The 144,179-nt window shown below is 32.7% G+C and overlaps 2 protein-coding genes and 2 long non-coding RNA genes across 7 annotated transcripts; 1 reads left to right on the top strand and 3 right to left on the bottom strand.

The window, feature by feature from the left end:
- Positions 1-18,874: 18,874 nt before the first annotated feature.
- Positions 18,875-22,709, bottom strand: LOC134255602 (uncharacterized). Of its 2 annotated transcripts, none has more exons than XR_009989590.1 (3): positions 22,484-22,709; positions 22,305-22,371; positions 18,875-19,781 (listed from the first exon to the last, which is right to left on the bottom strand). It is a non-coding gene; the product is annotated as an uncharacterized LOC134255602 (long non-coding RNA). The 2 variants fall into 2 exon arrangements; XR_009989591.1 differs by having other exon boundaries at positions 22,546-22,709.
- Positions 22,710-41,291: 18,582 nt separating this feature from the next.
- On the bottom strand, positions 41,292-132,308 carry LOC134255625 (uncharacterized). Of its 3 annotated transcripts, none has more exons than XM_062738160.1 (2): positions 132,199-132,308; positions 41,292-42,667 (listed from the first exon to the last, which is right to left on the bottom strand). In XM_062738160.1, exon 2 carries the CDS (start codon positions 42,652-42,654, stop codon positions 41,731-41,733), a length of 924 nt encoding a protein of 307 aa, XP_062594144.1. In that variant the 5' UTR covers positions 42,655-42,667; positions 132,199-132,308; the 3' UTR covers positions 41,292-41,730. The 3 variants fall into 3 exon arrangements, with proteins under 3 accessions (XP_062594144.1, XP_062594137.1, XP_062594133.1); XM_062738153.1 differs by lacking the exon at positions 41,292-42,667 and adding an exon at positions 127,203-129,395 and having other exon boundaries at positions 132,195-132,305; XM_062738149.1 differs by lacking the exon at positions 41,292-42,667 and adding an exon at positions 127,204-129,395.
- Positions 80,216-86,813, top strand: LOC134255596 (uncharacterized). The gene is made up of 3 exons (XR_009989587.1): positions 80,216-80,269; positions 85,417-85,476; positions 86,699-86,813. It is a non-coding gene; the product is annotated as an uncharacterized LOC134255596 (long non-coding RNA).
- A 2,384-nt stretch (positions 132,309-134,692) lies between the features above and the next one.
- On the bottom strand, positions 134,693-137,508 carry LOC134255612 (dynein axonemal heavy chain 6-like; the record flags this gene model as incomplete). The annotated part of the gene is made up of 5 exons (XM_062738140.1): positions 134,693-135,149; positions 135,334-135,556; positions 135,844-136,007; positions 136,471-136,717; positions 137,129-137,508. Coding segments are annotated over 5 exons (1,118 nt in total), but the record flags the coding sequence as incomplete, so codon positions are not given.
- Between the last annotated feature and the right edge of the window lie 6,671 nt (positions 137,509-144,179).

Genomic DNA, 144,179 nt, shown 5'->3' with positions numbered 1-144,179 from the left:
ATTTTTATGTGTGTATAACAAACATCGGGCCAACGTTGGGCAAACATACTACTACCAACTTTAAAAGACACTTTCTTTAAGGGTGTATTAAACATTGGGCCAACGTTGGGCCAATAATATACTACTACCAACTTTAAAAGACACTTTCTTTAACGGTGTATTACAAACATTGGGCCAACGTTGGGCCAACATACTACTACCAACTTTAAAAGACACTTTCTTTAAGGGTGTATTACAAACATTGGGTCAACGTTTGACTTTAAAAGACACTTTCTTTAAGAGTGTATTACAAACATCGGGCCAACGTTGGGCCAACATACTACTACCAACTTTAAAAGACACTTTCTTTAAGGGTGCATTACTAACACCGGCCAAAATACTACTACCAACTTCAAAAGACACTTTCTTTAAGGGTGTATTACAAACATCTGGCCAACGTTGGGCCAACATACCACTACCAACTTTAAAAGACACTTTCTTTAAGAGTGTATTACGAACAGTGGGCCAACGCTGGGCCAACATCAACATCCCTCCTTCTTTGGGAAGTAAAGTGAATGGAAGTTGCTAACGTTGGACTTGGGCCAACATAGGAATTTTGTCATGGTCGAGGAGGTTGGCATTTGACATTGGTCCAACGTTGGCCCAACGTTGTTCCCCCCAACGCCAACCATACAACCTTTTGCCAATGTTGGCCCAACATAGTCTTGCTATCTGGGTACTGGTATGTTAAAAAAAATATATATCCAGATTACTGTCTTAATTATTATTAAGGTTATTTTCACCCTTTTGAACTTGTGAACAATTTTGCCCCGTTTAGAATTTGCCCAATCATATTACTGGTTAAGAAATTATGAGGTGTAATTTAAATTCGCCCCGTTTTAAATTCGCACAATGAAAGAGAGGGGCAAAAATGTAAGTGGGGGGGGGGTGGTTCCTCCCTCACAATTTTAATGGTTCAAAGTACAAAAACTGCATTTATTTTCATTTAATATACTATTAAATTTTCCAACTACATGATATGCAAAAAAATTCACTTGTATACAAAAGTATTTCTTAAAAAATCACACATGCGAAACAGTATTGCAATTAATAATCAATGTTATAAATTTTAATTGAAACTAGAAGCTCTGGTTGCTACAGCAACAAAAACGGTCTTCTGTTCTCCTCCTTGTTATCTGTATGAATGAGCTTTTATCTATGTCAAAAAGGCACATAATATTTACAACGATCACAGGAAAACAAACTGCCGGAGGTATAACTTACCAAGATTCTCGACGTTACTTTTGACAATCAAAGTCTTAAAAACACTTATAAAAATGATTTTTAATTACTTCCTGTGAAGACCGGAAGTGACGTTAAACGCATTTTACCCTGCGTCTGTTGCAAAATCATCATGGTAAGTAAAGCGTCTTGATCTGTAACTTGTAGATTTTAAAGATCTCGTAATGTTAACATCTCATTTTGAGAACAAGAAATCAAATTAAATAAAAAGAGATATATGAGATTACTTTAGACATTTGCAGTCTGAATAACATGTCCTATTATCATTTCAAATACTCTTTTTATAAAATATATTTATGGGATAGTATGATACTCAAATAATGCAGTTTTTCTCTCATAACCGGAAGTTGTCGTTTTTGTTTCAAGTAGGACTGACATATTTCGAAACTACAAATAACATGCTATAAGGTAATACTAAGAAAGATTCCATAAAGAAAACTTGAAAATTTTGATTCATTTGATCACTTCCTGTCACAACCGGGAGTGACGGCAGACAATATCAAACTCAATGGATTTGTCTACTGGTCAAGGTCTACCATCTCTATTAGTTTGGTTTCATTATCTCTTACCGTTTACGAGATCTAGCTATGATAACTTCTAACTTTGAGAACAAGAAATCACTCTAACGGAAGTGAATTTTACAAAGATATTTGACGTAACTCCAGACATTTGAAATTTGAATAATATATCCAAAAATCACGCCAAATACTTTATCTATAAAAACAGTAAGGGGAAAGAAGGGGGTGGGACTGACATATTTCAACACTACGAGTAAAATGCTATCATGTGATGTAAAAAACGTTTCAAAAAGGAAAAGTTGGAAATTTTCATAGTTATAAACACTTCCAATTACAACTGGAAGTGATGACGGACGATCTTAACCCAAATGAATTTGTCTACGTTTCAAGATCTATCATTCCTTTAAGTTTGGTGCCTTAATTTGTTATCGTTTCTGAGATTTCATTCGGATTAAATATTTTTGAAAAACAAGCGGAAATCAGACATATCTGACGACTGGAAGTGAATTGTGAAAAATTTTTTTTTTTAAAAAGTATTTTCATTCTCTATCATCCCTGAAAATTTCCACCCAGTCATCTTTGAGAAATCATGCCGAATTTTTTTTTGGGGGGGGGGGGATAAGAAGAAGAATAGGAAAAAACAGTAGAATCACTATAAGGTCTGAAAGGAAAGATCTTAATCAAGATATTTAAAATTAATACAATTTTTTAGAAAAGAAATCATATAAATACTCTATACATTCTCCCTAGGAACTACAATTTATCAAGAATGACGATATTCAAAACTTAAACAAAATGTTAACAATACTAGACTGGGTTCTCTTAGAGTAAAGTAAATATTCTGCTACATGAGTGTAAAAGGAAAAGTATCCATAATGAACTTTTAAAGAAAAATATGGATATAACAAATGCAGAATTCAATAAGAAAGTCCATAAATCAATACAAAACAGGATCAGAGCAAACATTGACCTCTGAAACATTAGATGTGGAATCAGGTGCCATGGAGGATTGAGCATCCCCTGTTGACTGTTCAGACCCGCCATGTGCTTCCTGTCTTGATCGGACAATAACGGAGAAATCTGTCGTCAATTTAGCGTATAAATAATAAACATACAATTAGTATTGTAATATTCTATGTGGTCATTATCCGGAATTATGTTCATGATTGGTTCTAATGTATATAAGGAGAACAGAAGTAGTAATACATATGGCAGAACCTGGCATGGTATGTTGTCATGTGTTTTGATAATTATCCCTAAACATCATCCATTGGAAACATAACAAGTATAAAAAACGTAAGTAAACTTTTGTCTCAATGTTTTTGCTGACTAGGTCATTGTATTGACATAGAATTTAAGATATGATGAATTGTAACTAAACTGTTGATATTCTTATTTCATCAATTTACTTGACAAGAATTTACCTCATGTAAACTTATAACACGTAAAATGTAGTCAAAACAAATCTTAATGGTGTAGAATCATCATTTTGTAAGTTCTTTGGTCGATACAATGACCTTGTCAGCAAAAACAATTTATCATTGAATCAAATGCTGATTGACATTTTTTTCATATCAATTGTTGGTTCATTATTTATACACTGAATTGACGACGAATTTTTCCGTTATTTCCAGATTATGACAAGGAGCACACGGGGGTGTAACCGGTCGACAGTGGATGCTCACTCCTCCATGGCACCTGATCCCACCTCTTATGTTTCTGGGGTCTGTGTTTGCTCTGCTCTTGTTTTGTATTGTTTTGTGGACTTTGATATTGAATTCTCATTGTTATTTCTATATCCTTCTACCTATAAGACTTATTTACCTAGTACAGCCACTAGCTGATTATTTTTCTGAAAAGGCATAAAATCTGACTCCCAAAAACGTTCAATTATTCTCTCACTTATGTGTAATGCAGAAAAATACACTTCCACTGATTGATTTTTGCGTTCACAAAAGGGAAAAGTTTATAATTACAAAAAGTCTTAATCTTTGTTATTTGATTTAATATATTAACAATAACATTTTGAAATTTGGAAATCAGTATTTAAAGTACGCCTGATTCGTTACATTGTAACACAAGGGCATGACAGCACTTGCATAATCAGAATCTCATTAGGGTGTCATTCGTGAATCAGAATACTTACATGTATGTTTTCTCTTTTTTTAGCTGTTTAGATAAAATACACACCCTTAACATGATTTAATACCAAAGAGCATTATATACGATATATTTCCTTTAAAATAATTCATTAAAAAACTAGGAAATTTATTCACAAATAAGAGATGATATGGACATCAACAAACCTGCTTAAATCCATATTTTATAAATTCTGTGATTGATACTATGAAACTATTAGAAACTCATAAAACCACCTATGGAAATTACAGAGACACAAACATGACTTATATTTTATCACACCCCTTCTGTCATTTAGCATTTTCATATTTTAACACTGCCCTTTCCAAATACAAAAGAGATTGTGTTGAATCAACAGCTTCAATGTATCTCTTTTTTTTCCTTTTATATATAAACTACTCATCTTCCAACGTTCGTTTAAAATAAATTTCTTTTCAATGATGCAAAATATTTACTCATAACTTTGAGTATAAATGAATGCAACAGTTTGCAATTTCTAAGTCTTCGTGGAACTTTAAGGTTGCTATGACATTTTTTAGATTATTATTTATTTAGAACTAATTAAGTAATCCAATTTTCTTAGATAATAACTCTGAGTAAGTTTGAAATAATCATGAGAATTATGAATTTATTTCGATGTCAATTGAATCTGATTAAATGTGAAATTATTTTTATCTAATATGACTTTAGGTAATAACTTCCCGCTGTGGTGACACCGTGTCTAAAAGTAGGAAAATAAGAGCGTTGATGTTTCAGTTTTAGAGTGCTGTTGAAAATAAAAATAAAATTCAGAGAAAACATGACACAGACACAGACTTGTTCGGAAATTAAAATGAACATGCTCATCGATGGATTATATATTATGGCTTTGAAAACGAAGGAAAAAAAAAGAAATTACGACTGATCTCATTCTAAAAAAAAGCACTAGCTATACGAGTATAAGCTTATCATTTATATATTATTTTCCGTACTTCAAAGTTGTAAGGAATTATTTTAACTCCCAAAATTTTTGTTTTAAGAAATAATTCATTGTATGTTTTGTAAATATTATTTATCAGAGTGTTTCAAATTTGCTTGTTTCAAGTAAAGCATGACAAAAAAAATATGCATAATTATTATTCCTCATGCAGCTTGGAAAAGCTGCCCGTAAAATATCCAAATGTTCCTTCTGTTTGTAAACTATAATTCAATGAGCAAAAATCTCTGTTTCTTATTTTAATCACTTGGCAAATACATGTATTATTACATGTACTGGGGTATTGTACAAGAAACGATGAAAACCGTTTTCTTATACATATCTTCGAAAGGAATATTGATTGAGAGAAAAAAACGAAGTATATAGATAATAAAAAAAATAACCAAATCAATAGCAAATTAAAGATTGAGGATAAAACACACAAAATCCCTTTGACAACTTAATACTTAATAATTCTATAATGATTGATTAAATGGAAAATAAAACAATTTGACGGCATATTTTATTTTATTTACACAACTTGTATTCAAATTTATTCAACCTTGAGTTTAAATTTATTCATATTTATATATCGAATAAAAGAAAACAAAAGGAAGAAAATATTTTTGATTATTATATGATTGAATAATTTCGATCTCTCTGATTGGCTGAGATCCAACTATGTTAGAAAAATATTACGTTGTATTGACCTGCACGTGACGTTCCAGGTCAATACAAGAATTCATTTCCTCTACATTGATCTAAATATATATTGTGAAATTCCAAATTGATACAATTGTTTTAGAATAAGAATTAAAAAAAAATGAAGAAATTTCAGATTGTACTTGTCAGTTCACTTAAAAAATACCTGCATCAATACAGTCATACAGAAACGATTCATCTTTGTTTTCTCTAGCATCTTCATATTTTAACCCGGCGTTTTTCATAATACAACCAAAATTGTGTTGTAATTAACAACTGCAATGTTTCTATGCCATTAATTTGAGAACTACCGATCTTCCACCGTTTGTTTAAAATATATTTCTTCTAAAATGATGCAAAACATTTATTCATAACTTGAAATATAAATCAGTGTAATAGTCCTCAATTTCGACGTCAAGAATATTTTTTTTTGTTTTTTGTGTAACGTTAGGGAAGATGACACGACATACATTATTAAAAGTATTGTTTATTAAAAGCAATTTCAGTCATCCATTATTCGCATATCATACCTATAAGTTTGTAATAAATCATAAAAAATTAAACATATATGACACTCCATTCTGAAAGAATGTGAAATCATGTCTACCAAATTTCGATCTTATGCTAGTTTAGGTGAAACTTTAAAATTTTAAAAATACGCCCACGAATTTTCTGTGCAATCTTTGAAATTTTTATGTTTAAAAATTTTAAATAAAACCCCTAACATGTTGGAATAAATATTAAAAGAGTTATAACTTCCTGCATTGGTGACACGGTGTCTAATAGGTATGAAATAAAAGCATTGAAGTTACAGTTAAAGAATGATATTGAAAATAAAAATATGTTTCTAGGAGGAAACATGAAACAGACACAGGTTTTTTCGGGAATAAAAAAAAACGTGCTCATCGATGGATTGTAGGTTATTGTTTTATAAACAAAAAAATGAAGAAAAAAGGAAATTACGACTGATCACATTCTAGAAAAAAACAAGGTATTTTTGTATTTTTTCATTAATTTAAGCAGATTTTTTTTAAAGTGAATTATTTTTTAAACTTCAAAGGCAAAGGACATTTTTTACACCATTTTTTTTTCAAATTATTTTTTTTGCTTTAAGAAACACCTCATTGTCATGATATGTTATTTAAATATTATATATCAGTATGTTCCAAAGTTGCTCGTTTCAAGTAAAACAAGTAAAACATGAAAAAAGTATGCCTATTTTTTTTTCCTCATGCACATTTCTTTCTCTCTTGCATTAATTTTCCTGTATTTTAGCAATGCAAATAACTTAATTACTGGTGCTTCATTGATACTATAATAGTTTTGATTATCTCATGATATATTTAAAAAGAAGGTTTGTAATCAGCAAACATATACTCAAGTCAATATTACAGTGTAATATTGAAGATTTAAATAGTCTGGAGATAAATAAGAGCATTCAAGCTGATCCTAGTTCATATATTTCTGTTGAAAGTATAATTATATTATAAACCATGCTTTGCACACTTCCTAACAAAAATGTATTAATACTTCGTATTGAATTTATTCCATTGCGATGTTTCAGAAAAAATACAAAATCTTGTCACTTAGACAAATTTCATGTGGCGCGTTCGCGCGTCATGAAAACATATACCCACCTTCAATTCTGCGTGATATGTACATCACCAATTCACATTAAACTTGAAAAGAAAATATACATTCAAAATTATATATTAAATGGAAAATACTAAAACATGTAGTCCATTATTAACATTTAACGTGAGCTGTGGAAATATATGCACTGATATATAAATCTGTACACCGAAATTTTTTTTATCGGTCGTTGGTCCGTACTCTTTAAGAATGATATTCATAGATTTTATCAAGAAGACCAAAGGCGGTAAAAACGTTTTTTAAAGCCATATATGGCGCATGTACAATGAGAATTATAAGACTAAAATTAAAAGAACTTATTATTTGTATTATTACTTTATATAAATTAGAACCTTTCCGTAAATTACAAAATCTAAGTCAATTGCGTTATAAAGATATCACAATTTAACTTATTTCTCTGAATTTTGTCCAACTCGGAAGAAAATACAAAAGATTTAAATAACACAATACAGAGAAAATAAAATCGTATAATAAGATTAAACGAGGTGTTCTCCGTGTTCAGAATTGTATGAGAAGTTTTAATTTAAATGTATTAATTTTATTTCTTTACTTAATTTTGCATTCTTCTAAAATATTTATTTTGATCAGTTACGCCATATATGGCTTTAAAAAAATAATTTAGAAGTGATTTTTTTCCATTTCTGAAACAAAATCAAGTCTTAATATAATTTTTTCTACTGTATTCTTTGTTCAATTTAATATAAATTTAAATTTAAATCCTATATCTAATAGGCATGCAACGTCCACTATAAAGAGATTTTGTTGAAACAGATTGAAATGGAAGGAATTCATGCTTCTTTCGAGATGGAAGACTTTCAAAGTAATCTCTACTAAATATGATTCGAAATCTTAGATTCACGATTAGCAGGTTCAGATTGTTTGTTATTCCTCTAGTGATGTATTATGCATTAGAAGTTTCATTCAAAAGAAAAAAATGTAAAAACAAACCTAGACAGTTTTACAGTTAATATGAGCTTTTAAATCATGCACTGATATATATGTGTACTGTTAGTCATTTTAGATCGAAAGTGTACTTATTCTGATCAGCGTCGCTTCCCGAATCGTATGATATGGATATTGTTTTAACGAATGTCTTTAGGATTCTAGAGCTTCCGATAAATCCCCACCAATTGCTGACAAATCCACAGTATTGGCCACGAAATATCTATGAGGTAAACAGGCACACAAGCCCCGACTTCACAGAGTAGAAGAGTCTTTAGATCATGTATAGTTTGTTGTGACCTCAGTGTGTCGCCAAGTATGTGCTGATTTAACATTATCAGCATGTGTTACATCACTAGAGGTGGAATGAACAATACATTTTCACCATTCTCGTTACTGGTCTTCTGTTCTAGAATGAGTTCATAAATGTATATTTACTGATAGTGTAGCGTAATATCATTCTGTACAGCAGTCCTAATTTTTCGACCCAAAGACATATCCACCGTGCAACGTCTGTACATATCAACATTTACATGATTATAGTACATACGGTATGGTAAGGTCATTTTGTCAAGTGCGTTTTGTAAACATCTGAGTGAATATTCATATCTACATGTTTTGTAAAGATGCAAAGCAAAATAAAATGTCTGAAGCATTGCCTAATGTACAAGACCGCTTTAGCAATAAAAATACTTTATTGATTCTGTAAAAACCCTTATTGGGATCTTATTCGGATTTAAACCACTCTGTATTAACATGGCAGTGTTTCGTGATATGTCTGATGTGATGCACTGCATTGTGACTTCCTGTAAAGGCGTCAATGTTTTACTTATCTCTTTCTTAATTTTCTTCATAAGAGCTGCAAATTCTGCAAGAAGAGAAATAGGTTGTTTTCATGCTCTGAGCTCTTTGAATAACTCAGTATCAATTTCAATGCTGGTTATGATATTGCTTTCGTTGGTACACAATAACTCAATATCTATTTTAACGCTGGTTATGATACTGCTTTCGTTGGTACACAAAAACTCAATATCTATTTCAATGCTAGTTAAGATACTGCTTTTGTTGGTACACAATAATTCAATATCTTCTTCAATGCTTGTTATGATACTGCTTTTGTTGGTACACAATTGCTCAATATCTATTTCAATGCCGGTTATGATACTGCTTTCGTTGGTACACAATGAATCAATATGTATTTCAATGCCGGTTATGATACTGCTTTTGTTGGTACACAATAGCTCAACATCTATTTCAATGTTGGTTATGATACTCCTTTCGTTGGTACACAATGACTCAATATCTATTTCAATGCTGGTTATGATACTGCTTTCGTTGTTACACAGTCTCAGTGTTCTGTTTAAGACGGCTTCATCGAGGAAAGGTCTTAAAGTTTAACTCAGTAGTAGATATGGTATACCCATGCAATACAATTTATGCAACTTACTGAACAATAATGCTTGTGTAGATCCCGTCACTTTAAATCGGAACATATGGTGTTTTGGAATGAAAAAGTTTGGTCATTCTCCAATGAATACCAAGAATATCAGTAATTTGAAACATTTCAAAAAACAAGGCAAAATATTTTTAGGTGTACATGGCAAGGACGTACGTTCCATTACTTATGCTATTTATAAAACATTTGTATGACTTTATGTGTGTCAAATTTCATTCTGATCTGAATTGTGGTTTTCAAGAGATAGTTCGCGAACTTTTTGATCACCACTCGTTTTAGTCTAATTTACCCAAAAACAACAGTTTTTATAACATATGAACGAAATACAGATGAATCATCATGCAAATTAAAAACTTCCTTAGGAAATATTTTAAGAGACAACAACAGAAAAACTGACAGTGATTCATTGAATAGATAATTTTTTGTTCTGCACATGAAAATGAATTTCTCCACTCTTGTCTGTTTTCATGCGTACTGCCAATAGGAACAACATGAAATTCAGCGCTAAATATATCTGACATCACATCGTCGGATGGCAAACCTTGTTGATGACATCTATGTATCCACGGTAAAGCTTTTATCGGGAGTAATGGGATCGGAAACAAAATGCATAGTCTGTTTCTATATTTCCCAAGCAAAATGTAGAAGATGGGCCATTGGGATTAGAAAAGAAAGGTAAATTCCAGGTTTTTAGGAATCGTAAGTGGTTATTACGGGATTCCATACTAGATATATACACGAGGTTATCTATCACTACACACGATGATCTGACTTTTTCATCAGATTTTAGTTTTAGTTGTAGAGGAGTGAACTTTGATTTTCTGACGACTTTCTAGGAATTTATTGCGTACTGCATTTTAAAAGTTTGATTTACAGATAAGACGAGTAAAGCTGATGTTACAGTTCATTTAGGTTTTGTATATAATAATAATAATAATGATTGGATTTATATAGCGCTTTTCTAGCATAACTGCTACTCAAAGCGCTTTACAATCATTATTACCCCAGCAGACCTTAACAATCCAGAATCTTTCTCAGTGCATGCTGCCGTTATCAGCGCTAGAACACTAACATTCTGACAATATCTTTCACTGTCTATAGCCGGGTACCCCTTTTTACACTTGGGTGGAGTGAGGAAATTCGTGTAAAGTGCCTTTCCCAAGGACACAACGTCGACTTGCCGCGGCCAGGATTCGAACTCACAACCTTTCGGTTTGGAGTCCGGCACCTTAACCACTAGACTACCGACGCCACAGTATATTCATTGACCGGGTTTTAAAGAGTGATTTGCTAACTTGAAATATGTATCAATTGATTTGTTGCTGCTGTTGTTGTTGTATACAATGACATTTCCTTGAATTGCATGATAATATCATTTGCCTGAAAATCACATTTCCCGTGGGTCTGTCGAGGTCTATAAATTGAATGTAAAACTCTAAGTAAGCATAATTTTCTAATAAAGAATTCCATTTCATAGGAAATGAACCACTGAAGTATGGTATCTTGAATACTGATATTTAAAACACTTGATATGCTGAAGTCATTCTCATGTTTCAAAGACATATTCTTATTATATCACGTTTTTCGAAACTTCATCTGTCCAGTCCTGGTCCCAGGATCATAAAACAGACCTGTACATAAGTCAACATTTCGATAATTTCGATAATTTGTTGTTAAATGAAATTAAATGAAAGGTAGTACAAAACATATGGACAGACAGCTATTGTAATAGCAAAAGACGCTGTCACTGTGGACCGTTGATATGAGATTCTCTGTTAGCTGAATGCTGGTAAGAATACTGACCGAAACTTACCAATAAATATTCAGAAGATTGCATGTGTGTGTCACATTGGTTCCTAACTGATATAGACACTTACGTATGTAAATCAATGGAATTTCTACATGTAAATTTAAGTGCGACTTATCCAACTTTATTTTTAGCAAAGATGAAACGTGGCACTGTTTTAGACTCTTTGACCTTATTATCCGTGCCCCGTAGGGCGATACAGTACATAACATAAAATATTACAATTTGTTTATTTATACATAAATCTATTCATTTTATTCTATCTAGAAATTTATTGTGTATATCCATAATATATGTACAGTGGACCTTCAGATATCCGGACGCTTCACCTTCCGGACGATTTTTCTCGGGAACGGATTTTTTAAACGTAATTTTGACTCATTTATCCGGAATTCCGTGTTCCGTATCCGGACGGCTCTTTTTTACTACAAAATGTATTTTTACGTTATAATTTGGTTCATTTATCCGGACGGTAAATTTTAATTTGTACTTCCACTCTTGTCAACATTCACGCCTGAACTGAGTGATAATTGTTTTCAAAACACTGTCCGAATTGATTGTTTTTACAAGACGATCACCTGTGACCTGTTATGAATGACTTACGATGATTAGTCCACAGATTAAGCATGCTAAGTGGATATGGTCATGATATACGAGAGATCGATACACAAATGAAAATAAACAATTAACTTTGTTGCTAACAGAAAACAATTTTCAATTCAGTTATTTGTTATCTGCGAGATATTTATAATTTTAATACAGAGCTGGTTTGAAATATTTTTCTATTTATAGACGGGACGACATATTAAAAATTCACAAAGTAATCTTCTCAAGCGAAATCGGCATTTCCGCCAGCTTAAAGAAAAACAACTGCCAACTCGAAGTAGATCTTCAACGTTCTTCTTTGCAAGATTTTAGGCAGTTTTTATTGACGAGGAGAAAATCACCATTTTAAAATAATAAAATATTATTTCTATATGATAATATTTATCTTTCTTTATATATAAGAGTTACAATACAAATACAGTATACCTGGAAGAGAAATCAATAGAATTCAGATATCCGGACGCTTCACTTATTCGGACAATTTGCCTGGGAACCAAAGCGTCCGGATAAATGAGGCTCCACTGTAAGAAAGAATTTCAGAACGCAATGATGATTATTTTTCAAACTTGTCCACGATTTTACCGGGCAACCCTCCTATAAACATAGAAGTGTTTCATAATATGCATGGCGTAATAAATTGGTAATCTTTGGTATGCCGTCAACATTTTACTTATCTCGATTCTAATCGTAAGAGCTGAATATTTAAAAACATTGTAGTAATTTTATAATATTCATGGAATTCCATGATTAATCTTATTTTTATGACAATGCTAGTTATGATACTGCTCTCTTGGGTATCGACTTTTAATGTTCTGTTTTAAAATTTCAATAAAGATAGGTTTTGATGTTTCACTTTAAATCGTAACATATGTTTTGTGGATTTAGAAATTTTAAGTATTTTCCACAAAAACCCGCTAAATTATTAATTCAAGGTTCTTCAAAACTAGGCAATAGTTGTCTTCAGATGTCCAATCGAATGAGTTATTATTCTGAATTACCAATATACAGCAGAATTTGTGAAATATGAATATTACAAAAAATAATAATATCAAAGTAATTCTGAATTTCTCTAAAGCACAAAACTTTCTTTAAATAAACAGAAATTTTTCTTTAGTAGGTTCCTTCCTAGGCATTATTACACAAAAACAGTTTGATATTTTATATTTTTCCTTTATTTTATCCACAAGCCGTGCGCTACGTAATCATCTCAAGATTAATGAAAAAGAAAGTTTGCATTCAGCAAACGTATATATAAGTCATATTATAGTCTAATAGTGTACGTTGAAATATTTTGGAGATAATGAAAGGTATTCAAGCTCAAAGTCCACTAAACAATTTAAAATAATACAGTACAGTAATAATACAGTATTATCTGCAAACATTTAGACTGATAATCTTTATTGATATTAAACTTAAAATTACCTGCCAAATACATCAGCAGTTTAAAACAGTATAAAGCAATAGTAAGAACAGCTGATATCAAAGTGCAAAGTAGGGCGAATTTGCAGTTTTAAACATAATTCGTTATATGCATGTTCGTTATTTTAGCACTTTGTATTAAACCCATAGGGAATGAAAGTTTCTTGGATATAAGCATAATTATTCATGATGGTGTCTTCACTAAACAAGCTTTACTCTATTATTTAATCTTCTCTCAGCACAATGATTCGGCCACATGAGGAGAACATTATTGTCCTCGCCTAAAGGTCGATTAATTCATAATTTTAACTGAAAATTAGCAATATTTATTTTATCATATGATGGCAGTATTACGGGATTCAAGGACACGGAAAAGGAAGGCATGGTTTAAAAAATGAATGCGAGTGTGCTGTTCCAGATAACACAATTTTATCTAAAAAAGAACATTTCAGATGAAACCAAGTAGCAATTATTTTTCAAATTAGATATATAAAGAAGAGAAAATGAAGGAGTGAATATACGGACTCTTTGTAATGAATTAAAGTAGGTATACACTCTAACTATGTCATTTACGAATAGTAAACCGGAACCACGCTTCTTTTTTCCGAGATGTGATTTTTTTTAACTATATTGGTATGACTTTTACGTTGCGTTTCAAATATTCAATAACGGTTTTGCTCCAAGTCGATCGCGAAAACAAACGTACAAACATTGATTCTACAGTTTAAGGATAAATTAATTAAAAGGAGAAGGCTGGGAACAACTTTTGTTTAACATAAATGATTAGGAACTAAAACGATATTTCTGTGAATGATGTATGTATTATATGCCCCTCCGATAACACATGGATCGAACTGTTGAAGTCGAGGCGACTATTTTGCAGCCAAGTTGAAGCTAATAGTGATCATTCGCAAGAAAACTAATGACTTCGATTTGACTTAGACAATCTGTGAATTTTACTAATTAAAAATCAAAATTTAATATGAATAATATTTATTGTAAAAGACGCACCCCCATCAACCTGCTTACCCACAAATCACAATGCAAAATAATTTATAGAATATAAGATATGACAAAATTGTATTCATTTGCAGCATACCTAGTTACTTTCTGTAACAAAATCATCTAGTCAGTTAGTCATAAACAGACAATCACACTTATTTTCATTGTCTCCAATTTACATACATACATTACGAGTGTGTTTTAATGATTTTAGAGTAAAATAACATAAATTTTAAGGACAATAGGTATTGGGTATGTATTATTATTGCTTTAAATATGTACAACTTTGTTAAAAGAACTCAAACATTAACAGTATTACAGGAAAATGTGGCAATATATAACTTCTGGAAGAAGGAAATTATGGGGTTTCTTTCGTCTAGAGCTTATACCACGAAAAGTAATGCATCAACATATAATTTGGTAACGTTTTTTTATTCTCTTTCTTAAATATCATTTAGCAAAAATAATGCAAACTTACAAAGTTTGAGTCCATATTTTTTTTTAAAAGACCGAGTTTGAAGCATATTTTCTCAAATTAAATTTTAATACGTTAATCTAACAAAGTGCATCTATATATAATAATTCATGCAAAACAATGATTATATATTGACTAGCATGTTTCTACTCTATTTTGTGTGAATATGTATTTATATACATTAAAATCTAGTTGTAATACTTAATTTTTCAGTTTTTTACATTTCGGGGTATATACTCCGATAGTATAGGCAATAGCGGGAAAGTTAACATGTTGACATATAAATTTTCTTGTGTCTGTCCATTGCTGGGATGTATTTCTATCTTTTAAAAGCAGATTTTTTTTAAAAAAAGATTGAGCCCAATAAGTGCCGAGAGTAGATATACCTTAACTGATTTTCAAGAGATTAAGTACAGCTATTTGTAAAAACCAGGCAGGGGGTGATTCATGACCATTTCAGATTTTTACAAAATTTTAATATGTTGCTTCAAGGACCAAGTGAACATCATTGGACAACATAATTTTTTTGGCCAGCCTTTGTTGCCATGGAAACAATGCACCATGTAAATGCACATGGCAACCAAGCAAAAAATTGAAAAATATGCGAATTTAGCTATTATTGAACACGGGAACAGAGCTTTTTTGATGATAGTGCCATAAATAAATCTTTTTTTCCTGAGAAGTACATACAAAATGATAAATGATTACCATAAGGATGAAGTTATATAGGATTTATTAAAGGTACTGAATTTCAATTTAACATAGGTCATTTAATAAAATTCACTTTTTACAATATTTCTTCAAATCCAACATATTTTAGAAGCATATTAAGAAAAAGGCCCGCAGGTTGAAGAAATCTGATAACATGTGATAGAAAGAGCACATTCTTAATTTTAATAAAATGAAATAAAACCCATGGGTTTTTGATAAATATTCTGTTATCATGGCAACAAAATATCACAAAAATTCATTTTTCACAATAATAACCATTTTAGGAGCAAAGTAAGAATAAATAACATATGTTAAAGAAATCTATAACTTGGGATAGAAAAAGCACATTCTTAATTATAATAAAATTAAATAAAACCCATTGGCTTTTAGATAATATTCTGTTACCATGGCAACAAAATGTCACAAAAATTCATTTTTCACAATTATAACCATTTTTAGGAGCATAGTAAGAAAAAATCCCACAGGTTAAAGAAATCTGAAAATGTGGAATAGAAGGAGCACTTTCTTAATTTCAATAAAATTAAATAAAACCCATTGGTTTTTAGATAATATTCTGTAACCATGGCAATAAAATGTCACTAAAATTCATTTTTACAATAACAACCATTTTTAAGAGCATAGTTAGAAAAAATCCCACATGTTAAAGAAAACTGAAAGCATGGGATAGAAAGAGCACTTTCTTAATTGTAATAAAATAAAACAAAACCCATGGTTTTTTCAAAAATATTCTGTAACCATGGCAACAGAATATCACAAAAATTCATTTTTCAAGAAAATACCAAAATACATCATTTTCAGAGTATGTTGTGGAAAATATACCACAAGCACTAATAATTGATAAGATGACAGAAAATGTTCTCCTAAACCTTGCAAATATTAGATAAAACCAGTGGATTTCTCATAAATTTTTGTAACCATGGTAACAAATTATTCTTGAAATGCTTTTTTTTTTATAAATTGTCTTTACAAAATCTCCATAAAATACAAAATAATTATTGACTAACATACATGTATTATTTTCACAGTTTATTGTAAATGCATGAAAATATATTTTTTTAAATATGCTTCTGTGATTTGTATCTGGTTACCATGGCAACATCTCCAAAAATATTGTATTTGCCTATACAATTTAGCCAATGTGATTAGCTTGTATGAAGAAAACTGTATGAGTGGCCATTAGCTAAGATATTGAAAGACACAATATTTTTTTTTGTACCTAACTTTTTTAAAACAAGTATTTGGTTTCTGTGGTAACTGTGATTAACCATTCATGAGACATGATCTAAATATTTCAATTGTATTTTTAAAGCAATTTTTGAAAAATCATCCGTAAATGTACTTACTGCTGAAATATAGCATCTATGAATTTGAGGGTGAAAATTAATGTGACTGCTCAATGTCGCCGCCCGCCCCACAGTTAAGTTGCCAGACCATCGGCTTAAATGTGACCTAGGCATAATTTGCGAAACTAGTGAATATTTATCGTTTGCGAATTAAAGTTGGTTTACAGTAAAGAAACCTTGAAAAAATGTCAATTTAACTTTATAAAGTGTATCAAATTTCAAAAAATCCATGTTCTTGACTAGATAGGCAAACTAAAATTCAAAATTTTATGTCGAAGGGGTATAATATTCAATATCCTTGGGTGTATCCTGGTCTTGGTTTCAATATATTATATAAAACCCATGGGTTTTTAGATAATATTCTGTTACCATGGCAACAAAATGTCACAAAAATTCATTTTTCACAATTATAACCATTTTTAGGAGCATAGTAAGAAAAAATCCCACAGGTTAAAGAAATCTGAAAATGTGGAATAGAAGGAGCACTTTCTTAATTTCAATAAAATTAAATAAAACCCATTGGTTTTTAGATAATATTCTGTTACCACGGCAACAAAATGTCACTAAAATTCATTTTTACAATAATAACCATTTTTAAGAGCATAGTTAGAAAAAATCCCACATGTTAAAGAAAACTGAAAGCATGGGATAGAAAGAGCACTTTCTTAATTGTAATAAAATAAAACAAAACCCATGGTTTTTTCAAAAATATTCTGTAACAATGGCAACAGAATATCACAAAAATTCATTTTTCAAGAAAATACCAAAATACATCATTTTCAGAGTATGTTGTGGAAAATATACCACAAGCACTAATAATTGATAAGATGACAGAAAATGTTCTCCTAAACCTTGCAAATATTAGATAAAACCAGTGGATTTCTCATAAATTTTTGTAACCATGGTAACAAATTATTCTTGAAATGCTTTTTTTTTTTATAAATTGTCTTTACAAAATCTCCATAAAATACAAAATAATTATTGACTAACATACATGTATTATACTGACACGCAAAAGAAACGCAACAAGCAGTAATTTACAAATGTTTGATTTTTTATCTTATGATTTTCAAAAGGGAATAAAGTAAGGATAAATTCACTTTTCAGAACATCAGAGATTTGAGAAATATATTAAATGTTGTTCTGTTTACTTTACTAAGTAAAATATGACTGTTAAAACACCCCCCTCCCAGTCATTCAAGTAAAACGTGCAAGACTGCCCAAAACAACAATTGCAGCTTAATTTCTACGATGCAGTAGGTTCATTAATATCGAGATCTCAGCGAAGGAATTATTCTTTGACAGTTTTAAATGCCCGTTTTTCAGATAATTAGGTCGAATTTTCTCTAACTTAGAGCACCCTTGGACTTCCGGTACAAGACTGTCCTTAATGCACATGATACGTAAGACCCTGTTGATGCGAAATGTAGTGACATTTCGCATCAGCAACTCTCCATCACCTTTAGATTGAAATTTTCCAGCTAGAGCAATGGAAATGCGTAGATATGCCATTTTCATGTAGCCTTAGCATTGTTTCGGGAAATGAAAGTACAGTTTATTTTTTGAAATATTGCTGCATTACTTATGATGAACAGTAAAAAAACCCTTAAAACTCCATAATATTGCCAAATGTTTTGTTAAACATGCAATTTTTGATTTCTGTTAAGCAGACTAAAACTTGACTTCCGGTTATGGTATGGAAATCGTTCAACCGTTAATTTACTGATGTTCACCAAATTGAAGATATTCATAATTTTTAGATACAGAATTCTTAACTTTACATAATTATTTCCCCCTAAAATAGGGTGTTGCGTTTCTTTTGCGTGTCAGTATATTTTCACAGTTTATTGTAAATGCATGAAAATATATTTTTTTAAATATGCTTTTGTGATTTGTATCTGGTTACCATGGCAACATCTCCAAAAATATTGTATTTGCCTATACAATTTAGCCAATGTGATTAGCTTGTATGAAGAAAACTGTATGAGTGGCCATTAGCTAAGATATTGAAAGACACAACATTTTTTTTTGTAACTAACTTTTTTAAAACAAGTATTTGGTTTCTGTGGTAACTGTGATTAACCATTCATGAGACATGATCTAAATATTTCAATTGTATTTTTAAAGCAATTTTTGAAAAATCATCCGTAAATGTACTTATTGCTGAAATATAACATCTATGAATTTGAGGGTGAAAATTAATGTGTCTGCTCAATGTCGCCGGATAATCGTGTCAGTCGATCATGTTCTTTCAGCCCACAGTTAAGTTGCCAGACCATCGGCTTAAATGTGACCTAGGCATAATTTGCGAAACTAATGAATATTTATCGTTTGCGAATTAAAGTTGGTTTACAGTAAAGAAACCTTGAAAAAATGTCAATTTAACTTTATAAAGTGTATCAAATTTCAAAAAATCCATGTTCTTGACTAGATAGGCAAACTAAAATTCAAAATTTTATGTCGAAGGGGTATAATATTCAAAATTCTTGGGTGTATCCTGGTCTTGGTTTCAATAAAACCCCTTTTACGTTTGGAGGAGCTTAAAAATCAATATCCTTTGTTTCTGGTCTGGATTTCTTTCTAAAAGTTTTTAACTGACAGTGTCTTTATTGGATTTTTTTGGCCATCGTTTAGAAATGTGCCATTGATATTATCTGTATCAACTGTACAGGTACATCTATGTGTCATGGCTGCTAAATAGGTGCTCCAGCTAAATTCCTCTGACATAATGCATGTGGTTGATTCATCGATCTGGAAAAAACATAATTCAAAATTATTTGAACTTTGTTAATGAAAATAAGCATTCCAAAGCAATTTTTTCTTGTTGCTGTTGAAGGAAGAGAGTAGCCAAGGTTCGTTTTCTCTATGATCATGATCATGAATACAAGAAGGCCATGGTCCATAACACTCACTAAAGTAACTCAGGTCTTGCTGTTCTACACTAGATTTTCCTACTTGTAATACCTATCGTAGTCTAGGCCTATTCTTAGGGAGAGGGGGACATGATTTAAACAATTTAGAATCTACACTTAACTCCTGGATGCTTTAACATAAGTTTCAGCTTTTCTGACCCAGTGGCTCCCTATTTTTCTCGTTTCTTGATTATCATCCCTTGTAAGGGGTCTTAGCCCTGCCAAGTTTGGTAAAAATTGGCCCTCACCTGAGCACTGTGGTTATAAAAAAGTAGAAATTGGCTTATTATTGAAAAGTTTTAATCCAAAAATAGTCCCATGACCAATCATGGCTTTGCAGTTCTTGAGAGGAATATTTATAAAGAAATTTCCTATATATTTCTATGTAAAACTTTGGTCGGCCATTTTGGCCCCGCCCTACCCCAAGGGGTCATGATTTGAACAAACTTAAATCTACACTATTTATGTAAAACTTTGGTTGGCCATTGTGGCCCCACCCTACCCCCGGGGTCATGATTTGACCAAACTTGAATCTACACTACCTGAGGATGCTTCCATATAAATATGATCAATTATGGCTTTGTTATTGTTGATGAGAAGATTTTTAAAGAATTTTCCTATATATTTCTATGTAAAACTTTGGTCGGCCATTTTAGCCCCGCCCTACCCCCGGGGGTCATAATTTGAACAAACTTGAATCTAGGATGTTTACCCATAAGTTTCATCTTTCCTTGCTCAGTGGTTCTTGAGAAGGAGATTTTTAAAATGTACCACCAAATTTTCATTAATTCCGAATTATCTTTCCTTGAATGAGGGCGTGGCTCATCATTTAAAAACAAACTTGAATCCCCTTTACCCAAGGATGCTTTGAGACAAGTTTGGTTGAAATTGGCCCCGCGCTTAATTCCTGAGAAAAAGTCGAAAATGTAAAAAGTTTACAGACAGACAGATGGTCACCGGACAAAATGTGACCAGGAAAGCTCACTTGAGTTTTCGGCTCAGGTGAGCTAAAAACCTCAGCTCTACAATTCTTCTCTTTTTCAAGTGATGTAACCCCTTCTTTAACCCTCACCCCATCCTTGCCTCAAGTAGTTAGCTGTTTTTTGATTCTGAATATTAGTATGACTATTACAGCCTTGCTCAGCTGAAAAGGGTTTTTTCAACAACAAAAATTCTGTTTAGATATGCTGCATTTTATAAATTTTAATTTCTAACTTTTTGCTGATTTCAGTTTCCAATATTCAAAGAAACATTTGTATGGATTGAACAAACTAATGAAGATGACACTGTGTTACAATAATACATCTTTTACTCCTATTTGGCTTCCACATACATGTAACTGCAGTAAAACTTGTTTAGTACAAAGACGTGGACATTGTGAATTCACAGATACAGTGAAGTCTTCTTGGATCCCCAACTATGTAAATTTTACGAATTTCAAATATGGATAGAACAAATTATGGATAGAGCGAAGTACTTTTGCAGGCCCCAGTGAGTTTGTTATAACCGAGTTGTACTGTACATATATGTGTAGATAAATGATTTAACAAGAGACCCAGGGCCACATCACTCACCTGGCTTGGATATAAATCAAAAATCAGCTTTGAATTGAAAAGCTTAACAGCATATGTGGTCCTGACCTCTCCCTGTAAGAGAGAGAGAGAGAGAGAGAGAGGGAGCTGGGTTTGATTTGAACATAACTGAATCTACACTAAGGTTGCTTACGGGGTACTTATTTTTGACTGAGTTTTTCCCTACAAGTTTGAACTTTTATTGTGGCCCCAACCTATACCTGGGGGGGGGGTCATGATTTCATCAAATCTACACTACGAGAAAATGCTTCCATATGTATAATATAACTAACTGGCTTTTCTGTTCTTTAGAAGAATATTTTTAAAGGATTTTTCCTTTATTTTCTTATGTAAAACTTTGATTGGCCTTTGTGATCCCACCCTATCCAGGGGTCATGATTTGATCAAACCTGAATCTACACCACCTGAAAATGCTTTCATATAAATATTACCAATCAATGCTTGCTGTATCCGAGAAGAAGATTTTAAAATATTTTTTTTATATATTCCTACGTTTAACTTTGATCATCCGTTGTGGCCCCGTCCTACACCTGGGGTTCATCATTTGAAAATTTTGAATCTACACTACCCGACAATGGTTCCACATAAGTTTCATCTTTCCTGGGCCATTAGTTCTTGGGATGATATAAGTAATGCTATTAATTTTGTAATTCTCTCCCCTTGAAGAATGACAATGACAGACAAAAGACAAACTTTGATCAAAAAAGATCAATAGAGCCTTCGACTCAGGTGAGCTAAAAAATTCAGAGAATCAAGATCAGAAGAAATACCTGTTTCAAAGTCTCTGAATGGCAGTGTTCACTATAATTCAGCCCTTAGTCAGAAGGTCCTTGATTGCTAAATGAAAAGAAATGTTCTTAATGATAATAAAAAAAACTGCAAGTATTCAACACAAAATACCAAATTATCTAATGATACATAAATAATATAAAGTATATGTAACACTTACGTTAGTTAAATTGATAATCTTTTATTGATGACGGTGGTCCCCAGTTTTTAAGTTTACATTACCTCAGCTGTGCAGGTGTTGCCAAAGGGGATTTTGAAATTCAGAACAACGCTCAGATTGCATCTGAAATGATAACAAATCATGAAATTCATCATATGACAAACGAATGCATACATTTATATCACAATTTAGCTTTTGAATTATTGATAATTAAATATTTATTTACCTTCCCCCCTCCCCCGGGTACTAGTGATATCATCATGAATTCATACTATTAGTTATAAATTGAAAAAGAGTTCTAGTTTTGTAGGATCAAATTTTATTTTTTAAGTTTTAAACCTAAATTAGACAAAAACATTGGCAGAAACCCATGCATATTGTATGTGCGTTCTATGCTCTCATATATATATAAAACTCTCTCTCTTTCTATGTGTGTATATATTTGCTTGTAGAAATATTTGGGAAGCCTCCCCCCTATTCGGATAGGGTTTTTTGGCTTTTTTCAGATTTTTGGGGTTGGTTAACACCCTCTACCCCCGTTTCAACTGATAAAACCATAACTACCTGGCCAGTATTTTATTGGTTGTTTTGCTTGTCAATTAAATTTTGAAGGACTCCCCACCCTTATTTATAATTCAAATAAAAGGAAATGCATTTGAAGAATATCATACACATATAAGTTTGGAAATACAGAGTTTGAAAGGGTACAATTTTACATTTTGATTAAATGAATAAGAATAATAGTAATTTTGGTTTTGCCATAACATTTGGGTTTTTTTTTCAGGGCTTAATTAAATATTCCCGATTTTAAGAAGAACCCATTCCCAAAACAGTGTTTGAAATGACAGTGCGCCTGACCGCCCAAGACTCACAAATTTTGCTGTTGGCTTACAATTTGCACATATCGATGCCCAGCTGGACTTGTTTAAAGTTTTCATTTATTAAAATTTATTAATTTGATTAATCGCTTCCGAATCAACTAATGGTATTATGAGCAGTACAGGATTTGTGATTAAAAGGGGGGGATAATTTGTTCAGGCACGGGGTCTTGATAGTGATGTACCAAAGTACAGTCATATGTTAGTCATACCATAGTTTGAATGAAGGGGGTCCAGGGGGCAAAGCCCCGGAAGATCCTGAGATTTCATGCGTTTAAGAGTAAAATTAGGCAAAAAAAATAGTGGTATTGTATGAAAGTATGGCATTATCAATATAATAGTTTCTTACAGCAAAACATGGACACTATTATATTCATACGGGAGGCAGGGGGGGGGGGGGGTATCATTTGCTCATTGCTCACATTACCTCTAGTTTCAAAAATCAATTTTACAAAAGACAATTATTTTCTCACTCTCAGGCTTGTAGATTTTTAGCAGGACTGATAACTTTTAATAGCAGTCAGTCTGTATGTTTGTTAATAATTTTTCTTGACTTTCCCCTTTTCATTTTGAAAAAAAAATAGTCAATAGTGTCTTTGTTTAAACATTAGTCAGATGTTATGTATTAAATACCTGATCTAAATACGACATCCATAGAGGCGCCGAGACAATAGAAAAATTATGCTCCATCCAATCTCTGCTGTTGCTTTCATTACTTCTTGCTATGACTTCATGTATGCTGAGGTTGAGGACTTCTTCCAGTCGACTGTGTATACCACGCAGTACTTTTCGACGGAAAGGAGAGATACCCATCGTACTTTAATCCCCAGCAGCGAGCTAGTGTTCAAATTCTAGTACAAAATCAAATGTTTTTCCCCAAAATTTACTGAATTTAAGTTGTTTTTGGTGTTATTGTTAAACAAGTTAGCCTTTTTCAAAACACTCAAACTCTGTTCTCATTTAGCATGTTTAGCCTTAGGAAATAAAATTTAGTTTTTGTCAGATAAAATTAGGCAAATTGCAGGCAGTTATTTTTTTTATCGTAATCTTATATTTTTCTAATGAAAATTTTAGACTTACATGCCCCTTGGATGTATGAAATCCGACAAAACTTCAAAAATGAAGATGAAATCACAAACATTTCCTAATCCTCACCTTCTAAACTGAAGAGTTAAATACACTCTTTCCAACTCCTTTAACTGAAGAGTGCCAAGGGAGATAACTAAAATTTCATGTTTTTACATAATTTAAAATCACAATATCTATTCGTAATTAAAATAACCCATGGGTTAACCCAATTGTTTTTTACTCTTTGATACTAGATGTTCAATATTTTATAATTCACATTCAAGGAGAGTGCGGGCCTTCTTAAAAAATCACCTGCACATACAGACACCTTTCAATGCATATTGTTGACTGTTTCAGTATATATTGAATCCATCTTTTAATCAACCATGCATGAAATCCATTTATAACTGTGATTAAGTATTTAGTTTGATGTATCTTAATGTAAATATGATAGTTTTTGAAAAATCTATCACTATCATGAATCACTTATTTTTATTTCTGCCTGGTTCTTATAAATAGCTGTACTTAAATTATTGCTGCACATGTAAGGGAAATTTATTTCAAAATTAAAAATAGGACATCTTTTATGATCCTGGCCCATATATTTCATTTTAAAGTATAATTATATTATAAACCACGCTGTATACACTTCTTAACTGAAATGTATTAATACTTCGTATTGAACATATTCCATTCCGATGTTTCACAAAAATGTAAAAAGCTTATCACTTAAACACATTTCATAAGGTGCCCTCGCGCTTCATGAACACATATACCCACGTTTAACTCTGCGTGATTTATACATCACCAATTCACTTTAAATTTAGAGAAAAAAAATAATATACATTCAAAATTATACATTTAATGGAAAATAAAAATACATATAGTTCATGATTAACATTTACCATGAGCTTTGGAAATATATGCACTAATATATACATCTGTACACTGAAAATCCTTTTCACATGGCACAATGTATAATAAGTTTGGCTGTATTCTTTAAGACATATTCGTAGATTTATCAAGAAGACCAAAGGCGTAAAAAAGTTTTTTAAACATTTTATAGAGGTTATTTTTCTTTTGCAATTCTCAATTAAATCAATTCTAAATATAATTTTTTCTACTGTATTCTCTGTTAATGTTCTACCGAAATTTGATATAAATTTAAATTCAAATGCTATATCTAATATGCATGCAACATCCATTATAAAGAGATTTTGTTGAAACAGATTGAAACGGAAGGAATTTTATGCTTCTTTCGAGATGAAAGACTTTCAACGTAATCTATACTAAATGATTCGAAATCTTAGATACAAGAATAGAAAGCTCAAATTGTTTGTTCTTCCTATAGTGATGTATTATGCATTAGAACTTTCATTGAAAATATACAAAAAAATGTAAAAATCAAACCTAGACATTTTAACATTTAATATGAGCTGTCAAATTATGCACTGATATATATGTATTCTGCAAATTTTTTTTACATCGAAAGTGTACTTATTCTTAACAGCGTCGCTTCCCGAATCTTATGATATGGGTATTGTTTTAACGAATGTTTGAAGGATTCTAGAGCTTCCGATAAATCCCCACCAATTTGTTGACAGATTCCCAGTATTTGCCAGGAAATATCTCTGAGATGAACAGGCACACAAGTCCGGTCTTCACACAATAGGAGAGTCTTTAGATCATGTATAGTTTGTTGTGACTTCAGTGTGTCACCAAGTCTGTGCTGATTCAACATTATCAGCATGTGTTACATCGCTAGAGGTCGAATGAACAACATTATCAGCATGTGTAACATCACTAGAGGTGGGATGATTAACATCATCAACATGTGTAACATCACTAGAGGTGGAATGAACAACATTATCAACATGTGTAACATCACTAGAGGTGGAATGAACAACATTATCAACATGTGTAACATCACTAGAGGTGGAATGAACAACATTATCATCATGTGTAACATCACTAGAGGTGGGATGAACAACATTATCAGCATGTGTAACATCACTAGAGGTGGAATGAACAACATTATCAGCATGTGTAACATCAATGGAGGTGGAATGAACAACATTATCAACATGTGTAACATCAATAGAGGTGGGATGAACAATACATTTTCATCATTCTCGTAACTGGTCTTCTGTTCTAGAATGAGTTCATCAATGTATGTGAACTGATAGTGTAAAGTAATATCATTCTGTAGAGCTAATTTGTCGAACCAAAGACATATCCACCGTGCAACGCCTGTACATATCAACATTTACATGATTATTTTGCATACTGTATGGTAATTTCATTTTGTCAAGTGCGTTTTGTAAACATCTGAGTGAATAGTCATATCTACATGTTCTATACAGATGAATAGCAAGATAAAGTATGTCTGACGCAATGCCTAATGTACAAGACAACTTTAGCAATAAAAATACTTTATTGATTCCGCAAAAAGACCTTATTTTGATCTTTATTCTGATTTTAACCACTCAATATCAGTTTCTGGCAGTGTTTCGTAATATGTCTGATGTTATGCACTGAATTGTGACTTCCTGGAAAAGCGTCATTTTTTTTACTTTTCTCTTTCTCAATTTTCTTCATAAGAGCTGCAAATTCTGCAAGACTAGAAATATATTATTTCTCTGAGCTCCTTGAATAACTTAATATCTATTTCAATGCTGGTTATAATACTGCTTTCGTTGGTACACAGTCTCAATGTTCTGTTTAAGACAACTTCACCGAGGAAAAGTCTTAAATTTTCACTCAGTAGTAGACATGGTATACCCATGCAATACAATTTATACAACTTACTGAACAATAATAGATCCCGTTACTTTTATTCGGAACATATTGTTTTGTGGAATGAAAGGGTTTGGGCATTTTCCAATAAATACACAGAATATCAGTAATTTGAAGCATCTCAAAAAACAAGACAAAAGATTTTTAGGTGTACAGGATAAGGACATACAATATAGATGAATCGCCATGCAGATTAATAACTTCCTTAAAAAGTATTTTAAAAAGACCATAACACAAATAATTGACAGTGATTCATTGAATAGATAATTTTTTTGTTCTGCACATTAAAATGAAATTCTCCATTTTTGTCTGCTCTTATGCGTACTACCGATAGGAACAACATGAAATCCAGCGCTTAATATATCTGATATCACATCGTCGGATGACCAACCTTGTTGACGACATCTATGTATCCATGGTAAAGCTTTTACCAGCCAGTGATGGGATCGGAAAAAAATAATGCATAGTCTGTTTTCATACTTCCCATGGAAAATATAAAAGAAGGGCCATGGGCATTAGAAAAGGAAGGCAAATTCCAGGTTTGTAGGAATCAAAAGTGGTTGTTACGGAATTCCATACTAGATATATACACGAGGTTATCCATCACTACACACGACATGCACGATGATCTGACTTTTTTATGATTTGATAGACTCATCAGATTAAGTTTTACAAACCCTGGCGGTAAATCATCACATTCCATCAAAATCAATGTTTGTTTTGGGATACGATAAAGACTGACATGAGAGACATCACTGATCACCTTGTGGTCTGGTTTCCAGAACATACGTTCAACATCAGAAGTTCTCAGTCTGAATCCTTCACGTGTACTCCCACTTTTGATTCTATCCAAGCCCTTCATGATGTAAACAGGTTTATAAACTGCCTCCAAAGTGTCCATTATTTCTCTTCTCATCCTCACTTCTGTAGGACTCCCTACTTCACGACATAGACCCACATACATAGCCTCTGATAGTCTCGGCATGTGATCCATTCCAGCGTATATTCTGAAATTATCAGAAAGAAATCTAAAGAAGAAAAATTAACTTTATTTCGTTACAATATAATTTCCCTCATTTACATAGTTTATGTTCTAACATATGTCCTGCTGACAAAATGTACGTATATTTATAGTAAATGAAGTACTAATCGAGATCTTAATAGCTCAGGTATTACCGTTCAACAGATTAAAATGTCCTTATTAACAATAGAGGATTGTATCCTACTGAAATTTAATAACAGCAGACAAATAGTAAAATATTAGAGAGCCATGGTTATGGTGCATAAATTGATACATTTAAAATTGCTTTATTGTTTAAAATCTCCAGGATCAGATATTTTACATTAATCAAAAGAACAGTTACTATGATTGTGCAATATAATCAGATTTGTCTTGAATGCCACCTGACAGATGACTGAAGTGTGCGGAAAATCCCCAATCCCTACTTCTGGTTTACAAAATAATGTTGAAAATGTTATTACCTTTCCTTTAGATTTAATTACAATGATTAATAATGAAATTAAAAGATGCTTAATCACATTGATTAATAACGAAATTAAAAGATGCTTAAACCTTTTATTTTCTCATAAATTTGATGTGTGTTTTAAAAAAATCGTTTCAAGTAATTGTCAATCATCGTTTCATTAAAACCATAGTTGGAATTCAGAATTCTAACTGCATCCATTTCCCTTACGAAACTGATATGTTTGCTGCAGGCCTGCAGCAAGTCTGCTGCAAGCTTGGAGCAAACAAAATTGTTCGCAGGAAGAAAATTTTCTTCGCAGATGATTGCTGCTGGCTACCATATTGCGGCAAACATTGCAGCAATTGCTGCAAGCTTGCAGCAAGTTCACAGGAACCCAACATTTTGGCAGGAACATTGCAAGAAATATACAAGCCAATTTATTGTTCGCAGCAAGATCGTAGGAAACATTTTATTATTCAAATGTTTGCAGGAAGTTCGCAAGAACAGTAAACAAGTCAAATCAACCAATGAAATGCAGAGTGTACTGGGATCAACACAGAACTGGCCATTTTGAAATGTTTGAGTTGAAGTTGTACACGTTTCAGTATTTTAATAGGAACATTCACCGTTTTGAATGATTAAAAGTGCCGAACTCTGGATTTAGGTGTTCATTGGCATCAATGATATCTAATTAGTAGGAAATTATTTTAATTTATTTTGATATTTGATAGAATATTTCTTAAAAGCACGTTAGAGTAACTGGTGTAAACACTTGGTAAAATCTAAATCTATTCATTTTAAATTTCAGTCCTCTTTTTAGCATTACACAATCATATATGATTGGCACCATGAGAAAAGGTCCTTATGGCAATTTTTACACATTTTGAGTTTTTCATGGATTCTAATAAAGCAAGGTTAGAAGTTACTGAATATGAATTTTCGTGGCCCTACGTCAACTCTAAGTATGTTTTTTCTTCATTTATATTGTTGATACTTTAACAGGTAAATAATGACGTCATGTTACTTTCGCGCTAACGTCAAACGTCAAATTTTCAAAGTGAACACGATTTTGACTTTTCAAAGTAACGTTACTATGATAATGGATGTATATTAATGAGTATTTCCAGAATTTTTTTTTTTTACTTGATTAATTTTTTATTTTAATAATTTTATATTACCAATAATAATTCAATTGTAATAGATATGTATCATCCATCAATGAAAGTAACTGTTTTATTTTACATTTCGCTGTGCTATGAGAAGCAAAGATTTACTTTCATAATACTAAAATATTTATTTCATGCAAAGAATTGTTTGAGAAGCTTACAGAATTCATTCGAAAATCATGACCCTCGAGAGGTCAAGGTGTCAACTTTTTTGTTTGAATACAGCATAACAAGATAAAGCTTTCCAAATATGTGTAAGTTAAACAAAAAATTCAAAAAAGTCCTCGAGAACAACAATGAACAAGATGCTTCTGGGTTGTAAAAATTTGTTTATTCGTGTTTTTTCCCCTCTAAATATAAAGACGGGAAAATGTGAAATGTAATTTATTAATTGGATATCTGTACAACAATTTCAGTCTTTTTTTATTTTGTAAAACTAAATAGTTTTTGAAGAACATATACCAAGTCTATACATGTATATACAAATACTGAGTATTTTATCTTTACTTAAAACAACTTTTGCCCATCTTATTTCATTTCTTAAAACCATTCTTTCCAAATTTCAAATGAAATCAATTTGTAATTTTTTTCTATTATAATATCAAATAGAAAACTAGTATTCCATTTAATTAAGGAATACTGTCTAATTTCTTTTTTTGTTTCATGCTGTGATCAATCGAGTGGCTTGCGTGATAGGTGCAACAAGTCCCGCTTCTGTCACTATTTGTCCAATTCCGTCCGTATTTTTTTTAACCGCGCCTATCAATGAACCAGTAGATTTATGTAGAAATGAATTGTTTTTACTATTTGTAATTTTATCTCGGACAAAGATATTAAAAATGTAAATATTAAATCATGAACTAGAGGTTCTGTGAGCACTGAGTTTATTAATCGATACCCCCGCCTCCTATACCTTTATAATGGCAAAATCCTTTTTTTTTTGTCTTGGAGACTCGAAATAAGCTTAACTGTAAGAGCACAAAATTAAATAGGAGGTGCATAATGACATTATGTATAATAAAGAATTAGTGAAAGTACAACTTTTTTTGGCGGAAGAAATGGGTACCTATCAATATTTTAGAAAGAAATGGCAGTGTCCATGTTTTGTTATGGGGAATCCGAAATATACGTCCCTTGAAAAAGTAAAAAAAGAGGTGCACAATGACACTATGTAAGAAAGAATCTGTGAAGTTTCAATAGGCATAAGAGGAGTTGTGGATATAAGATGGGTACTCCAGAGTGTAACAAAACAGATGGACATCCCGCGATCACTATATACCCTCTAACTTTTCAAGCGGGGGTATAATAATTATAAATTCCTTGTTGTTCTGGATCATATAATTATTTGAAAGAATTTTTGCGGGAGGGGTCTAAAATTAAATAGGAATTCTGATATGCATACATGTACAATCTATGCATGAATCTAGAGGGGTAGGGGGTGGGTGTCTGCGCGTGGATTGTGCAGAATTATTTTTTTTTTGTTAATACTAAACCAAATAAAAATCCCTCATTAGAATAGGCGTACCTCTCCTCGAAAGCACGGATCTATGTGAAATTGGTATTATAGGTCACTGGCCGGTATGAAGTAAAAAAGCCAACAACTAACCCCCCACCCACGTACCCCTCCTCCACACACGCACACATCCTACCTAATACACACTAAATAGGTTTTTTTGTTTGGGAAATGAGTTTTATTTTTTATTTTTATTTATTCCTTTATCTGTTTATTTTTATTTCTGCTTGTGAAGAAATTCTGGGTTGGAAATTTTTTTTATGAGGTGGTACATGTAAAATATTGTTGTGTGATGCTGTGTGTAGAATTCTAACCTTCTCTCTGTTTCTTTACACTTGTCATCGTTATTTTTTTTTCTAATGTGATGTTTATCACCGGAATTTGTTTTACCTATAAATTCCCACTGATACATCTATTTTAGTTTCATAAATAAAACGAGTTATAGATTAATTGGTAATACAACTGTAATTACATATGATGTATATTGCTTATATACTATGAATGACACGGATCAAATGATTTGACATACACGTGAGTGATCCACTTAAATCTGCAGATGAAGCTAAAACTTTTTAAAAAAGTTTTTAACGTTCCTTAAAATAATAAATAGATATATTTAAACCAACAGAGATTTCTATTTATTTTACGATATTCTGTTGCTTTGGAAATTCGATTTTTCATTGAAGTTTCATTTCTATATCCATGAACTGGATTAAATATAAGATCTCTCTCTCTCTCTCTCTCTCTCTCTCTCTCTCTCTCTCTCTCTCTCTCTCTCTCTCTCTCTCTCATCAAAATACTACATGAATGTAAGAATGATCTATCTTTAGTTTAGAACAATTTTATTTCCAAATGTAGTTTTTGCTTGTTAACACTGTAATATTAATCGGAAAAAACAAAAACAAAATTAAGGTTTAAAATTTTCCAACTTTTTTCATCTAATTCATATATGAGCATCATTATAAAAAAATAATAATAATTAAACTAAATTCAAATAATTTCATAAAATAAGAAGATACGCATGAATGAAACATATTTTGTAAATTTAAAAGTTTGATTCAAGGTTGCATCTATTTTTTGTTCTGTAATGTTTTAAAATATCTAGTTTCCGTAGATATAAACACACTTTTATTAATCAATTTTTTTTCAAATACATGGTAAAACGTTTGAACTGCTAGAAACAACATGTTTATAAAACATTCTTATACTGCAGGAGCAAATTTCTATGAAGATTGTTAGTTGAAATATAAAAAAAATTAAATCATTGACCCTCTCTGGTACCCCTTTTGTATTCCGATCGATTGTCAGAGTTACCGCTCCTGAAATTATTTACAAAATTTCGCCTCTGTCATTTATGGAAGGGAATTACCGCCAAAAGTCTATGTATCTTGCTTTTATTCTTATTCTGCCTACTTCTTTATGCTTTGTTATTATTGTAATTATATGTCACTTTATTGTTTTCATATTCGTCTTTATTACATTTCACTTTGACTTTTATCCTTCTTCATTTCGTCCTTACTTCTATGTTTCTTTATTTTTATTAAGTCATTTTATTTTCTTTTAAATTGATACAGTATCTTAAATGATTATCTCTAATACGAACGTTAACTCAATCATGCAAACAATGAAGCATATTCAATGAAGACGAATACGAGTTGTCCTAATTTAGTGCCGCATTATAACGCTAGGTGGCAGGGGTGTTCGCTAAGAGTGTTGGTAAAATAAGGTAAGCAAACCGGGCCGGGGTTATTCGAGTTTTTTCCAGTTTTCTGCCTTAATACTTTATCAATCGAACTTAAATTTTCAAATGAATGATGTTTGTTATAAGTTCAGGTATGTAACCGATACATGCCATTTCCTCGGAAGTTTCGCTAGATGGTAAGATTTCCCCTGGATGACTGACTACATATACATAGTGATGTTTCCTTCGGAAGACTATAAAGGGGAACTTCCCCCGGGGTATAGCTAATCTCGCTATATATAGCAACTCGCCCCTCTCCCCCCCCCCCTTTCATAGCAACCCCTCCCCCGAATAGTTTTTTAATCGTAAAACGATGTTTATATATACGAACGTTTTCAGTTTTTGAAGAAAAGTAATCCGTCCTATACACATGATACATGTATGAATAAATATTTAGATAATATCATTTTAAAAGTGCTTTATAATTAAATCATTTTAACCAATAGTTAAACATAGATAATCTTCACGAGTACATATGGATAATGACCCCCCCCCCCCGGGGTTAAGTCGCCCGCGTGGCACTGTGGTTACCGCCTCTGCTCTAGAGTCACGAAGTAAAGTAGTAAGGAGTCGATCAATACGTCGTGTGTAAGAATCCCAGTGTAGGACGTGGAGTTCAATCCATCGGATGAGATCTAGACCTGTTATCCGAGGTCCCGTGTCGCAGTACATGTAGGAGCTGGCACAAAAAAGATCCCTCACTGCTCAATGGCTATAAGTGCCAAGTATATAGGACGAATTTGCAGCTCTCCACCGGCAAGATGTGGCTTCTCCTTTTGAGTTAAAAATTCTCGCAAGGGACATTCTACAATGTACAATCAAACCACCAAAGTCTCAATATATATACTGACTTTCGGGTGGACGACCTTCTACGGGGTACGTTTCGCCGGTAGAGGGGTGGGTGGCCATGAAACATTTTCCTAAACGTAAATTTTTACTACTGGAAAAGTTCAGGGAAAGGCCTGTTGCCCCCATCCCTTACCCTTTTTGTTGCAGTACTAAGAGTCAATTTATTAAAAAATATATTAAAAGTCATGTATTTATTGGCATGAGTAAAATTTAGTACTGAAAAAAAAAGTTGACGACCCCTCCCCCCTCACCACCACCAAACAGAATTTTCGAGTTCTAAGATTTTTTTTAGCTCTCCTGGCTGATCACAAATACGATGCGTACTATATGTAAAGATATTTCTTTCTTTATTGAAAATTAATTGCTATTTTAATATAAAATATTAACGCTGAAAATAAGACCAGGGAGTTTCTAGTATGTCTGGATGCAAGTTCCTACTTCGCCTACCATGCGCAGATCTAGAGGGGGGTGGGGTGTAAGGACCCCCTGGAATTTACAAGGTTTAAAAATGTATATACTAGAGCAAGGAAAAAAGTTAATCGCTCCCTATGAAATAGGATTTTGACGTTTGGGCGAGTTTAGGTTTTGTTCATGCTCGTCAAGAAATTTCTGGGATTGGAATTTTTTTTTGGACTGGGGTGGACCCCCCCCCCTCCCCCCTGGAAAAAAAATGTTTGGATCCGCGCCTGCCTACCCATATTAATGCACCTCACTCCTTTGCAAAGCTCTATCCCTAGAATCACGCACATGAGCAGTTACTATCTGTCGTGAAATGAAGTTCAGTTCAGTGGAAGGTTCTGAAAAACAGCCCAATTTATGAGGGTTAACTAGTATCAAAATATTGAACATTTTTATATCAATTAAACTGGAATTCAATTATTCAACAAATAACTTTAATAGACTTATATTTTTCAGGCGAGAGAACAGTGACGTAGCATTGTACGTTTTTAAAAGTGGGGAGGGGGCAACAAGAGAATAAATATTAAAGTACAACTGAAAACAACTTGATAAGCGCAAAAAAAAGTATGTAAATGTCCAAACTTGAAAATACATACTAGGCGTCGGAACCGTGGAGGGGGGGGGGCTTACCCTCCACTTTTTTTTCCAGAGATAGACTTAGTACAGACGTTCCTGCATAGGTTTAGACCCCCCCCCCCACTTGCCATGAACACGATGCAGTATAGGTTTAAAATGGGGAAAGTGGTACGTGGTGTATGGAGAAAAAAAAACTTTGGCACTGGAGTTCCAACCTAAACCCCCCTCCCCCCCCCCCCCCCCCCCATGAAATTGAATATTTGAGTTTGGAAAATGGACATTTTTTTTCTTTTGCTTGTCAGGTTTTTTTTTGAAGGTCTTAAAAAATTCTTACACTTAGCCCCCCCCCCCCCCTTTCAATTTGCTTCCGATGCCAATGAAATCCTAATTCGAAGGCAGGGTGAGTTTTGGGTTAGATTCAACTTCTTCTATAGAATCAAATTTAAATTTTCTTCCTACTATACGTACAACATTATAACTTATTCGACCCTTACTCTTACAAAAAGTGGGTCGGCCTTTCAATGAACATACTCAGTATAGTATAAAGTTGTGTCTAAAAAAGGGGCCGCTATTCCTGTGTGCCCAGAGAAAATAAATATGGAGTTTCCATTATTGGATCGGATTATTGGACCCGGCCTTCAGAAGTTCGATTGATAATTAAAGTACTAAGGCGTATTGAAGAATCTCAAATAACCCGACCCGGGTTTGGTTATCTAGTTTTACCAACACTCGTAGCGAACACCACACCACCTAGCGTTATAATGCCGCACTAAATTTTGACGGTTTGACAACTTCCATTCGTCTTCATTGAATATGCTTCATTGTTTGCGTGATTGAATAATTTATTTAAGAAACTGTTTAAGTTTAAAAGAAAGTAGAATGAATTTACAAGAATAAAGCAACATAGAAGTAAGGACAAAATGAAGAATGATAAAAGTTCGAAGTGAAATATAGTAAAGACGAATATGAAAACAATAAAGTGACATATAATTACGATAATAACAAAGCATAAAGAAGTAGGCAGAATAAGAATAAAAGCAAGATACATAGACTTTTGGCGGTAATTCCCTTCCATAGTCATTTGTCTATTATTTTGCTAGATTCGGGAAACTTATAAGGATACCTTTCTTCTCTGTTGGAGGAAATGTGTTTAGGTTTCAAATTCTTTCAGCATTAAAGCATTTTACAACCAAAATATGGAAGATCATGTACCGATGATTCAATGTTTACATGATTGATGTAAATGCTGAGAATGCTGGAGCGGATCTCATACAGGGAAACGATTTCCTTTCCGATATTTTGATAAAATACCCATGCCATACCCATTATTTCAGTTTTGTCTATACCAGTAAATCAAAATTTGTTTTTGTTCACCCATATTCAATTATTTAGAAAATTACTTTGTCTATAAATAATTGCCGATACGTACATGCATAGGAAACATTTATACCTAGGATCAGATACATATACCTTTATAGCGATACCTAGCTAGATGAGCGAAACGGGTCTCAAATTCTAAATAGGTCTACATTTAAATAAATACCAGTGCACTAGAGGATCCTAAATAAAAATTCAGAATTAAGAATTTTAGCAAAAAAAAATTAAATCAGTATTTATATACAGTGGTCAAGTCGAAGCACAAAAAGATGGACGTGTCAAAGCGTAAAACACGTGTGTAAAAAAAATCTGCGACGACGCTCACCGTCTGCAACGTCATATCTTTATGACGTTATTTCTCTGTTCTGGAGAAAATGCCATAAGGACCTTTTGTCGTGGTGGCAATCAATTATACTTTTTAAAGTATTAATGGACCTAAATGAGTCAAATGTTGTCAAATTAATTAGTAACTGTGTAATCACGGTAATATTCAATTACAATTTATATGTAAAGTTCTTTAAGTTTTGTTCATATAAAAAGCTATTATGCACTTTGATTTTAAAAAAAGTATAAAAACTATGTCTAGGAACATAAAGAGAGCCTATCAAAACTTTATAAAATTGCATCATTTCAGAAACATGTGGATTTCCTCTAAACTTAACAGATTTATGTCAGGACAAAAGCTTTCTTCGAACTTGCTGCTTGTACACAGGAGTGTGCCAAAACCATAGGGAAATTGTTTGCTGCTACTTAACAGCAATGTTTGCCGCAAGCTTGCAGCAAGGTTTCCATATTTGGAAAATCAAATGTTTGCTGCAAACTTGCAAAAAAACTTAATTTGCATGGTAAAATGTTTGCAGCTAGCAAGCTTGCTGCAGACTTGCCGCTAACTTGCTGCAAAAACCAAAGCTTTCTATAGACTGTCATGCTTTCTTTGACTACATTGCCGCAAGCTTGCAGCAATGTCTGTTGCAAGCTTGCAGCAATGTTTGCTGCAGACTTGCAGCAAATATTTGCAGGAAGGCAATATTTTCGGTAAGGGTTCTACTGAAGTCATCATAATACAGCATGAAGTATGCATTTGAAATTAAAGTGTTAGATTCTGTTCACGTAATCTCTGTCTTTAACACATGCTGATAAAGCCTACAATTTTAGACTCCAGTTAAAACAAAATGCAATGTTGACTTAAACTAATGAAACATATCATTGTTTTGTTTACATTTTAGTAGATGATATTTAATATTTACCTGTAATTGAAGGATTGAAAAGAAAGTCGAAATTCAATCGGTTTTTAATTTTCACCCTAAAAGACAAGGAAACACAAAATCTTAGATTTATGTTCAATTAAATATTGTTGATAAGTTTTTTTCAAAATATCCAATTCAACATACATATATAAAGGGGAGGATAACATGACGCATTTAAGACTGATTACCAACTAAGTCCTTCCGTTAGGCAAAATAATCTCGAAAAAAGACACATACAATACCAAAAACAGTAAAAACACATTTTCCGATCACTTGATATATTTGATTTCCAGAAATGTGAGGGGAGTATATATTTTTAATTCCAGGTTTCTCTTTATTCGTAGCATCAATACACACCCCCATATCCTTCATTGACAATGAAACTTCAGACTATAACTATAACAGACAATAACACAAATACATTGTGCCATTGCAATTTGACATTTTTCTGTTACCAATGACATTTTCCTTCAATTTAGCTAAAAGCAAAATGTTTTTTATTTGCTCAAACTCCATTTAAGGTCACATTTTTTAAAATTCTAGTTTCTCTATTTTGATAATGTATAACATCAATTCACGTACTCTGACACATAATTGTAAAACGGGAATAAGATTCTTTTTCTACAAATAATATGCAGAGAAGAATATCATTGACAGTTTTTTTTTTTTTTTTTGCAGCATAATGAGCGTACGTCCATGTTGCTTATATTCATGTATGTATATAATTATTTATATTTATGTTAAACTAATTAAACATGTAAATAATGTATTTTAGATATTGGGGAAAATGGTTATTTCACTGACAAATTTCATTTGTTTTCTTTTAATAAATATTACGTAATTCTCAAGACCCCCATTGATTTTGGGATATTTGTTATGCATGTGCAATATTCGAATAGGAGAAAAAATTAAAGGGTCATTTTTTTTTTATAATGCAAAAGATTTAAATATCAAATTAATATAAACATTTCTGTCAGATACTGTGTAGTTAAGAAATAAAAAACAATGTTAAAAAGTTTTCTGAGAAATGAATTGATCTTGTATTCCTATTTCTTTTATACAGTATGACATGTGTTTCCCTCTTAAAAATCCATTCTGTGTGACAATAATTATATTTTGACAAAATCAGTGGAAACGTTCATCTTATGTGTAAACCCAGTATACATGTTTCTCATCAGACAAGATAATAGATCATTTTTTATTGTCGAAACGTTTGAACAAATTCTTGTTGTTAGATAAAAGGTCACGTAATTCATACCAATATCTTTGGATATTTAAAGACAAAGCTTCACAAAAAATGGTCAACTCAATGCTTGAATAAACGTTTCAATGAATGTACGTATCTTTGCTCTAATAGACTTTAGATAGAACATTTCATTATTGTTTTCCTTTAAAGGGAATAAAGCAGCTTGTATTATTAATGTTAGTATAGCTTGATTTCGTTATCTAAGCTTAAAAGGTTTCAGAAATAACACTTCAAAACATATGATGCGTCTTGATAAATACCCATGTACATTCGTCTAATAAGAATTTCTACAAAACGTTTGTTTATGCAAGGATAAACACAATGGAAAAATGAAAAAGGTTCATTATTCTAAGGGGTCATTTCCTTACAATGCAAATGAAAAATTCCAAAATAGGTGTTTTGTCTAGATTAAGATCAATTATGTCATCCGAGTTATTATAAACATTTCAATACAACTGTTTTTCTCCGTTTTAATTATTGTTGTACTGGTTCTGGCAATATGAAAAACAAACGTCTTAGAACTCCAGACTATTTAAATGTTTTTAAATTTGTACATGAAATAAACAACAGATTTCACGATTGAGTCAAAGCAATTCATTGTATATTCCGAGGGCAAAAACAGAATATCATAAAAAAAAATAAGATCTTGCCAGAATTCTTAAAGATTTGTCAATCCTTGCAATGTTTTGAATCTCTTAACTAAAATGTAAAGAGCTCATATTATACTTCTGATTTTTATAAATATGCAACTAAATCAAAAACATTAGAAAAAAACACAGTACTACATGTAGTATATGATCTGCATATTTCTCTTTTATTGGTCAAAATCATTGTAATATACATATATAAATGTATCAAAGAAAACATATTATCTTGAACAACTGTCGTAATGATCATTAGAAAACACTTTTGTTGATTAAGGGTTTACTTTTACATTAATGTATGTATGTAATTCAGTTTGATATTTAATATTGAAGGTATTGCAAATTGTATTTACTTTTGCAGGTAGGAAAAATCATATATGAGTGGAAATACACCATCATGAAGTTTACATTTTGTTACTGTCAATATTTGTTGTCATTTGCTCATGAATATTTTTGAATATTTTCATTATTTGTAATAAGTACCGATGTATTGATGAAATAAGTTATACATTGTGAAAGTTCTGCAGTTTGTTCACCTTTCTTTCAAACATGTTGTAATTTTTCAGTTTTGACTACATTTCGAAAAAAATATGATATTTTGTCATTGTTTGACAAAGTATTACACAGTTTTCAAATTATTTTTAATTATATTAAAGATATCCATGGAAACTGTTGATGTTGTTGTTTCATAAGAAAGAAGCAACAGGGTTTTAATCCTAGATATGGGTACAGAACATATGGTGTAAAACGTGTCATTTTAGCAATGTTGCCATGCACACATTAGCCATATTTGTCAGAAATTTTGTATCCCGCTTACCTTGGTAAGATAGGATATCCAGAAAAAAATTATGCCATACTTAAAAGTTTTATACTGGGAAAATAAATTTAAACAAAACTAATTACATAGGAAATAATATTCAAACAACAGGTAATGAAAAATAAGACAAAAAAGGATACATATTTTACAAACTTAATTAAAAAAAAAAACAAGATGATAAAAATTTCAAACTAAAAATCGAGTTCATTAATTTACTAACATTAAATATCACTTTCAAAAATTGCAATGATCAATATATGTGTGTAGTAACGACTTTTAAACAATTCACTACATCTTATATGTATATATAAAAGAAAGTGTGCCCACTCTAAACAGAGTTGCTTCCTGAATCTTGTGAAATGGTTTTTGCTGTAACGAGTGTTGATAAGATTTTAGAGCTCCCGGGAAGTCCCCACAGATTTGTTGACAGATACCGAGTATTTGCCACGAAATATCTCTATAGACAGTAGGTACATTAACCCCGTCATCATAGAGCAGCAGAGTCTGTAGATCCTGTAGAGATTGTTGTGACCTGACTGTGTCACCCAGTCTGTGGTGATTCAATATAAACAACATGTGTAACATCCCTAGAGGTGGGATGAACAATATATTCTCATTATTCTCCTCACTGGTCTTCTGCTCTAGAATGAGTTCATCAATGTATATGTACTCTCTGTGCAATTCAATATCTGTCACTAAAGCATTCCTCATTTTATGACCTAGAGACATCCCCACTGTGTAACGTCTAAACATACCTACATTTACATGACCATCGTATATAATGTATGGGTTTGTCATTTTAACTAGAGCTTTCTGTAAACAACTGAGTGACCTCTTCATATCTACACGTTTTGTAGAAATACATTGCAAGATAAAGAATATCTGAGGCACAACCTAATGCACATGACTGCTTTAACAATCTGGATACAATATTGGCATTGTAATAAACCTTTTTGCGATTGTTATTTAGACACACATCATACTGTATTAACATGGCAGTCTTTCGTAATAAGTCTGATGTTATATATTGTAATGTAGCCTCCTGGTATGGAGTCAACCTCTTACTAATTACCATTTCAATTTTCATCATGAGAGCTGCATATTCTACAACACTTGAAACGTCCTGTGAAAATTTATAGATTTCTTTGAATAAACTAATATTTAGTTCAGTGTTATTTATAATACTGTCCTCGTCAGTACAGACTCTAAATGAGCTGTTTAAAACGACATGACTGAGGAAAGGTCTTAACGTTTGGCTCCGTAGTAGAATTGATATACCCTTGCAATACAATTCATACAACTTACTGAACAATGATGTTTTCACGGATCCAGTTACTTTGAATCGGAACATATTGTTTTCCGGAATAAAAAAGTTTGGGCATTCTCCAATAAATACCCAATGTATCAATAATTTAAAACATTCCCAGAAACAAGGTAATACATTTTCACTGTCCAGAGCAAGGCATTATTATTCTGTATTACCCAAAATACAGCAGTTTTTATAAAGTATGAACAAAGAAAAGGAGAATCGTCCTTAAAATTAATTACTTCCTTTAGAAATATTTTGAACAGAGCATAACACAAAAACTGACAGTGATTCATTGCATAAACAAGTTTTTGTTCCGCCAAGGAGAATGAAATTCTCCACTCTTCTATGCTGTCAGGTGTGCTGCCGATAGGAACAACATGGAATCCTGATCTTAATATATCTGATATAACTGCTTCAGACAGCCAACCTTGTTGACATCTCTGTATCCATGGTAAAGCTAATGCCGGCCAGTGATGTGATTGCAAACAGAATGCATAATCTGCTTCCATCGTATTATCTTGGCAAAATGTAGCACAGGGTCCGTGAGAATGGGAAGAAGAAGGTAAATTAAAGATCTGTAGGAACCGTAAGTGTTTATCACGGAATAACGTACTAGATACATACACGTAATTATTGATCTCTACACAGGAGGATCGAACAATTTCATCATTTGACGGACTCAGTAGAATTAGTCTGGTAAATCCCGGTGTTAAATCATCATACTCCATCAGAATCATGGTGTGTTGTGGGATACGATAAAGGCTGATCTGAGAGACATCACAGATTACCTTGTGGTTTGAATACCAGAACATGATATCATGATCAGAAGTCCTCAGCCTGAATCCCTTACGTCTATTCCCACTCTCCATTCTATCAAATCCCCTCATTATGTACACAGGTTTATTCACCACCTCCACGGTGTCCTCAATTTCTCTCCTGATCCTCACATCTGTAGGACTCCCTACTTCACGACACAGTCCTACGTACACAGCCTCTGATAGGCGGGGTATATGATCCATTTTGAAGTATATCCTGAAATTATGATGGTGTGTATACATGTAAGTAGAAAAGACGTCTTCATGACCTTTGTTTTGTATTTCTCATTCATGTATTAAAAAAAAACTTTTAAACACAGTTATACATTTATATTTCATTCTGTTGTTTGATATTGAAAGGAACAATGACCAGTTTACACATATAAATCTGTAAAAGGATTGCTCTTTTATATAAAAAGGGTTATAAATATCCTACCATATTCCAGTGCACATGTTTAATAGCATTTTCAAGTGTAGGTATAAATATAAAGTACGAACATTATGTCAATAAAAAAAATTTTACTGTATAGAATATACATACCTTGAATGTCACCTGCAGGGAGAATTTTCAACTGTGAAAAATATCCGTGTCTACTTTCGGTTTGCAAAATAGATATATAGATAACCCCATTACTTGTACTTCATTTTCATTTTTTAAGATGACCTTATTATGAAAAGGGCTAGCTAAGCTTTCAATACAGATCTTGTCCTTTAATTTTCAAAAATATGAAATTGCTGTACGAAAGAAATAAAAATTCGCACTTTCAGTTTTATTGAAATTCCATGCACAAGATGCATTAAAAACATACAAATCGGTTTCCCAATATGACCTCCTATATGCTAACTGTGACATCATGAATTTCTGCATGTTCTCGTATTTTCCTAAAAGGTTACAGAAGACAGTGATTTTTTTTTTCAGAAAATAAACATAACCTATATCTAACCTCCAACATGTCTCCTGTGACTTACTTCTGGCCTTACGCATGTTTTTACACGGATCTGATGCAAAGTAATTTTTAATGCACAGAAATTCCTATTAAACTTATGACATTAAGTTCTCAGTGTATGTGAACGTGAATTCAAATTTAATTTGCAGTAACTTAAACACTCCATGTGAACAGGGCATATTAAGCAAATCCTAAATTTTACATTATACTTTTTTTTATTATTTTTAACATTCATTATTTTCTCTCTCAAGAGTGTTTGCCTGAACTAGCATTCAATGTGTAGGATCTGCTGTTTTTTATTTGAATAAATTGTTAATACTCTTAAAGAGGGGTACCTGTAAAGTGCGAAACGAAATAGAAACGAAACGAACTGAAACGAAACGAAATCTGCCGAAACGAAACGAAATCTACCGAAACGAAACGAAACCTACCCAAACGAAACGAAATCACGACGAAACGAAACGAAACCCGCCGAAACGAAACGAAACAAAACTATCAAAATGTTTTTCAAATCAATGTACATATGTGTAACTGCATGTGGACTTTTTTTTTACTTCAAATAAAATTTATGTACATATAGTTCAAGCACTTTTTAATATAAAATTTTAAATTATTGTTAAATTATGCTCCCTTCTCAGTCTAATGATGTATTTACATGTTTACCAGCTGCAAATATGCACGAGCGTACTATGCATATATAATTTCAATATGTGCAGTATTTTCTAATTTTTATATCTTACTCTTATTTTCAGTCCTTATTTTTCTAAATACAACATATCAATCAAAATTGATGTTGTTACATGTAAAGGCTTGTTTATGTACGGGTAGAAATAAAGTCACTGTACTGTTGTATTGCGAATGTCTTAAAACCTAGGAAAAACCATCGACTTAGAGTATTTAGTAATCTATTCCGAGGTGTCTGATTTTATTGTTCAGTTATACATGTAACTACAACCGGAATCTTGTGTATCCTTTCTACGTACATACAGTCCTATTTTTATCGAGGTAATTTTCGAGGAAGAAATGAGTGGTTTGCAAAAAAGAGGCTCCATAAGAAACGTCGAAAACGATTTAACTGACAAAAAAAGTCTCTCAAAGCGATGTCAATTTTAAGAAGGTAAATTATTCAGTAATATATTAATAAAATATGACATAGGCGTTGGAAGCGGGGGGAGGGGGGTTGTTAGCCCAACTTTTCTTCTTTTTTGCAAAGATATGCATTATATAGGCATTAACCTTTTTGTTGGTTAACCCCCCCCCCCCTTTTAATATCCTTCCGACGCGTACGCCTGTGTATGAGCTTGAAGCGAAGCCTGTGTGCTTGAACTATATAAATTTCATTTGAAGTAAAAATAGACAATAGAATCATTCTGAAAGTTTTGTTTCGTTTCGTTTTGATTTCGTTTCGTTTCGGTAGGTTTCGTTTCGTTTCAGTTCGTTTCGTTTCGTTTCGTTTCTATTTCGTTTCGCACTTTACAGGTACCCCTTAAAGAGTGCTAGATCCAAAGTCAATTCAAACAATACTTAATTTGGAGAAGAGCAAATACGGAACTCAAAAAAAAAATGATAAGTTGACATGAAATTTATGTTCAATGGAAAGGTTTAAAAATTGCATGAAATCATATATTTCCAAAGATCGTGAATAAAAACCAAAGAAAGGCCCCTTACCTCCTTCGATAATTCCGAAGTGATTAAATTGTAAAGGAGAAAATTTGATGAGATATTTACTAATCACAACTTGTATATAAAGATGTATAGAATGTTTAACAGAAAGTCAATATAGCGATTAACATTCAATGCTTTGAATCTAAACATTAAGAAAATATGGTAGTTATTCAACCTTGAAACTTTTAAAGGTGAAATTCACAGCAATAATAAATGGTTCATATATTAAACTGTACTTAAAATACATTTATATACAAAAGTATATTATGAATCCTATAGAAATAAAATCAAAAAATGCACTCCAATACTTGTAATATTATCAAAGTTCTTATAACATATAAATAAAGTCTCAAAGGATGGAATATTTGTGAAATTTCTATACTATACAATGTTTTAACTTTCAAACCCTTTGTGCAATAAGCCAAGCACACTGACAAACAAAAGTTCTTTTTAAATGCTTTAGAGTAGTCTGCCCTATAGTCATTCAGTTAACACAAGAGGGCAGCCCCTTGAGATATCCAGTAGTCCTGAGGCTGCTTAGAAGGCAGGTGAACAAACACCATAAAGTTAGTGGAATGTCCTACAAAATAGTAAAAAAAAATTTGCATTAAAATCTGCCATGTTGTTAACAAGCATTGCTCTGTGACTTAACTGTTCACTAAAATTTGGTGCATACTAAAATGCTATTTAAAAAGAATTGGTTTTTCAAAATTCATTGGAAAAACTTTAACTTTTATGTAAGACAGTTAGGCTTGGTAGTTTACCATGTCTTACAAAGGAAACATTTAAGGATGTACAACACATATACCCCAAAAAATTCCTGTCGTTTAATTTTCGTTATTTTTGTATATTTAGTACATGACTATATATACTACATGTATGCATATTTTGGACAAAATCGTTCGAGTGGTTTTTGGACAGGAACTTCCGAAAGTTACCCCCTTTTAGTTGTTTACAAGGAGAGAAAATTTTTAATCAATGAACTACTTAAACCTTGATTTTCAAAAAAACCAGGTTAGATATATAAGTCAAATTTCATTGGCTTATTCCTTTAACTATTTAGCACAAAAACATAGTCATCTTTTTGATATACATATCATCAAAACAATTTTTAAAGACCTTAAACTGAAAAACTATGAATTTTCTAAGCCTCACAATTTTTTGTGAAAAAACCTGTCGTTTAATTTTGGTAAAAAAAACTTTCTTTAGGTAGCTGGTAGTAAAAATAATCTTCATAATTTTTTGTATAATTTTTGTACGACCAGTTTTGATTTAATAGCGGAAAATTACCCCTTCCCTCTTTCGCAATAAATCACGTTCCCGCGCGTCTTTCAGACGGGGGTCGATCACTTTGTTATATGAATCTACAAATACCATAAAAAAAATTAAATTGGAATATTGCTTTTGCTTCAAAAATATATTAACTTACAAATTTAAAAAGTTCTCATATGTAAAGCATATTCAAATGAAGATTTTTAGGCAATTTTTGAATACCCCTTTCACCCCCACCCCTTCCTTTTTTGCGTCGCAGACCATTATCGTTTGACGAAACGTCGTTTACAGTGCAAATATACTGGTAATTCGTCAAGAATCCCGGAGGTATGCATTAGTTTTTAAATTCATGAATGCAGAATAAATATTGACTATTGACTAATCACATGAAACCTTGAACTTGAAAATGTTGATTTTTAATTTTATTTCTTTAATCCTATTCATTACAAAATGGTGTATGTTCAACTCTCCTGTGATATAAATGGAATAATTGTAGTTTCTTTCATGTCATTATTTCAAACGAGACAGTATGTGGCCGTGGGGATACATCGACATTTGCATTAGATGTACATACACCCCTCATGATATTGTACGCATTTCTTTCATTGTCGTCGCTTCTAAAGTTAAAATGAAAATTCCGTATTCGTCCACATTAACTTCAAAATATCAAACATTAATCTCTTCATCTTTTTCAATTTATATCAAATCGCACATTGATATTTTTTTAAAAATCTTATAGGCTACGTTTTGTTTTGATTCGAGGAAATGCGAACCGACATTGTTGACAGAAAGTCAAAGTTACGATTTGCTACAATAATTTAATACATTTCCAAAAACAAGGCAAAATATTTTTAGGTGCCCTGGACAAGGACAAGGACGTTTTTAGGCTGAATTACCCAAAAAACAACAGGTTTTTATAAAATATGAACACAGCACAGGTGAATCGTCATGCAAATTAAGGAGGAATGCCAAACCAACTTTTTATTTTATAGATCTCTGAGTCAATCTTTTTAAACAATGGTTTCAGCATTGAAAGGCCGACATTAACTCTTATCATCTCGCATCCTGTTTTCGACCGTATTGTATTTTCAACCTATTTTTACCAATCTGCTCCCCGTTCTGATTCCGCGCGGTAGAACATTATTTTTGGTTGCTACACTTAGAAAAATACCTTTTAAGCACAACTGTACTGAAAATACCCAAAATAATTAATTCAACGGATTTTGCCCGATGGCTTTAGTCCGATGTCAGAAATTCTAGTCTTTTTACTAATGCAAATTTTATCTGTTGATTAATCAAAGCCGTAATCGGTTAATTACAAAGATTTTTTGATGAAATTTTTCTGAAAGAAAATTAAGATCACTGTCAAAGAGACGCATGAATATTGAAATGAATCGGTGGATCAAACATTTTTTTTTCTACCTTAAATATGAGCACTTTCTTACAGATTTTTACTGAAAAATGCAACGTAATTTCATTGATTTTTTTTGGAAATGCACAGCTACTGACAGATGGATTCAACCAGCAAATAAATTTATTTGCAACCAAAATATGCAACCTGTTTAATGTTTTTTTGAAGGACAGACAATCGTATTTTTATTGTTTGGAATATCCAATGGATATGTATAGCCAATGCTGCTTGGGCGTTGATACTATATTTAGGTCGAAAACACAAGACGCTAATATTTTTGTAAGGAAAACTGTACCCTCGCCAAATCATGGCACATAAATAAAATAAACACAAAACTGCAATTTGTGTTATATATCATTTTATTTATAGACACATATGCTAACATTTTACGCCCATATTTTTTCAAGTTCTATAAAGTTTGTGATAAATTAATAAATAATATCTAAATAGGTTGAAAATACAATACGCCAGGATAATTATTTTATGATTTTTTTTTTGTATTTTTTCAAAGAAAATGAAAAAAAATATTTACATCCAAATTGGATGCTTTCTTGTAAAAATTTTGCTGTAAATGAATGCATCACGTAAATACCTGTTACGATTTATGATTTTGATATTTAATAGTTTAATGTCATTTGTTTTTATCGACATGTTGTCAATCCGAGTTTCCTCCATTAGGGTGGAAGTAATATAACAAATAATCTTATACAAAAGATTGACACACTAACAGACAGTTCCCTAAATCGTAACTTTTGTAAATAACCTACTTTTTATGTTATTCCGACATTGTAAACACTAGTATGATCCTCCAAGTGACATAACTCCAATCCCGCGAATCTCGCATTGTTTTTAAATACATCGAGATCGCTTAGCACAATAAACTTCCGGTGCAGGTCTAATTGCAAGAAAGGGGAGCGGATCGAGGTCATTTCACTAGCAACGTAATACGATATAAACAGCTGTCAGCTGTCATCTAGATCTGCAGCTTTTTTCTCACTTGCCTCAATCTGACGAGGACAGATCCCAACCAAAATTGTATAATTATTGGAAATAAATAAATAACATTTCCCCAAGAACACTATTCTGATCAGGTGTTATAAGAGTTAAAACATTATTGAACTTGAAAATGAAATAGATTTCTTCATTGTAAATACATGAAGAGGCAATAAATTAACATGTTATTCATTTTGTGTTAATTCTGATCGGGATCTGTTTTTTTTTTGATCGGGTTTGGTCCAAATATTTAAAAAAAAATTAATTTCTTAAAAATTTCTCAATTTCGTTTCAATTTCTTTTTAAAATATGATTGACAAACATGTTGTCCTTAGTTGTGACTAGTTTTATGGTGTTTGTAACCATAGTTTTTATGTTTTATGAAGCCTTATATCAACTTATAATACATCGGCCTAACCCATTTTTAAAGACTTGTAGGTGCTATCGTGTCGATAAAAGAATTGAGGCTTTTTTGGCCGGGTCTGATTGATACATGCTTGCACTTTCACAAAGAACTATATGCGGTATATTGCATATATTTGCCCCCACAAAAGTCAAATTTTGAAAACTTCTGGAAATGTTCTGAATTCAATAAATTGTATGAGAAATATAAATTAACGGAAAATATTATAGTGTCAAAGCAGTGTATTCACAATTTTTGTTTTTATCACATCACAAACTAGTCCGATTTTATATCCTTTTTCAGGAAGATGACAAAATGAACAAAATTTCAACAATTTTAGCTTTAAAATTTATAGAGCGCATGTTTGTTCAGGAACAATATTGACATATTTCATTGATATTATCATTCTACATATTATATCAAAATATTGATCCTGAACACACATGCGCTCGGTGACTTTTATTCAAAATATCGACGAAATATGTACATTTTTCAGTAAAATTCGTAAAAAAACTGAAACTAACGTCATGTTTGTGACGTCATTACGTACATATGACGTCATTACTTATGAAAATATTCAGTGCTTTGAAGTCAGCATAAACTCCCCTGTTCAAGAACTTAATTAAATATTTCTCCATCGAAGTTTGATTGGGGGGGGCAAATATTGGTTAATACCGAATAAAGTTCTTTTAATTTTATTCTTAATCCTTCGGAAAAGTGACAATCTTGTTTTGTATTAATGAGAAATATTATAACTTTAATCCAGAAAGATAACTTTATTCAGAATAGAAATGTTAGAAAGCAGACCTTCTTCACAAGTATCGTTATTCCGAGCTAAGTGTAAATCGAACACACTCGTGTTATGTACACAGTTTTTGTAACCAGGGCATGAGCTCTGTTTTTGTTGATGTTTACGATTCATCGGGTGCGTTCAAACGTAAGAGTCTGTTCAACACAACTGCAGGGACTGAGAATATATTGTGTGTTTGTTTTGCTTTCGAACATATGTCTACTCTGAATTTTTCATTTATACACTTTTCCTAAGTACTAAGATTGAAATTAAAATTTGTGAAAATGCAAGGATGTGTCAATCAAGCCCACTAAAACCTTTGAATTTTTTTTATAACTTTTAAATGAAATAAGATTTCTTAATGATTTTTTTATGTGAAATGCTATTAACATATATAAGTCGTAATATTATAGAGAAAAAAATAATTTAAAATCTGTGTCCAAGTATTGTACCTCTAAAAATGAATAAACTTAGATTCTTTTTTTAGACTATCTGGCAAACAAAATCAGTGCATTATGAAAACTATTTTACAGAGAAGATAAGATTATCTTAAAATTCAAAAAGAAATATATGTACATGCAAAGGAAAAATTATTCGTTCAAAAATAAGATCAAAATACCCCCCAATGCTTTCAAAACTATCAAAGCTTATACATGTATAACAATCCATCAAAATTAAAAAAAAGATGCAAAACCTTAAGAAATCAAAGATTTAGAAGACAACATAAAAAACATCTCATGGTCTACCCGCCAAGGCTTTTTAAAACATCTTCATTATTTGAATCGATATATTACTTGGAAAATATTTTTAGTTAACAGATGCCTCCATCATAACTTGTATGTTTTTTTTCGGAAATATTGTTAGATTTCAAGTCCCCTTAGTCTCCACTCATTTTAGAAGGTCCATCTATTATATGCCTTTATGAACATGATAACCTGTATGCTTTTTTAAGGAATGACACTAATTCTTGGCCAAATTATCGAGAATAATCTGGTTTGGGTCAGTTTACGGATTATGAAAAAGCGTAAACTGACCCAAACCAGATTATACTCAATAATTTGGCCAAGAAGTAGAGTCATTCCTTATAATTTAATTTTGAAATAATTAAACAACCTTTTGTGAAAAATTGTGTTGGCTTTTAGGAGTTCAAATTTACCGCGCAATTGCCAATATTACAACCGTAGTAACGGAAGTGATGTAAAGCGAGGGGAGGAAATAACTGCTACATAGATCTAGCAGCCCTGATCTGTGTTTACATGAGGTAAGATCGAGTAGGTGTTTGAAGTTAAAGAAACAGTTATTATATCTTTATTTTTCCATGGATTCCGAGGACTGGAAATGAGGGGATTGCATGGATAAGATGATTAAGCTGGTCGTCAAGGGGGTGTGTCACCATACCAAACCAGACGAAATACGATATATTTTGCGGTCCTTTTTGGAAATCAACCAATGAGAGGCGAGATTATAAACAAAATTAAATTATTTTGAAACAAAATATAATGATATATAGGTTCTCTTACACTTTAAACTTTTTAGAATGTTTATCTATTACGCATCTGAACTTTCTACCTTTATTGACTGGGTTGCCAACTTTCAAAGCTATGTTCGTGTTGATGATTTTTATATGACTGTGTAATCTAAGCTAAGACGATAGTCTTATTCATAAACCCAGCGTGCATACTAAAATAAAAGTCAATATTTTTTTTCAAAATTATATCTGTTTTGATGAATTCTTGTGGGTTAGATAAAATGCCGATAGTTGGAGCAGTCCAGTGTCTGTGCATATTCATGGAGACAAGCTACATAAAACAAACTCAACCTAAATTTGAAATTGTCTATAACTACCCTACTTGATATGCAGATGTTATGATTAATAACACTCAACTGCATTTTGCTTTCAGAATGAAATTAGAGGTGCTATGAGCAATGAGCTTGCTAACTGATAACCCCAGTATCCCATATGATTATAATGGCAAAATGCATGGTTTGCCGTGAGAAACCAGAAATAAGTGTCTCATCAAAAAGAAAGGTAGGAAGTGCACAATGACATTATGTAGGAGGAATCCACGAAAATATCATCATATTTAAATTTTTATATTTAAAAGGCCAGGATTTTTACAAATCACTGTTTCTGAAAATTTTATTTTCGAAGTGAATCATAGTAATTGTGTCAAAACTGGAAGTGTTATTGATACAGGCGTACCATGAAAGTAACGATTAGTACTATCCATAGTAATTAGGGATGTCAAATCGGTCGATATTTGATAATCCGTTACAAAGACGTTTTTTTCTGATCGAGTACCCGGGAACGCGATAAAATTGTAAATACAAGTTTGTTTTCTTAAAAACAGTTATACTCTGTTTAACCCAATGTTCTTTCTTTTACATCTGGAGTACATGTTAAAAAAGAAAGAGTCTCACGAAAATGATTCATTGTTCTTAATTCATTTATTTAAAGAAATACACACAGAAACAAAAGACATCAAATTGATACACCAATAATTACAAAATTTAATGATTTATAGTTTTGGTATGTGAAGACGCTTCAATCAAATTGGATTTGGTCACTTATTAAGGTATAGACAAAGCCAAAGGCGATTACGGGTGTTTTACAGGTGTAGGCGACGGCACTCCAATTATCGTATGCACATTTATGTTATGTTTTGAGAGGTTTTTGACAAATAAAGATGTACTTTGGAATTAGAAAAAATATACAGTCAAACTTGTTTTAAGAGGCCACCGTTGGGAAGTATGGAAACTGGCCACTTAAGACAGGTGGCCTCTTATTCCAGTTTGCCCTCGAAAAGAACATTCAGGCAATGGATAAACAACATTAAGCACTACAGGTAAATGAATATAATAATAAAACAGGTCATTTAACAAAAGCTTTTTATGTGTATATATAATAATTCAAGCTCATTCAAAAAACTTTTAAAGAATTATAATTTTTATAGGTTTTGTGCATGTTTCTGTTCCTACATATTAGTTAAACAAGAAATTCATACAGTGCCTGACTATTATCCTTTTTTTATGAAGAAAACAAAATACACAAAAATACAGTTTAATGGTAAATAAAATAAAGCATAGAAATTTAAGTAAGAATATGTCAATAAAAATTTCACTTGCATATGTTCAAAAATGGTCAGCAGTGTAACCCCCCCCCCATTAATTCATCGGCAATTAACTTACTTCCTGAAGTTTTTAAAGTCTGGTAAATTTTATTGTTTATAAAGCTGTCAGAATTTCCATGTAACATAAGACACAGAAATAAAATTGACCAGTTGATCAGAGAGATGTATTGACGCAGTTGAAAATCATTCCACAACACAGGTGTCATATGCAGTGGAGCGTAACTAATCCCTATCGATGTCTGCTGATAGTGAAATTCACGAGATAATCATGCCACATGAAGCACTTTGTTTTCAAAAGAGTAGCAATTAGGGTTTCTACATGGAATCAAAATCCAAAGGGTGTGGATTTCTTTAGGTAGAGGAAAGTATCAATTGCATTTAAATTATTTTTATTTTTCAATCGGCGATCTTGAAAAATAATTACAAATTGATCTAACAGGTTTTTTCATGAACGCAAACAGAGTTCAGTGTATCTAATAGTACTGTGTTTAATTGCATTAATAACTAGTTTAATTGGCTATCGGGATATAATTACCCAAGCAAATCAGTTTAAAAGACATAATAGAATCACAGTAAGTGACGAAATGGCCGCCTATTACAGTGTCAATAGGGCTGTGGGTGGGGAATTTGAGTGGCCGCTGGCCGCGTTACACATGTGGCTGTTTATTCCAGTTAAAATATATAGTAAAAATCGTCGGGGGGAACTGAAAGTGGCCGCTGATCGCGAGTGGCCGTTGATTTCGGGTGGCCGCTAAGACAAGTTTGACTGTACATCCGAATAAATGAGTACCATTTTTAGTATTCGATATAAGAACTTTCGATCGAGTACCCGTTTAACTGGTTACTCGTTGACATCACTAATATTAATGGAATGAAACTTCAGGAATCCATTGAACCAGTTGAAATCCTAAAAGTTATGCCTGATTATTTAAAATGCAGAATTTATTTTTTAAATGTGTCGTCGTCATAACATGCATTGTGAAATTTAAAAGAAATTTTGATCTGTAAAAATAGACGGTACAAGATATTGCAGGAAAATAAAAAAAATAATGTATACAAGGGTTCCATTAAATGTTCAACCAAGCCTCTTTCGTTACTCCTTAAAAAGATATTGACAGTGGTAAAGGAAAAACTTCAGGAGTACTGTGCAACAATATATTCAGGAAATGGTGTGAATCAGATGTGGATACTTAAAAATCCAAAAGAACTTTTGAACAATTTGAAATCAAAAGAAATCAACAGCTTAAAAACAGGCTTTTTGACATCATTGACAGCTGCTTTTTTAAAAAAAAATGGAACTCATCAATTAATTTATCTGGTCATTGGTCATTTGCAAAATTATTTAAGGAATGAAGCTGATTTCAACTTATGTTATACGATATATCATAACTTGGGGTAGTTTACGCTTTATAAACTGCGCATAACATAATTTTGAAATAAGCTTCATTCCTTATAATTTAATTTCAATGCACACAATAAGACAAATATCGCAAATTTTAAAACTTAATGTCAAGCGGAGTAATACGTTTTTGATGTAACTCATTATGACGTAGGCAATTTATATGTTATACAAAATGGATAAAACCATTTAACCTATCAAATGACGTGTTTTACAACTGAAATTAAATTATTTTATTAGAACACATTCTGATTGCACACATAAGTACTCTGAAATTGACATCAAAGAGATTCTCGAGTTTCTGATTGACAAAATCTACGTGGTTTTTGGAGACCAAGAATTCCAACAATCTACTGGAATTCCCATGTGTACAAATTGCGCTCCATTATTAGCGGACCTATTTTTATATTCATATGAAGCAGAATTTGTGCAAAATCTTATGCGTGAAAAGAAGAAAAAACACTTGCTGTGGCCTTCAACTCGACATTAAGATATATCGACGGCTTATTGTCAATTATATTAACAATGGTGATTTCCGTTCCTACGTCGATAGGATATATCCTGGTGAGCTTGAGATTAAAGATACCACAGAGTCTGACGCATCTGTTTCATACTTGGATAATTTACTTGAAAAGGACAATTATGGTAATCTAACAACCAAGCTATATGATAAACGTGATGACTTAAACTTTTCTTTCGTCATCTTCCCTTACTTATGGAGCAATATACCTTCATCACCTGAATACGGAGTTAATATATCTCAATTGATTCGATACGCAAGAGCTTGCTCTACGTATGAACAATTTCTAAAACGAGATAAATTATTGACAAGCAAGTTGATGAAAGAAGAATATCAGCCGTCTCGTTTAAAGTCATCATTTCGTAAGTTCTATGGGCGATACAATGACCATGTCAGCGAATACAATTTATCATTGAGTCAAATGCTGACTGACGTTTTTCATACTTATTGTTAGTTCTGTATTTATACACTGAATTGACGACGGGTTTTTCCGCTATTTCCAGATAATGACAAGGAGCACACGGCGGGTGTGGCCGGTCAGCAGGGGATGCTTACTCCTCCATGGCCCCTGATCCCACCTCTGATGTTTCGGAGGTCCGTGTTTGCTCTGCTCTTATTTTGTATTGTTTATGGATTTTGAGATTGAATACTGTTCGTTATCTCCATATTTTTCTTCATTTGAAGTAAAATAATAATAAAAAAAATAATTACATTTCAATGAATAATAAAATTATGTGTGCAACTATATTTCAAATATAAAACATTCTAGAAGAAGGGATAACTATTTTGCATTAATAGTTTATTAATTACTATTAACTGTTTATTTATCACCTTTATTGTATGCATTCTTCTTTGACACTTCAATGTATGTATTTCCTTAACGTTTACGTAATTTTCATCTGCCCTTTCCTAGTCCCAGGATAATGAAGCTGAGGTAGACCCAAATCAAACTTTCGATCACCTATCATGTTTTTAAAAAGTTAATAATGATATTCTAATTTTGCCATAACAGCAGATTGATAATACATATTTGGAAAACATTTTCAGTTTAAACTGCTGAACTTCTTAATAGTTTTAGGGCCATATACTGTTTTTTACTTAAAATAAGTCGTTTATGATCCTGGGACCTGATGTATAAACTTGAAAATAAAACTGACAAAATCCGCAGATCCTTTTATTTTACACAATGAGACTTGAATAAAAATCATTTTTATTTCATAAATTTTATTAAATAAAATCGATGCATAGATTACTTTTTTAAAAAGAAAACTTGTCCATAAACGAATGATATTTCGCTCAAGTTTTACTTACTTAACATTTATAAAAGTATGGGGTTTTTTTTTAAACAATAGAGCATGTAGAGTGAAGGACAATAAGACTGTTAAAAACAAGAGATCTTTTCATGTTCTCAACCTAGCTTATTAATCTTTTTTCTTTACCAAAAATCAGAAATCCTCAATTTAAATATATTAATAGGTCATTTAATTACTCATAAATAGTATTCAAACAAAAAATACCAAAATATTACTTGCATTGTGCACTTGTTAAAAAGGCAAATGATATAAATTGATGATTGAATTGATAAATCACTATCATTCTTACACAAATATATAATGTCACTATTAAGATTTGAAATGAGATAGGCAAGTGTAGTATATACGTATGAGTACTTTTATTATATCGATTTTATTATATTTATCATTGAAAAAATGTACTCATTCTAAATAGCGTTGCTTTCTGGATCCTGCTAAAAGAATGTTGTTGTATGGATTGTTGGTAAGATTCTTGGGCTCCGGTGAAATTCCAACAGATTTGTTGACAGATTCCCAGAATTTGCCACGAAATATCTCTGAGGAGAAGATGAACACAAACCGCGTCATCAAAGAGCAGCAGAGTCTGTAGATCCTGTAGAGATTTTTGAGACTTGTCAGTGTCACCAGTCTGTGGAAATTCAGTATACATGTAAACAACATGTGTAACATCACTAGAAGCGGAATATATAATATTAGCTTGCCATTCTCATTATTAATCTACAGCTCTATAATAATATAAGTTCATCAATGAATGCGAATTCATTGTGTAGCTTAATATCTTTTACTACAGCAATTCTCATTTTACGACACAGAGACATCCCAGCCGTGTAACGTCTGTACATATCTACATTGACATGGCGATTGTAGATAATCAATGACCTTGACATTCTCTCCTGTGCTTTCTGTAAACATCTGAGTGATTGTTCATACCTACATGTTCTCTAAAAATACATTGCAATATATAGAATATCTAAGGCACAACCTAATGTACATGACAATGTAAACAATCGGGATACGTAACTAGCTTTGTAGTTAACCTTATTGCAAGTTTTATGTTGATATACATCACGCATTTTAAGCATGACAGTGTTACGTAATATCACTGACATCATAAATTGTACTGTCAGTACAGACTCTCAATGTTCTGTATAAAATGGCCTGACTGAGGAACGGTCTTAACGTTTTACTCAGTAGTAGACTTGATATACCCTTGCAATACAATTCATACATACTAAACAATGATGTTTGTAAGGATCCAGTTACTTTAAATCGGAATATATTGTTCATTGGAATAAAAAAGTTTTGACATTTTCCAGTAAATACCCAATATATTAATAATTTAAAGCATTGCAAGAAACAAGGCTATAAGTTTTCAGGTGTCCAAGTCAAGGCGTTGTTAGATTGAATTGCCCAAAATACAGCAGTTTTTGTGAAGTATGAACATAGAATGGGCGAATCTTCATTTAAATTAATTAATTCGTTAAGAAATATTTTTAAAAGACCATAACATAAAAATTGAGTGTGATTCATTGAATAAACTAATTTTTGTTCCGCTATGGAAAATGAAATTCTCCACTCTTGTATGCTGACAGGAGTGCTGCCGATAGGAACAACATGGAATCCTGAGGTTATATCTGATATAACTATATCAGACGGCCAAACTTGTTGACAACATCTCTGTATCCATGGTAAAGCTAATGCTGGCCAGTGATGGGATCGAAAAGAGAATGCACAATCTGATTCTAATATTTCATCCTGACAATATGTAGCACAAGGACCATGAGATTTAGAAGAGGAGGCAAAATTATAGGTCTGTAGATACAGTAAGTGATTATCACGGAATAATGTACTAGATATATACACGTTGTTTTTGATCTCTACACATGAGGATCTAACATCTTCATCATTTGATGGACTCATCATATTAAGTCTGGCAAATCCCGGAGGTAGATCGTCACACTCCATCAGGATGACTGTGTGTTGTGGTCTACGATAAAGGCTGATCTGAGAGACATCACATATCACCTTGTGTTCTGGAGGCCATAACATAAAATCGTGATCTGAAGTCCTCAATCTGAATCCCTCACGTCTACTCCCACTCCTCATTCTGTCCAATCATCTCATTATGTACACAGGTTTGTTCACCATCTTCTTAGTGTCCATTACTTCTCTTTTTATCCTCACTTCTGTAGGACCCTCTACTTCACCACACAGTCAATAAAGCCTCTGACAGGCGGGTATGTGATCCATTTAGATGTACATGTATATTCTGAAATTATAAGATACAGTAGTGTGTATATGTAAGAAGAAAAGACGTCTTCATGATCTTTGTATTGTCGTATTACTCATTCATGTATGTACTGTCATTTTACTAGTAACAAATCGGTTTCTTCTTACGTCTTACACACAACTCACGTCTTTGAATTTCCAATTTTTCTTTGTTGTTTATTATTACTATTTCTAAGCTTTTCAAATTGGTGGTACCAAAAATGAAAATTTTCAAAATATTAATGGTACAGGTGCAGATACAGAGCTGTCAAGAATAACACACACACACACCCTCTCTCTCTCTCTCTCTCTCTCTCTCTCTCTCTCTCTCTCTCTCTCTCACACACACACACACACACACACACACACACACACACACACACACACACACCCTATTTTCTTATAGTTTCGAGTCGATATTTCAGTATCGAATCAAGTGCTCTTTATTGTTGCTGACCAAATAAATAAAATCTGTTGGTTGAAATTATTGTAGAAATATACCTCAAAGAAGATGCTACATAAAGTATATAAGCATTACTTACTAATTGTTGATATAAATGTTTTTCTTTCTTCGCGCGGGTTTGTTAAGGAAGCACATGGATGAGAATTCGGCGAATAAACACTCTTTTATAATTATGTAACACTAATAGTTGGAATATTCAAGGATATATTTTTTGCTGTTATTATGCATTCTATAGACTTCAAAGGGATTTATACTACAGGAAGCACTTAACCACGACGTCACCACGTGACGTCTATAATTAGAAGATATACCTTAATGGAAAAGTGACAAGTTCAACACTACCCCGGGGATAATTAATTTCAATTTGTAATTATAATTATGTAAATACATCTCTTCACCACGAGAAGTGCTGCTAGAATCCTACTGTCCTATCACAGAAATAATAATTCAACACTTTCGGACCAGACCTTTCAAAAATATTTACATTTTCTTCATAACATGGGAAAAATGCATCGATTCCCGTAAATCATACGATTCTAGCAGCACTTTCAAATAACAATAGAATAAGAACTTTATATAGAAACAAAAATTAAGTTTCAAAGTATGCGGTGTAGTGTTGAACTTTTGCATCTCTTTTTTTGTTACGAACGACAGAGGAAAGGCTGATCGGTAAGTAAACACCCTGCCTGCTTTTATTGTACGAAGAAATTGTAGAATTATATTAGCATACCTTATTCGTAAGCTTTATTTCCCTATGAATCACACTTGATATTCATTTTAAATGCTATTAAACTCCGATTTCTTGTGTTTCTTTACATGAGTCCTCGTTACCTTTCACTTTAACTCTGCTACTGCATGATCAACAGTTATGACGGCACGGGTTTGGTATTTATTCCCTGTAATAAGTACAGGGACCCAGAAACGACAAAATTCGGTTTATATTAAGCCTTTGCATATTTTGATTCATTTTTACAACCTCAAATCAATCTTAGATACCGATTTTGAAGAAATACATACAGTTTAGCTTACTGACGTCATATCATATAGACAAATAGAATATTTGGTTGTAACCTTAACATACCTGCGCGACTAAACAATATGAACAAGATGTGTTTGTGAAACGCAGCATTGTTAAGGCTTGAATAAGGGGGCGGGGCCTAAGTTATACGGGAAAAGTTTACTGTGACGTCACACAAAAATATGACTTTTATGTATTTCTCATAATACCTGAAAATGAAATAATTTGCAACTCTTAACTGTATTAGCATAATGAACAACAATATAACTTATCAATGCATTAAAAAAAATTGCTAGTTAAATCCCATGTAGCTGGTTAAAAACAAAGCACTCATTGCGATGAACTTGTAAACATGACGTCATATTGGTAAAAATGACGTACTTCATGTGCTGTGAGAGGCAGATTAAGGAATTGTTTAACAATGAAAAATGCATTTTATTATTAAACGTAATATTATTTACAGGTTTTAAATAGTTGATTAATACCAATCTGTAGCATTTGATTAGTGCGATTATTAATTAACTACCAAGAGAATGTATTTTATTAATTATGCCGTGATTTTATGTACAGGTTACGTATATTTTACACCGAGATGCCTCATAAAATTGTACTTTCGCAAGGGCATACACTGCATAGATCTGAATCATTTTTTGAATATAGATAAAGGATATTTTCCTTAACTTGAAAAGTGCTGCTGCTTTCTTTAAATCGAGGCCGTGATTTTATAAGTACACAAAATATTTGGTAAAAGTCAAACATATTTCGACATTTGCCTTTTTACTTAAAAATTTAACTATTAAAACGCGAACTCTATTCAAAGCAGCAGCACTTTTCAGAAACTACAAAGTATACAGCAACAATTAATAACTTGAATTTTTAATTTTAATAAGGGTATGCCCTTGCGATATTGAAATTTGTTAATGACCTACTTTCAGTACACGAACTATGCATTCATCACGTGACTGACCATCCATGGGACTAAACTTCATACAGTACAGAGTGGGTTATACAATGCTATTTCCATAAGTATTAAAGTTCTGTGATAATAAAACAACTTAATTAAAATAAATTCAATTTTTAAAAAATCCCCCTTTTTGCCACGTCTATTATCCGTTGATTTCTCATAGTAGGCCTTAACAGTGCTGCGAACACTATAAGGTTAGGCGGGAAACAACCCTAAGAAAAAAAATACTATAGTAAACTATAGTTAACTATAATTTACTATAGTTAACTATAGAGCCAAAATTAAAACTTTGTACTTTGATTTACTATGGTGAAAACTATGGAACTTTGATTTACTATGGTGAAAACTTTGGAACTTTGATTTACTATGGTTGAAAATTATGGAACTTTGATTTACTATAGTAATAACTTTTGAACTTTGATTTACTATGGCAAAAACTTTAGAACTATGATATAAAATAGTTAAAACTTTGGAACTTTGATTTACTATGGTGAAAACTTTGGAACTTTGATTTACTATGGTTAAAAATTATGGAACTTTGATTTACTATAGTAATAACTTTTGAACTTTGATTTACTATGGCAAAAACTTTAGAACTTTGATATAAAATAGTTAAAACTTTGGAACTTTGATTTACTATGGTGAAAACTTTGGAACTATGATTTACTATGGTGGAACGACTGCAGTGTATTTAAAAAATTAATACATGTATATCTCTTTCTGTTGTTTGATATATTCAAACGAACAATGACCAAACTCATGTCAAGTTCCAACAATAATCTCCCAGATCTGAATTCTTCAAACAATTCTGGTAAACAGGGCAGTATGGACAATATGAATGACAATTCTGAGATTACCACTTTCTCAAAATCGTCGACTATTGTACCTGAGGATACATCTGTAAGTGCTGCTGTAAGTGTTAGTCAAGCAGACTCTCATTCCTCAATTACAGAGCCCAACCCCATTGCCTAAACCCCCCTCATTCAATCCGAGGGACAAACATACAGTTTACCAGGCCAGATTTACTCAGCTGTGTGTGATCAAAATGTTATGTCTCAGCTGGTCCCCGTATTGGTAAGTGCTATAACACCAACCATAGAAAAGGCTGTACAATCAGTTTTCAACCAACTTAACTTGACAATAGCCAAACAAGCTGAAGAAATCAAGAACTTAAAACATCAGCTAAAGGAGGCAGACAAAACAAATGCCAATCTCCAAAACCAAATATGGGATCTAGAAACATCACTCGACGATCTAGAGCAGTATGGCAGGAGGACCTCTCTTAGGTTCCATAACTGTCCAGTGCCAGGCCACACGGGCAACTACTTAGATACAGATGTAATTGTGAAAGATCTATGCAAATCAAAATTTAACATTGATATAAAAGAGGACGACATTTCTCGATCCCACCCTATCGGTAAACCCAATGCCAACGGAAACATTCAAATCATTTGCAAATTCAAAAACTGGAAAGTAAAAAACAAAATTTATTCTGCAAAACGAAAACTAAAGGGCACGTCCTTATTTATAACCGAAGACCTTACCAGGTACCGACAGAGCATTATTCACGAACTGTCTAAAGCGAAACAGACAGAGGCTATACACTCATACTGGACGAATGATGGTCGCATTTTTGTAAAGATCGAGAAGGAGGGCGAGAAACACTTGATCCGTACCTTTAATGACCTTGACCTTATTGCCCCAGGTGCGGAATCTGAGTATTAGAATATACAGGGATGATTCTGTTTTCGTTTTTCCCCCCTTTGATAGACTCAGTTATGTTTAGCCGCTATTAATGTATTTCTTCATAAAATGCATTCTTAATGCAAGACAGTTAAATTGTATTTTATTGCATATAAAATAATGATTTTGTAAACTTTCATTGCATATTACAGTAACTTTATAAAGTGTTCCCCTTATTTTTTTCCTTCAAAGCGTCTAAATCATGCTGCTCTTACATGTAGCAGTATGTGTATCAGTGTACATATGTTTTTCAACGATGGACCGAGTAGCTGTCAATAGGCTTTTTGTTTTGCCTAGTGACTTGTTCTGTTCTTTTTTGTTTTTTGATTTCTTTTTTGATTTCTTTTTACCTAAATTTTTTTCAATGTTTTTTCGTTTTTATTTTTAACCAAAGGTCATAGAAATAAAATTGCATGTTTTCTTATTATATGTCTCCTTGCGGCTGGTTCAAATATTGCTCAACATTTCTCTTTATGTTTTGATAATGGCTAATACAATAGAACAATATCGAGCCGCAATCGGACTTTTCTATTGTAAATGTAGATGTACATCAAAATCACTGCTATTCTATGTTCTACGATTTCATGATTTTGTTTATTTTCTTATTGAGCGTCTTGAGTACATTTTACAAAATACCAAACGTTTACTGTCAAAAGGGGCACAAGAAAATATTTTTTTCAATTATGTGTTTCAAATTATGTATTTCCTTTTATTGTTGTCAGGCGACATAGAGACAAATCCGGGACCATCTCAAAGTACCCAATCCACACTGGACATTTTTCATTTAAATGTAAGAAGTATTAGAAACAAGTTTGATAAGTTTCTTAGTATTGTGTCAGATTACGATATTTTATGTTTCACAGAAAGCCATCTTGATGCTAACATTTTAAACGAAGACATTCCTATTGACGGATTCAGCTCAATTTTTCGTAAAGATAGAAACTCTCATGGGGGCGGTGTAATAATATATGCATCTGACTCTTTGCGCACGAATAGACGCCCTGATCTTGAACCTTTGAACCTAGAATGTATATGGGTAGAAATAAGCGATCCTACCTGCAATATCCTGCTCTGTTGTGTGTATCGACCTCCTAACTCCGATAATTCTTTTTGGAAAAAATTCGAATGGTCTCTTGAAAAAGCTGTTGATATATCCGATAGAATCTTAGTCATAGGTGACCTAAATGTAAATTTTCTAAATCTCCAAATCACACATGTAGTCAATGAAATTCTTTTAAAATATTCCTTCCAAAACACGGTATGCGACGCAACTAGAGTCACGAAAAACACGAAATCTCTCATAGACCCAATTCTCGTCAGCGAATATTTACATGCCGATGTACTGGACTCAGGGACAATAGACGTAGAACAATCTCTCAGCGATCACAAAGGCACATACATATATCTTAAATCACATACAATACAAGCACAATCATATGATAGGAAAATATGGCAATATAAAAATGCAGATTTTGAAACACTAAACACACTTATACGCAATACAGATTGGAATATACTTATTAATGAAGCTAAAGATATAGATCAGGCGGAAAGTAATTTTTCAAAAAGTTTTTTAAACCATGTTAAAAATTGCATTCCTGAAAAAACAGTTACAATAAGGCCTAAGGATAAACCCTGGATGGATTCCGCTTTGCGAAGAACGATTGGTCAGAGAAATCGTGCAAGAGAAAAAGCTCACAAAACAAAAAAAGATTCAGATAAAAATAAGTTTAAAAAACTACGTAATAAAGTAAATAACATGAAAAAAGTAGCAATGGCAAACTATTACAACAATATAGAGACCAATCTTATCGAAGCAAGTATCAAAAGTTCTAAAATTTATTGGAAATTATTAAACGATGTTTTTAAAACTAAGGTTAGGTCCGAAATTCCACCGCTGCAGGATATTACAGAAAATGGAAATATGCATATTAATTACAGCGATATTGACAAGGTTGAAGCGTTAAATAGATATTTTGCTTCGGTTTCGGCTTCGCATGATGTCGAACCTGCATTACCAGCTTTTTCTTTATTATGTAATAGTGTTTTTAATAGTACATGTATTGAAATAGTTGAGCAGGACATTATTGATATAATTTCTATTCTCCCAGTGAACAAGGCAATAGGACCTGACAACATTAGTCATAAAATGTTAAAAGCTACCATTTTTAGCGTCTCTTATCCTTTATGTATTTTGTTTAACAGATCTTTAAGAGAATGTGTATTTCCTAAACAGTGGAAGGTAGCTAATGTACTTCCTTTATTTAAAAAAGGTGACCCATCATTATTATCAAATTATAGACCAGTCTCATTATTAAGCTGCGTTGGCAAAATTATGGAGCGAGTTATTTTTAAATATGTTTACAATTATTTTCATTCAAACAATCTTTTTTACAAATATCAAGCTGGCTTTTTACCAGGTCATTCAACAGTTTATCAACTTATTGAGACATTCGATTACATAGCTAAAGCTATGGATGAAGGAAAACACGGGTTTATGGTTTTTTGCGACTTGTCTAAGGCATTTGATCGGGTTTGGCACAAAGGCCTTCTCTTTAAGTTACAAATTTATGGTGTTAGTGATAAGTTATTATTATGGTTTCAAAGTTATTTAGATTTAAGGACACAAAGGGTATTGCATAGGAATACTATGTCTAGTTTTAGATCTTTACATGCTGGAGTTCCCCAGGGGTCTGTATTGGGACAACTTTTATTCTTGATATATGTCAATGATGTCGCTGAAAATATGTCTACCTTAAGCAGATTGTATGCTGATGATAATTCTTTACAGAAATGTTCAGAAAATGTACATGATATTCAATTAGGATTGAATAATGATTTAAATCAACTTGAGCGGTGGTCTAAACAATGGCTATTGAAATGTAATCCTACGAAAACCAAAGCTGTATTTTTAGTACTAAGAAAAACGCAGATTTACCATTGTTAAAATTTCAAGATTGTGACTTAGATTTTGTATCATCACATAATCATTTAGGTATTCTATTTTCAAACGACCTCACTTGGTCAGGATACATTGATTCTATCGTAGCTAATGCATATAAAAAATTAGGTCTACTTAAAAAATTGCAGTTTAAGGTCAGTGCAAAAACTTTATCTCTTTTATATACTACTTTTATAAGACCTAAGTTAGAATATGCAACTGAAGTTTGGTGTGGGTGTTCTGGTCAAGATTCTGAAAAACTAGAAAAATTGCAACTTGCAGCAGCAAGAATAGTCACTGGATTAACCTCATTGGCATCGCGAGATTCTCTCTATTTTGAAACTGGTTGGGAACCACTTGCTGTTAGAAGAATGTCCAAAGTAAGAACAACTATGTACAAAATATTTCATAATATGGTACCCGGTTATTTGAAAGAAATATTTCCAAACATTCGATCACAAGAATCAAATTACGTAACAAGACAATCACAAAATTACTGTATCCCTAAGTGTAGATTAAATATTTATAAATCATCGTTTGTTCCAATGGCAATAAGGGAATGGAATTCTTTATCTCTTGAAACAAGACAATCCACTACAATTGGTTCCTTCAAAAATTGTATAAACTCTCAGAAAACACCCACCCCGTCATTTTTTTACTTTTGGTGATCGTTACTGGAGTGTAATACATACTAGATTAAGACACAATTGTGTCCTAAATAAAGACTTATTTAGGTGTAACATTATTGACAGTCCACTGTGTACTTGCGGAAAAATAGAAGATGCATATCATTACTTTTTTTCTTGTGTGAACTACACTGCCCCAAGAAACGATTTGTTCAATGCTATTTTTAGAATGATAAATTTACGTATTGTAGACACTCATGTTCTATTATGGGGAGATAATTCGATCAGTGTTTCTGAAAATGAAAGTTTATTTTTAAATGTGCAATTGTTTATTAAGAGATCTGGTCGTTTTTGAGTAATGCTTTTAGATTTGTATGTCCATACTACATTAATTCAATTCTGTATATGCATTGCCTATGTTAGATAATTTTATTGACCTTTGGTTCCTGTGTAAATTAATTTTGAACAATGTACTTTGTGTTAAAAATTGTTTTCAAGGAGAGGACGTTCTAAGTTTTTAAGAACTTGTGTCCAATCCTTTTGTTATAACATCAAAACAATAAAATATGTTCAAATCAAATCAATGACCAGTTTATCAATATGGGTCTGTAATAGGATTGCTCTTTTGTATAAAAATGGTTCTTAATATCCTACCGTATTTCATTTTACATTTTATATAATATTTTCAAGTGTAGGTATAACTATAAAGTACGAACATTATGTCAATCAAATAAATTTAACTGTATAGAACATACATACCTTGAATATCACCTGCAGGGAGAATCTTCAACTGCGGAAAATTCTCGTGTCTACTTTTGGTTTGTATAATAAATAGATAACCCCATTACCTGTAGTGTATTTTTATGTTCCCCAAACGAAGTTGGGGAACATATTGTTTTTACTCTGTTTCTTATTATTATTATTCTTATTTTTCTTCCTGGGAAAATTTTGTCCGCGAGTGATCTTGTAAACTACACATCCGACTTAGGTAAAACCTTTTTAGGGTCAGTAGGGATGTTATGTAGATTTGCCGAACGAAGGTCATTTTGCGTGCACGTGCTTGCAAGAGCGCGCACGTGCAACACGTGAAATGACCAATAAAATGGATATTGCTGTAACTTATCTTTTTCTTGATGAATTTTTTGGAAACTCATAATGTAAGGATACATTAGTAGTATAGACAAGATGGCATGGTCAAAATAGCAAGATCTCACGCGCATGCACGTGCGCTTCGCTCTGATTGGCTGAAACTAAAGTCTCAATATCTTTCTTGTTTCTTGTCATAATCTTTTGAAATTTTGGATTTAGTCCTACATTACGAAGATCTACAGCATGATATATAAAAAAAAATCATGAAATCATGCGCCTGCGCGCGTGCTGCAATCTGATTGGCTGAAACTTAAAATGGCTATATCTCCTTTGTTTTTTGACGAAATGCTTTGAAATTTAAAACATAGTCATGCATTAAGATATCCTAAAATATGATATAGAAAAAATTCATGAAATCACGCGCATGCACGTGTGCTGCAATCTGATTGGCTGAAACTTTATATGGCTATATCTCCATTGTTTTTTCACGAAATGCTTTGAAATTTAAAACATAGTCATGCATTAAGATATCCTAAAATATGATATAGAAAAAAAACTCATGAAATCACGTGCATGTACGTGTGCTGCAATCTGATTGGCTGAAACTTTATATGGTTATATCTCCTTTGTTTTTTGACGAAATGTTTGGAATTTTAAAATATAGTCATTCAATTAGATATCCTTCAATACGATAAAGATAAAAATTTATGAAATAACGCGCATGCATGTGTGCTGTAATCTGATTGGCTGAAACTTCAAATGGCTATAACTCCCTTGTTTTTCTACCAAACAGGATGGGATTTAGAACATCGATAAATAAAAGGGACTCCTACAAGAAGGTGTAGTCATCATTCACGTGCTTGCACGTGCTTGCACGTTAAATGAGTAAAATAAAAAATACACTCGAATGAGTGAATTTTTTAATACTTTTGGATTAAATGCTTTGATATTAAGTATATTAAAATTTGAGATAGTGTAGACAAGATAATATGGTCGTTATGCACATGAACACGCGTGCAATGCCTATTTTAAAATACATTTTGTATTTTTCTGGGAAGACCTTGATAAAGTCTAACTTCCATAAAGTATTTCTTATCTAATACAGATTACAGGGAATATGGCACCAAAAGGGAGTTGGGGAGCGTTTGGGGAACATCTGTAACGGTCCCCGTTACAATTAGCACTAGTTACTTTTTAAAATAAGCTTAAAGCCGCTTGGTCCGATTGTAATCGCTGAAAAAATATATTCGTTTTTCTTCTTGAAAAATAATTGTCCATAAATTATTTCAACTTTGGTTAAATTATATCCCCAAAGTCTTTTTTCTTTTTAAAGATATCAAAATTCAAAAGTTAAAAAATAATTTTTGTTAGGTCACACAATAAATAATCCTTTGTTGACATTTGTTGACATTGCGTGAAGTCATCTTCGAAAAATTAAATTTATCGCTTACATGTATAACTCGTGAAGAACAAACCCGAGCATTTTTTCCACAACAAAGTGTATACAGGCAATATTCTAGCCCTCGTTACTAAACCCACTTTTTTCCTTTATTCTGTAAATATGCATATTAATATAAAATTACTATGGATTATATTCAATTAATTGCTTAATTCTTAAAAGATAGTTCATGACTTAGGATTCTACCAATTGAAAAAAAATACTCGGGTTTGAAATCTCTTCATAATTAAATATATCCGATAAAGGTATTTTTTTCAAAGGTGACTTCAAAACAGATCTTAACTTCCCGTCAGGAACTGCTGTTTATCAACAAGGTTTTTGGTATATGTTTTCTATGCAAGGATTGTTGTAATAAACTATTAAATCAATCTTATTATTAATTTCTATATATTATCTATGTAATGACATACTTTTATTGATAAAAATAATATGTGCCTGTTTCGGATGAAGCGGCTTTAATATGGAAAGGACAAAGTACTGTTTCAATACAGATCTTGCCCTTCATTTTTTAAAATATTGAAGTGATGTAAGAAAGTATCAGCAAATATTTATATCAGTTTCAATTCATCAGAACAAAGATGACTAAAAGTATTTATTCTAATTTAATGTTCAACATGTTCCGAAGGGAAGAGGCACGAAGGAGCTTGCCTACAGGTTTCCATATTTTAAATCACATTGATTATTTTCATTTGATTTTTTAACTTTTGAAATTATATTTATCATATTTTCCCATTTGTATTTAATAATTGTTCCTTTGCAACATAAATGATTGCGCCCATGACAAAAGGGTCCTTATGGCATTTTTGCTAAAACAGAGAAATGAAGTCATAGAGATGTGACGTTGGAGACTGACGGTGCACTTCGACGCAGATTTTTTTTTAACCACGTGTTTTGATGTTTGACGCATCCAGAGTTTTTATCGCTGTTTCCAAGATGTGGAATTCATTTTCATGTATAAATTAATTTAATCAATATCTGAATCTCCTTATCCATTGATTTTTAAAATATATAAATAAAAACACTTAGAACAGGTTTCCTAACAAACATTATTAAATACGTCTACCAATAATTTTCCTACATGCGTAATTAAATGTAAAGAAGCTGTAGACAAGGTGTTTTCTGATAGCATATTGAACTTTTATATTCTAGATAAATTCTATTTACATATTTATACCATTTTTAGAATACATCTTATACAGGGTATATCGTAAAAATGTTGCAAATGAAAATTGTCTTCCTACTTCTTTGAGATCCGCTCCACCACTCTCAAATACACATCGCGATCGCGTCGATCACATGCAAACATTGATTCATCGGTGCATACTGCTTAAACCGTTGTTAAGTTGTTTGTACAAATGTTGAAACTAAACATACATCTTCCATGTTTTTTACAAATCTAGCAAGAATGTGTAAGAACGATAATTAAGATTATTTGTATTTTCTATAAATAAAAATAGGAGAGATAACTCTGATGTCAACAATAGATGCAACAGGGGACATTCGATCATTATTTCAATTGCGTACTTTTTCACATTTCAGCTGCATGTTCACATGAATTTTCTCCCGGATTATAAAAGAAATATTTTATGACCAAATAAAAAAAACTTTTAATGGTCATCATAATTATGAATTTTTAAATAAAAAAAAATATTGTTGTACTTTGGGAATAAGGTTAATGCAGATAAAGGAAAAACAAAGAAGAAAAAAAACTGCAAAATTGAACAAACTTTAACTTTTTTTCTTTCAAATCCCTTATTTATAGCTTTTTTTGGCATGAAATAATTTCATGACGAATTTCATTTTTTTTAATAATAAGCATGTAAAGCGTCTACCTTTTAATGATAATTAAATAAATTAAAATCTAAAAATGTTGTTTTGTCTTATATTCTTGTTGCACAAAGACACTTCAATTTAGAGAAATTAAAACAAGCAAAAAACATCCGAGTGAAAAAAATGATCTTAATGCTCCAACTTTAATAGAGCTGGTTAAGTAAATCTGATGAGAGAGAGAGAGGGGGGGGGCGATGCAGGGTAGATAAAAATATTTATATTGAATCTATTTATCTAATATTGAGAAATGTGAAACTCCATTGAAAAAGATGAGTTTTCAAAACAAATGAAATAATAAATGAAAGAAAATATCATTTTTGTTCTCTAAACTATATATACATGTATAGCTATTTATTTTCAAGATCTCAAAGTTTAATATACATGTAACTCTTTCGTACTTACGTGTTGTTGTTGTTTTTTTTTCATACGGAGTTCAAATGATTTAAGCATTATCTGCAAATTAATCCTTTAAGCCATGCCGAACTTTGTCTTTCATAAAAGCTCGATCAACATTGAATGTCTCTTAACAGATCAATTATCATGCTAAAAACTCAAACATCACCAAACTTATAATCTCATTGCAGTTATCAGTGTGGAATAATATATTGTTTAACCTGCCATCAAATTATGGATAAATATTATTAAATATACTCAAAAATTATTTATTTGTTTTGGTTGAAAAAAAAATCTTTATAAGTTCAAGGTCGGGTTTTATTTCTACATGTAAATGCTAATAGAAAATAAAATTCAATGCTGAAAATACATGACATGAAACAGCAACAATATGCTTGCATTTTGTTTTATTTTGGCTGCAGTGCAGGGGATGGTTTTTGGGTGTCCTTCTATATTTCCGTAACATGTAGGCTTTACAAGGCTTAGCATATCCAAGCTTCTGGCACCAGGCACGTAGCATCGTTTTTGAAAGTGGGGGGGGGGGCGCAGCCAGAGAATTTTTTTTAGTTCCCTGAAAAAGTTGACAATCAAGAAAAAAGGTTAATGTTGCACAAAGTCGAAAATCCTATTTCGTGGGGAGGGGGGGGGGGGGGTTAGAGGCCAACTTTTTTCAGTACCAAATTTTATACTACGTTTTCCGTACATAACTAATAGTGGGGGCAACCAGACTTTCAATTATCAATTCCTATAGTATAAGTAAGGTTGGGGAAAAAAGTGAAGGGCCAGCCCCCCCCCCCCTCCGTTGCTACGTCCCTGGGCACGGGACCAGAATGGAATTCATGCTCTTTAAAACTCACTTTATAGAATAAAATTAGAAAACAACATTAGAATGAAGGGGATTTTTTTTAATTAGGTCATAAATAATATGATGATTTTCTAAGATGTTTACTTCCCTACAAAAATCTGACATTTCAAAGCTCAGCCAGTTCACAGACAATTGTCAGGGAATATATTATACAAAACAGTCATATTCAACTGACTGTATATTTAGACATAAACAATTACATGTTATTAATCTTTAACCCGTATCATTATATACATTAATTAACAATACTGAATTCATAGCAATTCAGTTCCAGGCTCATAGTGTTTATGATCGCTGTGCGATTTTGAAAATGGCAATGCTCAGAATTAAAGGTACAAATATAAAATGAAGAATAATAGGCAGCATTATTTCAAACCTAAATAAAAAAAAGTGAATCTGCAAGTTGCAGGGTTAATGGTACTGGGTGCACCAAAAATTTTGGAAGTAAAAAAAATTATTTATTTTAACTCGTGTTCACAAGAATTGTAAGTTTCTGCCATTTAGATTTTTTACCCCCACCCCCTTCACCAACATACACATAATCCTACAAATGTTAATCCTGGGTTTATCTATTGTGTAAATGATTGTGGATTATAACTCATTCATTTGTTTGTAAAATTTCCACCTTTTGATTGATATTAAAATATTTTTACTGCTAGAGTGAATAATATTTAGTGTATCCTTTTTATTTTCAAAAATGCAGACAGACAACCTTATAGATGCAGTGAATCAACCGAATTTCCTTTTTATTTACTGTCTATTGTGTATCGTAATTACATGTTACATGTACCACACTTCACAATTTTTCTGTCTTTATATAAAATTTAGAAGGAAAGAACAATCAAATAAATTTTCACTTCGCAGTAGTATTTAGGTAGCGTAATGTTGTAATTTAAAAAAAAAAATAAAATTTCACATATATGGTAACTAAAATATATCGTTTATTCTGAAATCTTGACCTATCGAGAGCAATGTTTAAATTAAAATAATTTTTAAATGAATTCTACAGGCTTATCAAATGACTCTTGCATGGATTAACAGTAAATATTTTGTTTGAGAAAATAATTGTTTCTCAAAAAAATGAATGTTGCTCGCTGTTCAGGTTTCCCCCTGGTTTCATAGAAAAGTGAAATGTAAAACAAACACTCACTCCTAATACTATACACCACTGATGAATCCATAATATATATCACTATTGAATAATTATTAATAATTAAAAGAGACTATGAGATAAAAATAATGCGCATGGAAAAATATCAAATATTATACAACTATTAATCACCGTAATAAAATTACAGAAGAAAATCATTTAACGTTCACTCTGAAAACGTTTGACGTTGTTGGAAAACATGACGTCATTACTAACCTGTTAAAGTATGTTTGATAAAAATGAAGAAAAAAACCTACTTAGAGTAGACGAAAGACCACAAAAATTCATATTTGACAACTTCTAACCTTACTCTATCAGAATCCGTGAAAAACTCAAAATGCAAAAAAAAATGCCATAAGGACCCTTTTCAAATGGGCGCAATAATATATTATGCATTTTCTTATTGCAAATTGATCAACAAAGATATTCTAAGTTAAAACAAAACAATAATTATCCATGCATTCATAGAAATTGTCATGATTTTATACTTATTTTGTATTCTATGTCTTCTATTTCCTTCATGTATTATATAATACGTAGTGTTAAAAGCTTTTGCTTTTATTTCAAAACATCACAGATCACTTCTAATTTCATATAATGCAAATAAGCCTTGGTATACATGTATATGGTTTTATTAAAGAAAATCTAACTTCTTTTAAATTGCATTTATTTTCTCTTTTTATGAGTACAAATGTCAACTTTTTATAAAACCTTTTTCTAGGACTTAAATAAACATTAAATTATATAAAGATGAATAGAATGAAAATTGTTGCATGAAAAAAATTCATTTCCTAGCCTCATATTGATGCTTTTTCAATTAGATATCCTTAAGTTCTATATTTGTTTTTTGTTTTTTTTGCAAATCACTAGATGATGCCTTAGTTAGAAATTGTGATCATAGAAATTGGTTCAAAAATTCAGTCGAAACTATTCTCATGTCCCCTTCACAAAAAGACGATTGAAATCATTTCCAAAAATTTTGAATAAAACACACAGAAACTCCTCAGCTCCTTCAATAATTTTAAATTGATTAGATTTCAAACACGACAATTCAAAGAGCTATTTTATCAATCGCAATTTATATAAAATGTATAAACGTTAAAATGAAAGTGGAATAATACAAAAAGTATTAAAATACAGCCAATAAGTCTTGGATTATCTCAGCTCATGTTACATATAAATACATTTTCCCGGTATAAAGACTGACATGAAATATTATTAGATCAACGATTAAGAAGACAACATAATGAAATCGTCATTGTTCGAACCGACATGGCTTCTTTAATATCGTCTTTGTTTTCATAAAAAAATCTCACAACTTCAGACTTTGAGGTAGAAATTATAACTTTTTAAAACAAGTTTGTCTTTCAGAGGACTTTAGATTAAACGTCCTCTTTGACCCTATATAGATCTTATGGAAATTTTATCGTTTATTTGTTCTAATCATTTACATACTGTCTATGTTGCCCACATTTTGTGACGATCATTTTATTTCTGCATTCAGCTCTGACGATTATATCATACCTAAACCCAGCGTATATGTCGTTTACCTGACAAGATACATTAAAATCAATAATCTTTTTTAAAAGATAAGTTATTTAATTTGAATATTTCTTTTTGCATAGCTGTTTTTTGGTTAGATAAAATATCAATTGTTGCATTATTAAAGAACTTCGTCTGTAGATATTTAAACAGACAAAATTTCACAAGTTATATTCAACGTACATTTAAAGCTGTTACTGCTGCATGGACATACTATGCAGTTTAGGTTTTTTTTTCTTGATTAATCAATCTTGCCTGGTCTGTTGCTTGATAAAGTTTAAAGTTATCTTTGCATTTTACTGTTCCGTAAAATTTATTCTTTTACATTAAAACAGAAATGTTCATTTGTACCTTAAACAAAAAAATAAAATTTCACAAATTTTTGTTAAGTTTATTTACAAACATTATTTATAAACATTTACTGCGTTCCCAACAGTCCGTTTTCTGTGAAGTTTCATTTCTGTACAAATTATACGTCAGCTCATTACAATTGTTGTTATATATAACCTGACAAGATATGAAAACAATAAACATTTAAATGACGGCTGTTTGAACAAGTCCGTTCTGTTACATAAAAAAATTATTGTTAACAGACATTTAAATCCTGTGTCAGTTGGAATTTAAAGAGACAAGACTTAAAAAAAATCATTTAAAACGTCCACTGTTTGAGGTACATGGAATGAATTAATTATTTTGTCCCCCGCTTGAAAAGGGGGGATATTGATTTGGGTCTGTCCGTCCGTCCGGCTTTCTGTCTGTCTGTAACGCTTTCGTTTCCACACAATATTTCGAAAACCCTTTGAGCTTTTGCAATGAGATTTTGCATAACAATTTCCTGTGGCTTAAGGAAGACCTCTAGTGATTTTGAGGTCAAAAAGTCGAACTTCAAGGTCATAAATGTAAACATTCTCTTTGTGTATAACACTACCGTTTTCGGGCGATATTTTAAGAGGATTTTGGGCTTTTGCAATGTAATTTTATACCAAAAGTCCCTAGGGCCTCTCTCGCCCCTCTCAAAGTGTCCCGCCCCGTTTCTTTTATTAGTATACTTTTATTAGTATATTTTATAGTATTACATGTCGTTATTTTTAGCACAGGGGCATAAAGGAGAGATATTACGCATATTACGCATGTTATATACCCTTTCCAACAAATGTTAATTGAAAAATCACCCTTAAACAAACCCTTTAATAAACACGAATAGACCTTATGTCTTAAGGTCTTGAATAAAGATTGAACAAGTGATTTCTTCACTTAGTGAGTATGAATATAAAATGTCAGGTTATAGCAAACAACAAATTGTATAAGAACAAAACGTTATGCTAATTTCTCAATACAATGCATCTAGCTTTTGTTAATATTCACAGGTTATAGCAAACAACTAATTGTATAGGGACAGAATGTTATGCTAATATCTCAAACCAAAACTCAATACACTGCACCATGCATTTGTTAGTAATAATGTCAGGAGTTATAAATATCAAGTTCAGGTCACTTTTTCCCTGTCGGGTATCCGCGTCGGTTGTGACGTATTTGGATGCAGTGAAAATGGCGAAGTCAATCAACCGCTTCGACTGATCGAAAGGATTTAGTCTTATTAAATGGAATCTGTAGTATGTAATTTTACAACTAAGAGACATCCTGTATTTAAAAGTAATCATTTAACCTGTAGCTCTGCCATTAATACACGAATTTAGTAAAAAGAAAATGTTCCGATGGTGACATGCTATAGAACAACGTAACATGTTTGGATGCCAGTGTTTACAAAACAGTGTACGGTTTGGATGAAGTTCTGATAGTAATTGGATGAGATTCTTTGATATAAATCAAACTTAACATTATGGTATAATATGTCAATTTTAACACTTTTATAGGAAGGGGCGGGTTTCCAGATAAATTGTTTGAAAACTTACCTAGAAACATCTTTAACGAAGAAATAAATGGTAACAAATCAGGACTTCATAAATCATATTTCGAAAAAAGGAGGGATCACTAACAAATACTATGAAAGGATAACTTGACTGTACTGCAACCCCGCAAAATAAAGAGAAGGTTTACAGGCCTTTCAATGAACAAGTTCCACAGCAAGAGGCTAAATATAATTTATATTTTGGGGAAAATGGTGTAAGAAGCCGACCTCCCCCCTTTTTAAGCCCTTAGTCAATATACTGATTCCCGTGGGGTTTTTTTTTCATTTCATTCTCTTATTACATAATCAGACATATTCGGTTTTTATGTACAATACATACCATTCTCTGAATATATTGATTCATAAAATAATTATTTACAATAAAATTAATCAATATTATAGTTATGTAATACACTGCTAAATAAAAGTTTATAACAAGTACCAATCCTGACAAATTGGCATTTTCCAATTCCGAAAATCCTATTTCGTGTGTGTGTGTGTGTATGGGTGTGACGGTGTGTGTGTGTGTGTGAGAGAGAGAGGGGTTTAATTTCTTTCTCTACCATTTTTCAAACACTATATACTGCTTACCTTTTTTGATTATATGCCTGTTGAAATGGGGGGGACCCAATGTTCAATGCAGGCCTAATTAATGATACCCTCCCCCCTTCGGATTCAATGCGTATGTAATATAGAGTTCTTTTCTTATTATTCTCATACTTAGAATATAAATTTACATTTGAATGGACATAGTGAGGGAGAATATAACATATGCAATTAATGTAGCAAGCTTATTACAAGTTTAAAATCTCTGCAAAGTGGGGTCCTCATTACACGACCAGTCGTTCAATACAGCTGTGAGCACCATCTAAATGTACTATACTCGGCACTCGGGGTCATTGAGCAGTGACGGATCTTTTTCGTGCCAGCACGTACTGCGACACGACCTCGACTTAAATTGTCTTATCCAAAGGACCGTTCTCACCCACAGTTGGATTCGAACCCGCGACGTAAGGATTGACTCCTTTCTTCGCGACTCGATATTATTTTTACAATCACGAATTAAAACTTGCTAAAGGGGTATGAATGTCAAATGCATCGATAAAAAGTGCATCAACGAGTTATTTAATGAATTCTATAAACAGAATTGAAACACATCATTTAGATTAACCAGATACCTATAAAATTTCAATTAAAAATTTAGAAAAAAATTAATATTTACCAAAATATAGACCTGGAAAAGGTACACAGCATTCCCCGTTCGTACATTTTACGCCATTTTCACCGCATCCAAACATGTCACAACCGGCGCGGATACCCGACAGTGTTCTTGTGCCTTAGTAAATACTACTCAACAGTAAACAATAACGATGAGTTCAGACCACTACTTGTGTCTCAGTAAAAATGAATGACTGCCTAACTCGGAGTTGGTCCGTCATGTAGACCTTTCTGTGGGTGAGACCGCAGGCGTTTGACCGTTAGACGCTGGGAGCTCGTTTATAAATTTATAATAAAGCCTTTACAACCTTTATGACGTCAATCACTCAATGCATGATATTTGGCGCCATAATGTCAAATAGCTGGATAGCCTGGTTCCCTGTCCCTGTTTTGCTTCGTATTCTCCACGTGACCAGGGCCAGGTGGAGTACAATGGATTCAGGGCGAATCTGCCCTGATTCTTAGCCCATTGTGACGTCGAAAATGGCTGCGATTACGGTGAAGACGTTCATTGTGACGTCGTATTTTTCTACGTCGTCAACGTAATATATCATTGTGACGTCATTATTTATTTCCGTGGTTAACGGCAACGGCTCAGAAATCTACGATATAGAGCGCATTTCTCTAACCAATCAAAGGAAAGCATAGAATGTAATCAACCAGGCTCTCCTTCCTTGGCAAGGATGAGACAGGGGACCAGGCTAATAGCTGGAAAACGTCGGATGCGCTTAACTATTATACTCATCAGAAGTGTTTCAAATGTACTTTATAGCTTTTGCCGCTTAGTATGAAAAACAAAGTGTAATTATAGCGAGCGCAGCGACGCTCGCGAAGCGAGCTCAATAGACTAACGTGTATGAACAGAGGAAATTCGGATTGAAATCTGAACATACGTCAGCCAAATTTCTCTGTGGAACATTCCCAGAATTCCTGCACTACCCAATGTCCTTCGTGCGTATAAATCAAAAATAGTAAAAAAAATTAAAGGAACATTGTTTCCTACCGAAATCTTAACGAAATGATTTTGCCTTACCTTATTAGAAAAATACCCCCATGCCACAACACCGGTCTTCACCTTGCCCTTCGGAACTGATACAAATGACGTCACCGGAAACCTACGAATTTTGACGAAGTTATGTCGATTGCTTCCGTGAAACTCTGAAAACATGTTGTGGTGCATAGCAGCATGGTGGCTAAAACATAGCAACAACTTACTCGAAAAGAACGATTTAATGCAATCTCTTTTCCATAAAACTAGCGTTTGCGTGCTAAGTCAACAGAACTTTTTATTTGACGTCATACTTTCGTTACTTCAACGGTTCGGGTATTTCCGATTATATCGGATACTTCCGAGAAGTTTTGAATCTCGATCCCGATGCTTGGGAAATGATTTCTTTTTATTGCTTTGTTTTATTCGTTTTGCTTTCTTTTTCTTGAATGATAGACAGTACATGTGTAGGTTTATGATATTAAATAAACTGCGCTCGCCCCAACGGTCACACCGTAAAACATATTAAGGTTTTACTCTAATTAACAGTGAATGGATTTATTATTTATCTAAATTATCAGAGGTTAGCACATTAGGTACTAAGTAATTGCTTTTATGATGCAGTCAACGGTTTGTTTACATTGCGTATTCCTCAAAACAATGAGGTGAACAATGTGCACCCAGATCATTATACATTCCAAATAACGTGAATCAATAATAAATGATTCATAAGAATAAATGTCGATACATATTATTCATTCAATTATTCATCGAATCATTATTTTAACAATTCATATCACAAGAAACATCTTGTTTACTTATTCATAACCATAGTGGAGAATGCCAAATTCGTAACACGACCCCCTCCTCTATTTAACATTCGTCCGCGAATGTCTACAAACATTCAACAATAAACAATCTAAATTAATGTTCAGTGAACAAAAACTCCAATATCTCGATTATCTGGTTATCTCGAAAAATAGGCCTAGTCTTTAGGATATCCAAGTTAAACTGTAAGTTCACTTTATCATAAGCAAAATCGAATAGGTAAAAACACATAACATTCAATCTATTACAATGCTCAAATTTCGATAAACACGACGCACTTGTCGCATTTTTAAAACGAAAGTAGATATCGTGACATGTCTTCGCATGACTTATCAAATTTAAAAGGCGTGACGTCAAATCCTCATGCTGAGAAATGAATCGCCACTGAATCTTCACAAAGTTCCTTCAAAATTCTTGCAAAATGGACTAAATGCAATTGTCAGTAAGTAGAATTTGACTACTTGTTACATATTCCATTTGATCTGACTATAAGCAAATATATTAATGCGTTGCGTTGTTTTTCAGCAATTGTGCACAATTTGCATTGACATCAGTCAAACATTCTGTGAAGTATAAATACGTCAAAATAATTCAATCTGTGTCATTGCTGATCCATATATTTTATACGATTCCCATACTCTTGGGGACTCTCCACAACATGTACGAAGAGAAAAATCAAAGGTAAGTAAAGGTAAGTTGGACAATATTTCAATGTTCATAATATGACTGCTTGATGCATAGAATGCATGAAGTAAGTGCATAAATATAATAAGATATTATTGATCAAATTTTTACAGATCATTGAGAGTATAAAAACTCAACAATAATAATCTCTTCTCATTTTCGCAAGAATGTTCAAGAAAACAATTAATATTTCATGCATGAAAAAATCAGCAAATGTCAAATATTCATATTACAGTAAAATTTGTCTAATCCGGACTCTGAGTACTCCGGATTTTTGTCCATTCCGTCTATAAATTTTAGTCCCATGCACTTCTTTAACAAATTCATTAGAAAAAATTCTGTGTAGTCCGGATACTGTCTATTCTGTATTCCGAACGGCTATACTGGTCCCAACTGCTCATAATTAACGGTAATCATTCCCTCTAATCCGGTGTAACGACGAAAAGTGACCCCCGTAGAATATTGACCGGGGGTCATTTTTCTACGTAGAAATTTGACCCCCTGGTCAATATTCTACGTAGAAAAATGACCCCTTTTTCTGTAGAAATCATGGCATTGGGGTCATATTTCTCCGTGTGCATTGTAAAAAATTGACCCCGTAGAAAAATGACCCCCTGTCATTTTTGATGCCAAAACAATTCATTTTAGAAGGAATATTCTTATTAGGCATATCCAAGCGGGTAATATCAAGCTGACTTATGCTTTAAAGTGTTAATTTCTGAAAGCTTTTAAGCTAAGATAACGAAATCAAAGCGATAAAATACCTTGCATTAATGATACAAACTGTTTATCTCCACTAAAGGAAAACGGTATCAAAATGTTCTAACCCAAAGGCTATAAGAGCAAAGATACGAGAATTCATAGAAACTTTTATTAAATTTTATATACCAGTAATTTTATACCAGTAAATAAGTTTCCATAGTTGCCATTTTAATTCTAAAAAAGGGTTATTTCCAAACTTCCGCCAGAGTTCGTTTGTACCAAACCAAATCTCAAATCTCTGTGTGCGGAGAAGCAGAGGACTATGGGTAGTATGGGTCATTTCTAGCTGACAGTATGGTGTCAGAGAGAAAAGTTTCCGTTATTAATCAATAATGAATCTTTTTGATTTTACCCAGGATACATAATTTTTTAAAAGTTTAAAGTTTTTTATCCATATTTTTAAAACGGGCACGAAAAAGTGTTCCAACATAGAAAAATCGTATAAAAATATTTGATTTTCTATGAATGAAGTTTCAAACTTTTTTTAAAAAATAGGGATTATTTAATTTGTAAAAATAAGTACTAAATTTAATTGCCTCTGACCTTTATGTATGATACAAGGAAAACAAAAAATGGTTAGCTCAAAACCTGTAAAATGTCTTTTATCGTTTGCTAGTGTTAACAAAATAGGGATTGTAGCATAAAACACGATTAACTAAAAAAAAAATAATAATAAGTTCCCATCTTTTCAAAAAAAAGGGCACATGTAGTATCGTTTTCCCCGTTCTATCATGTACATAAAAATACATATGGTAATTTTAGGAGTTTTTTACCAATAGAAAAAAAATTTAGATGATGAAAAAGTTGTTACTTTACATGATATACTTATGCCCCCGTAACCGAAATTTCCGGGGTTTTGCCCCTGTAAACGAAGTTTCTGGGGTATATAGCATTTTACCTGTCTGTTTGTATATTTTTCCGCAAAACTTGAACCTTGCCCATGCCCATGACTGGGTAAGACTACGGCTTTCATATTTCACAAGTGTATTTTTGTGACAAGACCTTTTAGTGTAAAATCAATTTTGACCTTTTAATATTGACCTTGGAGTTTGACACACTTTTACACAAGGAGAATATGGAGATATTAACTAACAGTATTCAATATCAAAGTCCATAAAACAATACAAAATATAAAGGAGCAGAGCAAACACGAACCTCCAAAACATCAGAGATGGAATCAGGTGCCATAGAGGAATGAGCATCCCCTGCTTACCGGTCACACCTGCCATGTTCTCCTTGTCATGACTGGGAAATAACAGGAAAATCCTCCGCAAACTCGACGCACAAATAACGGACCAACAAAAAGCACGAAAAACATTTGTCAGCATTTGTTTCAATTTGATGAATTGCATTTGCTGACAATGTCATTGTGTCAACCATAGAATTAACGAAATGTTGACTTCAAATGAGACTGCCGATATTCTTGTTATTTATTTCATTTACTTGCTTGTCAATAATTTACTTCGATTTAGAAATTGTTCATATGTAGAGCACAAATTCTGTTTCAAGTGAATATAAAAATAGATTTACTTATAACAAAGCGCAATTGGTACCCATGGGAATTCCAATATATTGTCGGAATATCTGGTCTTCAAAAAAAAAAACCCCAGATATTGTCGATCAGTAACTCAAGCATCTCTTTCACGTCAACTTAAGAGTACTTGTGTGTGCAATGTGTTTTAACAAAATAATTTTGCAAATGACCAATGACCATTGTAAATTTACAAGTTCCGTTTTATTAAAAAAGCAGCTGTCATTGAAATAAAAAAATCCTGGTTCACACCACTTTTTGAATATATTGTTGCGCAGTACACTAAGAGATTTTCCTTTTTTACTGTCAATACTTTAGTGCGGAGTACAAACGAGATTTGAATGAACATTTACTGGAACCCGCAATGTGTCTTTGTTTGGAATCCAATATATATCGGGTAATTCAAATTTATTTTTGCTCTGTGTAATATTTAAAATATTTAAAACTGACCTAAAATTTTGAAGAATTTCTTCCTTAGAAAGGGAAGTATGAGTATAAGTAGGATTACCACTTGTAGAATTAAATCTTAAAAATTCTTCTAAAATACAATTAATGAGACTTACAAACGAAGACAATGTTGTTACCTGCTTTGTCGACAAGGACCAGTACGTACTGATCATATAATCTATCTATTTTTTTTCATCTCTGGATTATTGAACACAGAATGAATGGGGGTTTTCATATTACCCCTCAATCTTTGAATACGCGGCATTAACATGGATCTGATACATTTAATCCATTGTGGAAAAAATCAACAATTCCACACTTTTACTTTAACATTAACTTTTGGACGGTATGTGCTAGAAATTTATTTTGAAGTAAGGGCATGACAACTAAGAGTTCATTAATTTGCAAAGGTTACCAGTGTCTATAAAATCTCAGAAGAAAGTGGATGTAACAGCAACCATTGGTCACGTATCTGTGGGCTAGAAAGTGTTGAAAAGAGATTTTTTAGTTTTATTTTAATTTATAGATTTCTCTGAAGGTTGAACTATTTTTCACTCAGGTGTAAATTTTTGCCAGTTTTGGAGAAATTTGTAATATCATCATAAGAACTTCTTGATGTGTATTGTATTTCCTGTATATAAAGTAAAAAGTATAGTAATATATAGGGTAGTTAAAAAGTATGTATTTTAAAGCAGAATAAATGCATACAGATGTATATGTAAGTTTAAAGGTAAGAGGCAATGGAATTGAATTTATATATATAGTTAAACAGTGTTGCTATCGATGTTCGGAGGTCCATGTTTGCGCTGCTCCTATTTTGTATTGTTTTATGGACTTTGATATTGAATACTGTTCGGTATCTCCATATCCCTTTTTCTTGCTTCTGTGCTATTTTTTTTTCTTGCAAGAATTTTCAAAGATTATAATAATTAGAAACGTATCATGCCATTTTCGGAATAAAACCTTTGAATGAAAAAAAAACCAAAATATATAATCATAAATTATGTTCTCGATGAATAAATATTCATTAGGATTCTGCAAGCAAAAAATATACCCATACCAGATACATGCATTGGTTGTGATGCTACGTTTAAGATATGCAATTGAATATAAGTTGGAAAGGATAAGATTGCATAAAAAAAATCCCCCCTACTTGGATTTGAAAGTACAATGAAAACTGTCTAATCCGACACCTGAATAATCCGACACACTGTGGATTCCAACGTTAAATTTCTTTCCCATTTTAGTATTTTCCTTGTTTTTAACACTGTGCAATCCGACACCCTGTCTATTCCGACAAAAAATTCGTCTCCCAGTTCATGTCGGATTAGACAGGTTTCACTGTATGAAAAAATCAGGAGACACATATACAAGGTTTTATTGTATAAAATATAGGGGGTCAAATTTCTATGAGGGTCATTTTTCAACGTGTGTGAAGTCGTAGAATTAATGGTTTGGAATGTTTTTCTACAGTCGAAAAATGACCCTACTTGTCGTAGAATATTGACCGGGGGGTCATTTTTCTACGTAGAAAAATGACCTCCCGGTCAATATTCTACGGGGGTCACTTTTCGTCGTTACACCGGCCACACATAATTACCTGAGTTACTTCAAAGCAATTAACACCTTTCGTGGTGGAGATGTGATAATCCGTGTTTACATTAGCATTAGTGCCATGAGACGAAATCAGTGAAATGCGGCGGTGACACAGCCCGCTTGACAAAATATTATATGATTAAATTACAATTTTAAAAAATATTAACTTTGTTTTAACTCCTTTTACCACTTTATAACATAAACACAAAAATATATATGTACGCGATTTACAAATCAAAATAATAATCGGGATCGAAAATCGAACGCATTTCAAAATGGCGCCATAACACTGTGGGGGAAGACGTAATTTATTTTTTACATAAAAATTAAAAGTATAATCCAATAATTAGCACATCGTAAATAATTGTGCATTACTGTCTATACATTGAATGAACTTTCTGACAAGCGAAATCCGGTCCGCTTGATATATAGTAGGCCTATATTATGCGTGCCTGTAGATTTTGATTTAGGACATTTCACCCGACTTTCAAACTTCGTGAACAAACAAAAAAATACAGTAAGTCATGTGAGACTATTTGATAATTTCTAGACGCCAAAATGTTGATTGATTTCATCATTTAATCATATTTTATATGTATATAAAGTACTTGTAAATAAACAACTTAATTTTCAAAAGTAATATTTTCCTGCATTTTTTCTGCACTCCGGATTCTGTCTAAACCGGCCAAATTTTATGGAACCGGCGGTAGCCGGATTGGACAAATTATACTGTATCTAGCTATTTCAAAACCATGTTGGTTTATTCTCACCAACAGTTTCATTGTTACATTTTCAGTTTGTTTTGTAGGGATATCAAAGGGCAGAGCATATTTACAACAAGATCTGGTTGTAACAGAACAGTTTTCAGGTATTTTAAGCTCTTAGTGTTGTCGTAAGGATGTAAAAGTTAAATTAACAATGTGGTTTACCTCCTTGCCCATAGTCCCTGTCAGATAAAATAGGTGAACTTGTTAGGGCACGCTTAAGCTTGTCAAAAGATTTGTGACAGTCTTCATCCCAAATAAATTTATGACTTAGTTCAGTAAGTTTGTGCAGGGTCTCCCCATATCAGAAAATTCAATTGAGAAACTACTCTGAAATTCTATTAGCAATTCTCTTAATTTTTGTTGATGTTCTTCATCAATATTTTTACCAGAATTCTCAAACACAGACTTCAAATGTTCAGGAAAATTTTCATTTGTTTTCATTTCATGTTTTGTCAAAACATTTATTGATTGGGGAGTACTTTCAATGATCCCTGAAGTATCATCTAAATTTGCCACAACAGTCCCTTTAAAAATTTTGACACTCTGATCACCTAAGTTCATGTATCAAACAGGTACTCTATCATTTTCAACTTTTGCTAAAATCTTAAAAACTAATACATCATGTTTATCTAAAAAATTTGCCACAGGCTCTAACAACTTAACCTTGTCATTAAATAATGGGTTTTCTACTTTAGCCGGGGCAATAAATTCACGGAGAAGGGGAATCTCTATAGTTTCCGTCAAAAATACCTTACAACATTGTTTATTTAAAGCTTCATGTGTAAAGCAAGAAACATCTATCCCCTTTATTCTAAGTTTCATTTTGTTCTACAGAACATCACAGTTGTGGTCTTTCATGAAATCTAAACCCAAAATACATTTGTTTTGGATATTAGCCACTAAAACATTATGAGTCTCCCACACATATTTTCACTAGGCATTCCCCTAGGACAGCTATTTTCTCCCCACTAGCAGAGATTAGATTTAAAAATGAAGGTTTCAAATCTAATTTGCCCTTTAACCCTGAACTGTCTGCTAAATTTGAGCTAATAATTGTTACACTAGCTCCTGTGTCGACCATCATTGTAGTCTGAATGTTCTCAATTTTTCCTATTACAAAAATTCCTTCACCACACCCCTTTACATCACCTACTGTCTCATATTTGGGTGGATTTTCAAACTTAGCAATTTTCTCAACATCATTTTCTGATTTATTTATTGTTCACATCATCATTTTCTGATTTATCAATAGTTAAATTGTCATCGCAGTTACATTAACTGTCTTTTGGGGACTCTTTTTAATACACTCATTTTTTCTAACAGGAAAAGGTCCTTTTATTTCAACTTTGTTTAACAGTGATTGGGGCCTACCTCTGCGCTTTGTCGACTTCCGCCCCCTGAATTCGACACGGGAAAGTTTCCCTGATTTGAGGATTGAAAGTGACCATTTCTGAGAATGTCTGTTTGGGTATGTATTTCGTATGTCAAAATTGTTCTCATTGAATGGCTGCCTATGAACTTGAAACCCATTGCTAAGTCGATCATTTTGTGCATTCCTGAACCGAGGATGCACCTCGCTTGAATGAGATAAGTCTTTTAGGAGTGATCAAATCTCTTTTGTAAGTGATTGGAGATCATTTCTTTAGACCCTATTTTCTTGTTTGATCGAGGCAGGAAGATTGGTATCCATTTCTGGATGTATGGTATTGACAAGTTTTACTCTCTGAGCATCAGCCCGTTCGTGAGTTTCAAATCTTATAGCCAAAATCTCAGCCTCATTAATGTCTCTGGGTCTACTTTCTCTCAAGCGAAGGCGCATATCCGGATTTGAAAGTGCATCTATGAAGTGATCTAATGATAGAACATTTGTCAAGTTTCAATCGACAGTAGGATATGCTTGCCTAGTAAGTTAATTGATAGATTGTGCAAGTTCAGATAAAGATTCTTTGTCACCTTTGGTTTTTGTCTTTAACTTAGTTCTGAACATCTCAGATCGTTCAACTGAACTATAACGCCTATCAAGAATCTTGACTAGGGAATCATAATCTCTGCGCTGAACTTCGTTAAGCTCATTTAAAAGTGCACGAGCCCCTCCCGCTAAACTGCTGGCTAGGTATAGTGATTTTGCCCTATAATTTCAACCATGTAGATCAACCAAGATTTCAAACTGGGCAAGATAATCCCCAAAATCTTCTGCCCATCAAATCTAGGTGGTTTAAAAGATACAATAGGTTTTGAATTGAAAGGGGAAGGAACTCTATTTTCATTACAATTTATCTCCCTTGCAGGGGTATCTATGTGACCAATACTTTCCCCAGCCCCGATGATAGGAGACTGATCATGAGGACCCAGGGACTCTCTACACCCATGCACTTGATATCTGAATGCATTATCTTTGGGGTTCCCCTTTTGTTTTAATTCATCTACTTGTTTTTGTAATTGACGAGAATCTCGTCTCATGTTTGACAATTGTTCATCTATGTCTTGTCTAAAGTTTATGACGTCTTTGTTCATTATTTCTACAGCTCTTAATAAAAGTTCATTTACATTTTCAGCCTTATCAGAGCCTGATATCTGTGTAGGAGAAGAGGTACCGGACCGTTGATACACATCACAAGTGATGTAATCATTCAGATCGAGGAACCTGCACAAATTCTCCTCAGAGGCTTCAAATTGGCTGTTTTCATTTGACATTATGACTTTTGTTATTGGCTATTGCAACACAAATTTATGTGTTTATATGTCAATGAGCTTGTCATTGTCAATAGACTTAACAAGAATAAAAGAAAGACTTTATCCTACTTCTGACACCAATTGTTACGACTTACGGCTGTCTATATTTAGCGGCGTAACATTGTGGGGCTCCTTAATCTGATTGTTGAACGAAAGACAACAGGATATAATCTGTTTTTAATATTTTATTGGATTTTATTCAAATAAATGTACAAAAATACTCTTCTTTGGCTCTGCGGTCCTCACCTGAAATAAAAACAAACCAACCACCATTTCCAACAAATGTTAATTGAAAAACCACCCTTAAACAAACCCTTTAATAAACACGAATAGACCTTATATCTTAAGGTCTTGAATAAAAATTGAACTAGTGATTTCTTCCCCCAGTGAGTATAAATATAAAATGTCAGGTTATAGCAAACAACTAATTGTATAGGAACAAAAAGGTATGCTAATTTCTCAATACAATGCATCTAGCATTTGTTAAGGGGGCTCTCTACACCTGTAAAGTAAAACTGATTTTTGTTGCATGCATTTGTTTCTAATAATAGGCCCCATATCCGATAAAATAAGGTTCCAAAGTACTTCAATTTATTTTTAGAAATATTTGATTTATTTTGTTAAAATCCGTCCTATCTATATTTTGAAAAGCCCAGTGCTTTAAATTTCTCTTTAATGTTTAGTGTTATAAAATATTGAAATAATAATACCAACAAAGATAAAATTAAAATCAACATAATTTTTATTTAAATTTACAAAAATAGATAAAAGAAAAACTAAAACAGCATTTTCTTGAGAATAGCTGGTTGGATCCTCTTCAATATCTGAAAAGATATATAATATCAAAGGGTGAAAACAATTAAAAAAAGAAATTGAAAAAAATTGAAAAACTGTCAAAAATTTATAATCATCACAAAAATTCAGGTGTGAGAGATCCGCTTTAAGAGTGGACTCAAATATCTTGGTACTGTTTCTTTTTATATAAACTTCAAATAAACTCTACTTGCACAAGTATTAAACAAATGTCACGCAAGAACATTGAAAGAAGTTTGTATTGTACATGTATTGTTTTTCAATGAGTTTAAGCGAAAATCATCGCGTTTCCAGTCAATGACAAAGACATGTTGTTAGTGAATTCATGGTATCGAGAAAGGTAGATTTACTTACCGTTTTTATCCAACTTGCATTGTGTTATCCAGTGCTATATATAACAAAGCAAGTTAAGATGGTAAATGGCCAAAATCGGTAAAAGAAATTCCTATAACCAAATGCACACTTCGTCTAAAACCTGCACGTTTCCCATACTTGTAAACAGCTGACAATCAATGGTGATCAAACGTTTGGGTCATGCGAAATTTCACCGGGTATAACCATTCATTCGGGTGTATACAAATTGAGAATTGTTTGGGGGATATATTTTGCTGAAAAGCATAATATATGCTTATTGGAGAAATAAATTTCTGAGTATATGGCGTTTTGACACGTAATGATGAATTAGCATATGGACAAGCCATGTTTTATATGACTTTTTTCTTATCTACAAATCTTATTCTAATAAGTTTGTAAATGTATTAATTAATAATTAAATACGTAGAAATTGAATAAATTGACAAACAATTCATTTTTAAAGAAAGGATACGTATTGGGCAATATACTGTATTAATTTATGTGATATAATGTTCATTCCATCCACAATATCGCATGTTGTGTTATACTCAGTGATTTATCGGTGTTAAGTGAATTTGAATCTGATCATTTGGGATCAAAATGGCGATTTTACGTAAGTACGCCATGTTGTGACGTTGTAAAGAGCCCCCTTAATATTCACAGGTTATAGCAAACAACTAATTGTATAGGGACAAAAAGTTATGCTAATATCTCAAAACAAAACTCAATACAATGCACCATGCATTTGTTAGTAATAATGTCAGGAGTTATGAATATCAAGTTCAGGTCACTTCTTGTGCCTTAGTAAATACTACTCAACAGTAAACAATAACGATGAGTTCAGACCACTACTTGTGTCTCAGTAAAAATGAATGAATAACGCAATAAAATGTTGCTAACAAATTCAGGTTAATAACTACCCATCATTTCAATTTGTTTGTCTTTCTGTTTAAAAGAGAACCCTTTCAGATGGGGAGACTGCCTAACTCGGAGTTGGTCCGTCATGTAGACCTTTCTGTGGGTGAGAACGCAGGCAGTTGACAGTTAGACGCTGGGAGCTCGTATATAAACTTATGATAAAGCCTTTACAACCTTTATGACGTCAATCACTCAATGCATGAGATTTGGTGCCATAATGTCAAATAGCTGGATAGCCTGGTTCCCTGTCCCTGTTTTGCTTCGTATTCTCCACGTGACCAGGGCCAGGTGGAGTACAATGGATTCAGGGCGAATCTGCCCTGAATCTTAGCCCATTGTGACGTCGAAAATGGCTGCGATTACGGTGAAGACGTTCATTGTGACGTCGTATTTTTCTACGTCGTCGACGTAATGTATCATTGTTACGTCGATATTTATTTCCGTGGTTAACGGCAACGGCTCAGAAATCTACGATATAGAGCGCATTTCTCTAACCAATCAAAGGAAAGCATAGAATGTAATCAACCAGGCTCTCCTTCCTTGGCAAGGATGAGACAGGGGACCAGGCTAATAGCTGGAAAACGTCGGATGCGCATAACTATTATACTCATCAGAGATGTTCCGAATGTACTTTATAGCTTTTGCCGCTAAGTATGAAAAACAAAGTGTAATTATAGGTTTTACTCTAATTATCATTGAATGGATTTAGTATTTATCCAAATTATCAGAGGTAAGCACATTAGGTACTACGTAATTGCATTTATGATGCAGTCAAGGGTTTGTTTACGTTGCGTAGTCCTCAAAACATGAAGGAAATTCGGAACGAGGTTTACAATTTGCACCCAGATCATAATAAATTCCAAATAACGTTAATCAATAATAACAGATACATAAGAATAAATGTCGATACATATTATTCATTTAATCAATCACCGAATCATTATTGTAACAATTCATATCACAAGAAACATCTTGTTTACTTATTCATAACCATAGTGGAGAATGCCAAATTCGTAACATAAGCTTGAATTTGAATATGAATTAGCATCTTGAATACATGGTGTCATGTTGAAAAGCATAATAGCGATAAACATATGATTGCGCCCATGAGAAAAGGGTCCTTATGGCATTTTTGCTAAAACAGAGAAATAATGTCATAAAGATGTGACATTGCAAACTGACGGTGAACTTTGACGCAGATTTTTTTTAACCACGTGTTTTGACGTTTGACGCATTCAGAGTTTTTATCGCTGTTTCCAGCATGTGGAATTTATTTTCATTTATAAATTAATTTAATCAATACCCGAATCTCCTAATCCACTGATTTTAATAGATATAAATAAAAACATTTAGAACTGGTTTCTTAACAAACATTATTAAATACGTCTCTATAATACGAATAGTTTTCCTACATGCGTAATTAAATTATAGAAGCTGTAGACAAGGTGTTTTCCGATAGCATATTGAACCTTTATACTCTAGATAAATTTTATCTACATATTTATACCATTTTTAGAATACATCTTAGACAGGGTATATCGTAAAAAAATATTGGAAAGGAAAATTGTCTTTCTACTTCTTTGAGATCCGCTCCACCACTCTCAAATATACATCACGATCGCGTCGATCACATGTAAACATTGATTCATCGGTGCATACTGCTTAAACTGCTGTTAAATTGTTTGTACAAATGTTGAAACTAAACATACATCTTCAACGTTTTTTACAAATCTAGCAAGAATGTCAAGATTATTTGTATTTTCTAGCTCTAAATAAAAATAGGAAAGATAACTCTGATGTCAACAATCGATGTAACAGGGGTACCAGACAGGGACATTCATTATTTTAATTGCGTACTTTTTCACATTTCAGCTGCATGTTCGCATGAATTTTATAAAAGATTATAAAAAAGATATTTTATGACCAAATAATAAAAAAAACTTTTAATCGTCATCATAATTATGAATTTTTAAATAAAAGAACATTGTTGTACTGTGGGTTAATGTAGAAAAAGGAAAAAGACGAACTGCAAAATTGAACAGACTTTTTTTTCAGATCTCTTATCTATAGCTTTTTTTTTTGCATGAAATAATTTCATGACGAATTTTTAAAAAATAATAAACATGTAAAGCGTCTACCTTATAATCATGACTGATAAAATAAATTAAAATTTAAAAATGTTGTTTTGTCTTATATTCTTGTTACACAAAGACACTTGAATTTAGAGAAATTAAAACAAGCAAAAACCATCCGAATGAAAAAAAATATTCTTTATGTTCTAACTTAATGTTCTAGCTGGTCAAGTTAATCTGATGAGAGAGAGAGAGACAGAGAGAGAGGGGGGTGTGGGGTAGATAAAAATATTTATTTTGAATCTATTTACATGTATCTAATATTGAGAAATGTGAAACTCTATTGAAAAAGATGAGTTTTCAAAACAAATGAAATATTAAATGAAATAAAATATCATTCTTGTTCTCTATATACATGTATAGCTATTTATTTTCAAGATCTCCAAGTTTAATATACATGTAACTCTTTGGTACTTACGTGTTGTTGTTTTTTTTTTTCATACGGAGTTCAAATATTTTAAGCATTATCTGCTAATTAATTCTTTAAGCCATGCCGAACTTTGTCTTTCATAAAAGCTCGATCAGCATTGAATGTCTCTTAACAGATCAATTATCATGCTAAAAACTCAATCATCACTGAACTTATAATCTCATTGCAGTTATCAGTGTGGAATAATATATTGTTTAACCTGCCATCAAATTATCGATAAATATTACCGGTATTAAATATGCTCAAAAATTATTTATTTGCTTTGGTGGATAAAAAAATCTTTATAAGTTCAGGGTCGGGTTTCATTTCTACATGTAAATGCTAACAGAAAATAAAATTCAATGATGAAAATACGTGTTTCATTTTGGCTGCAGTGCATGGGGGTGGGGGTGTCCTTATATATTTCTGTAACATGTAGGCTCTACAAAGTTTAGCATATCCAAGCTTCTGGCACCAGGCACGTAGCATCGTTTTTGAAAGTGGGGGGGGGGGGGGGGGGGGGGGGCAGCCAGAGAATTTTTTTTTATTTGCTTCCCTGAAAAAGCTGACAAGCAAAAAAAGGTTAATGTTGCACAAATCGAAAATCCTATTTCGTCGGGAGGGGGGAGGGTTAGAGGCCAACTTTTTACAGTACCATTTTTTATACTACGTTTTCCGAACATCACTAATAGTGTGTGTGTGGGGGGGGGGACCAGACTTTCCATTATCAATTCCTATAGTATAAGTAAGGTTTGGGAAAAAAGTGAAGGGCCAGGCCCCCCTGCCCCCCCCCCCATCTTTAAAACTCACTTTATAGAATAAAATTAGAAAACAACATTAGAATGAAGGGGATTTTTTTAATTAGGTCATAAATAATACGAAGACTTTCTAAGATGTTTACATCCCTACAAAAATCTAACATTTCAAAGCTCAGCCAATTCACAGACAATTGTCGGGAAATATATTATACAAAACAATCATATTCAACTGACTGTATATTTAGGCATAAACAATTACATGTGTTATTAATATTTAACCCACCCCTACCCCAACAAAAGCTATACATATAAACCGTAAATGGCATCTTTAATTTAATTCTATAGGTGTGCTTCTAAAACCATCCATTTCATAAAATATAACCAGATTTTTTATTTTAAGGTATCATTATATACATGATTAACAATACTGAATTCATAGCAATTCAGTTCCAGGCTCAGAATTAAAGGTACAAATATAAAATGAAGAATAATAGGCAGCATTATTTCAAACCTAAATAAAAAAGGGAATCTGCAAGTTGTAGGGTTAATGGTACTGGATGCACCTAAAACTTTTGAAGTAAAAAAAAAAATATTTTTTTCATTCATTTTAACTAATATACCTAAAAAAAATAAGCATACAAGAATATTTCTTAATCTTAGGTACTGTAAAACGAGAAAAATTGGCGCATACCTATTTAAGCGCAAACGCAAGGGGGAATGCATTGGCGCAAATATATTTTAGCTCTTGCACTTGTCAGTAAAATTAAAATGTAATAGTTTTTTAGCTCACCCATATTTGACTTTTTGCTTAGTACTCCCGCATATCAGTAAACATTTAAAATACTTATCTTTACCGCGGTACGTGTTGCTATCACATGGACATGGTAAAATGTAAAAATAATTATTTTATTTCTATTTTCAAAACAAATGGCGTATTTACTCATTTAAATCACTTTTAAATAGTGCATTCATCGACAGAAAATTATTAGATAAAACGGTATTCCTAATCAGCTACCTCGAGTCGATAGATGATTGACACGCCGAGCAGCCAAACTTTGAAGGTGCTAATGATAATAATCGGTTAACATCAAACAATAGTTTAATTAAAATATATTTTGGTAGAATTTTCTGTCTTACAAACATGTGCAGTACTAGTGTGTGTATAAAATCTAATGACCCTTCGACATTACGTAAAAAAAATATTATTTAGAAATCCTTAAGCGTACAATAAATTGTAGCGCTCATTGGTTCTTGCGCCAAAAGCGCTAAAATAAGAAGTGCGCCAAATATTCTCGTTTTATAGTATATATATAATATATGTCACCGATTTACACCTAAAATAATGTAAAAAATAAAGAATAAACAAATATGCATATAGAATTTTTCAGCAATTCAAAAAGAAAAAAGAAAGAGCTAAAGGTATTCTAAATAATTCATTGAAGATTATAATCATTCTTTCATTTATATTATATACAAGAAATATATATTGACGCAAGCGTCAAAAATCGGCCGCAAACCAATTAATTGTTCCTTCTATGAAGCAGCTAAAGAGTGAAATAGTGATCCGTTTTTAAATTATCTTATATTTATATGTTAATATATATCCTCATGACATTAAACGCTTGTGCACGACATTAATTGCATGAATTTCTTAATTATATAATGCATGTTCAGAATTACATGTATAAGCTAAGTACCCCTGGTCCTCTGCGTCAACAAACCGTGGACCTGTATAATTAAGAGGCATTTACAATAAAAGTTTAAATCTAAATTTTAATGTAATCTACAACTAGATTTGCAGCGTAGTTTTAACTCAATAAAAACGCAACAAATAAGTGGGGCTCCTTCTTCTTCTTCTTCTTCTTCCAGTATAGTGCAGGGCCTTTTGGGCATCATCGCACTTGCTCTCTCTTAGAGGAAAAAACTAAACTCCCTCTAGATCCGCCACTACATTTTTGAGTTGTAGCGGGAAAATTCTTCAAGTTGGCACATTGTAAAGCGTGCATTATCCTCGTCTGCTCATGGCCAAATTTTGTAATATCCTGTAGCCTGCTAGGACTTTTGATGAATTAACATTTAACCATAAATCTGAAAACGTTTATATATGTACATGTGTACGTCATTTAAAATAAATACGTACAACAAATCCTGTTTAAATAGAGAAAGTAAAATTGTGCAATGTACATAATGCGGTCTTTGCTTTAGACTATGCCCAACACATGTCCTAATTTTCTCCGCTCATCAAACATGTCAAAGTTTCTCAATCAGGATTGGATGAAATATTTACCTCATTCTTCAAACATATTAATTTCATGTTCATTGTGCCTTCTTGTTAAACATTTAGACACTCTTTTTAATATACTATTGTATACGTTAAATATTTTTTATTTGAATTGTTTTAACTCCGCAGAAACGCACAGCGACCTAAAACTTTCATATCATATAACCGACCGCCTCCTGGCGGCCGGTAACAACTACAACATCAAGCATGGGGGAGATTGAGGTATGTTTTATGTTTATGGTCGTTGAGAAAGTGAATTAATTCTAAACAGTATTGCTTCCTGAATTCTGTGATATTGATATTGTTGTAACGAATGTTGATAAGATTCTAGAGCTCTCGAGAAGTCTTCACACATTTGTTGACAGAGTCCCAGTATTTGCCACGAAATATCTCTGAGGTAAAAAGGTACGTAAACTCCGTCATCATAGAGCAGCAGAGTCTGTAGATCCTGTAGAGATTGTTGTGACCTGACTCTGTCACCCAGTCTGTGGTGATTCAGTATAAACAACATGTGTAACATCACTAGGGGTGGGATTTCCAATGTAGGACAACGATTTTTGTCACTGGTCCTCTGCTCTAGAATTAGTTCATTAATGTATGAGTATTCATTGTGTAACCTAACATCTTTCACTACAGCAATCCTTTTACGAGATAGAGACATTCCAATCGTGCAAAGTCTATAGTTATCTAAATTACCATGACCCTCGTATATAATATAAGGCTTTGTCATTCTGTCCTGTGCTTTCTGTAAATAATTGACTGACTTTTCATATCTACACGTGTTGTAGTAATAAATTGCAAGATATAGAATATCTGAGGCACAACCTAATGTACATGACAGTTTTAACAATCGGGATACGTTACTAGCTTTGTAATAAACCTTATTACGATTTTTATGTTGATATATATCACACAGATTCAGCATTGCAGTGTTTCGTAATATCTCTGATGTCATAAATTGTACAATAGTCTCCTGGTATGGCTTCAGTCTTTTACTAATCTCTATTTCAATGTTCTTCATGAGAGCTGCAAATTCTACAACACTTGAAATTTCTAGGCTAAATCCATTGAATTCCTCAAATAAACTTATTTCAAGTTCAGAGTTTGTAATGATGCTGTCCTCGTCAGTACAGATTTTCAATGTTCTGTATAAAATGGCTTGACTGAGAAACGGTCTTAAGGTTTCACTCAGTAGTAAACTTGGTATACCCTTGCAATACAATTCATACAACTTATTAAACAATAATGTTTGTATGGATCCAGTTACTTTAAGACGAAACATATTATTTTCCGGAATAAAAAAGTTTGGGCATTTTCCAATAAAAACCATATATATCAATAATTTAAAGCCTTGCCAGAAACAAGGCAATAAATTTTCAGGTGTCCAGGACAAGGAATTATTATTCTGTATGACCCAAAGCACAGCAGTTTTTGTGAAGTATGAACAAAGAACAGGAGAATCGTCCATATAATTAATTACTTCCTTCAGAAATATTTTGAAGAGACCATAACATAAAAACTGAGAGTGATTCATTGCATGAATTATTTTTTGTTCTGCGTATGAGAATGAAATTCTCCATTCAAGTATGTTGTCAATTGTGCTACCGATAGGAACAATATGGAATCCTTCGTTTAATATATCTGATATAACTGCCTCAGAGGGCCAACCTTGTTGACGACATCTATGTATCCATGGTAAAGCTAATGCCGGCCAGTGATGGGATCGAAAACAGAATGCATAATCTACATCTAAGATATTATCTTCGCAAAATGTAGCACAGGGTCCATGAGACTCGGGAAAGGAATATATAAAACAGGGGTGTAGCAACGGTAAGTGGCTATCTCGGAATGAAATACTAGATATATAGATGTTGTTATTGATCACTGCACAGGAGGATCTGACTTCATTATTATTTGATGGACTCATTAGCTTTAATCTGGTAAATCCCGGTGGTAGATCATCACACTCCATCAAGATCACAGTGTGTTGTGGAATACGATAGAGACTGATTTGAGAAGAATCACATATCACCATGTGATCTGGAGGCCAGAACATCCAATCAGCATCAGAAGTCTCCAGTCTGAATCCCTCACTTCTACTCCCACTCATCATTCTACCATATCTCCTCATGATGAAAACAGGTTTCATCACCACCTCCTCAGTGTCCTTCACTTCTCTCCTGATCTTCACTTCTGTTGGACTCCCTATTTTACGACACAGTCCCACGTACGCAGCCTCTGACATTCGGGGGATATGGTCCATTATGATGTATATTCTGAAATCATAAGATAGTGTGTGCATGTAAATAGAAGTGACGTCGTCATGATCTTTGTATTGTCGTATTTTATTTCATTCATTTCATTTATGTATTTTTTAAAAAATCTTTTAAGCACATTGATACGTGTATATTTCTTTCTGCTGTTTAATATTCAAAGGAATAATGGCCAGTTTACATAATCAATCTGCAAAAGAATTGTACTCTTGTATATAAAAGGTTATACGAGTAAAACAGTGATGTCGCCAATTCCGGGTCACGTCAGGGTGTTTCATTAATATTTTGCAATACTGTTAGGTTTATATTTCATGCAATATATATTAAAAGTACAAAGAGTAAGTCATTCAAAAACCTTTTTGCTTTCATAGTAGCTACACGGTAACAATACTTACAAGGGTATTTCATCAAGGCCTACCTTCCCCAGTTACGATTTATTTTCTCTGTTTCCGGTTCATGTGACTTCAGGGTCTTGTAATAGTCATGCATCGTTTTGGAACACGATTTTTATGATGTAGAAACATGAAAGAATTCATACAGCTTAGGAAAAAGTAAACAACAACAGAAATATGCTTAAGTAGGAATGCCACACCAACTTTTTATTTTTTGAGTCTCTGATTCTCTGAGTCAACCTTTTTAAACAAAGGTTTCACCATTGAAAGGCCGTCATTGGCTCTTAATTGTTCTATATGATTTTTTTTTTCACAAAAAATTTTAAAAAATATTTACATGCAAATTAGATGTATTCTTGTTAAAAGTTTGCTGTAAATGAATGCATCACATTGTTGATTACCTATTAAATTATGAGAAGAAATGGCCTATAGATATTATTTTTTTTTTAAATAAAAAAATATTTATGAAAAAACACAATTTGTGAATATTTTTTAAACTTCTGGTTAAAATTTTCTTAAAACCAGTCACAACTGGGAAGAACATGTTCTAAATCATATTTATAAAAGAAATTGACACGAAATAGCCAAATTTTACAGAAATTATTATTTTTATACCCGCACTTTCTAAAGAAAGTTCGGGTATATTGTTGTTACTCATGTCCGTCCGTCCGTCCGTCCGTCCGTCCGTCCGTCTGTCATACTTTTCTTCCCTGAACTCCTCCAACATTTTAAACAGTAGCTTAATCATCTTTTGGGAGATGGTTGGTGGGGTCATGAAGATGTGCAGTAAGGTTTTGGAATTTTAATTTTGCCCCAGGGGGTCAAATGGGGGTCGAAAAATGACGTTTTTTAAGCAAAAAGCTCTGTCTTCCCTGAACTCCTCTTACATTTTATTCAGCAGCCTAATCACCTTTTGGAAGATGGTTGGTGGGGTCATGTAGATGTGCAGTAAGCTTTCGGAATTTTGATTTTGCCCCAGGGGGTCAAATGGGGGTCGAAAAATGACGTTTTTTATGCAAAAAGCCCCGTCTTCCCTGAACTCCTCTTACATTTTACTCAGGAGTCTAATCATCTTTTGGTAGATGGTTAGTGGTGTCATGTAGATGTGCATTTAGGTTTTAGATTTCTGATTTTGCCCCGGGGGGTCAAATGGGGGTCGAAAAATGATTTTTTTAATGCAAAAAGACCCTTCTTCCCAGAACTCCTCTAAGATTTTACTCAGCAGCCTAATCATCTTTTGGGAGATGGTTGGTGGGGTCATGCAGATGTGTAGTAAGGTTTCTGAATTTTGATTTTGCCCCAGGGGATCAAATGGGGGTCGAAAAATGACGTTTTATATGCTAAAAGCCCCATCTTCCCTGAACTCCTCTTACATTTTATTCAGCAGCCTAATCATCTTTTGGGAGATGGTTGGTTGGGTCATGTAGATGTGCAGTTAGGTTTCGGAATTTTGATTTTGCCCGGTGGGTCAAATGAGGGTCGAAAAATGACGCTTTTTATGGAAAAAGCCCAGTCTTCCCTAAAATGCTTTTTCGTTTTAAACAGTGGTCTTATCCTCTTTCGGGAGAGTTCACTCTTTTGAAATTTTGTTAAAACATCAAGGTCAAGGGGTAAAAAATCATAGCATGTTGGGAAACATCCTGTTATGGGTAATGTTCACTTGAAATGTGAAAGTCGAATCTCTTCTCAATGAAAAGGAAATACAGCATTAATTAAAACTAAGTTAAACTTCAAGGTCAAGGTCACAGAGTCAAAAAGTCATGATACAGTTGGAAAGGTCTTATCACAAGTAATATGAATGCCCTTTCATTTATCTTTCAAAATGATCAATCTTAAGCAATTAATTTGTTTATGAAATTAGGTCAAACTCAAGGTCATGGGTGATAAAAATCATAGTGTATTTAGAATGGTATTGTCCCATTTAATACTAATACTCATGTTTAATATAAAAGTCCTGTCTCTTCTATTTCAAAATATACGACCATGATGACCAAGGTTAAATTTATTGTGACAGATGGGCAGATTGACAAACAAATGAGATTTAATGTACCCTACCTTTAGCAAAAACGGGGGACAATAAATGTCTTTGCTGTTCTTGAGAAGAAGATTTATGTTGGAAAAAGTCCCCTGCATATTTAAATGTAAATTGTTTGAAATTGGCCCAGTGGTTCTTAAGAAGTTAATGTGAAAAGTTTGCAGACAAACAGATGGACAACAGAAATCAGTACATTTCAGAAAACAGTATGCTTATAAATAGTTAATCAAGGTGCTTTGGGTAGCAAAATAAAGCTAAACTGGTATATTTAATTCATCCGCAGAGCTTAGTATGTTTTAATATGCACAACCTTTTCAACTCTTATCATAATTATTTTTTAAAATTTATATCACCATGTCTCATTCAAGGGAGAACTAGAGATATGACCAGATGTATATCTGTTGAATATAAAATATGTTCATGTATACTGTGTTTTTTTAGTAATTTGTTTGTTTGTTGTGACAGCAACTGTTATGGCAGCTTTTGGCAAAGGTTGAAGTTTCTCAAATGTAAGTCAAACTCCAAGGTCAAGGTCAAAGGGTCAAAATTGTTGGTATTAAAGGGAAAGTCTTGTCACAAGGAATACACATGTGAAAAAAGAGAGAAATCCCTAGAACTTCCTCACCTGTTCAAAGGTTATTGCCAAGGTTAAAGTTAAATTGGGTTCAACTCTAAGGTCTAGGTCAAAAATAATTATACCTGTTGAAAGTTCACAATGATTACACATGTTAGAGCATGAAAATCCTAGCACCACCTGTTCAAAACTTAGGCCAAGTTTAAGGTATTTTTCTTGTAAAAGTGGGTCAAACTCCATGGTCAAGAGATCAAGAGGTCAAAATTGGTGGTACCCATTAAAAGGTTTTGCCAAAAGAAATTTACCTATGAAATATTGAAGCCATGTGTATAGCCAAATCCACTTAAAACTTATGGGCAAGGTTAAAGTTTCTGTGGACAGACAAACATACATAAACATAGGAAACAAAATATGTATATAGTCAAATGAAAATTTTTTCTACTATTATGGAGTCATAAGATCAATTGTCATTTCAGGTACAGGGAGTCAGTGGCTAGGGAGATCAGACACCCCCCCCCCCTGGAATTAGCAGTTATTTAAATAAGACTATGTACTGTAGAGAATAAAAATGACTTTGGACATCCTCCCCCTTAGAAAACAGGGACTCCACCATCATTGTTTTTATAATATTTTTTTATTTGCTTCTCAGGAAATCTTGGGCTGATTTTTTTGAGTGAGGTGTGACACCCCTCCCCCCTTTCTGAAAAAAAAATTCTGGATCTGCGCTTGTATATACTGAATGTCCGCAATGGGAGATAACTTGACAATGTGAAATTTGTCGACTGTGGCATGCGATGATCTTTGACCCTTTTTGAACTTCAACCTAACCATTTGCATTTATTTATTTTTATGCAATCTATACTAAATCTTGTACTTACCGAATGTCATAGGTCGTGACAACGAATTCATGAAATATAATCCAATTAAAACACAAATGATTTTAACTGACCACACTGCATCGTCAGCAAACATGTGCTAAATAATCTCATTCGACAAACCTTTGCTGATTCCGTTGCCAGTATGAATCGGCCGAGGTGTGCCGAGAGGTGATGTCTATAAAAATGATAATGGGTGACGCAAACCCAATGTGAATGTAGAAAATAAGATGTTCACATGTAAAAATGTTTAGTACAAGAACAAATTTCAAACTATCATAATAAACTATGTTTTAACATAACTTTGACATCTAGGTCTATTTTTAAAAAATGTGAGAGTGAGAGAGAGAGTGTGTGTGTGTGTGTATGGGGGGGGGGGGGGAGATAGGCATTGACAAATTAAACGGGTTGTATTTTCAATGGGGTTTTTTCCCGACCAAGTACTAAAATCAGTTTGCACATTTTGATAAATTCATCAAAGACGCTTTGTACTAAAATAATATTTTATGTCGTTGAGAATGTAAATTTAAAAAGTTCCAAATTATGGGCAAAATATTTATCTGAATCTAATTAAGTAATTTACTTCAATCATTGATTAAATTCTGTTATTTCAGACTGGTAATGAATTCAGTATTCAAAATACATATGTGAGGCTCATAGATCATATGGTCACCTGAAAATTTTATGTTCGATTTGACGAATACATGTACGGTGAAATTATAGAATTATTTTGACTTCTGCCTTGGAAAGTCCAATATGAAGGAGTGTGTATTTAGAGGCAAACACAATAGTGCGGGTATTACTGTCTCATGACAGCATCTAGTTTTAATTTTGGCCAATCCCGATCAAAATTAAACCGATCCCAACCATATTTGTACAATTATTGGAAATAAATAACATTTCCCCAAGAACAATACTCTGATTAGGTGTTATGAGGGTTAAAACATTATTGAACCTGACAATAAAATAGTTCTCTTCATTGTAAATATACGAAGAGGCAATAAATTAGCATTTTATTCATTTTGTGTTAATTTTGATCGGGATCAGTTTAATTTTGATCGGGTTGGTCCAAATATAAAAAAAATGAATTTCTCTGAAATTTCATAATTTCGTTTCAATTTATATTAAAAATATGATTGACAAACATTTTGTCCTTATTTGTGACTAGTTTTATGGAGTTTTTAACCATAGGTTTAAAAGATATTCACAAATAATGTGTTTTATTTTTATAAATATTTTTTTTATAAAAAAAATTAAAAAGTCTAACCAGCCTTTCTTCACAGACTTTTCTTTAAGATATTCATATGATGCATTCATTTGCAGCAAACTTTAACACGAAAACAACTTAATTGGATATTAATAATTTTTTTTCATTTTCTTTGACAAAATACAAAAAAAAATCATATAAAATAATTATGAACTAACATCGGTCTTTCAATGCTGAAACCATTGTTTAAAAAGGATGATTCAAAGATCTATAAAATAGAAAAATTGGTGTGGCATTCCATCTTACATTAAGCCATAGCAACAAAACAAATTAAAATATGCAGGATTAAAATAAAATTATATAATGATTAATAACAAATTTTTTGTTTATTAACAACTTAATGTATTTAAAGGATAAACTCAATCTAATTTTTTTAGAAAAAATATATTTCAGTTAGAATACTTTTAATAATCAAGGTAAGTATATGTCCTTTTGTTCTTAAAGAATTTTATGCGGTATTAACCAATATTTGCCCCCCAAATCAAACTTTGATGAAGATATATCTAATTAAGTTCTTAAACAGGGGAGTATATGCTGACTTCAAAGCACTGAATATTTTCATAAGTAATGACGCCATATGTACGTAATGACGTCACAAACATGACATATATTTCAGCTTTTTATGAATTTTACAGAAAAATGTACATATTTCGTCGATATTTTGAGTAAAAGACACCGAGCGCATGTGTGTTCAGGATCAATATTTTGATATAATGTGTAGAATGATAATATCAATGAAATATGTCAATATTGTTCCTGAACACACTTGCGCTCTATAAATTTTAAAGCTACATATGTTGAAATTTTGTCCATTTTGTCCTCTTTTTGAAAAAGGATATGAAATCGGAACAGTTTGTGACGTCATAAAAACAAAAATTGTGAATACACTGCTTTGAAACTATAATATTTTCTGTTAATTTATATTTCTCATACAATTTATTGAATTCAGCACATTTCAGGAAATTTTCAAAATTTGTCTTTTGTGGGGGCAAATATATGCAATATACCACATATAGTTCTTTGGACATGTTTCATATCACAAATAACGTGAACCGCAATTGGGGAATCCAGTACAGTTTGATTTATTAATCAGTGTAATTTTATTTGAGCAGCAATCATTATGTTTAATTTCTGAGTTAGAACTTAATGCATTTGCCATACTTTAGAGCTCTCATTTTTTATATCCGCCTTTTATATCCGCCTATATTTGTTCGTTAATGCAACGAACAAAATCGAAAGTACTTCGTCACCGAAGCAGAAACATTCCTGTTTTCAATGCGTGTTTTTCAGAATTTCGCTTGTCGGAAGCTTTTTTAAAGTTGATATTCAAAATTTTGTAATTAATTACAGAGAGAAAGATCAATTCTTTATGACCAGCATATGCGCTAAAAATTTAACAATATGGCATAAAATACACATGACTGACCCTGAACTGGAGACTTCATTGTATCCTACCATATTCCAGTGTACATGTTTAATATTTTCCAGTGTAGGTATAACAATAAAGTACGAACACTATGTCAATCAAATAGATTTAACTGTATAGAACGTACATATCTTGAATGTCACCTGCAGGGAGAATCTTCAACTGCAAAAAATTCCCGTCTCTACTTTCGGTTTGTAAAATAAATGGATATCCCCATTACCTGTAGTTTATTTTTATTTTTTACGATTAACTTATTATGAAAATCATAAGATTGTAAAAATACAGATATTGCCCTTTATATTTTTTTAAAATATGGTAGTGATGTAATAAATAAAAATTCACCCCTTCGGTTTTATTGAAATTCCATGCACATGATGCAGTAAAACATTCAAATTTTTTTTCCAATATGACCTCCTATATACTAATTGTGACGTCCTGAACTTGTGCATATTCAGCAAATATTTCAATAATCTTTAATTAATGAGGACAGAGAGGACTGAAAGTTTTTTTTTTAATTCAATGTTCAACACGTTCAGAAGGGAAGAAACATGAAGGAGCTTGCATGCAGACAGCTTTCCTTATCTTAAACTACATTGATTATTTTCATTAGAACTTTTGAAATTATATTTATTATATTTTCCCATTCGTATTCAGTAATTGTTCCTTTGCATTATAAATATCATGGTGTTAAGGTTTTGTTTTCGATGAGATGACCTCCCAGCAGGCACGCAACGTTGTTTCAACGTTGAGAGGAGGTGGAATATAGGTTGCAACGTTGATCAACTATATTTCAACGTTGTTTCAACGTTGAGGTTTCAACGTTGAATCCTCAACCTTTTTTCAACGTTGAAACAACGTTGAAGCAGCAACATATTTTCAACGTTGAATGTTCGTCGATATTTCAACGTTGAAACAACGTTGAGGCTGCAACATATTTTCAACGTTGAATGTTCGTCGATATTTCAACGTTGAAACAACGTTGAAGCTACAACATATTCTCAACGTTAGATGTTCGTCGATATTTCAACGTAGAAACAACGTTGAAGCTGCAACATATTTTCAACGTTGAATATTTTTTGATATTGTAGAGTTAAAACAAGGTTTAAAAATGCAAAGTAGACTGTCTCTTGATTTCAACGTTGAAACAACGTGGAAGATGCAACATATTTTCAACTTTAGGAAAGTTAGGAAAATTTAACGCTGAAACTAAGGGTAACGAGTATTTAGCACCTCAGTTTTTAAGTTCAAAATATAAAGGTGTCTTTAACTTCTAATCCATGCGATTTTTCGCAATATACACACAGCTGCATGCATTGTTAAAAAATATTATATAAATAATAATTATACTTAATGAATGAAACGCATGCATTATAAATTGATTCACTCAAAAGAGTTGTGCCAATGGCTAGTATCATTATAAAATTTTGAATATGAGTTTATATGAAGCATGGCATCTACATTTAACATTTCATTATAATAATAATTGTTTCAAAAAAGTATTTTTTAAAAATAAATTGTGAATGCTATTTTTTTGTTGTTGACATATTTATAAAATATGCTAAATATAAGCTTTTAATCAATAATAACATCTTTATCCAACATCTCACTGTAATTCCATGTTACTATAGAACTAATCAAAATAATTATTCCGAATTAATGTTCTTAAAATTAGACTCATATGGATCCGTGCCGTATACTCTTGTGCAGATTATACGTATACAGAGCAAATCTAAGAAGTCTTATATTCTATTAGATTGTGCTTTTGTTGTGTGTATTAATTATATAATCTTTCTTTTCACCAAAAAAAAAAAAAAAAATCAAATAAACACATAAGAATTTTCACACTGACAATTAACCCCGGTCAAGTTGCATTACTTAAGATCCACTCCCCAAAAACCTTCGAGATATCAGATAAGGAGTGCCTCTCGCTTAGTTGGTCAGTTTCAGTGTCAGGATAACCTTGTTATGCAATTTTCTTGCTGGGCAGAGTATAGCTGTTTGCAGCTTATCTAGGTCAAAATTTGAATTCAACTGATGGACAAGAAGTGCGCGTCTCCTTGCTGTTCATATTCAATGTGTTTTCAAGCTATATACACAAGGATTAAGGCTGGAATATCAACTTCTGCTCCGAAAGTATATTATTTCTTTTTCATGAATTTAAGAAATTAAGTTTTTAGCTCACCTGAGCTGAAAGCTCAAGTGAGCTTTTCTGATCACATTTTGTCCGGCGTCCGTCTGTCTGTCCGTCTGTCTGTCTGTCAGTCTGTCCGTCTGTCTGTAAACTTTTCACATTTTTGACTTCTTCTCAAGAACGGCTGGGCCAATTACAACCAAACTTGCCACAAAGTATCCTTGGGTGAAGGGGATTCAAGTTTGTTCAAATGAAGGGCCAAGCCCTCATTCAAGGGGAGATAATTGGGAATTAATGAAAATTTAGTGGCATATTTTAAAAATCTTCTTCTCAAGAACCACTGTGCCAGGAAAGATGAAACTTATGGGTAAGCATCCTCAGGTAGTGTAGATTCATGTTTGTTCAAATCATGACCCCGGGGGTAGGGCGGGGCTAAAATGGCCGACCAAAGTTTTACATAAACTATAAAGGAAAATTCTTTAAAAATCTTCTTCCCAAGAATGACAAAACCATAATTCATCATATTTATATGGCAGCATGCTCAGGTAGTGTAGATTCAAGTTTGTTCTAATCATGACCCCCGGGGGTAGGGCGGGGCCAAAATGGCCGACCAAACTTTTACATAGAATTATATAGGAAAATTCTTTAAAAATCTTCTTCCCAAGAATGACAAAGCCATAATTCATCATATTTATATGGAAGCATGCTCAGGTAGTGTAGATTCAAGTTTGTTCTAATCATGACCCCCCGGGGGTAGGGCGGGGCCAAAATGGCCGACCAAAGTTTTACATAGAAATATATAGGAAAATTCTTTAAACATCTTCTTCTCAAGAATGACAAAGACATAATTCATCATATTTATATGGAAGCATGCTCACGTTGTGTAGATTCAAGTTTGTTCAAATCATGACCCCCGGGGAAAGGGCGGGGCCAAAATGGCCGACCAAACTTTCACATAGAAATATATAGGAAAATTCTTTAAACATCTTCTCAAGAATGACAAAGCCATAATTCATCATATTTATATGGAAGCATGCTCAGGTAGTGTAGATTCAGGTTTGTTCTAATCATGACCCCCAGGGGTAGGGCGGGGCCAAAATGGCCGACCAAACTTTTACATAGAAATATATAGGAAAATTCTTTAAACATCTTCTTCCCAAGAATGACAAAGCCATAATTCATCATATTTATATGGAAGCATGCTCAGGTTGTGTAGATTCAAGTTTGTTCTAATCATGACCCCAAGGGGTAGGGCAGGGCCAAAATGGCCGACCAAAGTTTTACATAGAAATATATAGGAAAATTCTTTAAACATCTTCTTCTCAAGAATGACAAAAACATAATTCATCATATTTATATGGAAGCATGCTCAGGTTGTGTAGATTCAAGTTTGTTCAAATCATGACCCCCGGGGGAAGGGCAGGGCCAAAATGGCCGACCAAAGTTTTACAAAGAAATATATAGGAAAATTCTTTAAAAATTTTCTTCTCAAGAATGACAAAGCCGTAATTCATCATATTTATATGGAAGCATGCTCAAGTAGTGTAGATTCAAATTTGTCCAAATCATGACCCCCAGGGGTAGGGCGGGGCAAAAATGGCCGACCAAAGATTTTAAAGATATATACATGTATAGGAAAAATTTTTAAAAATTATCTTCTAAAAAATAACAAATCCATGATTGTTCATTGGATTACTTTTGGATTTAAACTTTACAAGAAAAAGCCATTTTCTACTTTTTCCTACCATTAGTGCTCAGGTGAGCGATGTGGCCCATGGGCCTCTTGTTTTAGTATCTGTTCATCATTTAATTCTTGTTTCATAAGTATATTTGAAATCTGCGTGAAATGCACATCCTTGGTTCTTGTATTATGTGTTTTGTTGATATTCATTTGGTTATGAAGTATAACAAGCTAGTATACTAATATATTTTATAATTTAACTAATTGTAGTTCGTCGTAAGGTTCAATCAACCAGTGGTGCAGGGAATTGATTGTATAGTCAGCCTTGATTGCATCAGATTCTTCGCCCGTGAAAATTATACAAAGGAATGCAACATTTTGTAAGTACACTATGTATATGTATTGCTATAACATTTTTCTTTAGTAATAATTATTTATAAGAATACTCATACGAATTTTAACATGAAGTCAACTATAATTCTTTTAATCATGTTAATTAAATCCAAGTACCGGAATATATTCCTTTGTCTGATTTTTTAAATCATTCATCATGTTCATGTATATTTATTTTTATCGTTTGAAATAACGTGTTACGTACATTTTATCGAACAAATGGCTTTTACATCTTTATTTCTTTTATCAATAGGCTTTTGCTTTAGAGGGTGGATTCTCCTGTTCATTTCTTTCATTCATGGGACTTAACGATATGCGTGATTAAAATCAATGGATCCGCCACTTTGTGAAACTTAGTAATGTAAGACAGACGCGTACTTTGAAGGACCTGGATGTGATTACTGTGACCCAATTTTTCACAAGGAATATAAATTTTGTCAAGCAGTGATTTTTGAGATTCAGTGATTGAATCCGAATTTGTGTTTGTCTTTAAAATACATGTAAAATAAATTCTCTCACAATCATAATACTGGATTACAACTTATATAAATATTACGCAACTTGAATAAAAAAATTTATTAGAATTTTAAAATGTATTTGTTTATAAAGCAAATATAATATGAATTCAACATGATTTCAACCAAATATCAACGTTTGTACAACCGAAAAATTTCAACCAAATCTCAACCTAATTCAACCAATGTTCACTTTTGTTCACTGTTGATATTTGACGTTGAAACAACGTTGAAGCTTTAACGTTGCCTCAACTTTCATTTGCAACCAAAAATCAACCATAAATCAACCAAAAATTCAACCCAATTTCAACGTTTATTCAACGTTGAAAATTGACGTTGAAACAATGTTATGTCTCAACGTTGCCTCAACTTTCATATGCAACCAAAATTCAACGTTGATTCAACGTTGAAGTGCAACGTTGATTCAACGTTGAATCAACGTTGAAATGCCTGCTGGGCTTATTTTGTGTGGTTGTTTCCCCTTTTAGTACTACCGTTTTTGTTTACACGAACACATCCGTATAATGTCCTGTTTACAAAGGGAGATTACCGGTAATCACAGTAAATTAATGGAAAGTAAACTATAATTCAAATTATATTACTTTCATACGAGAGTAAGAACGAAGTAATCAAATATTAATTAAAATTTTATGTCTACAAAATCACGTCATGTATACAGAGCCATCCATATAATATGATAAATTAATAAAGGGGACTATAGGTATACATATACTGTTTAACAAACTTCTCCTTGAATTTGTAACCAAATATAGCACAGATACCTATATCTTACCACCAACATGTGTCCTTTGACTTAATTCTGGACTTACGCATGAATCAAAATTTAATTCAAATTGGCCTCCTTTAGCGTTAACACGGAGCTAATGAGAAGTAAATATTAATGCACAGAAATCTAATTTCAATTAAACTAATTCGCATTGACTTCTCCGTGTAAATGTGATTCAAATTTAACTTGCAGTAACTAACGCTTAATTAGAATGAAACACTCTGTTTGAACAGGGCATATTAAGTGAATCTTATCTGTTTACCTTTTCTTCTTTTCTTTTAAAATTATTTTTAACGCTTATTGTTATTTGAATAAATCGTTAATTCTCTTAAAGTATGCTTCCTGTAAAGTTCATTCAAACAACACTTAATTTGGAGAAAAGCAAACATGGAAATGAGAAAGGGATCAGGTGACACAAAATTTGATTTGATTCGGATACATGGAAAAACATCACAATTTTTTTTTCTATTTTTACAAATATTTTACATTTTTTATGATCATCAAGAATTTAATTTCAGTTATAGAAATACAAGACTGATTTATTAATCCAAACATTTGTTATGTAAACCGAGCTCGTGTAATGTTTTTGTTTACATAGGTAAATATACTTAAATAATTTAATTTATTTTGTATTCTAGCCTCTCATTAGTTGATTTCCAAAAATGAACGCAAATTATTCTGTATAATCTGGTTTAGTATGGGGACACATCCCCTTGAAAACCGAATGAATCATCTGCATCCATGCAATCCCCCCTTTTCTAGTCCTCGGGATCAATGGGAAAAATCCAGATTTGATAAATGTACATGTGCCTTTAACTTCACATAGTTACTTGATCTTACCTCATATAAACAAACAACATGGCTGCTAGATCTGTATATCATTTATTACCTCTCCTCTTGGCCAAAGTAAGGAGTATAATCTGGTTTGGGTCAGTTTACACTTGAGAATTCGTTAATAAGAGTCATTCCTTTAAGTTATGTTTCTCTTTTTGCTGATCAGAAAATGATGCCTTAATTAGAAATTGTAATCATGGGAAAGGTTTAAAAATTCCGTTGAAACTGTGTCCCTTTCACAAAAGAGATCTCTCAATTGTAATCATTTTTAAAAAATGAATAAAACACACAGAAACCCCTATAGCTCCTTCAATAAATTAAAGTGATTAAATTTCAAACAAAACAATTAAAAGAACTATTTAATTAATTGCAACATGTATGAAATGTATCAACGTTTAAAAGAAAGTGAAATAATAGAAAAAGTATTAAAATAAAGCCAATTACTCTTAAATTATCACAACTCATGATTCATATAAATAAATGTTCCCGGTATAAAGACGGACACGGAATGTTAGTAGAACGACGATTAAGAAGACGACATAACAGAATTTAGAGCTATTATAATCAATAATCTTTTAAAAACAAAAGATCAGTCATTTTGAAAAGTAATTTTGAATAGTTTTTCTGGTTAGATAAAATGTCAATGGATGCGGTATTTTAAGACCTCCGTCCGTGGATATTTAAAGAGACAAGGTTTCACAATTTATATTCAACGTACGTTTAAAACTGCTACTGCTTCAGGGAAACAATGTGCAGTTAAGATATTTTTTCTTGATTTATAAATCTAGACTGGTCTATAGCTTAATAAAATTTAGTGTAATCTTTGTATTTTACGGTAAAATTTTTCCAAAACATAAACAAAAAGATAAAATTTCACAAATTTTTGTTATTTTTGTTTAAAAACTTTATTTATAAACAATTACTGCGTTCCTCACAATCCGTTGTCTGTGAAGATAGTTTCATTTCTGTACACTCATTCTGAAGAATAAATTATACGTCAGCTCAGTGCAGTTGTTATTAACCTGACAAAATATGAAATCAATAAACATTTAAATAACGGGTGTTTGAACGAGTCCTTTTTGTTAGATTAGAATTTATTGCTTACAGACATTTAAATCCTGTGTTAGAATTTAAAGAGACAAGACTTCACAAAAATCAAATACATTTAAAACGTCCACTGTCTGAGGTACATGGGATGAATTTAATTCTTTTCTTCGATAAACAATTGTTATCGGTTCATGCTATTGGAATATCCCTGGGAATTCTTAGTAAAAAACTAACAATAAAAACTAAATACTTGACTGTTCATCAAATTACGTATAAAACTAACTATATGTTTGTCTTCACAAATTCTTTTTTATGTTGAATTCAAAAACAGCAACCGATACGATTACAATTAAATTTGAATTAACGATCTTATAGGAGAAATTTATTTTCCCTCCTAGTCTTCTAATTCTTTAAATGCATGTTCATGTCATGTATTATTTAACGGGCGCAATGAAATGATGTCATAACTCGCAAATGTGGTGTAGAAAATATCCATATAAAAAAATTACAGTTTTGCCTATTATTGTCTCATAAATACAGTTTAAGTGGAAATTTTAGTGAGACGCAGATTTTGCGATTTGTCTTTTTAAAAAAGGTATTTTATCTGTAGCGAGAAGTAATTTTAGCGATATTAGAAAGCTAACTATATAGGCCATTACAAATAAAAAGCTTCAAGGACAGATGATACAAACAAAAAATGGATGCCTGGATTGATTTACATTTTTTACCTAATTCAATACGCAAATTTCGAGATTATCTCCCTTGTTGCGCTCTTTCGTTGAAGAGGGGACTTTTGGTGCCGAGTAAACAGACAGTTGGTACATTTATTTATATATTGGATACATTGCACCATCGATATACTTGTTCATCGTTACTTTGTGATTATCAGGATGCACTTTACAACTTGAGAATAATCAAATTAATGCAAGGACATTATTTTTAAAGTCAGAAAATCGTAAAAAAAATATCAGTGGATGCGAGACGTTTCAGACGAGGGAAGATATATGGACCTCTAATAAATATGTAGACAATGACACATGAATCTGATCATTGCACATCGGCGATCTAAATGAAATATTAATTCCTTTCCTTCTTATAACTTTTAAAAAACATGATTTTTAAAGAGAATGTTTCAACAAGAAAACCGGTTACTTTTTTAAAGACTGTACAACGTTTATTTTCACACTGAAATGGATACTTTTAGCACCTCCATCGTGGGAAAGTGACAATTTCGAAACTTGCGTATTGAAAATGATGCAAACAATAAATTTTTAGAATATAAAAAATTATAAACATTCTATGATGTTCAAATTTCTGCCTCTCTGAAACCATCCTTATTAATCTATAGAAATCTTTTTCACTTCAAATCCCATTTTTGAAATTTTGAATGAGGAAAATAAAAAGTACCCGGCAAAACTTGTTCATTTTATTAATTAAAACGTGACTCAAGTTGTAATTTTTGGATTTTTTGACATAAGTTTGTTTCTATCACCTGTCCTTTATTTTAAGCTTCGCAAAAATGCCTAAATTAAATCATTGGTAAAATTCTGCTTTCATGGTATATATAAATGATATGATGATATAAATTGTCTTTAATTGCCGACCCCCGCTCCATAAGGCAGTTTAAACTATCTGTTTTTCTTCTGTGTTCTTTTATTAACTAAAGATACATAAGATCTGCAATATGTGAGACATAGATTTAGAAGTTCTTAGAATTTTTCATTTACAGTCGTAACACTTATATCAAATAAGAACGTAAGGATACTACTATGATATGCTGGGTAAGAGTCACACATACATTTACTAAGTGAAATATAATTGACCTGTATATTGATAAGAGTGATTTGTCCAAAGTGAAAGTGCTGCAAAATGTCCAGTTCAATCCATTACCTCCCTTTCATAGATAAAATGAGTAAACTTCTTACAACTTTTATTGATAAGAAATGTGGATGGAATTTACCAAGTCAGCATCAAATGTGTAGAATATCGGAGTGAAAAATAACTCATATTTGTTAAAAAGCAGTTTTATAGTTTAGAAAGTAAGTACATGATGTAATTACAATATAACTCAAGAGCAATCTTCGTATTGAAACTGTTTTAAAGTTTATATATGTAAAAAGAATTCCTTTTCTTGGAGGGTGTAATAGTTTGTATTCTATTTAGAGTGATACAGAGTAATTTGTATCTTTAGTGGTATTTAAGCTTGAATTTGAAAATATGAACTAGCATCTTTAAATACATAGTATATTGTTGAAAAGCGTTATGGAAGCAGACAATGCATTCCTAAGAAGTATTAAGTATCAATTCACTTCCGAAAAAAAAAACAATTTTTTTTAATTTTTGAACAAATAATGAGTAAAACGATAACATATATACAGACTCTTATGTATTTTAGTAGAAGAAAACAAATGAATTAATATTTCATTTATATTAAGTTTTCTCCACATTACCGTCCCTTAGATTAGACCCAGCCCGAGAAAAGACAGACAAAAAAAAATAAATGTTGTTTTGCATTTATTTTTATTTCACAAACAGTTTGGTGTTTTGGGTCAAACAAAAGGCACATATCCCTCAAACTCTTTCAATAGAGGCATATTGTCTTACATGTTCAGTCACAATTAGGTATAATTTAAAAAAAATCGGGTTAAGAGGTGGGTAGGGTATTAAGGTAAGGTTTGCATTTACAGGGAGATAACTCTTGCGAATCACCAAAGCGTTTGAAACAGGCGAATTTAAAGCAGCGATGCTAAGCATCTCGGTAACGAACTTCCTCTGTCATACTTGATGGTTGTTGTCACTTATTGTTAGGACTAAAAACAAAGGACGTTTTCAGGAGAAAGTCTTATAACAAATCAAAGCATAGGAATCTTAGAAGCCTTTGAGATTAGCGTGATGCATGTGGATGAACCAATAAAGGAGGACTTGTTTATTTTCGATACGGAACGTGGCAAGTTGCACGGCCATTCCGATCAGAAGAAAATCATTGACGCATTGTGCTGTTGTGTGTTTCTCGCTTCACCACAACACTAAAATTTTAAGTGAGAATGGGAAAGAAAAAAGAAAAGACCTGAGAGTATCCTGTAAAGTAATATGTTGACGGTGCGACCGTTAGAGCGAGCGCAAACTCTTCAATTGTTTTGATTTAGATCGGGCTCGTCAAACCGCACGTGACATTCGGTGCGTTTAGACTCTGACGTCACATGACGTATGCAAGTTGCAATATTCCGAGAAAAAGCCTGAACAGTGCTGGAAGTTAATGAAGAACGTTTCATTTTCTATTTATCTTCAATATATATCTATTAAATCAAGGCGAGTAAATTTTTTGTTGAACATTTGCCGTGATTCTCGCGAGAACGTAGCTAAAACAAGTGATGCATTGTGGGTCCAAATTACGGCATCAAAAAATTCTATCGAATGAATGTGCAGAAGTCCGAATTTTCTCTTCGCACAGGCGTTGCTTTAAGAGCTCGCTATGCGACCGGCGCTTCGCGCCGCCTCGCTGCGCTCGCTATTATGCTATATGCAGTCCGAACAGGGAAGAAAAGTCACGGTGCATTTGACCATGTCCAATGATGATGTTGACAGTTTGATTGTTGATAGTATTTTCATCAGGTAATTATTTAACTATTCATTTTACTGAAAGTTATGAATGATCTACTGACTGCGGATTTAAAAACGATGAATAAACGGTACAAGGATGTCAGGATTTGACTAATATCCCAACATTGCCAAAAATAGAAAGGCATTCATTTAAGAAATTATGAAAAATAAAATCTTTGCTTTTTTGGCCTAATATTCGTAACATTATTGGAACAGGTATTCAATTGTTCAAGTTACCTTTTTAAATGAGGTTTGATTTTAATTAATATCTCATTTTCTAATTAATAAAAAATAGATACAGATTGTGCATGACAAGAACATTAATTTTCTTGATCAAGCATTTGCATTTCACTAATTCAATCTGTAAATTTTACAACAATTAAATTTCATATTGATTCTTCATTGATTATATTGGAAATTTATTCATTTCATTGAGTGAATGAAACTCAGTGCAATTCCTTATGCAATTCCAAAAATGCAATTCCTTAAATGTTATTGTAAAAATGAACACATATGTTTTCAGATCATGGGTCATTAATTGGAATAGATAAGAACCAAAAAAAGTACTTTAGTGTTTCCTTAAAAGATTTGTGCCATCAATCAAAGTAGAGGTCATCCCATATCAGCTCAAGAATATTAAAGAAAGTTGGATGGATCAAGCTAAGATAATGAATCAGATATGGCAAAATCAATGGAGATTTGGAGAAGAACTTCTGACTTGTTATACCCAATGCATATTTTTATATGTCTATAGATTATAGAAGAATATTTAATGTTAAACACCATCCTATCTAGTATATACATGCTGTTATCCATATATTTAGAAAATATGTGTATGTGATGATTGCAGTGCATGCTCTGTTTGTCCGTCTTTTAATTTGTTTTCAGTAAAATAATACATTTATACATCATAGGTATTAATTGAAGGTTGCTTTTGTCTATACTTACATGTAACAAGTTTCTTAAAAGGGTTTGTAAAATTGCAAGGAAATTAATACATGAACAATTAAGATTAATATTTTTATTCATTAAATTTTGTTCTTACCTAATATGCTCAAATAAGAATTTCTGAAAACTGATGAGTTTTGTACATAAAGCTGCAGTGAACATGTATAATTATATCTACTGTAACAGTTAAAACATGAAACTTGGAAATTGTAAGGTTGTTAATTTAGTAGGAATTATAAGACCAGTTTAGTAATCTACTAAAATTAAAATCTTTCACAAATACATGCAGTTTATTTTAAAATTCTTTACATTTATAATCTTTTAATTTTTTTCTGTATTTTGATTTTAAAAAGGAGAAAATTTTGTTATATTTAAATTATTATATGGATTTCAAGGAGGTATATCTATCACTGTAGTATTGTTTCTTTTTCCCTGTTCTTGACAAATATTTATGACAGTGCTACGTCAATTTGCAGAATTTGCATTTTCTCTGAAATCAGAAGTACTCTGTAAACTCATTAAAGTATGAATTGATGTCACTTAGAATTCATCTTTATTTTGTTCTGTCTGATGTTTCAATTTAGATTCTCAGACTACCTAATCCAATGATTGAGCTAATGTCCATGAAGTGTAGAAATAGGCCATCTTTAAAAAAATGTTTGGTTGTCGGCCTCTCCAGACCGACTGACTAAAATGACCAGACTGAAAACTTTTTTCAATGCAGGGCCGTATTTTTTTTTCTTTTTATTCCTCTTATCCCCCTTAAAAAATGTTGTTGAGGATTTTCTCACCTACCGACCCAATAATTTTACCTTGAGTCAAGAGAGGCCAAACAAACATTACTTTAAAGATAGCATTTCTACTCTTCGAAGTAAAGAAAACATTTAATTATAAAAACAGCAGTTTCGTGGATGCAATGCTTACAACATTTCACTCAAAAAATTGCATACATGTATAATGACAGTCACCAGCCATAACTGAATAAAGATATTTTGCTACAAAGATGTCTAGAAGTTACTACATGTTGGAATAACTAAATCAGCATGAGATCAAATTCATAGGCTTTTAATTGGTTTAGTTGCAACATGTTCTAAAGTATGTTTATATATATTATACATGTACTTCTAAAGGTGTTGCTGTATAATTCATAGACAATTTCATCAGAATATTCAGATGTAAAGATTGCCATAAATACTAGAGTTCTTCCATGGAATAAATTTTTAGACCATCATGTAGCACAGGAAGGAGTTTTATTTTGAATATTTTTGGCCAATTTATGCCTAAAAACAATATCAAAAATAACATTTAGTCTTTAACATTCACCATGACAAGGTGATATCAATGGTATCTTTATAAGTGTAGAAAAAGCCTGATTTTTATGTTCCGAACCCATAATATAGCCCCTGCTTCCATGGAAATAATATTGGGGACATACATATTTTTTTAGTTCAAATTAATGAAAATGATCAAATTAATAACTTCATGGATTTTAATGGAATCGGTAGATATGTAAAACGTTGATTTTTATATTTTTGTTGCCATGGCAACGGTTTAACCGTTATGAAGGAAAATTGAAAAATCTTCTTTTTTACCCAAATTTTCACATTTGGTAAGGGAAAATTAAAAGTTTAAATACTAGAAGCATGAATTATACTAATTCAGGTCATTTTAATTATAAACATTTGATAATTTATAAAATAAATCAATTTTTTCAATGAAAATAATATTCGAGGTGAAATATGGAATACGTTAAATTTGGCGTCTTTTACTAAAAAAATGGGACGGGCAATATCTTTGAAAATCATATTAAATGATGAAGCTAATCTCCCTGAATAAATTGATATATAGCTTGTGTACATATTAAAAAAAATATGAGTTGGAGGGAGACGCAAACCTTACCTTAAAAGCCGCTCGAACCAAAAAAATGAAGAATTATGTAACAAATGACACACTTAATATATATCACATATTACTTTTTTCTCTGAAAATGAAGTAATACTCTTGGGGATTATAAACTCTTAACATTACACGTGTGCATTACCTTTACGCAAGTACATGCTCTACCTACGAACAATTTATAAACTAGGTAAATTATTGACAAACAAGTTGATGAAACAAGAATATCAGTTGTCTTGATTGAAGGCACATTTCTATTGTCGATACTTTGACCTTGTCAGCAAATACAATTTAATCATTGAATCAAATGCTAACTGACATTTTTCATACTTATTGTTAGTCCATTATCAATATACTCAATTGACGACGGATTTTTCTGTTACTGTGAATGTATTATATTTGGCATGTACGATATTTGGCGGAAATTCGATCTTCAACACGTTAGTGTAGATTTGATTTAGCGCTGCCTGATCTAGCTAGTTATAAAAGGGAATATACAAGACATTTAGCGATGTACTTGAATATAGCGGACTCTGCTTTCTGCCGAAATTGCTACATAGAATACACCGCTAAATGTAATATGTTTACAGTATTTCCTGGTCATGACAAGGAGCACACGGCGGGTGTGACCGGTCAGCAGGGGATGACCACTTATCTATGGCACTGATCCCACCCCTGATGTTTTGGAGGTCCGTTTTTGCTCTGTTCCTATTTTGTATATTGTTTAATGGACTTTGATATTAAATACTGTTCGTTATCTTAAAATCTTCCACCTACTTTGCTATGTATGTACGGGTTGTCAAAAAATACATTTAAAAGACTAGTGTCATATTTTTTTATTGTTTTTTTGTACCACGAGGTCATCTTCTTACATGTTACTTATACGCAAAGACCTTGTATTTTATTCCTGTTCTTGCTAATGTTTGTGTGTATGTTATTGTACACATGATTTCTTAAAAAAAAAACAATAGACATGTACTTAAAATAAAGTAAGCATACAACACTATTTCTGAATCTTAGATATATAATATATGTCAAAAAGTTAAACTTTAAATAAAGCAAAAAACAAATATAAAGAATAAAAAAGGTATGCATAAAGAATTTTTCTCAGCAATGCAAAATGAATTAAAAACTAAATATATTCTAAATAATTTGTTGAAGATTATAACCATTCTTTCATTTATATTAAATACAACTGCAAAACCTGGTACGACAGAGATAGAAGTAAGTTTTATGTTTATTGTCGTTTAGAAAGTGTATTAATTCTAAACAGCGTTGCTTCCTGAATCTTATTAAAAGCATCTTGTTGTAACGAATGTTGGTAAGATTTAAGAGCTCCCTGGAAATCTCCACAGATTTGTTGACAGAATCCCAGGATTTGCCAAGAAATATCTCTGAGTTCAGTAGGTATAATAACCCCGTGATTATAGAGCAGCAGAGTATGTAGATCCTGTAGAGATTGTTGTGACCTGACTGTGTCACCCAGTCTGTGGTGATTCAGTATAGACAACATGTGTAACATCGCTAGAGGCGGGATCAACAATATAGTCTGGCCGTTCTCGTTACTGATCTTCTGATCTAGAATAAGTTCATCAATGTATATGTACCCACTGTATAACTTGTTATCTGTCACTAAAGCATTCCTCATTTTATGACCTAGAGACATCCCCACTGTGTAACGTCTAAACATATCAACATTTATATGACCACGGTATATAATATATGACTTTGTCATTCTGTCTAGAGCTCTCTGTAAACAACTGAGTGACTCTTCATATCTACACGTTTTGTAGAAATACATTGCAAGATATAAAATATCTGTGGCACAACCTAATGAACATGACAATTTTAACAATTGGGATACGTAACTAGCTTTGAAATAAACCTTATTTCGATTTTTATGTTGATATACATCACACAGTTTCAACATGGCAGTGTTACGTAATATCTCTGACGTCATAAACTGTATTGTAGCCTCCTTGTACGGCGTCAATCTTTTACTAATTTCTTTTTCAATGTTCTTCATGAGAACTACTATTTCTACAGCACTTGAAACTCCAAAGTTATATTTACGGAATTCCTTAAATAAATTAATGTCAAGTTCAGTGTTAGTAATGATACTGCTCTCGTCAGTACAAATTCTTAATGCTTTGTATAACATGGCTTGACTTAGGAATGGTCTTAACGTTTTACTCAGTAGTAGACTTAATATACCCTTGCAATACAATTCATACAACTTATTAAATAATTATGTTTGAATGGGTCCTGTTACTTTCAATCGGAACATGTTGTTCAGTGGAATAAAAAAGTTTGGGCATTCTCCAGTAAATACCCAATGTATCAATAATTTAAAGCATTCCCAGAAACAAGGCAAAAAGTTTTCAGGTGTCCAAGTCAAGGAGTTGTTACTTTGAATTACCCAAAATACAGCAGTTTTTGTGAAGTATGAACATAGAACGGGTGAATCCTCATTTAAATTAACAACTTCTTTTAAAAAGATTTTTAAAAGACCATAACATAAAAACTGAGTGTGGTTCATTGAATAAACTAGCTTTTGTTCCGCCATGGAAAAAGAGATTCTCCACTCTTCTATGCCGTCAGGTGTACTGCCGATAGGAATAACATGGAATCCTGATCTTAATATACCTGATAAAACTTCCTCGGACGGCCATCCTTGTCGTCGACACCTATGTATCCATTTAAAAGCTATTGCTGGCCAGTGATAGAATCGAAAACAGAATGCACGGTCTGTTTCCTTATTACCCGTAAAATATGTTGAACAAGGTCCATGAGAGATATAAGAATAGCCGAAATTCAAGATTTGTAGGAACCGTAGGTAATTATCACGGAATAATGTACTAGATATGTAAACATCGTTATTGATGTCTACAAAGGATGACTAAACCTCTTTATTATTTGATGCGTTAATCATATTTAGTCTGGTAAATCCCCGTGGTAGACCATCACACTCCATCAGAATCACGGTGTGTCTAGGGATATGGTAGAGACTGATTTGAGAGAGATCACATATTACTTTGTGATCTGGAGGCCATAACATCCAATCAGCATCTGAGGTACTCAGTCTGAATCCCTCACGTTGACTCCCACTAATCATTCTATCAAGTCCTCTCATGATGTACACAGGTTTATAAACAGCCTCCACAGTGTCCATCACTTCTCTCCTGATCCTCACTTCTGTAGGACACCCTACTTTACGACACAGTCCCATATACACAGCCTCTGACGGGCGAGGTATATGATCCATTTCTATTTCTCTTCTGAAATCATCAGATATAATCTCATTACATATTCTTTATTTTAAGTTTTGTATATTTCCTAATAAAAGAAAATTCTAAATGAGGTTTCTTACCTAGTAAGGGGTTATCATAAATATTATAATCACTTGAAATTCTCCAGGCCCAAGATCCTGAAGCATCTTAAGCTTAATTCATTTTTTTTTTGTCGTACTAAAATTGGAAAATTATACTTTTTAAAGACAATTAAGTTTGACAATTTATCCAAGCCGCTTATCAAGAGAAAAGAATAATTGACTTTTGCATAATCCAGGAATGAGGAAAAGAAGTGCACCGTCACATCGTCATAACGTGACTGCTATTAATAGCGAAATGTTCATCTTCATTACCAAAAAAGGTAACAGGACTTAATAACACTATGCTACTCTAATAAATCATTTGATGAAATAATATAGTTGAATAACATCTATCATGCCAAAACCAAATACTGATAGACCCAACTGATTGGTAAACGAAAACCATTAATTTAAATATATTATACTAGTATCTCATGGGTCTTAAAATGTGAAATTTATACTTTTAAAGAATATAAAGTTTCCTTTGCTAATTCATCTAAGCCGTTGATAAAACGTAAAATATTATTACCTATTGCATAAACCCAGGAATGAAAATAAGTGCCCTACCACATCGTCATCAGGCGACCGCAATTAATAGCGAAATGTGCACATTCATTAAAAAAAGATAACAAGAGTGAATAACTCATCCCGGTGTTTTATAAATCATTTGAGTAAAATATATCGTTGAATAATACCTATCATGCCTAAAAATATACTACTAGAACCCAAATGTCTGATTTGTAAATAAATTTTATTTGCACAAATCTTAACCATTTTTTTTTAAATTTCATACATATATTACTATAGGTATTTCTTCAAACCATGTTTGGTATTGCAAAAATGGGGTATACGAGGGTTGTCCCGTAAAATTGTGGACATGTTGTCTAGCGTGAAAAATAAACATCACTGCGTTCTGAAATTTTCACTATTATTTAGTACATATTTTAGTAATATACACAGCAAATTTCAGATAAATATATGCATAAATAAACAAATTATGAGATTTTTTGCCATGTATTGTATCACCGTACGGCGCATGGATTATAACGTCAAAGTGTCTAAAACAGCGTCAAGTTTTATCTTTGTTGAAAATGAAGTTGGATGAGTCCGACTTAAATTTAGGAATTTCTTTGATACACATTCTTTAGTCTCCATAAACAGCCCAAGAACCAATTGGCACCCTCGTGCGATCTTCTGAAGATTTATTAGTAAGTTACGGAAAATATTCTCACCATCATTCAACTAATAGAAAATCTCATATCGGCGGTCTACTGTAACAGTGTCTTTTGCTATTACATTAGGAGTTTGTCCGTATGTTTTGTACTCCTCAGGGACTCGATCAAAAAAAAAACTTCGCTAAGAAAACTATTTCATTTGTATACTTGAGATATGGTGATATTTTTATAATCTTTTTTCTTCTATGGTCATTTCAAGTCTCTAAAGGTGTCATTACAACATCGAGATAAAACTGAACTGTTCTCCGGTGCGCCGTAACGTCATAAAACGTCGCCATTTTTCGTGCGTTGTGTTTACCACTTTCCCATTTCGAATGCTCGAGAAACTGCCAAAAATTAAGCAAATGCCTTAATTTTTTTACAAAGACTACAAAATTGATTGTGAAATTAAATAAGGATAATTTTAATCCAAATTTTTTGTATTTAAAAACTTTTATTTTGAATTCAAACTTGTGTATTCTTTCATAAAACCTTGGATTTTTGACCATGCGCCGTAGGGCAATACCTCATGCACATTCAAGCAAAATAAAAACTTTATTTTTGCCTATATTTTATCAAAAAAATATAATGCACTTAAATATTATAAATAAACATTTTCTAAAATTTTCAGCTTAGTGCGCCCATGACTTTTCGAGAAAAACGCTTTGTCCACGATTTTACGGGACAACCCTCGTACATGTTCAAAGGACTGTTTTGTAAACTTTATTAAGTCAATCGTGATAAAATATCTGTTTTTGTTAACCTTAGAAATAATTCCTAATTATTTCTAAGAAAAACGGCATGTTATCAGTTTATCAAAATAATGGTTTTGTTTGGTAATATGTAACTTTCTTTTTGAATAGCATGGGCAGAAACATCTTTTAACATCTTTTTTTCAGTGAAAAAATTCCCTTTGTTATTAAGTTCTTTAATTTTCATACGTTTTAATATAATAATGGTATATTTTAATGCTTAAAAGAATAAATAAAAGATATGATGATGCATCTCCAAGGTTAATTTGGCTGTTGAATTTTGAGAGATATTTTATATACTCTAAGACAGGTTGAATAAAATTAAATGTGCAATGGTTGATTTATGAGTTATTCAAGATATTAAAATTTTAAAAAATATATAAGATCGACAGAAATTTGTGAAAGTCTGGATCAATTTTAAGATTTAATAAAACGTTGTTTCTCTTAAAGATGTAATTCACTTGTTATTTCCTCCACATTTGCAATCAGTATTAAGTATATATATTTTTTCCTCCTCCCTCTCTCTCTCTCTCTCTCTCTCTCTCTCTCATTCAGTACAAAACCACTTTATTAAAACTCATTGTTTGCAACGATCACCACTTTCTTCTTTTTAACAAACGTCCGCGAGTGTTCAACAGAACATTTGCAATATCAATGTTTCTAATTTTAACTAAAGTCATTAACGGATAGGGAAAAAAATATAACAATAAATAAAATGAGTTCTATCTTCCTGCTTTGGTGACACAATATCTAAAAGGTAGGAAATAAGAGCAATAAAGTTACAGTTTTAGAATGATATTGAAAATAAAAATCTGATTCAAAGAGGAAACAAGAAACAGACACAGATTTGTTCGGAAATAAAAATAAACTTTCTCATCTATTGATTTTATTTTATAGTTTTGACAAAAAAGGAAGAAAATAAGGAAATTACGACCGATCTCATAATTATTTTTCCTACTTTGAGCAGTTTTTTTTTTTAAAGGGAATGATTCTTTTAAACTTCAAAGTTGTTAGGACATTTATACTCCAAAAAATCTTTGTTCTTAGAAATAATTCATTGTCATATTATGTATTGTAAACATTATATGTCAGTGTGTTCCACGGTTGCTCGTCTCAAGAAAAACATAAAGAAAGCAAAGGCAAAATACACATACTTTTGTTACTCAGGTACTTTTTATCTCTTGCGTTAAACGTCTGGTATTTTTAGCAAAGCAAACCATTTTATAACTGGTGCTTGTTTGACACTCTAATGGTTAAGATAATCTTATGATAAGTTTTAAAAAATGTTTTCAATCAGCAATCGTATTCTCAAGTCATAATATATTGTAATATCGTAGGGTGAAATATATGGGGATAATGAACAGTATTCAAGTTAAAAAAAAACACTAAACACTACAAAATAATACAGTTAGTAATAATACTGTCTTATTTTACGTGCATTTAGACAAATATTCTTCATTAATATTAAACTTAACGTGCCAAATATCTCAGCAGTATACAGCTACAGTAAAAAGAACTGCAACTCGAAGTGAAAGGCGATTTTGCTTAGTTTTTATACATAATTGGTATTATACTTTAATTTAAATATAAAACCCATGGGGAATTAAAGTTTTTTGGATATAAGCGTACTTTTTTTTAAATAGTGTCTTCACTGAAACAAGCTTTACTGTATTTTTTTTTCTCAGCACAAAAATTTGACCACATGAGGAGAATTGTATTGACCGAGCCAAAAAGACGGTTAAGTCATAATTTTCACTGAGAAAAAGAGCAATATTTATTTTAACATATGATGGCAATATTACATGTTTCAAAGACTTGAAAAAGGGAGCCATAGATAAAATTTTGAATGCCAGTCAGCTGTTCCACACAAAACTTATTTTTATCTTAAAAAAAGTTACATACCGGATGCAATTAAATAGCATTTCCTTTCAAATTTGTTTTATGAAGTCTTTTTCACATCGCTCATAGAGAAATAATTTTGTCCGTTTTCTCTCAGACTGATAATCATAGACTTTATTAAGAAGTTTTTTTTTCATTTCTAAAAATAAAATAAAGTATAAATATGAATTTCCCAATGACTCTTTTTTTTCATGTTCTACCGAAACTTAATATAATTTCAAATTTGATATCTAATAAGCACACAGCGTCCAATATAAAGATATTTCGTTGAATCTTCGATTTTTTTTTTAGATGGAATACCTTCAAGGTTATCTATTCTACATATGATTCAAAATCTCATAAACGAGAATTCAGGGGTTACAATGGTTGTTCTTCCCCTGATGATGTATTATGCATTAGAATTTTTATTAAAAAGAAGGAAAAGATTAAAAAAAATATGGACTATCACGAAGACCTAGTCTTTTTTTGCATTTGATATAAAGTGATAAAATATACAACCGTTCACGGAAGCTCATTTGGTAGATCGCTCGGTCCGTGATCGGGAGGTCATGAGTTCGTATCTCGGCCGCGACTGACCTAGTCGATAAAATGGGTAGCAACTGTTCCTTCGCCATGCGCTTGGCACTTTGAAGTGAAAGTTGTGGGTCTTTCGGATGAGACCTTAAAAACCGAGGCCCCGTGTCAGCGGCAGGCGTTGGCACAATAAAAATTCCTCACTGATCAATGGCCCTGAATGCAGAGTAAAAGTCAAAATTTGAAGCCTTCACCGACATACGGTTAGGTCTCCATATAAGTGAAAAATTCTCTAGAGGGACGTTAAAAATATACAATCAGAGACGTCATTTCTCTCTCTTTTTTTTAAATAAAAGTTACTTCCGATCAAACAGGACGAAAAACCTACTCATTGCTTTGCAACAAGCTTTGCTCTAGTTACATATATATTTCTAAAATTATGTCTTAAAAATCGTCTAAAGCCGTTAACCTTCCGACAAATAATCCAAAATGCTTTCATGATATTAAGAATAAACCTCCGTCGTTTACTTTTGTTTAGCAACCGACGTCATTAAAACTCAAATCCAAGCTTAGAAGTGTAATAAAATCACGTGTATGTGATTGAAAGGGTAACAAAACATGTCTGCATCACAAATTCAATTTTATTATGTTCAATACGTTGATAGTGAAAAAGAAAATCTTTATAACCTGATGTTATATGCTGCGTATAATAACAAACATGATATTGACCACTAAATTTCTCAAATATATTCAAGATTGCCTTTCGATGCTCCCTGAAATATTTGTAATATTTAAAGGAATAGAGATGGGGAACAAAAATTTTCCTTTCATATTCTCCAAATTACTCATCTCTACAATTAAACAACAGTATTTCCGAATCTTTGAAACATGACACCGGTTTACATGTAAACGTGTTATTTACATGAAAATAATAAGTTAAACAATTGAAAAGTAAAATGAAATAATTGCATACAGAAAGGTACGAGCAATAAGAAATACAATTGAAAAAAAAAGAATCACAGTGAGATGACGAACAGCAATCAAAATAAAAAAAATATAATAAATAAATTCTTTATCTTTTCAATTACTATTAATATGACCGTCAAAACTGAGGCCACAATGACCCCTGCGATATCAGTTAAATAAATGTTTTTTCAATATATCAATCTTGTGAAAGTGAATTAATTCTAAACAGTGTTGCTTCCTTAATTTTGTGAAATGGATATTGTTGTAACGAATGTTGGTAAGATTGTAGAGCTCCCTGGAAATCTCCACAGATTTGTTGACAGATTCCTAGTATTTGCCACGAAATATCTCTGAGGGGAGGAAGTACATTAGTCCCGTCATCATAGAGAAGCAGAGTCTGTAGATTCTGTAGAGATTGTTGTGACGTCACTGTGTCACCCAGTCTGTGGTAATTCAGTATAAACAACATGTATAGCGTCACTAGAGGCGAGATTAACAATGCAATACAACCATTATTATTACTGGTTTTCTGCTCTAGAATAAGTTCATCTATGTATATGTACTGACTGTGTAACGCAATATTTTTCACTAAAGCATTCCTCATTTTACGACACAGAGACATCCCCGCCGTGTAACGTCTGTACATATCTATATTTACATTATCATGGTAAATAATGTATGACTTTGACATTCTCTCCTGTGCTTTCTGTAAACAACTGAGTGACCGTTCAAATCTCCATGTTATGTAAAAGTACATTGCAAGATATAGAATATCTGAGACACAACCTATTGTGCATGACAATTTTAACAATCGGGATACGTAACTAGCTTTGTAATAAACCTTATTACAATTTTTATGTTGATATACTTCACACAGTTTCAGCATGGCAGTGTTACGTAATATTTCTGATGTCATAAATTGTACTGTAGCCTCCTGGATGGGCGTCAACCTTTTACTTATCTCTATTTCAATTTTCTTCATGAGAGCTACACATTCCACAACACTTAAAATTCTTTGGCTATGTACATGGATTTCCTCAAATAAACTTATTTCAAGCTCAGTTTTAGTAATAATACTACTCTCGTCAGTACAGACTCTCAATGATCTGTATAAGATGGCTTGACTGAGGAATGGTCCTAAGGTTTCACTCAGTAGTAAACTTGATATACCCTCACAATACAATTCATACAACTTATTACACAATACTGCTTGTATGGATTCAGTTACTTTAAATCGGAACATATTGTTCAGTGGAATAAAAAAGTTTGGACATTCTCCGGTAAATACCCAATATATCAATAATTTGAAGCATTTCCAGAAACAAGGCAATAAGTTTTCAGGTGTCCAAGTCAAGGCGTTGTTAGTTTGAATTACCCAAAATACAGCAGTTTTTGTAAAGTATGAACATAGAACTGGCAAATCTTCATTTAAATTAATTACTTCCTTAAGAAATATTTTAAACAGACCATAACATAAAAACTGGGTGTGATTCATTGCATAAACAAGTTTTTGTTCCGCCGAAGAGAATGAAATTCTCCATTCTAGTATACTTTCATCCGTGCTGCCAATAGGAACAACATGGAAACCCGATCTTAATATATCCGATATAACTACCTTGGATGGCCAACCTTGTTGAAGACATCTTTGTATCCATGGTAAAGCTAATGCCGGCCAGTGATGGGATCGGAAACAGAATGCACAATCTGATTCTATATTTTCACTGCAATACGTAGAACAAGGACCATGAGAAGTAGAAGAAGTGGCGTAGTTCTTTGTTTGTAGAAACCGTAAGTGTTTATCACGGAATAACGTACTGGATATATTAATTTTGTTATCAATCTCTACACAGGAGGATATGACTTCTTCATCATTTGATGGAATCGTCAGATTTAGTCTAGTAAATCCAGGTGGTAGATCATCACACTCCATCAGGATCACAGTGTTTTGTGGGATACGATAGAGTCTGATCTGTGAGAGATCACATATCACCTTGTGGTCTGGTGGCCAGAACATAAAATCAAAATCAGAAGTCCTCAGTCTGAATCCCTCACGTTGACTCCCACTAATCATTCTATCAAATCCTCTCATGATGTACACAGGTTTATAAACAGCCTCCACAGTGTCCATCACTTCTCTCCTGATCCTCACTTCAGTAGGACACCCTATTTCATGACACAGTCCTACATACACAGACTCTGACAGGCGAGGTATATCATCCATTTAGATGTATATTCTGAAAATAAGATAGCGGTACTTGTAAGTAGAAAAACGTCTTTATGATCTTTGTATTGTCGTATTTCTCATTCATATGTACATTCATTTTACCAGTAACGAATCGGTTTCTAGTTACGTCTTAAACTCAACTCACATCTTTGAATTTCCAAATTCTCTTTGTTGTTATTTTAAATTTGTATTTCTAAGCTTTTCAAATAGGTGGTATCAAAATTTCCCAAATATGAATGGTACAGGTACATAGCTGTCAAAAATAACACCCCCTCCTCCATTTTTCTAGTTTTGAATCGATTTTTCAGTATCGAATCTAGTGCCCACTATTGTTGCTGACTTAATCAGTTAATAAATAAAACCGGTTGGTCGAAATTATTGTATAAATATACGTCAAAGAAGATTCTACATAAAGTATATATAAGTATTACTTGCTGATTTAAATGATTTTTTTTCTAAAACTAAACAATATGAAACATGTATCATTTTATGAGAGACTTTTAGTGACTTGCGTTGTTTAAATTATATCAACTATTTCATGTACATGTATTTGTCACACGTAATTTTCATGGAATCTATTTTTGCTTGTAAATTGTTATAACGGTATATTCACTTTTGTCAGCTTTCCATGTTCTTGCATCTCGTAAAACGGCGTTGTTGTTTTTTTTTTTTTAAAACCGTGATTCGTAACTTAAAAGAAAAACTAGAAATATGTCAATAGGACATGAATGCCCTGCCGAGGCAACATGAAAATTCGTATGTGTATAAAATTTGATCAGTTTGGTTCAGGTAGGGGTTATAGTTAGTAAGGAATAAAAATGTAGGTCAGATCAAGCATCCGAAGCAAGTCTGGTAGTGTCCATCCCTAGATGCATCATCCATGCAAGTTTGGTTCAGACAGGGCTTATAGTTACTTGGGAATGAAAATATAGGTCAGATCCAGCATCCGAAGCAAGTCTGGTAGTGTCCATCTCTAGATGCATCATCCATGCAAGTTTGGTTCAGGTAGGTTTTATAATTACTTGGGAATAGGTCAGATCCAGCATCCGAAGCAAGTCTGTTAGTGTCCATCCCTAGATGCATCATCCATGCAAGTTTGGTTCAGGTAGGACTTATAGTTACTTGGGAAGAAAAATAAAGGTCAGATCCAGCATCCGAAGCAAGTCTGGTAGTGTCCATCTCTAGATGCATCATCCATGCAAGTTTGGTTCAGGTAGGGCTTAAAGTTACTTGGGAATAAAAATGTAGGTCAGATCCAGCATCCGAAGCAAGTCTGTTAGTGTCCATCTCTATATGCATCATCCATGCAAGTTTGGTTTGGGTAGGGCTTATAGTTCCTTAGGAATGGACCTGCTCCAAAAACTTTAACCTGGTCACTCATCAGGAAAATGTAGGTCAGATCCAGCATCCGAAGCAAGTCTGGTAGTGTTCATCCCTAGATGCATCGTCCATGAAAGTTTGGATTGGGTAGGGCTTATAGTTCCTTGGAAATGGACCTGCTCCAAAAACTTTAACCTGGTCACTTATCTGGAAAATGTAGAAGCAAGTCTGGTAGTGTTCATCTCTAGATGCATCATCCGTGCAAGTTTGTATCAACATGTGAAGTTTGATAACACCAACTTGAATGGTATGTTCAAATCTGATCTAAACACCAATTTAAGAAAAGTGAGGTCAAGGTCAAAGGAAAGGTCAGGGTCAAAAAATGTTGATGCAGTTGCATAGCTCTCATCAATATCTATCAGCATACGAAGTTTGATAAAATATCTTGGATAGTTTCTTTGAAACTTAGCTAGCTTTGAACAGAGCTAAAAGCAAAGTGTGACAGAAGACGGAAGGACGGAAGACGGACATGACAAACACTATATGCCCCGGCCATATTCATGGCGAGGCATAACAACACTTTGTTAGTTTGGATGTTAAAATTTCATTCAACAGTCAATTATTGTTTAACTTAATATTCCATCTTGTTATATATATACTAAATATTGATTACATACTCAATCTGGATTGATAACATAACGGAAAAATTTATTTAGACTAAATTCTTTAATTCACACTTTCGTTTTCTTTGACTTGCACTTCCGCGTTAAACTAGGTCATTGTTTCAAATTGTAAATACTGTGGGACAAAATCATGCAGATATTACAAAAACACAATTAACACAGGGGTAGAATATTCATCCTTTTATTGTATTTACCTCATAAGATTTTTAAAACCCGTCACTGCGTTTTTCTAGAATATTTAAATTAAAAAAATATTCGATACTAGCTGGCAAATATTGATCGTTACCGGTAAAACGACTGTATCAAAAAAAAAAAAAAAAAAAAAACCTCTAATTTCCTCTTTCTGTTGTTCAATATTCAAACAATGACCAGTTCAGGCATGTGGCATCGTTTTTGAAAGTGGGAAGGGCCAACCTGTGAAAATTTGTTTTACTTACCTAGCTGGAAAAGTTGACAAGCAAAATAAAAAAAAAAAAACGAAAATCAAAAGTTGCCCAAACACTATACTATGGTTATAAAGTGGGGGGGTCAACCATCCTATCAATGAACATTTACTACAGTAAAGGTTATGTTGGGGAAAAAAGTGGGGGGAGCCCCCCCCCCTTGCCCCCCCCCCCCCCCCCCGGTTGCTACGTCCCTGCAGTTTACATATTAATCTGTGAAAGAATTGCTCTTTTGTATAAAACGGGTTCTTAATATCCTACCATATTTCAGTATACACGTTTAATAATATTTTGAAGTGCAGGTATAACTATAAAGTATAAAACATTATGTCAATCAAATAAATTTAACTGTATAGAACATACATACGTTGAATGTCACCGGCAGGGAGAATCTTCAACTGCAGGAAATCACCAAGGCCAGTCCCTACTTTCGGTTTGTAAAATAAATAGATAACCCCATTACTTGTAGTTTATTTTTAATATATTCGATCAGTGCTTACTATCAGTTCAAGATATATTACTGTAGTCAGCGGCGACTCACACAAGTATATCTTATTATGTAAAGGACAAGGTACGGTTTCAATACACATTATGGTCCTTTATTTTTCTAAAATATGGAAGTGATCTGAGAAATTAAAATTCAACCTTTCGATTTTATTGAACTTCTATGCACATGATGCAGTAAAAACATGCAAATCGTTTTTCCAATATAACCTTCTATATACTTATTGTGACGCCCTGAACTTGAGCATTTCCCGTATTTTCCTAAAAGGTTACAAAAGACATCAATATTCATTGAATTTTGAGAATTTTCTGCATAAAACTTTGAAATGTACCAAATTAATGACGTCATATTTCCGGAATAGTTAATCTTCATACCATATTCTTTAATGATTTATCTTATTCAGCTACTCAACTTATATTTAAGCCAATTCCATAACTTAAATTAAGGAACATTGAAGTTTTAAGCCACAATAAAGTTCAAAACGTACCTTCGTCTTTTCAACATGAAGCTAAAAATATCAACAAATATTATATTTCAATCATTTTCAATTCATCAGAATAGACAGGAGTTAAAGTTTTTTTTTTAATTCAATGTTAAACACGTTCAGAAGGGAAGAAACATAAAGGAGATTGCATACATGTCATGCACGAATCAATAGGGGGCGGGGGGTCAGGACACGTACCCCACCCACCCCCCACCCCCCTGGAATTTACAAGGTAAAAAAATGTATACTAGAATACTAAAGCTAGAAAAAAAATTACCACCCCCCCCCCTTGCAAAACGCTGACACCCCCCCCCCCTTTGGTAAACGCGAATATGTTGGAAATAGGTATGAAAAGTGAAAGGTGAAAGTTTTAAAGCAATAGAAGTCATAGATCCTGAGATAAAAATATCTATGGGTATCTATGACTTCTGTTGACTTAAAACTTACATAGATATGTTTAACTTTCGAAATTTTATTTATTATATTTTCCCATTTGTATTCAATAATTGTTCCTTTGTATCATATATATCATGATGTTAAGTTTTGTTTTCGATGAGATGACCTGTGGCTGTTTCCCCTTTTAGGACTACCTTTTTTGTTTACGAACATAACAATATATATATGTCCTGTTTACACGGGAAGGTTACTGGTAATTTACAGTAAATTAATGGGAAGTAAACTATAATGCAAATTCACATAATGCAAATTAAATCGCATTCACACCACAGCTAAAGAGAAATGAACTAATGCAAATTAATATTTTATTTCTACAAAAGGCTATTCAGTAAGGCTATTTTGACGTCATTTTAAATCACGTCACGTATTCAGAACCTTTTTATATTTAAAAATCACAGTGGCTACAGTTATACATTAGGGCTACCTTTTTTGTTTGCGTGAACACAGCAGTATGATGCCCTGTTCACACGGAGAGTGTACTAGTAATTAACTGTTACAGTAAATTAATGGGAAGTAAACTATAATGCAAATATTGAAATCAAATTTCGTTCATACGACACCTAGAGCGAAGTAATCTAATGTGAATAAAAATGCTTAATTTGGAGAAGAGCTGATCATGGAACTCAGGAGTATCTTTTAAAAGGAATATCACAAAAAATTCCATTTCTAGTAACCATGGCAACACCATTCATCGAAATCAAAAAACCCACGCACTAAATTATGCATCTTAGTGTAGTCTACTTGTGTGCCAAGTTATATTGAAATCAGACCAAATCTGTAGGAGGAGTAGCGTTTTCAAGGAATTTCACAGAAATTTCTATTTTTAGTAACCATGGTAACATCGTTCATCGAAATCAAAAACCCATGCACTAAATTATGTATTTTAGTATAGTCTCCTTGTGTGCCAAGTTATATTGAAAGCAGACCAAAACTGTAGGAGAGGTAGAGTAGCATTTTGAAAAATTGTTAGAAGATAGACGGACAGACAGATGGACAGCTAGACGGACGCACACCTTACTATCGCATAAGCTCTTCTGGTCTCTGACCAGTAGAGCTAAAAATTGAACTCATCTCCAAAGATTGTAATTAACAACCCCCCCCCCCTCCCCTAAAAAAAACCCTTCGCTCCTTCAATAATTTCCAAGTGATTGAATTTCAAACAAGACAATTTGATGAGATATTTATTAATCAAAATTTGTATTTTAAGATGTATAGAATGATTAACAGAAAGTCAATATAGCAATCAACATTCAATGCTTTGAATCAAAACATTAAGAAAATATAGTAATTATTCAACCTTGAATCTTTTAAATGTGAAATTCACAGCAATAATAAATGGTTCATATATTAAACTGTTTAAAACAAATACATAGATGAACTGTACTTTAGAAAACAAAGAACAAAAGGCACACCCAAATCAGTCAGATAATAAAATAAAATAAAAATAAATAATTTCTGAGAAAATACAGATTTAAGGCTTTCATCTAACAACTTGCACTTATTAGAAAAGACATCTTTTAAGTCAACAAAAATACATATTTATATACAAAAGTATATCATGAATCTAATAGAAATAAAATCAAAAATGCACTCCAATACATGTAAAATTATCACAGTTCTTATAACAAATAAATAAAATCTTGAAGGACGGAATATTTGTGGAATCTCTATGTACAATTTTTTTTCAACTTTCACATTCATTGTGCAATATAAGCTAAGCACTGTTACAAACAAAAGTTCCATTTAAATGCTTTAGAGTTGTCTGCCCTTTAGTCATTCAGTTGACACAAGAGGGCAGCCCCTTTGGATATCCAGTAGTCTTGAGGCTGCTTAGAAGGCAGGTGAACAAACACCACAAAGTTAGTGGAATGTCCTACAAAAGAGTAACAAAATTTTGTATTAAAATTCACCATATGATTGCTGTAAAGTGACTTCAAATGTCTGTACACAGAGTTTGACTATATAGTTGTATAAACACAGCCCTGAGCTCTCGGGCCTAAGAATATTGACAAGTACTCTAACCTGTTAAACATTCATTTAAATGCATGATGCTTTACCTGTTGTGGACAGGACTCCAGCCTTGGCTGATGTCTTGTACAGTGGGGCGATGTAATCTGCCTCGTCAGGCACAAAGTCCATCTTAGGCTCCATGTGGAACATACACAGGGCCGAGTTCATTATGCCTTTAATGGAGTCTGTGACCACCATTTCCTTCTCATCCCAGCGGAACCCATCCATAAACATTCCATGGACCAGCACACCATCTTGAGGAGTGGGCAGCTGCAAGAAAATAAAGATATTTACAGGTTTTAAAGTAGTTTTATTTTAACTTCAAATCATTATTGGGTTGAATATTCTGAGCACTGTACAATAGAGCAAGCCCTTTCAAACATTTCTTTTGGAGGAATAAGTAATTTTTGCGAGTGCTCATGAACATTTGAGCTGTTGAACAGAGCTCTGTTTTTTTAAAAGGTACAGTAAATTTTATTGAAATATTTTTCAAGCATGACACTCCATCTCTTCAAAATTATGAGTTTCAATATGGTGTTATACAAAATGTTCCTTACTTCTTTGTCCAGTTCGATCTCCTCTCCGAATTTGAGTTCTGCCATCTGAGCGGTGACCTCCTTCTGCTCCCGGAAGTGAGGGAGGGGGTGGAAATGGAAGGTCAGGTGATCTATGGGAAGGTTGTACCTCCTGGCATAGTTCTGTAGGGTACCAGTCAAGAATCCTACAACAGAGGAAACAAAACATATATAGCCAACAGCATAAATATTGCTAAAAGCATACAATATCTATACTCCTTACTTAAAAATCCAATAGCCCTGAGTGCTAATCAATGGGAACTAAGAGGGTTTTGAGGTTAAGGAATCAAGAAAAACCTATTATCCTATATAATTATACAAAATATATTTCTCTATAGCCCTTTTTCAAAATAAAAATACTGTGAAAATCACTAATTTTTGTGGGGGATTAATTTTCATGGTTTTCAAGGTATGAATAGACCCTAGAATTTATGTCTACAACAAAATGCAATATTTCACATATATTACTACTGAACAATTCTTCAACCACAAAATCAAATCCCCATGAAGCAATATATTTTCCTCATACCATGAAAATTTGACCCCTCGAAATTATGTGATTTCACAATTTTAAGAACGGAATCCTTGAAAATGAGAAAGAAAGCATACCTTGTGGGAAGAAGAAGACAGACATCCAGAAAGACTTGGGCTGTCCGTGCCTGACCCAGTTATCAATGAAGGCACACCTGTAAATGAGGTCATTGACCCAGCTACCCAGGGGCTTCAGGGAGGGGTAGGCGGCATTGGCCCACAGGCTGGGGACCTGACTGTTGATGAAGGCTTGGTAGACAAGCTCTAACTCGTCACTCATCACAACAAAACCTTTAATGGCCTTCTTCAGCTGATCCAAAGAGTTCTACAAAAAAAGCAATCTGTTATAGTTTTTGACTATGCATGCTATATTGTATTCAAATTTAACAATGTTCTAAATCAATTTTAAAAATGTCACTGTCATTATCCACGATCATGAGTGGATTATGTATACATGTCTTTTTAATAAGAACAGTTTAGATAACATCCAAATTTAAGTGTCTACCAGTTTGACGCTTAAATAATCTATTGTAACTGCCCATAAATTAAATATTAATAAGCATTTATCTGCAACAAAAACTATTACATTTTGTAAATAGTAATATGCAACATTATGAAAGCTTTTAAGAATCAAATCAAAAGAAATCCTTGACCTTGAAAATGTTTATATAAATGTATAAATATTTGTTGTAACAGAAGGAATCTTTCATTTAAAATATCCTTGACCTCTCCTTACCTTGATGACCTTCAAAAGCTTGTTAAATCTGTCCACTTCCTGGGTCAGCACGGTGGTCAGTGAATTCAGTCGACCTTTCTTGTCCGGCTCAAACATTTCCTGATTGGCCTGCTCAATGTCCAGTTTGTCCATCAGTTTACCCAGAATGCTCTCTGCTAACTCGTACACGATCTCATCATTAGACTTTCCGGTTCCACCACTAGACTGACGGGGCTGGACGTCCAGAATGGTCTGGATCAAGTGGTTAGTCTCCTCTGCCTGGAAAGCAATGTTGGCATTCTCGTGCATGCCAAAGATCTCTGGTTCATCATTAATAGGTAGTGTCTCTATATAGTCTCTGTACTCCTGTAGGGTAGGGTAGTCAGGGGCATAGTATATACCTGTAATAATTAACAACACATCAGCATTTATTTCATAATTATGTTCCCCAAACGGAGTTTGGGAACATATTGTTTTTACTCTGTTTCTTATTATTATTATTATTCTTTTTATGTTCCCCAAACGAAGTTGGGGAACATATTGTTTTTACTCTGTTTCTTATTATTATGTCGCCCCGAACGAAGTCGGGGACGACATATTGATATTGTACGCATGTTTTTTTTATCCAGGCTGTTTCTCGGAGATGGCTGGGACAATCTTCCTGAAACTTTCCTTCAAGGACGATCACTGGTTGTAGTTGTGCAGTGAGGTCGTTCAGTTCCAATATGTCTACCGTTGCCATGGAAACCTGTAAAAAGCGACAAATTTTGTCCGAGAGTGTTCTCTCTGGTCCCTTAAACGTTCGTCATGAAACTTTTCTTATTTTAATGATTAGTATCTGTAGTTCTGCATCTCGTATTTAAAATTTTCATATAATCGATTATTGCCATGGAAACCAGGTGAAAGTTAAAATTCTTTAATTTCGATTTTCTCAATAACTACTCAGGCAATCGTTTTGAAACTTTCAATGTTTATTCCTTGCAATGTGTCAAAGTGATTTCTACTTTCAAAATAATTGTAATGAGTCGCTCACGGTTGCCATAGAAACGAAACAGAAAAAAAGATTCAGATGTACACATGTGTTCTCCAAGGTCTAGGTCAAAGGGTCAAAGTTCGTCGTATCCAATAAAAGTTCTTTTCACAAGGATTACATATTTGAAATACGAAAGCCCTAGTACTTACCGTTCAAACGTTATGGCTATTTACTATGTTCAAGACGCCCCCCCCCTCTTTTTATGAAGCACACAGCCAAGTAGAATACACAGATATAACATATACAACTTACAAGTAACTTTTTAAAATCTTCATTCATAAAATTCAGTTCCCGTCATGTGATATTTTGCCATCATTCATTCTCCTTCTGTTTTGTCTCTTGAATTTATAAATATTTTATTTTATCTATATAAAAAAAAAATAACGATTGTCAGCTGCATTTATTATCATTTCGCGTTTTCTTGTATATCTATCACTTGTATATTATTCATTTCATTAGATAGTGCAAGTATAAATTAAAAAAATTGGTACGTCATTTCCATAGTTTTTATTCATTCATAAATTCTTTGATCCGCTCCTGATGGTTCGCAAAGCCTTGATCACCACTGTATACAAAACATTCATCTCGCCGAAAATGTTCATGATTCCGCTAAACTGAGAAAGTTCACACATGATTTATTATCTCATAACACACATCAGCTCTCTGCAATGCAGAAATGCTCGAATTGATGGGGAAAATTCAGGAGTTATTGATGAGAAAAATTCAGGAGTTATTATGTCGCCCCGAACGAAGTCGGGGACGACATATTGATATTGTACGCATGTTTTTTTTATCCAGGCTGTTTCTCGGAGATGGCTGGGACAATCTTCCTGAAACTTTCCTTCAAGGACGATCACTGGTTGTAGTTGTGCAGTGAGGTCGTTCAGTTCCAATATGTCTACCGTTGCCATGGAAACCTGTAAAAAGCGACAAATTTTGTCCGAGAGTGTTCTCTCTGGTCCCTTAAACGTTCGTCATGAAACTTTTCTTATTTTAATGATTAGTATCTGTAGTTCTGCATCTCGTATTTAAAATTTTCATATAATCGATTATTGCCATGGAAACCAGGTGAAAGTTAAAATTCTTTAATTTCGATTTTCTCAATAACTACTCAGGCAATCGTTTTGAAACTTTCAATGTTTATTCCTTGCAATGTGTCAAAGTGATTTCTACTTTCAAAATAATTGTAATGAGTCGCTCACGGTTGCCATAGAAACGAAACAGAAAAAAAGATTCAGATGTACACATGTGTTCTCCAAGGTCTAGGTCAAAGGGTCAAAGTTCGTCGTATCCAATAAAAGTTCTTTTCACAAGGATTACATATTTGAAATACGAAAGCCCTAGTACTTACCGTTCAAACGTTATGGCTATTTACTATGTTCAAGACGCCCCCCCCCCCTCTTTTTATGAAGCACACAGCCAAGTAGAATACACAGATATAACATATACAACTTACAAGTAACTTTTTAAAATCTTCATTCATAAAATTCAGTTCCCGTCATGTGATATTTTGCCATCATTCATTCTCCTTCTGTTTTGTCTCTTGAATTTATAAATATTTTATTTTATCTATATAAAAAAAAAATAACGATTGTCAGCTGCATTTATTATCATTTCGCGTTTTCTTGTATATCTATCACTTGTATATTATTCATTTCATTAGATAGTGCAAGTATAAATTAAAAAATTGGTACGTCATTTCCATAGTTTTTATTCATTCATAAATTCTTTGATCCGCTCCTGATGGTTCGCAAAGCCTTGATCACCACTGTATACAAAACATTCATCTCGCCGAAAATGTTCATGATTCCGCTAAACTGAGAAAGTTCACACATGATTTATTATCTCATAACACACATCAGCTCTCTGCAATGCAGAAATGCTCGAATTGAAGGGGAAAATTCAGGAGTTATTGATGAGAAAAATTCAGGAGTTATTATGTCGCCCCGAACGAAGTCGGGGACGACATATTGATATTGTACGCATGTTTTTTTTATCCAGGCTGTTTCTCGGAGATGGCTGGGACAATCTTCCTGAAACTTTCCTTCAAGGACGATCACTGGTTGTAGTTGTGCAGTGAGGTCGTTCAGTTCCAATATGTCTACCGTTGCCATGGAAACCTGTAAAAAGCGACAAATTTTGTCCGAGAGTGTTCTCTCTGGTCCCTTAAACGTTCGTCATGAAACTTTTCTTATTTTAATGATTAGTATCTGTAGTTCTGCAACTCGTATTTAAAATTTTCATATAATCGATTATTGCCATGGAAACCAGGTGAAAGTTAAAATTCTTTAATTTCGATTTTCTCAATAACTACTCAGGCAATCGTTTTGAAACTTTCAATGTTTATTCCTTGCAATGTGTCAAAGTGATTTCTACTTTCAAAATAATTGTAATGAGTCGCTCACGGTTGCCATAGAAACGAAACAGAAAAAAAGATTCAGATGTACACATGTGTTCTCCAAGGTCTAGGTCAAAGGGTCAAAGTTCGTCGTATCCAATAAAAGTTCTTTTCACAAGGATTACATATTTGAAATACGAAAGCCCTAGTACTTACCGTTCAAACGTTATGGCTATTTACTATGTTCAAGACGCCCCCCCCCCCCCTCTTTTTATGAAGCACACAGCCAAGTAGAATACACAGATATAACATATACAACTTACAAGTAACTTTTTAAAATCTTCATTCATAAAATTCAGTTCCCGTCATGTGATATTTTGCCATCATTCATTCTCCTTCTGTTTTGTCTCTTGAATTTATAAATATTTTATTTTATCTATATAAAAAAAATAACGATTGTCAGCTGCATTTATTATCATTTCGCGTTTTCTTGTATATCTATCACTTGTATATTATTCATTTCATTAGATAGTGCAAGTATAAATTAAAAAATTGGTACGTCATTTCCATAGTTTTTATTCATTCATAAATTCTTTGATCCGCTCCTGATGGTTCGCAAAGCCTTGATCACCACTGTATACAAAACATTCATCTCGCCGAAAATGTTCATGATTCCGCTAAACTGAGAAAGTTCACACATGATTTATTATCTCATAACACACATCAGCTCTCTGCAATGCAGAAATGCTCGAATTGAAGGGGAAAATTCAGGAGTTATTGATGAGAAAAATTCAGGAGTTATTATGTCGCCCCGAACGAAGTCGGGGACGACATATTGATATTGTACGCATGTTTTTTTTATCCAGGCTGTTTCTCGGAGATGGCTGGGACAATCTTCCTGAAACTTTCCTTCAAGGACGATCACTGGTTGTAGTTGTGCAGTGAGGTCGTTCAGTTCCAATATGTCTACCGTTGCCATGGAAACCTGTAAAAAGCGACAAATTTTGTCCGAGAGTGTTCTCTCTGGTCCCTTAAACGTTCGTCATGAAACTTTTCTTATTTTAATGATTAGTATCTGTAGTTCTGCAACTCGTATTTAAAATTTTCATATAATCGATTATTGCCATGGAAACCAGGTGAAAGTTAAAATTCTTTAATTTCGATTTTCTCAATAACTACTCAGGCAATCGTTTTGAAACTTTCAATGTTTATTCCTTGCAATGTGTCAAAGTGATTTCTACTTTCAAAATAATTGTAATGAGTCGCTCACGGTTGCCATAGAAACGAAACAGAAAAAAAGATTCAGATGTACACATGTGTTCTCCAAGGTCTAGGTCAAAGGGTCAAAGTTCGTCGTATCCAATAAAAGTTCTTTTCACAAGGATTACATATTTGAAATACGAAAGCCCTAGTACTTACCGTTCAAACGTTATGGCTATTTACTATGTTCAAGACGCCCCCCCCCCCTCTTTTTATGAAGCACACAGCCAAGTAGAATACACAGATATAACATATACAACTTACAAGTAACTTTTTAAAATCTTCATTCATAAAATTCAGTTCCCGTCATGTGATATTTTGCCATCATTCATTCTCCTTCTGTTTTGTCTCTTGAATTTATAAATATTTTATTTTATCTATATAAAAAAAAAATAACGATTGTCAGCTGCATTTATTATCATTTCGCGTTTTCTTGTATATCTATCACTTGTATATTATTCATTTCATTAGATAGTGCAAGTATAAATTAAAAAATTGGTACGTCATTTCCATAGTTTTTATTCATTCATAAATTCTTTGATCCGCTCCTGATGGTTCGCAAAGCCTTGATCACCACTGTATACAAAACATTCATCTCGCCGAAAATGTTCATGATTCCGCTAAACTGAGAAAGTTCACACATGATTTATTATCTCATAACACACATCAGCTCTCTGCAATGCAGAAATGCTCGAATTGAAGGGGAAAATTCAGGAGTTATTGATGAGAAAAATTCAGGAGTTATTATGTCGCCCCGAACGAAGTCGGGGACGACATATTGATATTGTACGCATGTTTTTTTTATCCAGGCTGTTTCTCGGAGATGGCTGGGACAATCTTCCTGAAACTTTCCTTCAAGGACGATCACTGGTTGTAGTTGTGCAGTGAGGTCGTTCAGTTCCAATATGTCTACCGTTGCCATGGAAACCTGTAAAAAGCGACAAATTTTGTCCGAGAGTGTTCTCTCTGGTCCCTTAAACGTTCGTCATGAAACTTTTCTTATTTTAATGATTAGTATCTGTAGTTCTGCAACTCGTATTTAAAATTTTCATATAATCGATTATTGCCATGGAAACCAGGTGAAAGTTAAAATTCTTTAATTTCGATTTTCTCAATAACTACTCAGGCAATCGTTTTGAAACTTTCAATGTTTATTCCTTGCAATGTGTCAAAGTGATTTCTACTTTCAAAATAATTGTAATGAGTCGCTCACGGTTGCCATAGAAACGAAACAGAAAAAAAGATTCAGATGTACACATGTGTTCTCCAAGGTCTAGGTCAAAGGGTCAAAGTTCGTCGTATCCAATAAAAGTTCTTTTCACAAGGATTACATATTTGAAATACGAAAGCCCTAGTACTTACCGTTCAAACGTTATGGCTATTTACTATGTTCAAGACGCCCCCCCCCCCCCCCTCTTTTTATGAAGCACACAGCCAAGTAGAATACACAGATATAACATATACAACTTACAAGTAACTTTTTAAAATCTTCATTCATAAAATTCAGTTCCCGTCATGTGATATTTTGCCATCATTCATTCTCCTTCTGTTTTGTCTCTTGAATTTATAAATATTTTATTTTATCTATATAAAAAAAAATAACGATTGTCAGCTGCATTTATTATCATTTCGCGTTTTCTTGTATATCTATCACTTGTATATTATTCATTTCATTAGATAGTGCAAGTATAAATTAAAAAATTGGTACGTCATTTCCATAGTTTTTATTCATTCATAAATTCTTTGATCCGCTCCTGATGGTTCGCAAAGCCTTGATCACCACTGTATACAAAACATTCATCTCGCCGAAAATGTTCATGATTCCGCTAAACTGAGAAAGTTCACACATGATTTATTATCTCATAACACACATCAGCTCTCTGCAATGCAGAAATGCTCGAATTGAAGGGGAAAATTCAGGAGTTATTGATGAGAAAAATTCAGGAGTTATTATGTCGCCCCGAACGAAGTCGGGGACGACATATTGATATTGTACGCATGTTTTTTTTATCCAGGCTGTTTCTCGGAGATGGCTGGGACAATCTTCCTGAAACTTTCCTTCAAGGACGATCACTGGTTGTAGTTGTGCAGTGAGGTCGTTCAGTTCCAATATGTCTACCGTTGCCATGGAAACCTGTAAAAAGCGACAAATTTTGTCCGAGAGTGTTCTCTCTGGTCCCTTAAACGTTCGTCATGAAACTTTTCTTATTTTAATGATTAGTATCTGTAGTTCTGCAACTCGTATTTAAAATTTTCATATAATCGATTATTGCCATGGAAACCAGGTGAAAGTTAAAATTCTTTAATTTCGATTTTCTCAATAACTACTCAGGCAATCGTTTTGAAACTTTCAATGTTTATTCCTTGCAATGTGTCAAAGTGATTTCTACTTTCAAAATAATTGTAATGAGTCGCTCACGGTTGCCATAGAAACGAAACAG

The sequence above is a fragment of the Saccostrea cucullata genome, unplaced genomic scaffold, assembly GCF_032062105.1.
Source record: "Saccostrea cucullata isolate Sc308-1 unplaced genomic scaffold, CSIRO_AGI_Scuc_v1 ctg2498, whole genome shotgun sequence".
Lineage (NCBI taxonomy): Eukaryota > Metazoa > Mollusca > Bivalvia > Ostreida > Ostreidae > Saccostrea > Saccostrea cuccullata.
Note: the sequence above shows the minus strand (reverse complement) of the source record. Positions and strands in the feature narration are given on the sequence as shown.

What these genes read in the sequence shown, in the direction of transcription:
- LOC134255625 (XM_062738149.1), bottom strand. Translation starts at nt 129,382, where the DNA reads ATGGATGATATACCTCGCCTGTCAGAGTCTGTGTATGTAGGACTGTGT.